Below are 144179 nucleotides of genomic sequence, written 5' to 3'. Positions count from 1 at the left end.
AATAATTAATTTCATGTCATAACAAACTCGGCCACAATATTTGAAAGAGCAACTACTTAAAAGAGAATATATTAGCGATAACAAATACCAAAACCTCAATTAAAACAGAAATGTACTTCGTACTTAAATTTTATCCAGTCCGTCATGCAGACATTTTCCGCAGGAACCGAAAATTCTGCGTGTTTTCTCGGCATTCAAAACACCAGACGATTTGTGTTCAGCAACCTGGGTTTTTGCAGTTAGTGAATTCCACTTTCCACGATTTCTGTGCTGTATTTGGAAAGAGCAGTCGCAAGGCTTCCGATAATCAAAGCCCGATTCCTACACCCGGATCGCTCGCGTTTACCAAACTCGAAATTACCAATAAAGCAAAGAGCTTTGTAAACCACTTAGTTGGCCGGACCGGACGTCTACGAGTGGCAAAAACCAATGAGATGGAGATAAAAATGCTTGTTCCAATGCGAAGGAGAAGTTATTGCCGTGGTGTAAGTGCCAGCTCGGACTAGTTAACCGGAAGATGCGGTAGATTGACCAAAGATAGAGACAGATACCTCGCAAATAGAAAGAACAGCGAACTGGGTATTACAGCTGGAGCAAGGCCGCTTTTATTTTGAACCTATAGAGCATGCGCAAAAGCGGCCTGTATCTCGTTTCCATGTCAGCCTGTCTGGTACTCAGTCAAAAATAATTCTTCCTTCTCAATTCGCGATAAAGACTTTTCGTCGCCACAAATTCTCCCGCTAACATAAACAAAATAGCATCAATTTTGATATTTTCAAAAGAACCTGCTGCTGGCTTCTTAAACTAACAGTTCGCGGTGATACTTTCCAATTTCGCACAAACATCCGGGCTGAAAGTCGAACTTTAATAAAAAAATCTCACTAAAACACCTTGAGGGAAATGACCTATTTAGCCTCATTTGCAATGCAGAGGTAAAAAATTATTTAAAACTGCAAACAGGTATTTGCTTACAGAAAAATTAATTTCCAAATTTTCCAATGCGTAGACAATAACCACTTGGCGAAAAGGGATTGAAAATTGGGTTTTTTTAAATACAGATCTTGAACTAAAGACAATGTTGTTCCCATTCATTTAATAGCCTGGTCGAGACCGAGCACCAAAAACAAATGTTAAGCAAATGGTATTGAGCGAGTGATAACAAAGTTATTTTTAATGAACAAAACTGATGAAAGAAAAATTTATTTGCAGTGTTCTCGCTATCTAATTTTCACCAATTCGCACACATGGAAATTTGCTCTTAGCCAGCCGAACGCAATTAGCCAAATCTCCTAGATTTTTCCGGCAGTTGAACTGAATCTCGCTTTATCAATTAGTTCCCTGGTGTTTGGGAGAAGTTTCCGTCTCTAAATATTTATTAAATGAAGACTTTAGTTTGTCAGAGCACAGGATATGAAATAGTTAAGCGCTCAAAAGGCCTCTCGCGGGCATATTGTTCCTGGGGGCTTAGAATCTTCAACTTCATTTAAGTCGGCGAAATTTGGCACAGTAAAGAACTATTCAAAAATGATACATTGTTTTTATTTCTTAAGCCACTGTTTCCCGGAGTTTTGGCTCGTTGAAAAGTGAGCCGACCGATCCTCTAATTTAACAGTCAAACATGTCAACTACCCGTCTTTAATATGTCGCAAGACTGCCTATCCAATTCGCAATATATAATTTCGAAGTGGCTATTATGAAAAAAGGAGATGGTATTGAAAGCGAAACTACAAAATGAAATCATCACTCACATTTTTTTCTTTCAAAATAAGTGCCAGTTGCGCTTTTAATAAAGACGGTTATTCTTCATCGAAAGACAAATTAGCATTTTTTTTATTTTTTAAAAAAGCTGTGTCTAAAAACTTAGTCAGTAAATATCGGACTACTCGCCAAAATAGATTGTACTTTATTTAAGCCGTGCGCCTAATTCACTGTGGAAGAAAGCGAAAATCAAACATTCTCAATCCATTAACTGTCCGTTTAAAGGTTAAAATTATAATCAGGAAGGAGCAGTCGCTCGGTTGGACCAATTTCTATGCTAATTAAAGTTATTTAAACTAGGAATATACTTAACAAGAGATTTTTTCATATTGAAAAATCTTCTGAGGGTCTGTGTGTGTTTGTCAGACCCCTCGCCGAGTGGAAATTTATGAATGCTATTCAATTGTTCGACGATTTTGAATTTCGTTGAAAAATAAAAATAGCAATGACTTAAAAAGGACTCCAAAGTGGTTTTACTTAAGCTTAGGATTAAACGACGAATTACGAAGATTCACTTGCTTAAATCTTCCGCCCGCATAAGTCACCAAAGATGGCGAAATTGTGATAGCGGTGAAATGATTTTGACACGTTTGTATGGCATGCGTCAGCCACTTGGAGGTAAAATCGATAACTTTTTCGCCGTATCAAAACACAAACTTGTCGCAAACTAGTTAATATTGAATTGTGCCGGTTGTTTCAGCGTAAATTAAAAAAAAAGAAACTTCCGAAAAAGTGGACAGTATCAACCCACGCGAAGTTTAGAAGTAGCTTTTTTACTCCGCGTTGTTCTAGGACACATTATAAACACTCAGCTGGGTGCAACAAGGTCTGAACTAAAGACGAAATTAACTTGTTTAAAAAAAAAATCGGAAGGAAACTGCTTAACAATAGGCAAGCGGCGTGCTGCGAGCTATACGGGTTCATTTTGGCATCTTTTCACTTTAAAGTATTCTCCACTAAATTTTAATTTTTGTTTTCACCGGCAACTTTTAATTCAAAGCGGGAAAAATGAGGATTAATTGCTCGTTGATGGTTGGCGAACTCTGAAAACAAGCGAGTCGTAAGACCACTATTTAGCTCACTCGGCCGTCATTTAACTTCAACTAAACTCTTTTAAGAGAAATTTAAATTTTGCAGCTGCTGTAGGTGTTTTTGTTCAACTGAAATGATTGTATTATCATGGTTAATAAAGCAAAATTAATCAAAGGTACACGGCCTTTGTTTGTATTATACAAACAGAGCCTATTGGAAAACTAACCCACTTTTTTACTTCACGTTAATAGGCGCTCTGTCCAAATAAAACACTTGCATAACAACCACTGCAATTTACAAATTTTATAGTAAATTTGGCGAGCTAAATTCCTGTTTACAAAGAGTATGCATTTATCTCTTTATTCTGGCCGTGCAGCAAATAAATCGACGACTGAAGAGCTTTAGGAAATTTTAAAATTGAAACTTCGACTTGCAAAACCCTAGCAAAGTGATAAGATGTTTTCATTCGCGCACCTGTTCCGAAATTTCCATAAAGAAATAAACTGCTGGGAGTTCCACACGCAAGTGATTTACAATTCTAATACAAATTTGTCAAACCTTAAATTCGGAGTCGAGTCATTTTGACTTTCGCTTTCAAATTTTACCACCCCAATCACAAAATTTTCGCCCTGAAATCGAAGTCTTTTTACGTCGCTGCGATTAAAATCAGTCCAGTTTCCGATTTCAAAGGGCTAAAGCGTATATTTAATAGTTTTTCAGTTGTACAAGGCTGGCTTGCTCTGTCAACCATTCAACTGTCTAGTTTCAATTTTATGGCAGTGTGTAAATCGATGGTCCGTAGTCATGTAAAATAACCAATTAACAAAACTAAGTGAGCGCCCAGTTTGAAAATTGTCATCACGTAAAATCTCATTACGCCCGCTTAACGGCCACGAAATAGCCTTTTAACGCTTTACTTTGACAAAGCGATAAAGTTATTCTACAGTTCCGTCTGCCTGGTAAGTTAAATGTGTGCGATCAAGTCAAACGGAGAGAGATGAACTGTCAAGGAAAAAAGGAAGGCTATCTTAGGAGAGAACATTAACCTGTAAAAATAAACCGTGCTGTCTGCTCAATTCATAATCAAGTAGGTTGTTTTGGTTTCCTGGGAAGAAATGTTTATGACATGACGCTAGCGACTTCTCTCATAATCCTCGCTCTTTTGATGCCGCGTTACGTTATTATCGCCGGGAGCAAAACGCCGTTTAAAAAAATTAAAGTGAGCAGTGAAAACAAGCGATTCTGGAGAGCTAATCCCTCTAAAAGAGAACCTCCCCGTGAAAGGGAGAAATTCACTTTGCGCGCAAAGAAGAATTTCTCAGAGGGCTTATACGAAAATTTAATAACAAAAATTCATTAACCGCCGCCCTCACTCTTAAATAACGATTGGGAAATATCAGCGCTGGGCTCTTTGAAGTGTAAATACTCTTTTATGCAAATTGTTAACGGTATCTGGCCTGTAAGAAGTATAATTACCTTAAATCTAAGTAAGCCATATGGTGGTTAATAGATCTGATGAAGAAAGACATCACGAAAATGAATCGAGACCTTTTAGTTTACTTCGTAGAAGTAATTCGATCTTGAGATAACTAAGTTACCGCGCGTTTAACTTCGATGCGCAGAACGCGCGAAGTTTTCACTAGAGGAAGAAAGATGATTTTCAAGAAAGAAACAATTTTTTTTTGCCGGAAGGCATGCATGCTTGTCATAAGATAGGTCAACAAAAAACGGCGAGGAAAAACTTTAGAATTGGGTTAAACAATACCGGCTCTACGCAAATTAAGACCACTGCGTTTTGCGCCCAAATTTTGTAAAGAGGTCTTCTCCGTTTTCGAGGAAGGGGTACTGAAAAAGTCGAAAATAACATCTAGACGGCATTAAATTTTTCGGATCAGAAAGTCTTTTGATAGTTTGTTGTTAAAATCACTCCTTTCTTTATCACAGATAAAATTTACTTAAAATGTATGGGTAAATTAGCGCGACAGGCCTCAACGAAATGGGTGTATATGAAAAGATTCGTTTGATCTCAACCGACCTAACGTTGATTAAATTTTAAGCTTTTATGGACTAGAACTTTGAGCAAAGGTGAATAAACGAATGTGCATAAATATTTGCTCTATAAATCAGGTTGAGGGATATAGGAAACCGCTCCGAATATTCAGAATTAACACCGCAAAACAATCGACAACTGTTATCCAACCTAACATAAGTCTGCTAGCGAAACGATTAAATGGGTTCGGGAAAGCTAAATTCGATTCCCTGCACGGAACTCCTCTTGCCCAAAAATTCAAATAAGAGCAATATTCATCGCGTTGATTCGTGACTTTCACTTTGCAAATGGTTTCATTGTACTTGAAGTCGGTTTTGTTTCAATCTTTTATTCAAGGTGTCATAAGACACGCTTCGGGAAAGTAGATCACGTTTTCTTGAAAATCAACTATGGTGTTTACGCCACCTGAATAATATTTGCTCTCGCGAAAGTCATTTAATTATCTACTCTTACTTAGTGGGTGAAGACACTGCAGTACGCAATAAGAACGAGTTATACACTGTGCAACTTAATTTCCGCTGACTGCGTCGAGCTGCGCAATCGAAAACACAAAATGTGGGGAAACTACAAAACTAGCTGATGGAAAGATTTTCGTACGTACAGAGCGATTCGCGTAAATTCGCGCGCATTTGAAAATTATCGTTATGGAAAAGTATTCTTCGTTTATGTCTTCATTGAATAAAATTTCATGAATAAATTGGACACATTCATTTCGGAGACGATTTTAAATGGGCATAGAGGACTATAATATCTACTGCTCACTTCGCCGTCACGGCTAATGACTGGAGAGTGATGTTTCTAAAAAGAAATTCGGTTCTAAATTAGCTTGCAAGTCACTATAAGTAACTACACTCACCTCGAACGGTATTGAATTCTCTAAATAGTGTGAGCGCTTTTTCGTGTCGAGCCCTCGAGCTTATACTGAAAATGCACACCAATTCATATTGGCGCCTCGGAAGTGGCTATTTAACACTCTCGCTACCCGGGCAACGTAAAATATGTCATTTAATGCTGTTAGGATGGGTTTAAACCAGTTATTATGGAGAATTAAACAAACGTACTCTATTTAATGTTGGTTGGGTTTGTAATTTATTGAATTTGTTGGACAGATCAAGAGCAACAAAGAATTGGCACTTTATGGAAGCTTTTGCAGGCACTGAATGAGTCCAAGAGATTATTTAATAAGTAGTATATTCAAAGTGGGTCTGTTTGCTGTTTTAGTATGCTATTTTCTAAGTCTACGTGTAGTTATGTAAAGGTATATAGCTCTTGATTTAACTTGTGAAGATTTTACTCGAAAATCCAAGACTATATTTGCGTAATAATTTTCGATCAGTTCAGTTTGAAAAGCCGTCAATCGATTAATAAACTCTGGACATTTCAATCTCTCATGGAATCGTACTAAGAATATACTGAAAAGTGAATTTCGGGAAGAAAGGTTTATAGCATTTATAATTACAACTAGTGTGAATGCTAACAGCAGTAACTGCAGCTTAGAAAGGAATGACAATTTTAACCCAGAACATGTTATGTGAATCTGCGACCGACGCAGTGGAGAATATGCAGTTCGTTTAAAAAATACCATAAATATATTTTCTGATTAAAAGAAAGGATTTGAAAATTACAAGTATTCAGTTGAAATTTATAAAATATTGAATTGAATCAAAGCAACCGCAAGATTATATGGTCGTTTTGACAAGCGAGGATTGAAAACACGACAGCAAAAATTATTCAGTATTAATCGAAGCCATTTGAAACAAACTGAGTAAACACTAAACAAGCCATTTATTAGAAAGCCATTTTAGCGCTGTAAATAGAACAGAGCGTGCAAAATGTTGGTATTTTAATGGGTTTCCACTGGACTGAGCAAAGCACTCGGCGCCCGAAAAGCTAGCATGCAAAGTTTGTTTCCATTAGTCTCAATAATATAAAGTAATAAACTTAAAACACGAGCGAGCTGATTTTCTTGGGCAGAAAACTTTCGGGGGGTGTGACAAGTGGCTAAAAGAAAACGTAAAAGCAACGGTTACGAGGCTAAATTCCCCGCGAAGACATTGAAATTTTTGGGCTGTTTTTCGGTAGAAATGTATCATTCGATTTTCCCACAGCTTCCTGTAAAACTGCGAAAGAGGTTTCCAACTAAGTACCAGATGTTTAGCCAAAAACGTTTTGCGGTAGCATATGTAGTAAGAAAACGGATTTTTTTAGGATCAGTTTAGTATTTTTCGTATATATATATATATATATATATATATATATATATATATATATATATATATATATATATATATATAGTTTAGAATTGCAGTCGTTACAACTTTGCATCTGCAGGGCTTGCTCAGTAAGATTCAAGCTAACGGCTAAATTGTTTTTACGAGTGATTTATTTGATTTATTTGTTTAGTCTAACGACAGCATTTTTTAAAAGAATTCAGCGCGAAATCGCTTAGCTTAATCGACAACTGAGAGCGTGTTACCTCAGTGGTATCATTTGCAAGGCAACTGGTTACCTATAGTGGTAGTCTTGTTCTTTTGCAACTAAATTAACATTTTTGCGGAAAAAACTGTATAATTAATAAAATTAAATAGTGAGCACAACATGGACGAAGACTATTGCCATCATAATTACAAGAAAAGTGCAGAAAACTTTTTAAGAGAGAAGTTTTACGTTGAAACAACTCTGAGTGTGATTGTGTTGTTGGTGTTTTTATTTCAGTCTAGTTAGCCTTATTGCACTCAGGTAAATCAAATCTCGTTTAGGCACTTTGCTTTAAAAATCACAATTTTCCAGTTATCATCAGTTTAATTTTCATGTTTAGTCGTGTTGTGGGGATATTGTGAAGTAAAAGGCTGCAACTACCCAAAGGAAATATATAGTAAGGAACACTGGGTTCGGAATACTTCAAGCTAGACCTTGAAGGTTTGGCGCTGCACCTCAAATATTCTGTTGTTCTAATTCATTGTTTTTGTAAAAATCCGGCACATGGATATTTCATTATTTTGCGAGTTGGTTCAAACATTAACATCGAGTTTATGTGTTGTTTATTCGACCGTCACCTTGTCGAGCAAAAGATTACAACTGAAGTATTTTACTTCAAGTTTCTCCTCAGCTGTCCTTTAGATAAACTATCATTTCTAAAAAAAGTCAGTCTAAAATTTTAGTTCTATGCCTTGTTAGACAACGTCTTGTCGATAATTTCTTTATGGGATTTGTGTAACAAATATAAAACTTACCATGGACTGTCTGACCGAAATTAAACTTTGCAAGTTGTTTAGTTAAATTATTTTCCCAGTTTAGCATTACTAGATATAACTAAATCACCTAAGATGAATAAATTACCGCCTAATTTTCCTGTGATATTATTACAAAAAAAGAAAAAAATTGTATCATCCAAATTTCTTTTCTACAGAAATCCATTTTGTTTTCACTCAAGTACATACTTAACTACTGATCGACTTTCCCAGCTTTGAAATAAATGGATCTTATTGAATCTAGCTTATAAGGTGTAAATTTCCTATTTGACTTTTTTCTTTTAGCAAAAAGTAGAACGAGTATTCGATTGACCTCAAATTTTCTCTGAAACGAGAAGTTACCTACCTTTGAAGAAAGTAAGCTTTACAGACACCTAGTACTGTATGATCAGGACTGTAAGTAGTTAGTTAGAGAAAAACTTAATCTTGTGTAAATCCAGAACTTAAAATAAATAACATGGAACTTTTTTCTATTGACAGATGCTGCTATTGCAAATAACAATTTCGACAGAAGTTGCGTTGTGTACCCATGTGTAGTGGCGACTGAAGTTTCTATTGATGTTTACAATGAACTATCAAACAAGCTTAGATTAAAGTGAAAATGCCTGTTAGATTCTAACTGAGGTTAAGCACGTAATTGAGTGGAATTTAACAAAAGAGCAAACATTAGATTGTAGCTTGTTTACTTCGTTGGTTTTTCATTAGTGCAGATCGTTAGTGGAAGACAAATTCGAGGAAATTTACAGAGCACGTACAACTACACACATCCGATTTGTTAATTAAATATTGAAACAATTTATCTCACCGGAGGGACAAAAAGGAAGCGAATTAACAACGAACTGAGAGAAAAAGAGTGACTTTAACAACAAATAATACTGGCAAAGTGGTTGGGTATTGTTCAAAGCACTTTGCCCGCGATCTATAAACTTTTAAGGGCACGCGAAACGAATGGCCTGTAAAATTGGCTTTTCCGCGCAAGCTAACACGCCCTGTCGCGAGACTGGAAGTAATGAAAAAGTCGGGAGAAGCAAAGAAAAAAAACATTCAATTTGGTGGACACTTAATTTATTGATGGCAGGAGTTAACTATTGTCAGTGCCGCTAGATGTTGCAGATTACCGTGCGATGAAAACCTCGACTTTTTTACTAGTGAAACAAGTACAAGTCGAAACAATGTTATAAAAACAATTTTATCTTTTTTTGCTACGTTTTCCGGTGTTTTTGCAGCGTTAATTCTCGTGAATCACTCGTTACAATGAATCTCCCAAAATATCGAATCCAGCCGATATAACGAACCTAACGCTAAAATGAATCTCCTAAAATAAGGCATTCTACCCATATAACGAGTCGTACCGTTAAAACGGGATAGAGTGACAATACTAAATTAAGCAGAGGTACCTATGGACGGATTCGCCTAACGTATCTACGTCCTTGTGGACAGCCAAGTTCATGTGATGATTCGTTTGGGAGATTACAATGATAAAACTAATACTGTTCAGCTTGTAAATACTCCCATGCAATCGGTTGCGTGTGGCAAATTGCACAATTGTAACCTTCCAAATGACTCATCATGTTATCTGAATAGACCGTTTTCGATTCATAAAAACTGAGCTTGGCAGTGAGGCCTAGAGGACACAAACAAAGGAAATTGAAAGACCGTGTTTAATCATTTCTTTTGTTTTTGTGTCCTCTAGGCGTCACTAAAAAGCTGAATTTTAATATTTCGAAAGTGGCCTTTTGGGTGGCAGCAAGGACGTAAACACGTTAGCTAAATACATCTATTCCCTCCGAGATTAGGCTTACATCCAAACAAAACTTAAGAAGGACAACAAGTTTATACAACATGTAAGATTTTATTGACAAAAATAGCGTTTCTTTTCTCGTCAGGCATAAACAAGTTTTGCCGCTGCGTATATTTCTGACGTGTTCAATAAACAACAGTTTTTCTATCAATAATATTTACAATGAAGGATCCAGGATTTTGCTTGAAAAAAGATTACAGTCTTCCCATGTTTGGCCAATAACGGAGAAATAGTGAATTTTCAACTCAAGTTGCAATATCGTCAAAATCTAAAACCCTTTAAGCCCCAAGAATGATAACCATCAAAATTTAAGTATACCTGATCACCAAATTCTCCTAACTAACTCCATAGGAAATGTATGAAGACTAGTAATGAGAATTTGAATATTGATGTTGACCAGAGGCTAAAATCTTCATGTATCACAAATTTCTCTAAGTTACATCAAAAGAAAATGAAACGAAACGAGAAACGAAACGAGTTGAACATTTTGATCCCTGGAATTAAAGGGTTCGAGATATTAATTAAACAGGACGCGCTACAACGCGCGAAGAACCAGAACAACACATTTTAAAACGTATTGTCTCACTCTCAAAGACTGACCGAATTCGAAATCGAAAACAAGGTCTCAAAGAAGCTGGACCACATGAATGGTCACACACTAGGGTTTCATCCACAGATTTACAAGTTAGAATCACCTTGCACAGCATAATAAACAGTACCACATAAAAGTTCAGCTCAACAGCTTTCATTTGAATGGTCACATATTAAGGTTTCATCCAGACTTAGAAGCTAGAATCACCTTGTAAAGCATAATAAACAGTACCACATGAAAGTACTGCTCAGTAGCTTTCATTCCATTCTGAAAGTGGGAGCCAGTGTGCGCAGCTGAGTGAAAGCGTTGCATTTTGTTTCAGCAAAAGAGCAGTTGAGTCTAGAACCCCAGTATGCCAGGCAGAGGACAAACAACGGATGAACGAACGAAACTTAAAGGGGAAAACAAGTGAATTACCTCAAAGTTCAACGACATGAACAGGGACATAAAGGAAACAAGGATCGTTCGCGGAAATCACGAAGAATTCCCGATAACTTCCCGATTCTTTCTGTCCAATCAAAAAACTAGGACGAACACCGTCGTCATCACGATGCGTCACTGTTACTTAGCAACGTCTCTAGCGAATAACGCGGCTTATTTACACTTTTACTTCCGACCGAATAGGGTCCTTGCTCGAGAATCAATACAATAGTTTAAAAAAAGACTTAAAACGGACGAAAAGAAAAACGAAGATGAAATTAGTGATCCTAAGACCACTAACACAGAATCCATCAGAGAAATTGTAAAAAGCATGAAAGTCCGTGATTCCTACGTAAAAAAATTTAAACATTGTTTTCCTAAAGCACAAAAATGTTCTCCCCAACGAGACCCCCTTGAGAAATCAATTCCCCACTATGATAAATAGTCAACCAAAGTTTCTGCACCTATGATAAATTTATACATACATATGTAGTATAAATAGACTAATCCTTGTATACTAGTATTTATCTATACACATTTTTCCCATTGTTCCCACTGTTTGCATAGTTGAATTTCGGAGGTAATGAGCCTTGACACTGCATAGGAGCATAACTGGTCCGCCACTGAGGGAAGTATGCGCCCGGTGATGTGCTGTAGCCGGGGGGAGCATGATGTGCATCCCCGGAATAGTACTGCGGCAGGGATGCAGCATATTGAGAGTGACCTGGCGAGGGAAAGTTCAGCGAGCCAGTTGGAAGAGAAAAACTGGGCAGGGCATAACCAGACACGCCAGCCGCCGAGTACTGGCTCCCAGGAGTCGGGTAAGCCGGATACGCGGACGAGTAGACCTGGTAACAAGGAGAATTGCCGGGCATTGGAGCGTTGGGTGCCCCGCCTTTCAACTGCTGCATGGATGCCACAGTGTCGTTAAGATTCACTAACGGAGGATGAGGGTCGCCTCGTGAGGTACTGCCTCCTCTGGGCTTCTTCTTCTCCACGGGGCTCTTTCCATTGCTGGGGCGTTTCTTGTGGGCAGTTCCACCACCGCCGCCGTTTTTCGGCGTACCGCCATTGAGCTGGGAAACGCTGTTCGCCGACACCTCCTGTGACGCCCCCAAAGACTGATGCCGAGAAGAGTCCGAGCTCGTTTCCACGACAACAGGGCTAGGTGTGCCGCTGACCGGGCTACCACTATGCCCAGAGCTGTCGTCACTTTCGGTGTGAGTCCCGCAAGAGCTTGTGCTATCGCTATCATACTGGACCAACAAACTCAGAGCTCCAATGGCTTGACCGGGAGTTTTCTTTTTCTCTTTTCGCTTACGTTTCTTTGCAGGAGGCTCCGAGGTTTGCTTTGCTGACTGGCTGGGCTTTTCAGAAGCTTCAGAACTGTGAAGGAGAAATTATTATTATTACATTAATATTAAATTATTATTAAATAAAAATTAATATGCAGCAACAAGCGTCATTTCGGAACCCGACTTTTTTTCCAAGCAAAATTTCCTTTCAAATATATGGTCTGAGATTGTTGAAACGAAACATTCCTTCCAGCAATTAGTCTAAAAATAAGTCCACAAAAAGCCAAAGACCTCGTTTACTGCAAGAAGGTTTTACTACAGTTAACGACACATTGGCTTCCCTGGGCTTCCTCGCCTAAGATGCATAGATAAGTTGTAAATATATTTGTAAATGGCAAAAATAAAACAAGAAACAAGAAATAAACTGCTCTGTCAAGTTTTACCTGTTTTTCTTTAACTTCGCAGACTCTCCTTCTTTTGTGGGCGAAAAGACACTTCCAAATGAAGGCAGCGACACTCCGGTAAGAGAGTGCAGCCTCGGGGAGGGTGCTACAGGTATCGGGCTGCGAGCAGAACAGGGGTTGCTGTCCACTAGCACAGGAGCCTGGCCTTCTAACACCGCTGACCCCGTCTTGGAAACTGACGACGAGATGGATGGAGACTGGGGAAGAGTTTCATTGGCCATAAGACTGCTGACCTCCGAGTCGGGACTCGCGGACATGAGAGCCTGGGGCACAGGAGAACAACGCTTCCGGCCTGACGAATTAGTTGGGCTTGTTCTTTTTTTAGGGCTGGGTCTTTTTCCGCTGGGAAGCGGTATCATATCGAGAGGAATCTCGGGAAAGAAGGTGGCGCTAGGGTTTTCTGTTGGGGAAGAAGTACTCGAAGATGTCTTGTCCACGGAAGTATTGGAGGAGCTCACCTCGCCGGACGCAGTTTTAGCGACGACAGTCGCACGATTTGCCACAGCAGTTTCTTTACTACTGCGATCCTTGTCTGCGAAATGATGACCCACAGAAGGGTCAGTCTTTGGTTCGTCCACTGAAACCTCTTTAAGAGGACTATCTGTTTTTGTATCTTGGAGAGGAACACGTTTCGACACCACGTCCGAGACCACATTTGATTTACCATGACCCGGTGGATCCACTTCAGTGGGTGTTCTTACAGCGGGTGCAGAATGTGAATCAGGGCCCGTAAGAACTGGAACAGGAACACGACCACTTCTGTCAGCCCCTGTGGAGCTCTGGGCCATGTTTGAAGGGGCTATGCCGCTAGATTCAACACGACAACCTTGCTCTGGAGGTGACAACTTTGGCGATGATGGAGATATTCTTCGCTGGTGTTGGTTCACCTCGTCTGAGAAAACTGATGTTGGCAATGGGTAAGTGTCAGGGCTTGTCACAAAAGGCATGCGGGTTTTACTTGATATGTTTGGCGAGTTCATGTCACGCGACGAGTTCATGTCACGCGTTATATGCGCAATGCTGAAGTTTGTTGAAGGTGACTTATTTCTGGCTTTAGGGCTGCCATTGCTGGTTGTTGCAGGGCTCGGGTGCCTTTTTTCCACTTCTCTCCCTTTCGGACTTTTGCTATTCCCTGTTTGGGTTTCCGGGGTTGAACTTACGAGGTTGTCAATAGTAAAAGGTGAAGACCTCTTCTTGCCTGTTGGTGAGGTTGCGCTGCGCGTTGGAGTCCGTTGAGCAGAACTCGGCTGCTCCATGGAAGATGTGACAGCTCCAGGCAACGGACTTGCAGAAACATTTCCTACGGGAGGGGTTTTAGGAGACTTGGATGCGCTCCTACTGGGTAGAGATGGTGGGGTATCCACGCGTCGTCTTTGTTCTACTCTAGAGGAATCCTGGATAGAAGGAGCTGTAGCTAAAGACGTCGGCGTTCCTAGAGACCGCGCAGCAAGGGATGTTGCTACAAGAGGCGGCGGTTGTTCAGGCAACGTATCATTCAGCAGATCGCACAACAGTTTGATACCAGCACTGTGGTCCGTTGATAAGTCCGTGTTTGGAAATGGAGCTCTGCCCACGTATGATAACTGGTTGGTGGAAACGCACGGGCTCTGCGAGGCACTGGAGAACGAGGGCGTTGAAGTTGTTGTGGCCATCTGTGTCGCGAAAGTGTTCAAGTATTTCTCTGTAGAGGCAGACAGGGAACTCAGGGGTGTGACGCGAGAGGTGGGTGTCCGAGAAGCGGCAGCAGACATGATCGACAGAGGACTCAGCGGAGAGATGTAAGAGAGTCCATTCTGAGCGAAGGACACCATCGGGGGCACTTCGCTGCCAGATGTCATAGGAGTCACCTGCCTAACAGGTGTCGGTGTCACGGGTGATGTCAGCAAGGACACGGGAGACAGCAGCTCGCTTCTAGGGCGGGGTGAGGCATTCACTGGTGTCACTGGAGAGGTGATAAGAGGCTGAAGGGGACGAGAGACACTTGGTGACTGCCTCACAGAACCTGCTGGAATAGAAGGAGAGACCACTGTACTAACCGTCCGTGGGCTCAACAACGCTGGTGAAGACGGAAGTGAGACGCTGGCGTCCTGTTTTGATTGGTTAGTCGCACGCGACTTCTTTTTAGCGCCGTTTCCTTTTTGACTCATTTGCTTCGTGTTAGGAGCAGAAGTGATCGCTCTGCCATCTTTATCGACGTACGTGACCATCTGCATCGGTAAACCTACAGATTGCACCAAATAAGGACGACAAGCGTTGATAACTTGAGCTTGCGTACTGCAGTGATGTGGTTGCGCCTGGGATTTGGAGGGATTCATCGATGAAAATGGAACTGACATAACTCCTGATGATTTCGAAATGGGACTCGGAGACGAATCACTCCCAGGTGAAATTGAGCCTAAAGACTTCTGAGAATGGCTGCCAAACAAACCGGGTGAACCTAAACTTGCAGAGGATGGAGTCGTGACTGCCTTCATGGTTTGTGCAGAAGGCACCATAGAGATCCCTGTACTTGTTGATGCGGATACACTTGTTGAAGACGGTGAGGGGGAGAAGCTAGTCTTTTCAGGCACTGCCTTTCTGGAGTCCAGTTGGTCAACCTCGCTCTGTAGCTTGTTAACTTTCTCAACCAATGCCTTTCGTTTCGCTAACTCTTCGTAAAGGTGGCTCATTAGGCTCTCTTGGACTTTAGCTGGAGAGTTCCCCTAAAAAGGTAGGCAAGCAATGTTTCAGTAAAGCTCGACAAACCATTTTCCTATTTAGTCTGCATACATTACTCATACAGGTAGTTCTTAGTTGGGAAAATTAGTCGTACACACCAATAAGTTCAAACCACTTTGTTTGGCACAGTAAACAGTACCACATGAAAGTACTTCTCAATAGTTCAGTTTCATTTGAATGGTCACACGCTAGGGTTTTGTCCACAAACTTTAAAGTTAGAACCACCTTGTACAGCACAATAAACATTACCACATGAAAGTACTGCTCGATAGCTTTCATTTGAATGATCACACACTAGGGTTTCATCCACAGACTTAAAAGTTAGAACCACCTTATACAGCATAATGACAAACAATACCACATGAAAGTGCTGCTAAAAAGCTTTTGATTGAATGGTTACACGCTTAAATGTCAACAGACTTCAAGGTTAGATGAAGACTTTTTTAACATACCAATTTTTGTAGAACACCAACTTCTCCATTGGCGGGCTTTCCGTCCTTCGCAAAATTTCTTTCACCCTGACGAAGACATCAATGTACATTTTAATAAACACTGTTTTGAAATCTAGTTAGAGAACGTTTACGTCCAATTTGAGAATTATTTGGATGGCAAAACATAACGCTCAAATGATCACTCTCGATTTACTACCAACTCCCGTGCGATCTCCTCAAATTTGAATCTGCTTAAATTTCTATAAAAGTCGATGGGTTTCGTTCCCCAGGTCCCGTCTACACTACGCTGGAGGAATTTGAAAACGCAGCTTTATTTCTACGGTTAGGCCTACCGTCCACACTAATCCGTCACGAAAACGGAGCTTTTCGAAAACGCTCTTCAAACCAGAGGAATTTGAAACCGCCGGCTTTACGTGTTAGTGTGGACAAAAAACATTTTGATAACGGAGCTTCCCGGAAATGATGACATCACGATAATCACGTGATTTCCATGACCGAGTTTTCCTCAAACACAAATCCAAAATGACCAGCGATTGTTGCGTTTTAAAATTCCTCCGGCGTCGTGTGGACGGAAAACATTCGATGCGCTTTCAGAGTGAAACCTCCGTTTTCAAATTCCTTCGGTGTAGTGTGGGAAAGGCCTTAGCCTGGCAGTGACCCGCTCTGGCTTGATATGAGTGTTCATTGCACGGAACAAACTAAACTGAACAACTTTACTTTCCATACTTACAAGAGAGTGGTGGTTCTTGTGTTTCTCCAGATGTTTAACTTCCTTCTCCAGCCGTTTGACTTTGTCTTTCATCTTCTTGTGCTCTCCTAACAGCTCTCCAGCCTTCATGAGTAGCTCTCGAGGAGTCTTCGCTGTTAAACCAATCTACAACAACCACAAGACATTCAGAGCGGAAAAACGTAATAAGCATGCGCGGGTTTTGACCGCGCGCAAGGATCCAAGATTGAAAAATAAAATGGCGGGAATTTTGTCGATCGTCAGTGTAAACAAGAAAAGGTTGCGAAATTTATACGTTTTCCAAAATTTCCGGTAAGTAGCAACATTCTCTCGTCACTAATGGAAAGCTGGTGTAATGTTTTCGTGGGCAATCAATTTTTTTCGGACAAGATTAACATGATTAAGCTTTTCCGAACCCTTTATTTCCCCCCGCCGTAGAAGAAATTTCGGTGTGAAGGCACATGTTTTCCACACAAATCTTTACACATTGCATCCATAACAGTACACCACTTAATATTTAAGCAAGAGAGCCTCCCAGCAGGTAGGGGAAGTCTAGTTTTCTAAACAGTGAAATGCCGAAAAAAATTCATGTTTGCCCAGGTATGAAAAAATCAACCGAGCGACATCCTCACGGTTCTTAGTACAGTCGGCCCATCTCTCCGCCATGACAACCCCTCTTGCCTGAGCCCGCAAGAAGGAATGCGCAGAAAGAAGCGCAGTACGTTTACCGCTCTGAAGCACAGACACTGATCATCAAATCGGAACCAAGGTCGATGGAGTTGTCATAAACGTCGAATCTTGAAATCCGTCTCAATCTCAACCATCTTTTTTCCATTTTAGTTTGTTTCCTCTACGTCATCAGTGTTAAGCCCAGGTGAAACGTCGAACTTCACCTGAGACGAACTAAATTGCTATTTGAATTGATCCAAACGGTTAGAGCTTCACCGGTAAGTCAAACGATCGACCAACACATTCTATCCTTCTGATTCACACGGATAGAACGCGTTGGTCGATCTAAATTTAGTCGGACGAACTCAGTTGAGTCAAATGTCGAACTTATCATGAACTTCATTCGCTCAGTTTAGTTCGTCTCGTGTGAAATTCGACGTTTGACCAGGGCCTTGGCGAACTGCGTTTCGCGGTTTCCTTCGCTTTGATTCAAAAGCTCATTCAACCAAACCATCACATCAGCAAAATAAGAATTTAGCACAGGCATACTAGTAATGGATAGACTAGTATTAGATCTACCAACCTCGTTCATACGTAATTGAAGATTTCCTAAAGCTTCCTTTTGTAACGAATCAACATGGTGTTCTGCTTGACTAACTTTTCCCATCAATTCTTTCTTCCTTGCCTGAAAAGTAGACGCTCTTATTGTAAGACTGTTGCAAAGATGTAAGTAACAAAATTTCGGAGACGTGGGGATGCATTTTCTTAAATTTAACATGAGTTATGGACGTTTCGCTACTGTAGTAAAGGTCCGGTATTCTTCGATTGTTTGCTTTTCAATTAAATACGTTTTACTTCAATTTTTTTCGCAAAATGTAACAATGATACATAAATAACAGCCTCCATTTCGCGTGAAAATATATAAACGATAGCCTCCATTTGACGCGGAAATATCCTCGGATATTTGTCCGCGGACATTATCTGTTCCGAGAAGCGAACAGTTTTCCGAGAGCGTAGCTCGAGGAAAACTGTGAGCTCTGAGGAACGGGTAATGTGCAGGGACAAATATCCGAGCCTATTTCCGCGCCAAAATGAGGCTATTGTGTTTAATAACCGTCAAAATTTTTTCGCAACAGTGCGGTTTTTAAAATTGGGGAATATCACTCGGATATTTCCCAGTTTTAACTGGGAAATATTCAGTCACGTGAGGCGTGCGCGAGCGAAAATATTTGATGGATTATAAGCTCGGATATTTGTCTGCGGGCATGATCTGTTCCGAGAAGGAAACAGTTTTCCGAGAGCGCAGCCCAAGGAAAACTGTCTGTTTCGAGGAACAGATCTAAGGACAACATTTTATATTCGAGCATATTTTTAAAGTCAAATGGAGGCTATGGTGTTTTTTATCTGTGAAATATTTTTCGAAGCAGGTACAGTTTCGAAAACTGGGAAATACCATTCGGATATTCCCCAGTTTTAGCTGGAGAATATTCAGGCATGCAAGCGAAAATATTTAATAGATTATAACACGTAATATCTATCTTAATGTACAATGACCATTTCTTTAATTTTAACATTGTTATACAAATTATTTACCTTCTGCTCCTCAATCTGTCTCTTGAGATTTTCTTTGTATTCAGATGAATGCATGTGACAAATGAAGTGAAGAAACTGGTAGCGGTAGACATCTGAAAACAAGGACAGAAAGACGGCATCTAATAAATCACTGCTTTGAATAAATTACCGTGTATCAGTACTGCAAAATTACTATATGCACATGAACCCTGTAATAACTACTACAATAGGCTCGATTTCCACCCTGCACTCAAGTCTGGTCTATGTTGCGACTTGGGGGCGAACGCTGGCTCCTTTCTGGAGCAGCGGCTGGTAATCAAGCCTACTACTACAACAACATACATAAACAAACATTTTGACATCATTTTTTTCCCATTTACTTCAAATCTGTCATTAGAAATGCCTCATTCTTTTATGTTCCTTTAAAACACCATAACAAAATCATCACGAAAATAATTCGTTAAGAAGACATCTCCAAATTGCATGAAACCTTAAAGTAATAATCAGTAAATAGCACTAGCATCCATCCATATAATTCTCTGTTGGTAAGGTAAGCCTACATGGCTCACAACTCTGATTTCTGTAGCATGAAGTGACCACATATACATTTGATTGGTCAGAGGCACTGTGAGAGTAAAGAACACAACAGAATGCCCCTGGCCTGGGCTGGAACCTGGAATGCTCGATCCGTGGTCTGGTGCACTAACCATCAGGTCACTACACCCCACCTAACTCTCTCTTATGTAGGTTCCTTGAATTTTACAGCCATGCTATCTTGACTTACCCATAAGCTGTTCCAGGGCAGGGAAGCACTGCTCTATACTGAAGCTGTTAAGTATGGGTGGTGGAGATGCTGATGAAATTCTCATTCCATGGCTCTGGCCACTCTTCTTTCGAAGGCTCTGAAGATAAGTATTGCAAATGAACTTAGGATGATTAAGAAAGAAGTGGGAAGGACAGGTAAAACTCTTGGGTGGAAAGAAGAGAGTGCATCTTGTTAAAGAAAGCAACACATTGATCTCAGCCCTCAAAGAGGAAACTGGGCTTGATTCCTGCTGCTTTCTTGGGTCCAGTTCCTGATGCCCCCCCCTCCCCGCCCCCCTTTGAGATTAGGGGGAGGGGCATGGGCTCCTTCCCTGAACAACAACTGGTTATCAAGCCTAAAAAGAAACTTGCTATCTTAACAGTGATCATAACTGGGCAATGTCTTGTGATGCCTGACTCAACATCAGAATCAGCTCCCAGGGGGGGGACTCCCATATAAAAAGGACAGGGGTGCTCGTCACAAATTTTGAAAAGAACCCCTAAGAGGTGCCATGATCCTATTTTGTGGGTGTGGCTTGAAATGTTTTCACCTCTAAGAGGTATCAATTCTAAAACAACACATTAACTGATACTTGTAAAGTTTATTATCAAATATCTCCTGTCATATTTTTTTCCGCCTCAACACCATAAAAGGTATCATGAAACCTCCTACTGTGGACTATGGGGCTGAACACCCTAAGAGTTACAAAAACCACTTTTTTAATCCCTGAAAGGTATGTCAAGGACCCTGTCCTTTTACATGGAAGTCTCCCCCTGGGAATAAGCTATGCTTTGTGTAGCCCTTTGACATCTCAGAAGGTTCAACATCACATACCTGTAAAGCAGCTACTGTTGCATTTTCCAAGGCTGTCACAGCTAGAGAGTCCCTCTGTCTTTTTTCACTTGCTTTGGATGTCTGCTTTGTTCTCACCTTTGTCATGGAATTTTTCTTAGGTCTTGGCTTTTGTTTTCCTTTTCCTTTGCTATTCTTCACACCCTTTTTCAGTTTCTGGGCTTTTTTGTTTTGCTGTTTCTGGTATTTCTTTCTAACCTTCTGCGCAAATGATGGTTGCCGTCCCTAAGAACAAAAAAATAAATAGTATAATTAGATTGTGTACTGTACAACTAAAGGCCTTTCAACTTATAAAATGAAACCTAACTGGTCTGTAAAACAGTTTGAGCTAAATAGTGTTGGATCCAAAATCTTCAACATAATCAGCTCTTTAAGCTCTGAGTGGGGCAAGAGTTGGTTGGGAAGGGGGGGGGGGGGGAGTGGAAGTCATTTCCAGTAATTTTTAAATGAACCCTCTTCATGGTACAGTTCCAGAATGTACCTGTCCTTGGCTTGAGTTTGTGAACCTAATCCTAAATGGCCACCAGTTCTGATTGTGGATTATCTGCTAAGGCAGGAGAGGGTACATGCATGTTACTTTACACTACAAGAAAACAGGCGACATCATACACTAATTTCAAGAACTAAACTTTCAGGCCAAATAATGCATCCAATTTTACGCAAACAGGGTCTCATGTACAGCTAAGCAATTGCTGTACTTACCTTAGCCCCGCCCTTCTGTTCTTGTCCTACAGAAAGTATGTCACTGTTCCGTTCTTGTAGCACAATCTTGGAGTTATTGTTTCTCTTCCGGTTTCTACTCCCACTTTTATTTGCCTTGTTAGTAGCCTCAATTTGGTTGATGAGCTGGTTCCATTGGTGTCTGGTCGAGACTCCAAAGAGAACGTCATCCAGTTCTTCAAAGTTTGGAATGCTTGCCACTGAGTCACTTAAGCTGCTTGTGTCACTGTAGTCTCGGCCCTCCTAAAAAGATGTAAGACCAGAGCTTATAGTTTCTGACAAAAAATAACATTTTGTTATTAACTGGTTCTAAAGTCCTGCAGATAGTCAGTTTTGTTTTCCTAGGAACCTTTTTATTACTCTAAGAAAATGTTGAGATCCTAAAGAAAGTTAAACTAGCTACATGTAGTTTCTCCAAAGAACTGGTCACCACATTTAAGTTCTGTAAGTCTCAGTTATTTCAAAATCTGTTGGTCAACAGTAAAATTGAGACCTATTTTTTACGCCATAAACGCCAATACAAAGCCATTTGAACCACCGTGAAAATAGAAGGAAATTAAGTGAAAGCATTTGGATATAAATTAAACTGTTAAAAAATTGACACCACTTTTGTAACCAAATATGTTTATTCGAGGTTACTGATGGACTGCTGAGAATATAATGTTCAGTTACAGAAAATATCCATACTCCCCCCACAGAAGGGATTGGAATTTCCTGGGGGTGGGGAGTTCTGTAAGACCAAAAATTTATAGAAATGTATGAGGATCAATTGGAATTTTCAGAGGGGTGGAGGGGACTTAGAAAAATTCCCTTCCGTGGGGGAGGTATGAATATTTTCTGAAACTACACATTTATGTCTCACTCACTGCATATGTAAATGTACTTGCTTCTCAATGACTAAAAATATCATATCATTTATATGCATTTAAAGTGTAAATATTGTAAAAAAACTAACCTTTCTTCTCTTGAGGTCAGCAAAATATTGCTCGAGCTGAAGGGAAAAAATGTTAATAATTACGCGAGTGCATAGTTAAATTCAGATGATTTTTCTCACTGAAATTCCTAGTATGTCGAACTAAGCACGTGCTCTCAAATTGTGTCTACAGGTTGTTTACACATAGTGACATTACAACACAATGCATAGCTGCAGCTGGACTTAAACTTCTCAGACTCATTAATAATTCATCAAGTTTAAACAAATGAAATCATGACTGTGACAATGTTTGGATATCTGATCTTACTTAGCATAGATTTTTATGATTTTATTTCTCCATTTTCTCCTTTGTTTTAGTTTTGATTGAGAAGATATATTAAACACTCAAGACAGTGTTTGATCATATTTCCAAACACTTCAAACTTCGTCAAAAATACTCTGCTGCACGTCGTATTTTCAACTCTCTTCTCGATGTTTGGAAACGTGGTCAAACACGGTCTTCCGTGTTTGATATATTACATCTATGATCAAGATTTGGTCCAATAATGCACAAACCACTTGGCCACTCTTCCTACACGTATATACTTAATTTGGTGGTCCTTCAGTATAGGTAGAACAATTTACACTGTACTCACCAAAGTCCTGTCAATGACATGGACAAAATATGAGACTGGTTTTCCTGTCCATGATACTGCACGTCCACTGGGCTTGAGCTCAGAAACACGTAGTATAGTGCCGATATCTAAAAAGCCAAACAGAAAAATTGGCATATCTGCTTGTGAGAATGCTTTGAAAGAAATACAGTAAGAACAGGAACAATAAAATTATTCTTATGCTAGAATGGATGCATGAGAAAGAAGCTCCTGGTTGGCAAATCCAATCTAAAAACGTAAAATCTCCTTACTGATTGTCATACAGTCTTTTACAAATAAGCGCTGAGCATTTGCTGATACATCAAAAAAGTACCTCCTAGCTGATAATTTCATTTCCTATATCACCTGTCTGCTTTACAATATTGAGTTTAAGAATCCATGACGGCAATGCCAAGGACAACATCAATTAAAAAAAAAATTTATATTTTACCTACGAATCTCATGGTCATCACATCATCAAAGTTCCTAGCTCTCCTCTGGGAGTTGTGGTACTCTAAAGTCATTTACTTTGTTTATCACTGTCAAAACTATTACAAAACTAAAGGTGGAACACAGTGATAAACTTGGAATAGAAGTTTAAAAAAATTAGCCGTTGTGGTTCAAGTTCTCCAGACAATGCAGAATTTCGTCACATCACAATGTTGTTTTGTAAAGGACATCAAAGAAATATACTGCACTAAAATGCACTTGTACAGCCACTGTCCTGCTCATTAAATGTTTTGCTTTGCAACATCCTGTTGGCATTGCCATCATGGTTTTCTTAAACTCCCTATTGCATTAATCACGAGAGAAATCAGATGTCTTTGGCTCACCTGATAAATTACGAGAAGTGGTCCTGAAGTTTAGTGAACAAAATGCTTTGGATGAAATGATCTTGGCACCTGCAACATACAAGTACAAGTTAGCACTACAGCATCATGCTCCTGTTATCATTGATACTACTTAACAGAGATGCTAACCTAAAAAATTTGAAATCCAGGAGATCACCAATTTTACTTCCTTGGCCCTAAGAAAAGTTGTTCAAAGTAGAGCTCACAGTCTTGCTTTTTTAAAAAGCTAAGATAGGGTCTCAAGTTTTTTTTTTACAAGGCTAAGAAAGTCTTGATGTCCTGATAAGTCTTGAAGTCCTGAGTTGCTTCAATGTTTGCTTTTATAAGTGACGTCTGCACATCTGTTATGCTTGTGTTTATAACACTGAGAAGTCTCAATCTTGCAATTTCAAAAGTCAAATTGTTTCAGGCTTGCAAAGAAAATGCCAGCCTTGCCTTCTCGCAGTCTTGCATTTATCGTTCACCAACCCTAATTATGTTTCCCCTTCCTCCACTAGATTAAGTGGTGTTCATTCAGATGAAAAAAGCAAATCTGAATTGATTATGAAGTTGAAGTTGCTCGAAAAAAGTGTTGGTCAGCAGTGGAACATTGAACTGTACAAAGGACAACGTTGCAAGGAAAAGAACATCCAGTCTGACTATAACTTTACCATGAGGTGATGGCTTCAGATTGCCAACACAAACGATTATGCTCATAAAACCATTCCATTCCGGTCTCTATTTAAACATACCTTCTCTCATAGAGGCAAATCGTTCCTTCAGTTTGTGGTCCACTCCTGGTCCAAATGCAAAATTGTTGACAAACACAATTCTGTAGGAAACAGACAGAAATTAATTCATGGCACACTGGTGTAATTATTACAGTTCTGGACTGCAACATTGAATCCACAAGCCTAAGATGTCATTAATAAAATTAATAAAATTTGATAAAAATAGTTTAAACAAGCTTCTGAAATAAATCTAGGCTATTTGCATCTCTTGTAGACTCTGGGAGAGTGTTCCACTCATGTATCGCATGACACAACAGTCTTTGCTGCCCCCCACTTGGGTAAGGCAAATAATTTATTGCAGGAAACCAATGAAAAGTTGAGGGGTAGGCAATGATGGATGTATATTTACTGGTCTTCCCCTGAACCAAACCACTGTACACAAATACACCAACAATAACAGAACATTGTGGATATCAGAGTTCAATACTCACCCTGCAGACTGTATCTTTTCTCTCATCTTGTTGTCAAGGAAATCACCTTTTTCAAGCTGTCAACAGTAAAATAATATTTTCATTTAAGTTATAGTGAAGTCTGATAGTTTACAATCAAATCAACACTATTTGAGAGTAAGAAGAGGCTGCTAATTTTTCAACAGAGATCTTACATATGTCACAGTCCTCACTACATTATCATGTTAAGGGAGCCAATTTTGGCATCACACGGGTCTTCTTTGTCACATAGTAGGTACATAAGGAAAGTCTGCATGCAAGCCAAGCAGCCCATCAGGCCCAAGCTTTTCCCGGTTTCTGTAGCCTGAAGTGACTAGGAATATTTCTACTCCCCCCTGGATGGAATGGTAGTCCATTGCAGGGTTACCCCCAGCATTTGTCACACAGTGAGGTTCCACATTTCAGGGTTATCTTGCCCACCTTGTAAGGCTTGTGCGTTTTGCCAAACCAGCGCATCCATTTACGAAATTCCCTGTCCATATCCTAAAAAATGAAACATGGTAGCAAAATTAATATAATAAAAAATAATAATGGGCAAAAACAGACAGACAGAGAACACTTGTGTTATAAAAATGTCAACTCATGAATCTATAATTTAAACAAATTACATGTCTTACTGGCCACAAAGTCTGAGTCAGACCAGTGGCCTCTATAGCTAGAGTGACTAGGAGCATTTCTCCTACCCCTGGTTGGGATGTTTGTCTATCAGAGGGTTACCTCCCGGCATTTAATTTGCTGGTACCCATATAAACACCCAGTGGAGAGAGACACTGTGAATGAGAGTAAAGTGTCTTGCCCAACACATGCAATAATAGATGTCTTTCAAAATGTCCTGATAAAAAATAACCAATCTCCTACCCAGAACCTGCCTGTCTCTTGGTCAACACCAAGAACACAGACTCTAACCAAGTCCGACATGGAAGTCAGACTCAATTCAACTTTGATCATTTCTATAGACTTGGCCAAGTGCTGAGCAAAGAAAAGAGGACCCTAGAGACAAGATTGAAAAACATCAATGTAAAATATTTACCTCAGCATATTTTGCCGGTATTTCTGCTTTTTCTATACCATAACACTCCTTCACATTTCCTGAAGCTGCAACTTGTAGCACGACCTGACCGACACCTAAATCAAACCACAGAGTATAAGTTAAACGTGAAAATTATTTTGCTGTTGTATTCAACTGTAGTCTAATGTCTTAAAATGTTTTGATGTCAATAACAGTGTGCAAAGAAAACCAATAATGGCACCTGTTGTGGCTGAGCATCCTTACAGGTGAACTTGCCTGTAGTTGATGCAATTCACCTATGGTTGACATATAGCCAGGGCTTATCCCAATTTTTGTAGCATAAAGCAACTAAGAGTATTTCTACTCCACCTGGATGGAGGGTTACCCCTCACATTAAATTCTTTGGTACCCATTTATACACCTGGGTGAAGATAGGCACTGTGGGTGTGAAGTGTCTTGCCCAAGAAAACAATACAATGACCCTGGCCAGAGTTTGAACTCAAGACCGCTTAATTCGGAGTCAAGCGCATTAACCACTGGGCCACTCTGCCTCCACAACCATAAAGTTACCATGCATAAAAATTCAAGGCAAGACTTACCACTTCCCAGATCAATAAAAACGTCATTACGACTCATGGGAACTTCCTTTATCATTTGGGCCACGAGCTCAAATGATGTTTCACCATATACCTTAAATCAAAACAATATTGTTAAATTGAGTTAAATGCGAGTTCCAAGATGTCTGTAAAATAATTGATAGTCATGTAAAAGGTAACAGCTTGTTGAATTCAAAACTTTAGAGAAGCAACACGTTATTGAAAGGCACCATGATCTGTACCTTGACACTTGACAGCCTTGAAATTTATTGGATATACCAAAGGAAGGACTATAAAAGAGATCCTAAGCCTCTCAATCTCAAGATGTTCAAGACCAAGTCCAAACTTCAACTTACAAAATAACAGCACATTACAAAGGGAAGAATTCCATGGCTGTCACTTGAATGGTATTACATTAAGGTTTCATCCACTGACTTACAGTCCACCAAACAGTACATGTGGCAGAATAAACAATGCTAATGAAAGTACTGCTCAGTAGCTTTCATTTGAATGGCCACACACTAGGGTTTCATCCACAGACTTAAAAGATGGAACCACCTTGTACCGTGTGATAAAAAGTACCACATGAAAGTACTGCTCTATAGCTTTCATTTTAATGGTAACACACTAGGGTTTCCTCCATAGACTTAAAGATAAAACCACCTTTTACAGCATAGTAAACAGTACCATGTACCAAAAGTACCGTTCAACAGCTTTCATTTGAATGAAAGACTTCAGTTACATGTAGATTTATCCTGAAGATGAAAGAATTAGGATAGTTTCCTAGTGTCACTCTTACCTCGGGAGAAAATGGCTCATAATCATTCAACTTATCAGGATCTTTAACAGAGTGACTGTAAACCTGCTGTATAATATGACGCAGAAGTTCTTGGGATGGCGGAACATTGATACATGTAGGAGGGGCACGGCCTTTCCACTGTCAAGGAAAATGGGAATAATACATGTATTTATTACAATCAGATATGACAATGTTAATGCTCTTGCCAACATTACTGGTAGCTACAGGAATGTTTTTTCTTGAAACTGAGAAATTATATGTATACATGCATACCAGGGCTGTCAAGTATGGCCAAGTATGCTTGATGGGAGCTTGATGGGTCCTTGATACCACAGGAGAACTTGACTGTTGTTGATACAATTCTAAGGTTCTCAGAAGAATTTTTTACAGACGGACAGTTAATTAAGCATAACAGGTAGCGTAACGCGTCCATGAGCATGTCCCCTGGAAAATTTTGAACTTTTGCAGGTTGCCAAATGATCTCATGTATTTTGGGGGCCAAAGTGTTGTATTTAAAGGGGCTCAGTCACGGTTTGTGCATATTGAAAAGTTTAGCCTCAATTTTTCAAATTCGTCGTTTGTAATCGGTGTTAATCTTCTCCATCCTTAGCCATCCTTGTTCCTTTATGGTTTATCATTATCTCTTTTGTGTTTTTCTATCTTATTAAACTGTTATTTTCAGGTTTCCTACCATTGAAAGGTAATTTTGTATGTGGCCAAGATAACTCAAAATACCGTGACTGAGCCCTTTTAAGCACTTGATGAACTTATGGAAAACAAGTTGTTTATGAGCATAAAATTAGACATAGCACGTGTTTTCTGAATCAATAAAATATGTAAACTTGCACACAAAAGAAAATGCTACTATCCAACTGACCAATTTCTAAATGAAATAATAGCATATATTATAACTCCATGGGGTGTCTGGAAAACCCGAATAGCGAATAGCGAATAGTCGCAAATAATGAATAGTCCCAAATAGTGTGAATAGTCTCCAATAATGCGAATAGCGGTGAACAGTCGCAAAAAGTGGTGAATAGTGACGAAAAGTTGTCAATAGTCACCGCTTTAGATCTAATATCCTGCGTTAATTAACTATCCAAATAAGCAACAGAATCAGTGAATTTATTACCCTTTCTTCTCCGGACTCAGGCTAGGGCTGTCTATTGCCGACATTAAGAAAACAGAAAACACAAGGATAACCTAATAAAGATGTATTATGCTTTTGCAGTGGTTAAAACAGAAGAAATTACGTTTAGAAACACATTTTGTCCTGATAAGTGTCTGTGCTTTTTAGCGGGAGAATCCCATCCTTCGTTGCTTCATTCCTTTGAGATACTGGGTACCCTATTTGCTACGATTTGCCACTATTGGCCACTATTCGCCACTATTCGCACTATTCGCTATTGTGTAGTTCCAGAAAATATCCATACCTCCCCCACGGAAGGGATTTTTTCTAAGACCTCCCCACCGCTCTGGAAATTCCAATAAAGCTTCACACATTTCTTTAAATTTTTTGGTCTTAGAGACCTCCCACCCCCAGGAAATTCAAATCCCTTCTGTGGGGGGAGTATGGGTATTTTCTGGACCTGCACATTCGGGACTATTCGCTGTTCGCTATTCGCAACTATTTGCTATTCACTATTCGGGTTTCCCGGACACCCAACACCGTTTATCCAAACAGACGCCTACATTTGCCTTTACAGCTGGAAGAATTCTGCCGGCTGCTGGCTTCTACAGAGAACCCTGTAATTCACCCATAAAGTAACAAGTTTGTTACAGGTGTGAAGATCAAGGCTTCAGAATCAAAACTTAATCAAAACAGCCCTGCTATTTGAAATACTCCTGAATAATATGGACAATGACATTCTGAATTTGACCTTTTTATGGCATGATAGGGGCATTCCAGACCTTTGTGAAAAAAATTATGCTGTGTAGTAACAGGAAATGAGAACTTTCAAATTAGCTAATGTGAAAGCCTATCAAGTTCAAAATGGAAAACAAATTGAGAGTGATAACATTAGGTAACTTGGATAATTTGAGAATATTGTCTTCACTAAATTAAAGAAAACAATATTTGACTTCAGTTTTGGTTTAACACATCAATTAAGATAATATTCCACCAAAATGATACCGCTGAACGTAAATTTTATTGCTGCATGTCATATCGCCATGAAAAGTTTGCATATCAGAAACCCGGTGGAAATCTGTTCCTTTCACACAAACTGCCTCTGCATGCAAGCGTTAGGATTAAACTAGTGGATTTTTTAAATCAAAAATTAATATTTCAGCGACGGAATTGAAAATTTTCTTCTTCATCTGGTGTAAAGCCGCACAAACAGAAAAAATAATGACGGAAAACTCCGCCGAGCTGTAAATTTGATTATCGGCGACATTGTTTATATTCCCTTCCGGTATGTCGAGTATTGCATGCATGGACGGGACATGAACGAGTCCGTTTATGTGAAGCCATCCATAATTTCTCACAGAGAAAGGTGTTAAACAATGCTTAAGCAACCTTACTTATCAGACGAAAATAAATATAACTATACAGCAAATTCTAAATCACTCGCCGGATTTTCCACCTTAGCCCCGGCCCTGCCAAACATGGTTTTGATTTTGCCTCGGGCGAAGTAAAGAGTCTCATAGCGCATGGTGTTCAGAAATACTTACCAATTGTAAAATTCCATCGATCGCTCTGTTGTATCGTTCGCAGAGTTTGGACATGCTCTCAAAGCTGTAATCAAAACACGAGCAAAATAATACTGACATGAGAAATGCAAGCGAAAGCCATGGTATTTTTAGTACGACCATCACATGAATATTGTTAATTTCACCGTTGGGACACGAAACCCCAATTTGTAATGGTATACACGACTTAAACTAGATTACCTGCTCGGATCAAACTCACGAAGAACATAGTTCTCAACAGCGAGTTTCAGCTCTGGAAAATCAGCACACACCCATCTAAGACAGAAGTGCAGAAGACAAATTCTGTTAATCGTGTGGATGCCTGCAACCTGTTTGTATAACTTATTAAAAAGCAAGCTCGCTACAGTTCTTCATGTTCTGACACAGAAGAGAAAGTAGCTTTGCTGTCGCAAGTTACCTGATGGTCTCCACAATTTCTGCCGCCTCATCTCTGCCGTCCTAAAAGTTAAACAATCGGGCAAAGTTTCAGGCAAACACGAAAGACAAAATTGACCTAACACGAAGTCTCGAACTCAAAAATACAGCACCAGCGGCAAAACTCACCGATTTCTGTAGCGGCCACGTATATACAATAGCCTCTGCTCCAGCAGGACTGTGCAACTTTAACTCCAGAGCCATATCGTTCCGTAAGATGTTAATGTTATCCAAAATCCTTCACCAAAGACTGAAATCAAGACCCTAGCCTTCTCCAGACGCCATTTTTGTTGCCACCTCTCAAATCCGCGACCGCGCCATGAGACCCTCAGCTGCACGCGTCCGATCACATGTTATTTCTAAGCTTTCTGATTGGATAAAGGACGATAAAATAATTGTGGTATTGTTGTACACCTGTAGCAAGCAAAATTTAACAGCGACACGATTCGAGAGTTTGAAGCAGACGGGTTCTCGAGCGGAGTTTTTAACGTGAAAGTTAACACGTCAAACGACACGGAAGAACACCCTTCAGTTATTCACCGGCCAATTAAATATCCCGTGGAAATACGTCACGCACTTTCGCTTCCCGTTTCCGCCTGAACACATATTTCGTGACGCCTACGTCTTGACATGACATATTGCATGTTTGTTTTCCAACTATAGGAAGTTCAAGTTCACTTCGACAAAAACTGACATTTTCAGCTCTTTCTCAAGTGAAGGAGGGGTTAAGTCGTTCAAAACATTAATAAACTGTAAAAAGGCCAAAAAATGAATTATTTTCACGGCGATTTCAATGTTTCAGCTAAAGCCGGGGGCTGAGAACCCGTTGCCACAGGACGGAAAATGATAATTTACGACCACGGGGAACTTTAAGCACTTCTTTTTTCCGTCTTGAACCCACACGATCACGAAGACAGACACAAGAAGTCCAATACAAATAGAAAATGAAAAAGAGATGTATTTTCGCCATCTCGGCTTCTAGTCGGCTTAGTGTTTTTCCAGTGTTTTCTGGTGTTTTTCACAGTAGGGTTTCGAAAAATTACAGTTATTATTGAGATTATTGTGTCAAGAAGTGGTCCTAAATGAAAAGCGAGCAGAAGTTCACGAATAGCAAACTCTGCTCGTGGCGATCACACGAGGCAATTATTTTTAAGGGCGGAAAACAAACGCAAGTTTATCCTGTGTAAACAGAATATGATTGGTTGAGAGCATTTCTGCCGTGTTCATAGAAGAAGGGGAAATATTTCCTTTTCGACAAACTGGAATAAAAGTTGTGTTCCAGTGTTTCTTCCGTTGTTAAATTTAGATCTGAACTGAAGCGTGCACTACATTTTGAATTACCAGTGTTTGGGGGCGATTCACGGCTACGTGAGTACGGTCGATAGAACCTTCCACTGTTTAATTTCGTAGAGGAAGATTAGTCTAGTGGGGCCATGTTTCCGAGGGAGGACATCAATTAGCGGAGGAAGTATTAGTATGAGCCGAGTTAAGTAATCTGTTAAAACCAACTATCTATGAAAAAAATAAATAAATAAAATGATAGAAAAACTTTATTTAAGTGTCAAACCATGTAGCCTGGGAGAAACCCATACTAACAAAGCGACACAGACTATTCTAAAATAACTGAGCGACTATGCGCGCTCTTATTGGGCGATAGGTTTGTTTGGATGGAGTATGTAACCATGCACGGTTGTGACGTTTTAGATTCGCGCGCATTTTTGAGAATTATTTTATAAAAGCAATAGAGCACTGTGTTTACATAGCCTCATCTAAACACTCGGGGGCTGGGAGAATTCTCGAAAGTTATTCAAACCCTCGACTACGTCTCGGGTTTGCATAACTGTCTCGAATTCTCCGAACCCTCCTCGTGTTTAGATGAGGCTATGTAAACACTATGTAAAAGTGTTCTATTGCTTAAATATAAAATACAAAACTGAGAAGACTAACATTTCTGCACTAAAATGTGAATAATACAAAATGCAGTCTAACGTGTTTTAAAGATAAAGTTAAACATTATAGGTAATGTATCCACAGCTGATCTAATATAAAAAGTCTAGAATTTTTCTAATACGATTTAAGAGTGTCAGTGTTGAGTTGAGGATACAACCCTTGATGCAGCGAGCTTCTACTAACTTAGTTAGATCTCTGCCACGAATGCGCCTTTTAAGCTCATAAAGTGTTTTGGCCGATCTGTCATCCGTGGACAGTTTTCTCCATAATTATTTGGGTCCTAAATGTCGTAGTGAGTGCCTCGTTCCCAGGGTTGCCGGTCGTTTAGCCCCCAGGGCCCAAGTCGATTAATCGCCAGCCGGTTAGCCCCCAACCAGAAGTCGATTAGCTCCCATTTACGCTTGAAATAGACAGTGTTTTCGATTTTTGGTTGGGGGCTAATCGACTTGAGGGCTAGACGACCGGTTACCTGTCCCCAGGGCTGGGGCCGCCATTTAGTGAAACATGGTGTTTGCCGTAAAAGATCGTCGTTAAAACAACGGCCATTTTATACAATGTTGCTAGTCTATAGTATAAACGTGCCTGACAAACGAGTTAACTGATTAATTCAAGGCAGAGGATTTTCCGAAAAGGATCCTCGACCTCGTTGGTTAGTTGGAACCGACGGAAACTAAACCAATCAAGTCTCTCGCACCCAGGCGCACTCGGCCTGCGCGTATTTCTCCTTTGCGATCGGTCAATGTCGTTGAGAAGTCTCTTGAATTGAGCAATGCGCGCGAATTTTGCCGGGTGTGTCCGATCTGACTTAAATATAAGTACCTATGAAATGAAAAATAATTGCTACTACTTGAAAGGCTTTTCAAAAAACATGGGTTCATGATGAAGTTTGTCAAATTTTCTCTGAGGAATGAAGTTCAAATTCATGCTCACAAATTCTTTCTTTTATTCAAACACTGGTGAATAAAATATCATACACTGCAGTCTTGGTAAATGTTATATAAAAAATTGACACATTCTCTGGCGCTATTCCGGTAATGGAAAATTGCAAAAATGCCGCGTTTTGGTTTAATGTTAATTTCATTCTTGATACGGTCGGAGAAAACTAACAGAACTAGTGTTGTAATCACGTATGTAAATGTGTGTTGAAAGTAAATGCAAATAAAGTTTCGTTTTCAATACAATGATGATTCAATGCAAGAAACTAAAAAATACTCTCCTTAACGAAACCTTGACTGCGAACCATATATAACTACTCTGATCTCACGGTTGAAGTGTCTTCCCGAAATCACCTTGCGCACCGCGAAAATTTTACCCTAGACCACTTTGCGCCGCTCAATGACAATTTCCAACAGGCCACGTTGGATATATCAATATTCTAACAGGGTTCCGAGGCTTTCGGGACAAACGTCTGTAATTAGTGGTGTTTTCTTTGTATCAAAGTGTCTTTTGAGAATTGAGGGACAAAAGGACCTTAAAAAATTTGCAATTTTGACCTGAAAGCCTCGGAGCCATGTTAGCATATTGATATTTCGAAAGTGGCCCATTCCAAGATGTATCTCTATCGGCCGAAAGTTGCGGGGCGAAAAGACCAATGATGACAGACCAAGGAAAATTATCAGCTGTATTTATTATAGACTAAGCGTGGAGGTCTATATGTAGAAATATTAATTGGCTTCTGTAAATATCGACAAAGCGTGGAAGACAGTCCAGGTGTGCAAATATTGTCCAGCTGTATCGGCCGGGGAGAGTTATTTTGTTGACGTGGGCCGGTGCCAGCTGACTGAATAATAAAGGCACCCCTACTTGTTTGTTTATTTTATTATAATTATTTTTTTCCATTTATAAATATATTTACAAAATATCAACGTATAAGGCAAGGAAGGCCAGGTAAGTCAATAAGGCTTATGTAAAGGACTACCTTAAATATACCCAAGACTTAATAACAAAAGAATTAAAAAATTGCCAAACATTATATAAAAAAATTCCATTTATACTACATTTATGAAATATCAATGTATAAGGCAAGGAAGCCCAGGGAAGCCACTAAGGCTTACGTAAAGGACTACCTTAAATATACCTAAGACTTAAAAAATGAAGAAAATTGCTGTCATCTGTACACAAAAATTGATCATAATTTAGGATAAACAGTAGTTAAGCAAAGCTAAATGCACAAATGCGCAAAAGCAAAGGAAGACAAAAAAAAAAGCGAAAGCTCACACAATCATACTAACAGAAATAAAATATACTTACACCAAGAAAGATGACGTAAGTTTACAGATGAACACAGCAATACTAGAGGCATTTTGAATTTCAGTGCAGTGATGAGAGAATTAAATTATAATTTGGGGCTTTGAAAACCGAGTGAGAGTATAATTTCCTTACATTTGTCCCAAGAAAGGCAAACGAAAGGAATTCTTACACGTAGTTCTAGTCAATGTATTTATCCACGTCACAGTTTAAAGTGCACCTAACCCCCAAATTTTTTTTTCGCTAAAACGAATGTACTTGTTATTTGAAATAGTTCTGCGAAAAAATTTTTGGATTCCGTGAAATCCTCGATTTTCTGTGCCTCGACGAAATCTCGAAAATAGCTCCAAAACACCGCCATTTTGTTTCACGACCGAGTTTGAGGAGAATGGGTCCAGCGGCTCTTGAGACATCTACCCAGGAAGGTTCGATATCTCACGTCCTCTCATTTCCTTCAGGATTGTGCAATACACATTCGAAAAGTGCAGAGAAACGCCTTCCAGAGGTGCTATCGGCTGTCGCAGTAATATTCCAGATTTAAAGAAAGATATACTGTACAATTTACTGACGGTGATCGGCTAATGGTACAATAAAGACGTAAACGACGGTTGATTTTGTCGAACCGAAACAAGCGAACTGAATCTGTGAGAACCATTAAAGAATTCTCACTGGAATTTGTTCCGCAGACTTTCGAACGCTATTTTCATAAATTTTCTGCTTAAAGCTAACCAGAAATTTTTAGAAATACTACCGACAACCTATATCTTACAATCCAGCAGTATTTATAACATAACCGGCAAAGTTGTGTGATCCGATCATGATCAAGAAGCGTATTAGCTGATATGTAAATAGGTCGCAACTGTACGCCGCTAACCAGCACTTATTTCTCTTTCGATTTAGATAAAAGTAGAAAATTAATCCTTTAGAATTACATCATAACAAAATTGTGAGACTCACAGAGTTTTTCGAAGGTTTGGAAATCAGCAGTGCGACAGAGATTCTGTGCAAAAGCGTCGAAAACATGACCGGGGAACATTATCTGCGGACCGCTTAGGGAACACATCCTGTTCGCTTATCCGACGAATTTCACTGCAAACTTTGAGAACAATTTACATTGATTATTTGGAGTTACTACTTAAGACGTGTGACAATGTGAAATCGGTAATTGTATGAAATGTTTCCTTCCACCTTGTTCTCGCAGCTTCAAAAATACAGGTCCAGACAGTACGATTTTCAATCGATCGAAGCCAATGTTTTGGAGGTCATCAAGTCTCGAAAACTGCAACACGTACGTCGCTCTTATAAACATGAAGCATTCAACAGAAAGTAAAACAAAAACTGGATTTAACAGAACAATCATACCTTGACAAAATACATTCTCGCTAAGGACAAATGTAAACGGGCTATAAACACGAGTGGGAATCTTATGTTTAGTTGACGAAATTACCATCCAAAGCAGTCCTTGAGTTTTCTTTCCTGCTTTTCGTTTGCCTGCTCCTCCACTTCGTATCTAGCTTTCCATTCCTAATATACAAGCAGCTCGTCGGCAAAGAAGTCTTCCCCTTCGTCGCTTGAAATATTGTAAATTGCTCTCAAAGCTCTAAGCAGTGAGTTTACAGTTGTCGAACGTGCTCGATCAAAGTTTATTTTGGTGTCTTCCAAATCGAAACTTAACTCTGACTCCAGTGACGAAACAAAATGATTCTGAGACAAAGCTTGGACGTTTTAGTCCCAAAATACATCGGAACGATTAGTTTTGTTTTCCATTTTCTCCAGCAAATACAGAGAGCTGACTGAGGCGCCATTGTGTTTGGTTCCTGGGTAGACGTCATCAGGAACCGTCGCCCCAGACTCCCTAAAACGCGGTCGTGAAACACTTCAAGCGCGACTTTGAAAGGGCATAGAAAATCGAGGATTCAACCAAATTCAAAAATTTCTTCGCCCAAATGCTTCAAATAAAGCCTAGATTCGTTTTAGCGAAAATAAAATTTTGGGGTTAGGTGCACTTTCAGTAAACACATGTGCATGTCATTGAAACTTTCAGGAAGAAGGCGAAGGAGTCTTCAAGTACGTCCCTTGTAGGTGGTGTTTTTCCTGAGGACAAACGTTTCTCGACTAGTGGTATTTGGCAAAACCACAGCGCCACGGGAGCCTGCCATACTTATCATTCACTCTGTACTTTCGGGTAAAGTGTTTTCTGTGGCATGCATTTCATCTTCTTCCCCAGCTTGTTGCAAGCACTCAAGTCTAAGAAGGGGGCCTGAAAGTCCAGAAAGACTGACATTTTTTGCCGCTAATGCTTAAAATGTTCTGATTTTTACGCCCGGCGGCTAAATGTTTGGCCCCTTTTACGGCTAATGGTTAACGTGACCTCTCTTGCTAAATTTCTGTGAGATTCCTATGTTGTGAACATTAAAATCTGGAAGAAAAAGGGGTAGTTAAAAAAATAGATATTGTATGTTGATCGGTAGTGTCTATTTTTTTCAGAAGAAAAAAGAAAAATGAATATTCTCTGCTGCAAAATCCCCTTCTTTCGCCTTCCACCTAACATCTCCTTCCATTGCCTCCTTTGGTTTATGACTTTATTCTTCCATGACCCTTTTCATCCCATCTTCGCCCCCACTATTTCTTCCCTTCCCTTATTCGATCCACTTGCATTTGATTTTCTCCCCTCTAACCCCTCCCCGCTAAGTCAACCCAGCATTTTTTTCCTTTTTTATCACTACTACTTCTCTACACTATCTCTGCTACTCTTTTCCATCCTAGTCCTTTTCCACTCTTCCTCCTACTACATCCCTTATTCCACCCCCTCTTCTAGCACATCGTGTGTTTCTTTCTCTCCCCTGTTATATCCCTCTTTCTATAGCTAGCTAGCTCCCCTAACACCCCGTGTGTTTCTTTCTCTCCCCTTACTATTCCTAGATTTCCCCTGTTATATCACTCTTTCTAGCTCCCCTTGCACTCCGTGTGTTTCTTTCTCTCCCCTGTTATATCCCTCTTTCTATAGCCAGCTAGCTCCCCTAACACCCCGTGTGTTTCTTTCTCTCCCCTTACTATTCCTAGACTTCCCCTGTTATATCACTCTTTCTAGCTCCCCTTGCACTCCGTGTGTTTCTTTCTCTCCCCTTACTATTCCTAGTTTTCCCCCGTTATATCCCTCTTTCTAGTTCCCCCAGCACTCCGTGTGTTTCTTTCCCACCCTTTATTAACCCTTTGAATACCAAATATTCGCCAAAAAATACCGTTTTCAACCGTTTAGTCAGGTTTTTTGGTAGCCATGACGCTAAATCAGCCTAAGTTTTGCTAAGAAATTTTTTTTACCAAAAAGTGAGGTTTTTCGAGGATCACGTACAAAACTGAGCAATATTTCAATTCCGCGCATGGGCCATAAATCGTATTAAATTATTTGTGATTTTCTTGAGTTTCCTTCAGTGAAATCTTCCTAATTTTTTATACAATGCATTAAAACCGGGGGATGCGAATTTTAAACATAAAAAAGAAGGGTTTGTAAAGGCAGTTCTTCAGATTTTTGCAAATTTACGCCTTATAGCGCTGCGGAAAAACTGGTTTTATAGATTTCGCTTTCAGTTTTCACTGTCAGTTTTGCTTTTTGTGCTCATGTGGCCTGGCGTCATAAAATATCGAAAAACACTGACGTTTTCCTTTGAGGGCGCGCAGATTACCTCAGCTTTCGTCCTAAGCGCGCGTGCGATCGTAAAACTATAGAGAGCCACCTTATGAGGACGGCAAACGTACACATGTCACGAGGCGTAGGAGTAGAAACATGACGTTTATGGCCAACTACGCTACACGATTGGCTTAAAAAACTCGCGCCACTTTTTAATCCAATCAAAAGTAAACCAATCCTCCGTAGGAAAAAAAGATGGCGTCTGGTACATTTACCCTTAGTTCTTACCGAACGGAAACCTTCACAACGTTCATAAAAATGTACAGAAAAGTTATAAAATCTTCAAACCAAGGCTACACAATGTCCTTAGTACAGAGACAAATATTGTAAAAATTTGGCTTTCTTTGTGCCTTATAGGCTGTGTTAGGTTCGCAAGGTATTGTGATAAAATGTAGAGCCGCCATCTTTTTTCCTACGGTGGATTGCAACTCACTTGCACTCGTTTTCCCGCGCTTTGCGTCAGCGACATGTAATTACTTCAAGTTTTGATTGGTTCACTGTATCGTTCGATTAGAAATACAAAAGAATGCATTTTATTTTTAAGAGTTGGGGCAAGAGTATGGAATACCAGCATCTTTAGAAGAGCCTCCTAAAAACCAGTTTAAAGCTCAACTTCTTTCCTTTCTGATTGATATCCTAAAACAGCATGATGATAAATTGATATTCCCTAAATCACTGCAGCCTTAAAGAAATACAAATGTTAAGTCTTATGAATCGTTGTTCTCTTCTGACTCAACTTGAGAAAATGGTTGATGCCTGAATGTTATTCTTTTCACTTTGTATATTCTTCAAGTTATCTTTAAGCATAGAACTAGTTTAAAAGTAACGTTAATATTTTCTGTTTTCTTTGTCCCTCTAGTTGTTTGTTATACATTTCAGTTTGCGCCCGCAGGGTTTTGGCCCAGAGGCCAAAACCCGAGGAGGCATCTTAGGATTCCCCGTGTGTGTACATACAAGGAATTTGGAAAAAAGTAAGAAATGTGTTGGTAGTATGTGAAGAGTTCTCGATTTGATGAAACTAGGCGCGCACGGTGGTCTTGGGTATGTGGGACAAGGAACGCGGGCTCAGAAAACGGCTGGAAATCGAGCCCAGCCTAGCTAGGTGGTGTCGGGTACATGAAATTCTTGATTTCAAGGTTCTTGCAATCACGAGTTCGCGTTTCGCCACCTTCTAGCAGCATTTCAAGGCTCTTGTAACCACGAGTTCGCGTTTCGCTATCTTCGAGCAGCATTTCAAGGTCAAAAATACACTCCAATGAATGATTTGACATTATGGCCTGCATGACGATTTTAGCGTGATCAAATAAATTTGCTTCGAAATGGCCGAGATTCTCATCCAGGACAAATTGAAAACGATTTCAAAGATCCTGAAGATGGATTTTGGGAGAAAAACAACTCAGAACGTAACGTAAGAAATTCTGAAGTGTACTAGAAATTCGAGGCCAGTGTGGTTCAATTGCAACTAAATAGCTAAATACTCTTCCGATCGCCAGTTTTACCTTTGGCATCTTGTTTATTCGGATCGCCTAGTTGTATTGAGCAATTGAACGTGGCGTAGAACTCATGTGTGGGCTGGGTGACTTTGCAGGGATCCAAATATAAATATAAATGTTTTGCAGCGTTTTCGTTGAGGTCAAAAAGCTTGACTCTAATTTGCATATATGGCGACTTTAACGCGATACTTCTGTTTACGTCTCGCAAAAAAAAAAAAAACTCGACCTCCATTCTGCTTTCGAGATACGTTTGCTCGTATATCAAGATAAATGGTTTCTTTCGGAACAGCAGAGTAGTTTGACTTAATTTTTTGTTTCGCTATAATTTTTTAACCTTTTTTCCCCTATAAAAGTTCTACTGAGTGAAATTTTTGTAAAAGAAATATTAGTTTCCATGAAGGCAACCTATTTTTTTTCCAGAAAGTACTCTTCGCATCCTTTCTAACGAGATATGGTAAACTGCTCTGCTGTAAATGCTGTCGTGAGAGTATTATGTAAAGAATATCATGTGATAGAATGAGTTTAACAGAATGTGTTGGTTTAGTTAACTTAGTTGATTGTTTGGATCATATTCATGGTAAGATGCCTAAGTTACTGGAACAGTATGAGTGATATAGTTTACAAAAAAAAAAATTCTTAGTTCATACAAAAATGTTCAATACTTATTGTTTTCAATCAGCCGATATAAAAGAAAGCGCGGGCAGATTTAGTGATAACTATTACTAATTTAACTAATTTAATAAAAGTAATCTGATAATAACTGATCCGCCTAAATTAGCCTAATACTATTAGCGGATCAGCTTTATATTTGTATTAAAGTCTGTGAAATTAAGTGTGTCTGTGTCCTTTAGGTGATTAGCTAGATTGCTTACTTTGGTTTTGTTTACGACAATCAGTGAAAACCGCCCTAGAATGATGGCATGATCCCTTGGCATAACGTGCCTGTCCAACAGAATGAAACTTGATTCAATGCCATTTTTGACCCAATTCTCCCTCCATACGTCTGTTTCATGTTGTCTGATCAGATCAGTACATTACCACTGTTCCTGTTAAAGATTTTGACGACTAAAGCTATTTCATTTTTAAAACTTAGGCGTTTATAAGGTTAAACAAGATCCTTAGAAGGGCTGAATTCGAGATCGAGAAGTCCAGGTTTGAACCTTGCTTACCCGTACCCCAACTGGGGAAAATCTAACGTAAGCTCGGGAGGGGTGGCCGTGGTCGTTGACTGCTCTTAAAGTAGCTACGTCACGGCTTGCGCATCTGGAAAAGTTTAGCCTAAATTTTTCAAGTTCTTCATTTGTAATCCGTGTTAATCTTCTCCATCCTTAGTCATCCTCGTTCCTTTATGGTTCATTTTTTATCTGTTTGGTGTTTTTCTATCTTAGTGAACTACTATTTTCAAGTTCCCTTCAAATTGAAGGTGATTTGTAAGAGGCAGAAATAACTCGAAATGCCGCGACTGAGTGGCACTGATGAAGCCAAAACGTTTCTTTTTTTTCTCTCTTTAAAGTTGCTCTCCCAGAGACAATCCAGTTATCACATACTGTTTCTTAACGCTAACCATGCCAAGGTTAGTTGCACCTTCCAGATTAGGTCAAATAAGGGAGTGACTCCCCACTGGGAGAATATTAACCCGGACCTTTCAGTACCAGCAATACCAGACCCCCAGGGGTCTTTCTCCTATAGAAACTGGAGTTGCGCCATTTCACTCCAGACGTCGTTAACGCTGGAACAGACTTTACCACGGACGTTTTGTTATACCATCAGCACTGAAGACCTGAGAAATTTCACTGCCATTGAATTGGAATTTACTTCATAGCGTATCTGTATTTTCCCTTTGAAAGTAATATTAGCAAAATGATTGCAAAGCGATAACTGAATAGATGGTGAATTTTTTGCAAAGCGATTGTAAAAGCAATGGCATTGAATAGTAAGGACCCCCTAGAGTACAAATCGTGTGCTTTATTTACCTATAAAACTTTTACACACTCGTCATGTCTCTGGATATCCTCACTACGTCATCTTAAAAATTCTTGTCAGCAGGCTGTGTCACATAATATACTCTCTATCCCTTGACAGGGCAACTCAAAGCCACACCCTTAATTGTGTAACGACTTCCAGTGAGTAAGATAATTATAGTAAAGACTTTCGGTGCTCTCTTCCGCTTTCAATTTAGCAACATTATTTGGCTTCACTAACAACATTTACAGCTGCCTCCTATAAAAGCGGATTAAAGTCTAATTTTAGCTGGACCGTGTACGCAATATCCTTTGTCCTCACTAGGATGCCAGCCATTGTTTCAGAAACATAACTTGTGCACGCCTGCCTACTAGCACCAAACAAATACCTTTTGGGACCAATTGAGTTTTGTTTATTCTAAAAGCTCTTGTAATAGCTTTGGCTCATTTTACCATGGTGGGAATTGTTCCGTTATCTTTGTTACATTGGTTTTAGAAACCTCTTTATGTAATTGATACCACTTTGGTATTCCGTAATGCTATGCATGTGGTAGCGATTGATTCAAAAACCCCACCGAAAAAAAAAAAAAAAAAAAATGAACGACCCTGGCTCAAAGAGAAATTGAAAACTGAAGTGCTGTTTCTATACTGCTTGAAAAGTAAACGAGGATAATTCCATTGGTGCTTGAGCCCTAACTAAATTATCTCCACTGAGCACAAGGCGGGTGATTACATCATAACTTCGCCTTATTAGTAAAGACAGCTCTAAACTCGGAGCAATAAATGTACCATTTCCAACTTCCTTTAGGTATTAAAAGATAGGCGTGATGAAGATGAATGCGCTGATTACTATCAACACCAGCGTTATCGCACAGCGTAACCGGAACTCGCAAATTATCACATTACTATGCCTTCATCCATTACTGCCTGGCGCTGCTAGGGGTCAGCTCAGCATCTTCAGTAGTCTATTCTACAAGTTTATTTCATGCCATCAGCATGCGAACACTAAATCTGCGAGCCAGAAGAAAACCTTGAGAATTACGATCTTCGCAATTTTTCAACTATGTCATTCAACGATGCGAAGTGGTCCCGATATCAAATGCGGCAAAGTTAGCACTTTCGAAGTATTTTAATGCCCTGGAGCATCTACGAAGCTATTAAAATCGTTCACCGTTGATGTCACTATTTGGTGGAATTCAAAACTCGATCCTTAATTAGTGGAACGATATCTAAACATACTAAGGATTCCCCCACGATACTAGAATAGCTTTCAAAAATAAACGGCATGCTTTCGAAGACCCGTGTTTACCTAAGACAAGAAAGCCTTTAAGTACGTAGTCTTCGTTTAAGCGCATCCACGTATATTTCTGTCTCTCTCTTCCTGTGTTTTTCAGTACTTGTACGGACAGTCACAAGTGTCAACCCTCATGTTGGGAATATCCCTTTTTATGACGTATTCATCGTGGTCGAAGTAGAGCATAGAAAGAGCGGACATTTTTGAAGGCGTACAGCATCTCCCCAAGCCTGTGAGATTTTGCTGGGACATTTTTTGAAGCGCGTACAAGTAACCATTATTGCCGTCAAAACCGGCCCTGCACTGCCCGTCACAGAAGTTGGCCTCAAAACCTTTGGGGTATATTATCCATGAGTCCCAGCCGATCTTTGTAAAATTGACATAAAACTTCCGACGGCAACAGTGTGCTGCAACCCTTCCGACACAGTCAATCGCACGCTTTTTCCTGCTCAGTGTTCTTGGCTTCTGCAAGTCGATAACGAGGAAGGGTCGAAGTCGGCCGCGTGAGCTAATAAGGTGATGAGCCTCCGATTCGCAGTCCAGGCAAGAGATATTTAAGGTGTAAGTACCATTGTCAGTAGCATTGCTTGATTGCTGTTCCATCGTTTGATTAAACCAGAGTTGAACGATATTTTTAACATCTACCACTACCCATTCTGGTCCACTCTTCTTTGCCTTCACCTTCGTCTTCATTACTCTTCTGACTGGTGTGTCGGAATGCTCTCTGTCTGATCTCATGTCACGTGCTTCTATCTGCAGAGTCTTCCCGTTCAAGTCGTAATGTTTGCTTTTACGCTTATGAAACCACAGAGACACAGAAGACACTAAGCTGCACAGAGATTTTTGTTCCAATTTGAACTGGAAGACCAAATTTCTGGAGAAATTTCGCCTTGATCGCGAAGGTGGAACTTTAGCTGCAAATAAAAAAGACACAACAGAGAGGAAGGTTTTCGTTAGAGTTTGTGCGAAAAAACTATTTAGAGTGCACATGTACTTGACTGCAGTGGAGAGCATGATAATCTTTCTGTCATCATAGAAAGTGTAACTTACTTACAAAGTCAACTGAAATCCGTCTTTCAAAGATTCTTTGTGTAACTTTTTTTTTTCTGGTAAACCCAGCATGTAAATGCCAAATGAAAATAAATGGAAGCTGTTGATTAATTGCATGGGTTCTATTGTTCTTTGCAATTCTGCGGTCTTTAGTGTATTCATATCAAGGATCCTGAGCGCCACTCCTTTCAAAGAAAAAAACAACTGACATCCATTCAAAGGCACTGTCTGGATAATAGGCCGGTGTTAAGTTGTAAAACACATTTTTCCACATCACATATTATGCCAGGAAGCTTGCAGTTTGTCAGCGAAATGTTTTGTCTTTGATAAACGTGATAAGATCATTCAATGCATCTTCCACATTCTGCACTAAAGCTATGGGCAAGACTTCGGAAATTTCCAAAAGCACTATTTAGCAGCTGTGAATAGACATACAGTGCGACTCCGCCTCCTAATGTGCGTAACACAAAGATCATTATCTTAAAAGCAGAATTCAAAACAAAGCACGTAATTTTTAACAGCGAATAGGGCGCCAAAGACTAATATCTGGAGCGCTAAGACAGCGTTTGGTGTAATTATCGTGAGACTGTCGCAAGATCAGCTCTTGAACTTTGCTCTTCTACTGTCTGTGGTGACGAATGAATGGAAAAGAAATATGCTGAAATATGCCCTCTTGACCATGCCGGTATCAAAACCGCCGCAAAAAACAAAGAAAAAACTCGAAGGCCAGAGCTTGACCCTAATGGAAATTATCTGTGAAAAAAGCTTCGATATCACAAACTGTTATTTCGTCGATACCCCTAAGAACACGTACAAATTCAACCACTCACCTTTCGCGCTAAAAACAATGATTTTAGTCGTCTTTCCATAGTAGTCGTCTTCTTTGGTATCTTCCGACTCACTCTCTGGATAATCTTCTTTAATAAGATTTAAATTTGACAGAAGGGCTGCAATCCTACTGTCCTTTGGTTTTTGCTTGAGGACCGGTGTTCGATCCATCTGCAGCTTCGCCAGTATTCTAGCTTTGATCATCTTGATTCTTAGGTTGTAACTTTCTGTGTTCTCAGAATAGTCGTCGATGTTGTTGTTGTTGTTGTTACAGTTAGGACAGCCTTGTCCATTGTCAGCGTGTCCTACACCTTGGGACGGACCATCAGTTAGTGCGGGAGTTTTGGTTCCAGCGAACGAAACGTTACTGCCAGGCATGGTTGCAGCGGAAATCGTGGCTGTAGGGTCCACGCTTATGGCAGCCCCTTGAAGAAACGTTATCGCGGTTAGATAGAGTGCAAAAAATCCGCTACAGGGAAATCCGGCCATTTGAGTAAGAGATCCCGACTGTGCTGCTGTCTGAAGAGGGTAAGCTGGAAAATTAAGAGTAAATCTGTTTGCACAGCTCATAAGCTTATAAGCGCAGGAAACACTTTGATTACCACCTCGTGAGATCAAAGCATTTCAACAGTGAGCTGGTACACAATATACAAGCGCATAGCCTGTCAATTAACGCGCGCATTGGCCAATCGCATGTGCCCAACCTCACATCAGATCACATGTCATGTTTATTGTTGTGCATGTGCGACTGTTTTAAGCCTCTTGATCCAATGGTTCGTAGGATTTCACCGAAGCTGATTTGATAAGGCTAAGCATATAAGGCACTCATCTCCTAATCAAGAGGGTATTGCAATTTCCGGTTCTTGAACATTTCTACACAACCCATACGGTGTGTTTGCCGTTCGTTTACAAATCTGGTTTTCTTATTCTATTGAGAATGTCTGCTAATAGTTTGGGAGGTGATGGCTAAACACTGTACACCCCTTATCATCAACAGGTCGTTGCCAGTTTCTTTTTAATCTCATTAAAATCAGTTTATTGTTTCTTTGGGCTGTCATAGTGTAAAGCCTTGGACTGTCATCACATTCATGTCTGTTCTAATAGCAAAATATATTTCTTTGTCATAAGAGTACAATGCGAGCGACATAAAGGTTAACATTGTTAAAAAGAACCAAGCCAACAATAAAAAGTCCCCAGAGATAAAAGAATTAGTGATATTTTATTTAAGTAGGCTGCTGTAAGCCAAAACCTCTGAAATGAAAAAAGGTCAGGGTTGCTATCAGTGTGCATCATTTTTCAATCATTTGTACGGCATTCGTGCGCTTATAAGAAATGCTCATAAAATCGATTTTGAAGAACTTCAATTCTCCAGATTCCTTCATCCAATCTAACTTTAGTAACTGATGGTACTAATTCGAGTAACAGTGTCTTAAATGTTTGGTAAATGACTCTCAAAGGCTGAAATTCTTGACCCAGTTAGCGACTGAATGACCCAGGATAAGCTTGATCGCGCATCAACACAATGCTCTTGAGTGTTATACGTGCCAGACAATTTTTGTACACAGATTTGACGGATGTTTCGTGACCAGGGAAGTGAATTCCTGCACACTATTCTTTGTGCCTTCTAATTCTATCAAAATTATACCTTTCGCTTCTCTCATAAACTTAGACTTGCTTTTTAAGAACCGAAAAATTGACCAGCGGGTCCTTTAGATGGACTTAATTCCGTTAAGCTATTTAGCCGACGCACGGGGTCGTATTTCCAATTCACGGATGATATGCAATAAGACTCGGTTTACGTAAGGGCCGGAGGGGATGTCATAAACTAGTAACATGGAAGATGGTCGAAAATTTCATAATGTACAAGGTTCTTTCCTCGAGGGTGTGGCTGAAAGTTCATTTCGACATCGACAGGAACAAAGACTTCTGCTCGATCTAGCTCGTATAGGTTTAATTTACAGTGTTTTGCCTGATTTCCGGCTCCTTTTGAATTTAATTTGGCCCTCGAATGAACTTAGCTAAAGCTCTGAAGTAGACTTGGAACATAATTACCCGATTCATAACCATAAGAGTGGTACACGATTTAAATCCCTGTAAGAAACTACAAGGATCCCTGTCGATATCAGAGCCACAGTGGAGGGGGGGAGGGGCTAGGTGGGCTTAACCCTCACCCCCCGGGAGCACGTCTCCTCTCCGCCGTTCCAATCAGTTTCACATCTGTAAAATAATCACCTCGGAAAGGTAAAAGAAATTATCAGGCCTTCAGTAAGTGGACAATTTGCCGCCATGCCTAAAAATAATTAGATTAGCGTATAATTCTAACATCAGATAGATTATTTTAACATACAGCACACCGAGCCTTCTAGAAAAGTTTCTACTATTTCCAGTAGTAATTTTTGCACGTTTTTGTTACGTAGTTCCGTTTTCCGTCTGTATTTGTGTTTTAGCGAAACTGTTTTGAACAACATCTAAAATTTGGGTCGATAAATCATTGAAACTTTAATGAAACAATGATAAACTTAGGAAGCGAGCTTAAGACATCAATGAAATTTAAAACAAGGTGATTATGTCTTCCGTATGTTTTGGTGCGTAGGCGTTGAGACTTGTTAAACGGTCTTCAAACAATCATATAACATAATAAGTCGAATTATTCTCGCATTTTGATTGGTTTTCTCTTATGATCAATTGAAGCACAGACGCATAGATGATACCATTAACATTTCTTTTTCTTTCTTTCTTTCTTGTAAAAACAAGTAGATTCCATGTTGCCGTGCGTCTGTTCAGTAATAGGTCACAGAAGACGTCAGAATGTGGTACGAACATCGGTGACACACTCGGCCATCGCCTCCTGTACCCGTTATAGTGTTCTTACCACATTTTGACGTTATCTGTGATCTATTACTGAGCAGACGCACGGCACATGGCATCTATTTGTTAATTTGTACAACGTTACTCAATAAAAATGTCCTGTTTACGACTGTTCTGCTTAAGATGAAATAGATGCCCGCTACCTTAGGCGCGTGGGTGTCGTGAATGGTTGGCAAACAATCATTTGGAAAAGGTTACTCAATAAAAAATTGCCCTTTTACACTTCAAAACTGTTTTGAAGGTTGCATTTCTTAAATAGTCGCACGAGTTTCGTTGCGTAATGGGCGAAAAACTTGGCAGCATCATTTAAGATTTATCATAAGATTAGTGACAGATACTAGCTCATTTGTTTTGGAGCTGGTTGCGATTTCCTTTGAACTGTGATAGAATGATCTTGATGAAACGCAAACTGATAAGCCGCCGTAAACTGCAACAGTACCCGTTTTAGCAGCTGTGCGACGTTTTCTAACCCTGTCTTCGTCTTTCAAAGAAATTTTAGAACCAACAATTTTAGACAAATACAAGATCTTGAATTACCTTAACAAAATAAGAAAAGCCTTCGACTTGACAAAAACTCCGCTGACATGTTGCGGATAGTTTACTAAAAAATGCATCAACAAACAGAGACCTTTATTTATTTATTCTTGGTTTGAGGTTTTCGAAACAGATATGGCGAGGAATTCTTAACATTTGGAATTCGCAAATTCCAGTGCCAGTTTATGTTTATCCAAAACAATTTTCCTTGATATGCCACTCAAGTTTGGAATTCCGTGTCACAAAAAGTAAAGATAGAAGATTTAGGTGTGTGAAAGAAAACTATGCTTAACACGCAAGTATAATCGCATGTAGTTTTACACTAAATAAGCTTAGAAATATGTAACCGCTAAGTGTTCAACATGGCAAGTCCAACAGGAAGTTCCGAAGATTTCCCCGCGTTTAACTGCAAGGCGTTTTGAAATAAATATGTTTTTTTTCGGGTTTTTTTAAGGAACGCCCTGACCCTTTATCGCCCACAAAGGTAGAAGACATTGTGCCTAAATCGAACCTCCAATAACAGGAAGTTGTAGCCCTAAAATTTGAAGAACGTCTTCCCTTTCATGGCCGCAACAAAGGAAGCCCTCAGTAATAAAGGCCGAATTTTGCCCTCTCAAAGTCAAGAGCTTTCTTTAATCCGATCAAAACGTTGTAATTCAATAACTGTTTTAGTAGGACTAAGTTTGACAAACTTGAATACCTTCTAAATCCTCGTGCACCTTAAAACCGCAGAGATCTAACTTAATTTGGAGGACCGCTCCTCAGTTTTCTATCATTACACTAAGTGTCTGTAATATTCGATTTTACCCCGCGTGTGCGGTTTTGATTTTCTAACCTCCCGGTTCGCAGCAGTCAATGAAGAGCAAACATTTTATTCAATTTCAAAATGGTTTTGCTCATTTCTAGTGTCCCAAAAGTCACCTTTAACTATTGTTTCTTCATTATATCAAGATATTATATTTGAATTACATTCTGTCTCTTCCTGATCCGAAAACAACAACTACGGCCTGCATTCTTTTTCATCAGGTTTAGCTGCTAAATTATGAAACTCTCTTCCAGACTCGCTTAGAACTTCTACTTTTGCAGACTTTAAGCGAAAGATATTACAATATGACTCTTTTCAGTAGCATTGCAAGTCTCTAGTTTTATTATGTACATCATGAGTTTAGCACATTCATAATTTTTAGCATAATGATTTAATGTATAAGTATTGTATTTTGTTGTATTTGTGTTCTCGAAGACTTAAGCTAATTTTGGCTACTTAAAAAATTCTAGAGGAAATAAAGTATATGTATGTATGTGTGACTGATATTGGCAACGAAGAAGGAGCGAAAACAACCATCTAAAAGCTGTTTCCAGAATACCAATAGGACTTTTACTCGCTGTTGAAAACTATCCTGTGGCCCGATGACATTTCTCTGAATGCAAACCCAAATGCAGGGTCGGGACTGTTGGAACTGCTTAATCAGCCAATGCCTTCGTTAAGCTATCTGTTGTACTTGCTACTTTCAACATTTTATAAAGACGAAGCCTACCTAGCCGGCAGGACCTTTGTTGCTGTGGCCAATTTCGCCTGTCGTCAGCTTCAGCAGACGGTGTTCATTCTCTACTTTCGGTTCGTTGTTCTACCGTAGGTCGCGTCAAGTAACGCTTTGTAAATTGGATCATACAGTTGACACCCACATAAAAACCTGCGAGTTAAGTGCCCGGGGCGAGTTCAGCACTGTAGTATAATTTTGCACGCTATACCTTGCACAGGGTCAATGAAAAACAATTGAAGGAAAATCAGACAAATGTGGACTAAACAAATAAAACGACCGACTGATGCCATGGCCAAAATCAGGAGTGATGGCGACTGGGTGTTATGATTAAAGTCAAGAGCCGGAAACGTATATTCACAAAAGTTTATGGGTCTTTAAAGGTTTCCGGCAGATTTAGAACCCCAGACGGGTGAATTACTACTGCCCGTTATTTTTAAGAGCCTTTGTCAACTCGTTTTTATTCCAGATTTGACATTCAAGTGTGGAATTTCCAAAATGTCGCTTGCTTTTAATCCTATCTTAAATACTTTGTTGTTTATCATCCTACAACAATAGATACTTAGTTAACTTTATTTGTTGCTCTTTCTATTCAGTATATTTACATTTCGCCTATTTGGTTTGCATTGCCAAACTTTCTGGCTGAGCAAATACAAACTTCTTCGCGTTTGAATGGCCAGGTACAAGTCTGCTCGGGAGTTCCCATCCATGTCAAAAGTTTTACAAAAGTGAGATTATCGTGAGAGGGAGTTTTAACTCACGCTTTACAATGGGACAGATAGAAACACCGAAATAAATAAATAAATAACAAAAAACATTACTGATGGTCAGTTCATGACTTCAAAGATAGTTGCTTGCACCAACTTCTGCATAAAAGTTCTTTAAAGTTGCCGAATTGAGGGACCAAGCAGAAGTGTGTTCAATGTCTTTCGCAACCTGATGCTGTTGTATTAGGCAAAGCCTTTGTCTGGATTTTGGAAGAGTGTCTGAACTCCCCACCTTCTCATCTTCTCAAGTGTGCAATAATAAATGTTTTTTTCTGTAGTTGTCACACAAGGTGTCTTTGTTCAATAAAATAGAGCATCCATTTTTCTCTGCAAGAGGTCAGTGTTTGGCGTATTTTGAAGCTAACTAATTGAGAATAGGCAACGATTATCTTAGCCCAAATGAAGTGCTTGACTGACACACAAAACCGCCAAGAGCCCGCTGAAGTTCGTTAGTATGTACTAGCGTCTATAACTGACGGCCTTTCAAAGAAGCTTGCTTTTAGCCCCCGCCGATCACGAGAGGTGGTTGATTTAGTTTCAATTTGGAAGCTTTAGCAACGTTCCTCATGTTTTTTTCTAGGATATTTTGAAACTGCAGAGCCAAATCATTACAAGCACAAATTGCAAAGTAAGTGTTGCATTGCTTAACACTACCAGAAGATAATACATGTATATTAAGCGACGCAGTATTTGTAGCTGGCAATCTACGGACCGTCTCTTTGATAGAATGTGCATAACTTACCGGTCCGTTTCAAGTATTTAGCTTTTATTTTGTAGGTTTGTGGTCTGGTCTTGTGCAATATTAGAAAAACAAAATACCTTTTGCTGGCAGAATGTGTCACCGTGGAACGTCCTAAAGTAAGCCAAACTGCTATGGTGTAATATCACTGGCTTTACTCGCTTTCTCCTGGCCTTTGAGTACCTCAGTTTATGTGGTATTCAACAGTGGCAGAAGCTAAGAGAATTGCTCAAAGCAGGGCGCATTCCTTTTTACGACGTTTCGTGTTAATTTTCACTTAAATACCTCCAAAAATGCATTGTATTCGCAAGCAAAAAACAAAAATGCAAATCTCCTGACCTTCTTACTAGCCTACTTTTGTTGAAAAAGTGTCAACTTTGGATTTTGACCTCCAGCACAATTTCATCAAATTTAATCCGCCTAAATTAACAAACAAACTGTTAAGAATAAACTCAGCAATGCTTGTATATTTATTTAAATTTTGCATTATGTTCACCCAAAATCGTACATCGAATTACCCGTAAGGCCGCAGGAAGGAACCACAAATCTGTCTTACTTCCAAAAGCGGGCCTACAGATGTTTTATAGTTGTCCAGCTGCAGCATCGATGCTGCAAGTTGTTTTGGACGCCGTTTCTTCATCAGTTTTCTCTCGCACTCTCTCGATATATGGAGCTATTCGACTGATTTTTTTCTGTGGATCATGGAGATTCCGGAGTTGCAAGACTGACTGGTCGCGATGATCGAGCTAACAAAAAAGAAATCCGTATGTCATCTGCAGACTATAAGATCGGTTATCAGGGGTCTTCATGAACCATGCCAGACTCGAAAAACCCGTTTGGGGTGCTTGCATGCACAGGTTTTGGCCCATTTCACATTACTACAAATAAAATTTTAGTCATCATGTTGGGTATCTTTTTCAAAATGGTTAGCATAATGCTTATCCCAAACAAGTTTCAGATTCAGGAAAATATTTCATATTGATTCCGACCAAACCAGCAGAGTTGTGTCATAGTACTGTTGTGTCATAACAGTGTTGAATCCCAGTATCTATTGTTTGAAGCAACGTTCACTGAAGACATAGAAGGTGTAACTCACGGAAAATTTCCAGCCAGTTGCATTTATAACACCACTAACACTAGTGTAAAGGTATTGGAGAGCTATACGGATTGTTTCAATATCGATGTAGTTTATCGCACCAAAGTGGCGCGAGTTTCATTAGGCCCAGTGTCATCTATGCGTTGTCAGTTTGTAGTCAGTGGTTCTCGCTTTGCTCCGAGGGTTTTTCGCCGGGTACTCCGGCTTTTCTCCTTCCTAAAGAACCAACATCTCCAAATTCCAATTCGACCAGGATAGAGGAACTACATGAAAACCAGCTAAGGTTGATGTGACTTTCTCTAAATATATTGTTATTTCTGTTTAAGTGTATTCCGCTGGTGCACAGAAATGGCCAAATCGTTTCTCCGTTTCAGGCAATTTTGAACATTCGGCCCTGGACTCTAATTCATTCAGTATTTGGATATCAACCTAACCTTACACACGTCAATTTGTCCGGCTACATTAATGAGCTTCATAGCTCCCGTGTCTTGGAATACTACATGCAATGACATGCAATGTTTGTAGACGGCTGAACCGAGTGAAAGAAACCAAGGAAGAAATGTTTTCGGTCCCCTGCAGTCAGAAATTTTCCATTCTAGATATCTCTGGAGGAAAATAACAGCCGCTAGTATCAGGCGAAGATTATGTGGAGGAGAAATGTTGACGCTGAGCGCCAAGATCTGAGCTGGACAGGAGCAAAGCGAATGAGACTGAGTGAGTGAGTGAATGAATGACAGGCGACTGTTTTCATTTAGAACTGCATTTTCAATACCTATTCTGAACCAGAACTGATCTGAGTGATGGAGAATTTGCGCTGAAATGATCGTACCCCTATTTTACAGTAAAGCACTCACTCGCTGTTGGGCGTATGGAATAATTATCAAACGTTGTGAATGCAATTGTATGGTAGTAAATTTGGGCCAGCTGTACTTCCTCGTCTCACCTTTCGTTTCTTTCTGAAATGCTACCTGCTTATACTAAACTGGGAAAGGACTTTCTAAATCATCTACGAGGATCATTTACTGAGGATAAATTAATTTACCGAAAATATGTGCAATCATAGAGATAATGCGCGCTAATTCAGTGTTTCACCTTTCGTCTCCTGCTCCGGTTGACTTCAAATTTTGATTCACGGTTTTTCAGGAAATCACTCCAATTATTCGTATTTCTTGCCACGACAATTGGGAACTTCTTATACATGTATCTTGTGTTGTTTTATGTGGCAAGTCATTACAGAGGATGCATGGTGCTGGTTCATTCTTGAAATATTTCAGTCTTCGTTTACTTTATCACTAAATATGTGGCATCCTTGGTAGTAATGAGCTTAGGGTTTCCTTAACAGAAGATTGTTTACACCCAGTTCTCTTAGAAATTTTAAAAGTGTATCATGTGTCTATGTCGCGTTTTAAGGTAAGTTAAACAGTGATTCACTCTCAGAGTAGAAACTTGCAGCCATCCATTCAAGCAAACCTACTGCGTAGTACTTTCGTAAAGCCTGTTTCTTATGCTTCACGGCTTATCCCTTCATTTGTGGATCAGACTGAAATGATTCTTGTGTGTGACCCAGTCAAATAAAAACTATCAAGCATTTTGGTTTCAAATGGTATTGTTAGTGTTTCGATATTTTGTGAAAATGAACGAAATTAGGAGATCTTTTGCATTTAGAACTGGGCTTTCTATGGGTGAGAGAATTTAAAAGACTCAGAGGAATCTTCGGTTACCCACATGAATTGCAAAGTCTGAAACTCTATACACCATGTATTGCTCTTAAGCAAGCCTTTTTTTCACGAATGATATGTCAATGAAGAATTGAGAACAAAGTAGATGGCAATACAATCTGTTTAATAGCCAGATGTTTATAACTAAAAGAGAGATTTGCGAGGAGATAAATTCAGAATTTCAACTTTCTCGGGCATTCCTAAGGATAGAATTTTCGCCAATACTGGTATTTATTTTCTGCTTATTTTTGTAACAAGCATGCTTTTTAGTAACAGTTATTGATTGTACAGATAAAACAACAATAAGAATTCCTCTTAGCTTTATGGGAGTGCCAGGTGTTACCGACGCCGATAACCCGGCTATCTTGATCACTTTAAGGTATTTCTATTATTTTCAAAGCAGGTCTTTAAAAAGCTTATTTACCGGTATGCAGGCGGTCCATTTTTCATCACCAGATATAATCAATCCCTGGACACATTAACTGCATATCTGTGAGATAAATTTAACATTTAACAAATGAGCGTTCAATCATCGTACAGATAGACTTAACACTGGTGTAATGCTTGTTAGTTCGGATTTCTAGTAAATTACACACTGATTTTTCGTGCATACGATAGATGACCTTTTGTGTCACTACGCTAAAGGAAAAATCAGCCATTCGGACGACGTTCGGCCGGCGGCCACTGGCAAAACATTGTTTCTTTAAATAGACTTAATATATCTAAATTAAAGGTATACTAAGATAAAAGATACTATTTAAAGAAGTTTAAATTTGGAAAGATGATTGTTAAAGGAAACTTTATCAGTAAAGCAACGAGGGTTTAGTTTACAACACGTTCTATTTCGAATGATAACATGGCAGTCGTTTACCTTTTACAAATGCTCAATTGGTAGAAAACCGGAAGAATTTGAAACGGACGTTGATAATCCTGTTATTATACAGCGCGATTAGCACTTATAGAAGAGGATAATATCGCCAAAAAACGGTTGCATTGGCTTAATATGAGACGATTAACGCCATTAATTGCATGCGTTCGGTTAGCATAGTTAATAGAGGGGACGGCTATGAGCACTTCAAAGAAGCTAGCAAAGATGGCAAGATTTATGTTGGAAGGTCCATGGCCGGCACAACTTTGTGTTCATACTCGATGCATGAATTACGTAATTTGTTAACTGCCCACCTGTTTCCACTTTCCGACAGTAACTCAATCAGTTCACGTGCCCAATAATACACGAGGGAAGCATATCCGTCCGCATGTTCAGTAATTCGAGTCGCGACATCTTCGATTCTACCTGAGCGTTCGGTAATCTTCGGAATACCAATCGAATATGCTTCAATGACCTCGGGCAAGATTCTTCGGGAACTAGTCGGTTCAGAATTTCATCGGAAACGTTGTAATGAGCCTCGGAAAATAATGAGAATTTTTCGGAAGGAGTGGAAATCCGTACAAGTTTCCAAGTTTTCCAAGTTTTCCAAGTTTCATTCGCGCGCATTGGAGAGACATTGGTTAATGCTAAGACAAAGCTGAACTATGTAACTGTCGGTTTTCGATTCGTTGCTGAGTTTTACTGTAGTGGTTATTAGTGTTTTAACAATTCTGTTTCCGCACTGTTTTTGTTTGCTTTGGCACGTATCATACGAAAGTGTTATAGCATTTTCAGTGATTTCCGTTCTAATGAAGCTTTCTCAGGGTTAGAAGTCTCTCCTGAATTTGATTGATAGGTGTACTGAGTGACATGCTGTGCTTTTGAAATTCTTATCAATGATATGATAGTCGTGAGCTTATTTTTGATCAAGTATTTAAACAAGAAAGTCTATTGTTAAGGCCCCGTCCACACTACGCGGTAGAAATTTGAAAATGCAGCTTTATTTCTACGGTTAGGCCAACCGTCCACACTTATCCGTCACGGGAAACGGAGCTTTCCGAAAACGCTCTTCAAACCGGATGAATTTGAAAACGTCGGCTCTGCGTTTTAGGGTGGACGGAAAACATTTTGAAAACGGAACTTTTTGAAAACGATAACGTTACGATAATCAAGTGATTTCCCTGCCCGAGTTTTCTTCAAACACAAATCCAAAATGACCGGTGATTGTTGCGTTTTTAAATTCCTCCGGCGTAGTGTGGACGGAAAACATTTGATGCGTTTTCAGAGTGAAAACGCTGTTTTCAAATTTCTTCGGCGTAGGGTAGATATTGTACGATACCTGCTGTTGTCACCGCGTTACCAAAGGTACTCAGTGCAGAGTATTTAATATACATATTTTGTACCATAGTCCAAGTAATTTCATAAACACAGAATACCATAATGGCTTGTAAATTTACCCTTTGCGCCCGGAGTCCAGTTCCATTCACCCAATGCTCTAACTCTGAATATCTTGGGAACAACCGTGGAACTGAAGTGTCCATGCAAGTAAAAGTTTTCATACCAAATACTTTCATGTAGTGCTGTTTCCTTTCTCATATTTTTGTTATTTTTATTTTTTTTTTCTAAAAAGTAATTGAACTTGGCCTTTTTGGAAAGAAAGGTTAACAAGCACATTGTAAGGAAGTTTGAAAAGTTTAATCTTTTTTCGCATGCAAGATCGTGTTGAGTCAGTTGGCAATCTCAACCTATCTGTATGGCTCATAAAGACTTTGGAAAACAGCCATACGGAACAATGCCAAGTTCAATTAACATTAACTGATTTGGAATAAAAGTTAACACTGTACTGTGATGTTTGCCGGTCTTATCCACTATTGACAATTCCGTGGCACAAAGAAAGTAAAAACAATAGATTACTTGAATTGAATCACGTTCGCCGTGTGTAGGTCACGTTCTTCAGATGAACTTCATAATCGTATGGTTGTTGTAAATTGTTTTCTCAGAGATGACTTGTGCGCACATGGCTAAAGAGAGCTTGTGCTTGCATTGCTTACTGACTTACACGGAAGTGGAAAACTTGTGTTTTTATAGCAGACGATCAAACAAACTAAGGATGTAAATGTTAGAGGCTGAGCATGTGGTGAAAGATCAAACGAGATATGCCGTACAGTGACGTCAAAGACGAATAAAACCACGTTATTTATAGCTTGGAAAACAGCCACAATTTGATTATTGAGAAGTTCAATTAGTGTAATACAAGTTTGCAAATTAATGTTCGTGTTATCTAAACAAAGATTACAAGTGAAGGTACCCGTGAAACTATTTGAAATTCGACGTGAAACACCATTGTTTGCTTAAAGAACGTTAACTGTTATCTGAACGTTTAACGAGGAAGCAGTCTCCTTTTCGAGGTCTGTGTGACTTTGGGCGAACTTTTCCTCCATGGCCACAGGTTTCCCCCCATTTTGACAAGGGCGTGTTTTCCTATAGAGAGTTTTTACGGTCAATTAGTGCAACACAAGTTTGCAAATTAATGTTCGTGTTATCTAAACAAAGATTACACGTGAGGGTATACGTGAAACTATCCGAAATTCGGCGTGAAACACCATTGTTTACTCAAATAACGTTAACTGTTATCTGAATGTTTAACGTGGAAGCAGTCTCCTTTTCGAGATCTGTGTGACTTTGGGTGAACTTTCCCTCCATAGCCACAGCTTTCCCCCCATTTTGAAAAGGGCGTGTTTTCCTAGAGACTTTTTAAGGTCATTTAAGCCCCGCCCCTCACTTACGATGCCAGCATTAGTGGGGACGGCCGAGACATAAACATAAGCACAAGAATAAGCATAAGAATATCAAAACCTTACGTTTTTTTATGCTTATGCTAATGTTTATGTTGCGGCCGTCACCATCAGCGCATAAGCTTCTTTTATGCTTACACTCATGCTTATACTTGTGTCGCAATTCAGGACCAGGATTTTTTTCGAGAGAGAAAGGAGAGGGCAGTTCTAGTCAGAAATCAGCTGCAAATAAACATTGAAAATGTGAGGAAACACATGGTTTTCTCAAAGTAATTATTTTCCTGTTTATAATTTTTGGGGAAAGAGCTCGAGTGCAACCATAAGAGAAGAACTTTGTAAAAGCAGAGGCCGATACAATATAGGATTATTGTTTTAAAAAAGTGTACTATATTTCGACATGCAATTAATCTCCATCGAAAACAATCTTTTCAAACCGAGACTCAATCCTAAGACCAGGGAAGTCTCCTTAATTTTAAAAGTCAGAACACCTGATCCTGATGGTCTTAACATCCGTAAAGAAACAGTAGTTTGTTTCCGGTTATAATGCTGTTTCAATATTTTGTTTTACCTCACCGTTAGTTTACACTCTTAATCATTTTACTTTTACGTATTTCCGGTATTAAGCAATTACCGTGATCACTACAAGTACACCCTTTCCAATGTTTAATTCCCATTGTACCTGATGTGAGGCGCGGTGGCTCCTCATGGTTAGTGCGCTCGACTCCAGATCGAGCGGTTCGGGTTCGAGCCCTGGCCAGGGACGTTGTGTTGTGTTCTTGGGCAAGACGCTTTACTCTCGTAGTGCCTCTCTCCACCCAGGTGTATAAATGGGTACCGGGGAACGTAATGCTGGGGGGTAACCCTGCGATGGACTAGTATCCCATCCAGGGGGGAGTAGAAATACTCCTAGTCGCTCCATGCTACAGAAACTGCGGGATGAGCTCCGGCCTGATGGGCCACTTGGCTTGTATGCAGACTTTACCTTACCTACCTAACTGAATATAGTACACCATTGTTTTAAAACAATAATTCCACGTTGTATCGGCCTCTGCTTTTATATTCTTCTCTTTTGGTTGTCCTCGAGCTCTACACCGCAAAAAACTATAAACAGAAAAATAATTACTTTGAGGTAACCACGCGTTTCCTCACATTTCTTACATTTATTTCCGGTTGATTTCTGACCTGAACTACCGTCTCTTTTCTCCCTTTCTAAACCCCAGTCCTCACTGCGACGCAAGCATAAGCATAAACACAAGCGAAGAAGCTTATGCTCTAGTGAGAACGGCCGCAACGTAAACATAAGCATAAGAAAAACGCAAGGTATGATATTTGTATGCTTTAATTGTGCTTATGTTTATGTCAGTTGCGTCCGTCCTCACTAGCGTATAAGCTTCTTCTTCTTCTTCTTCTTCTTGATCATTCTCTATGATAATCCGATTAGATCACTATTGATTCAACGATTGCCAGCAGACTCACTGTCCACGCTTGCTTGCTTAACCATTTTATAACTAAAAGAGAGACCATGAGAACTTGGGAACAAAGTAGTGGGAGGGGACGTATAAAAAAGGGAAGCAAATCTGTGTTTGAGCCTGCTGTCTCATCTGGCTAGCGCTTATCATTTTCAAGCTCTGTTATAAGGGGGTCGTACATACCGCAAACCGCCAAAGTTTGTTCCTTCGAAATCGCAGACCGCTTTTCTTTTCTCCTAAAATCTGAATCCGCCTTACTAGTAGGACAATTATCATCATAACAGATTTTTTAACAGTACTTTACCAATTCTTTGCGAAATGTTAGCTCAATAATCGTATTTCTGCTCACGAACAACCCAAAATCTTAAGAACAGAACGAATTGCTTAATTCTAACTCCATTCAGCAACCAGCGAACAAAACGCTTTAACATCTAATGGGCTGTTCACAAACACAGATCGCTCGAGATGTTTATAACGAAGCGTAAAAGTACACGTTTTCAGGGCTCTCTTTTGCGGGCTCTCTGTTTGAATGACCGCCACAAAAACCGAAAACCGCGGGCTAAATTTAAGATTTCCCGCAACCGCGCGAAAATGTCTTAACCGTAAACAGCCAGATAAATGTTGATGTACCCGCAAACCGGCACTCAAAATTGGCTTAAACCGCCAAACCACCAGAGTATAATGGACCTTTATCATATGAAGTTACCATCTAGCAGATAATTCGTGGCACCCATTCATTCGAGTGGAGAGAGGCACTGTGAGAAGAACATCATTTCCAAAACATGGGGAGACCCTCACGCCCGATTAAACTGACTTTTTAATCAATCAAGAAAACCATCAAACTAATCGTGGTTTGGTATCAGCTGGATATTCTCGCTTTGAGATAACATTGATTCATTAGACTATTTGAGTACATATAGGCACTAAAATCACCTCCATTGAACTCAGTTTGAGATAGCCCGAGAGCATACCCCATTCATAGGCTGTCGCTTTCTCGTCATCTTCCACAGTTCCTCTCGATCTCAGTCTCACGGTCTTGTCCTTGGCCTTTTACCCTGTAGATTCCACTACAAGTTTGCCTGGTGTTGTTAAATTTTTTCCCCTGGCGGTTAATTTCGCAAATTTCGCGATTTAAAAACATTCGCGAAACCAGGCGGACAATAAGTGTTGCGAACATAACATGACGCGAAGAAAGAGTGAATTTATAAAGTATAATAGCGAAATAAACGTGTCGCGAAAATTTCTTGTTATAAAGTATTCGTTTCTTACTGTATCCTGTTAGTGGACTCAAAGGATTTTTCTGAGACAATGGTGCGTAAAGCCCAATGCCCGTTTGCTATCCCCTAAATGTTTCAGCACCATATAAGGCTGCCGCACACAAGCCGATTTTTTGTCGCGACTAACCGCTTTGAGCCTTGGGGCCGAGTCATCCAAAATAAAGATGACGCCTATTCCACTGACTCTAATTGGTTGAGGCGCGCACGAACAACGACAAATTGTCTTGGTCCACCGCACACTAACCGACAAGGCCCGACGAGACGTTTTGAGATCTAGCACTGTCAGATATCGCCCGACAAGGCCCGATCTTGTCGCAGACTTGTCTAAATTCACCGCACACTCGGCTAGTGTGCGGCGGCGGCCGAAACGACTACACAGTCGGGTAGAGACGTAATTTGGTTTTCGTTGAGAAATAGAGCGGATTTTATTTGAGCGTCGAAAATTCATTGGTTTTACGTCACCTACACTATACGATTGGCAGTCATCTTTACCTTTTTCTTCAACTTCCTTCTCAGCGCAGAACATTAGAGTACAATCAGTTTCATTTCACCTGTTAGCTTGGAACCTAAAGAGAACGAACCAATCAATGGATAGCGTATCTCTTTACCATGCAACCTTCTTGCGTGAGACGCATTGATGACTTGATACCCTGAATACAACATCAGCTCCTCTTATGATAGTCTTGTCTGTCAGCGTTCGGTCCATCTTGCTCAGTTCACAAAGTCCTCAGAGCATTAGCTTGTGGGTGCTGTTGTAGTCGTTGTTTTCATTTCCTTTGCAATCAGGGATGCATTCTCTGGCTAATACATAACTTCCATAAGTTCCAAGTAGCAGTGTAAGATTTTTTTCTTGGAGTCAAAAAGCCATTTTCCCTGGCAGCTTCCCTACAGTGTTAACCACGTAATTGCATCATACTGTTACAGTTTCTTTTAGACAAACGTTCTTACGCTTCTTTGGTTTATGTCTCAAGTAGCTTTTAAGGCTGGTTTTCACCAGAGCATAGGCACTAGCACAAGCATAAACATAAGCACAAGTGAAAACAGCCACGACATAAACATAAGCATAAGCAGAAACATAAGAAGAACGAACCCACTTATTTGTCTTGTGCAGTTTTCACTAGTTATATCACGCTCGACATAAGCATAAGCATAAACACAAGAAAAACAGAACTGTTCGTTTTTCTTTTGTTTATGCTTATGCTTATGTCGAGCGCGTTACTAGTGAAAACTGCACAAGACAAATAAGTGGGTTCGTTCTTCTTATGGTTCTGCGTATGCTTAAGTTTATGTCGTGGCTGTTTTCACTTGTACTTATGCTTGTGCTTGTGCTTGTGCTTATGCTCTAGGGAAAATCAGCCTTCCGAGAGGGCGGGTTTGTTAGCCCCTGGCCCAAGCCCAAACCTGAAGGACCAATGTGTTGTTTTGGTTGATTTCGCATTTCACAGACCAATCAGGCGTAGTTTAACCTGGCAGAAGCACAAGGCTTCCACCGGCACAGTGCTGGGGGTTGTGAGAACACACATACCTTTACCACAGCAAATCACAAGACCAGTGGAATATGGTTTTTAGTTACACTGCTTGAAATGGTTTTAATTGCTCGGATTATTGTAAAATCAGATTCGTTTGGTAAAACCGAAAGTTTGTCTTACCAGTATTTCTCTTTTTCGTTGAAGATGAAAATCCTGATGAACAGGAAAAATATACTTTTAAGCAAGAGCGATCTGTGTTTTACTAAAAAGCTTTCCTGTTGAGTTTGACCAGACTAAATCCAATTTACGTCAAAAATGGCAAAATCCATGACCCAAAAACCAAGCAAAACATCTAAAAAGTATACCCACTGGGGGGAGACATGCCCACAGATCTTATACAGTGAAGTACCAGTCCTCAACTCCCCTTCCGTATCGGCCGGTTTACTAGAACAAGAGGGATTAGCAACATGGACCTATCTCCAGTTGTACCATCGACCATGGTACAACTGGAGATAGGTACCGATACTGATGGACAGTACGAACTGAGAAATGTCAGCCCGTTCTAACCCTCTATTTTTTTACTTTGAAAGCAACGATTGCAAGCAATTGCGTATCCAAGACACATTGCAAATGTTAAGAATACCCGAAATAGTCTAATTGTCCTTTGTAAGGAAGTGGGTATAGGTAACTTTGAAAAGATGTAGTTACAATAAATTTCTCTTACTCGACCAATTCACGGTTAAGGCAGTTGAGAAACTGTTCAGTTGTTTGACGCAAATGATCAAGTCTGAAGGTGAGTGGTAGAGCTCGTGTTTGCAATTCATAACGGACTGATAATACTGATTGGACAAAGTCGACGAAGATCAGTGTGGTCTCTCCAATATCTTAACGACATAGCTAAGTATCAGATGTTTTAGCGTCATTTAGTGCAAATCAAACGGTGTAGCTTGCTGCGTGTTGGTTGATTGACTTGCCACCAAGCGGTTCAAGTCACTGTAAAATATTTTCAAGTAATTGCTATAGGCATTGCAATTTTGAATGTAGCTACCAATGTGTGGATTTCTTAATTCAAGGCGGAATTTATAGAGCAATTGCGCAAATCAGGGGTAAAATGCGCACTACCTATTGCATTTTTACCGCTTCGGATACAGAACAGTCCTCTTTCCTTTTCTTTTTTCTCCTAGAGTGTGGATATATGTCCAGTACAAATCAGAGCGCGGTACGCACCGAGAACCTCGAGGCATGATTCCTACTCGGGAATCCTGTTTGGCCAAAAATTCACGCAAAAATACCAAATGTTTTGTAGTCTATCACCCCTCGGCTTGGCAATCCATAGTTAATTCATTCAGTTTTTTGTATTTAGCCGACTAGTCCACAATACAGAGGAGACAATCATCCGGGATCCAGTTCGGATCCGGTAAATAGAACAGGCGCATGCGCACATGCTACTGCGTCTGTGTCGCCATTTTTTTTCTCGAAGAAAGAGAAAGACTGGACCGGTAATACATTTATATGTATAAATAGGCCTAAGTCAAGATGCATTTGACGTCAGGACAGTATACAGTTTTCCCGCCAGCTGAATCCTGATTTGTCAATTCAAATTTCAGGCGCACCGGCTGTATGCAAGGTGACCAGGTGTATTGCTACTCCACCCAGGATGGGATGCTATCCCATGGCATTCTGTCAGGCTGCCTCCATTATCCACCTGGAAGGAGAGAGGGACTGTGAAAGTTACGTGTCTTGCCAAAGGGTATAATATAATGATCCCAGTCAAATTCGGACCACTGGATCTGACGTTCATTGCTCTAATTACTAAGCCACCGCGCCTCCTCTTTTCAATACATGGTGCCAGTAACAAACGAAACAAAGAGTCACTGTGTTCAAAAACGAGAAAATTAACAAATTGAGGTCAGTTTTTCATGCGTCTGTCTTGTTATTGATTATGAATTTCGTCATAACATTGTCAAAGTAGCTGTAACAGGACAGACGCATGAGAAATTGACGTCAATTTGTTTTTTACGATAATTAATTGTCAGATTGTCCGCTCTCGTTCGTTCACACATCGGATAAATTATAAAGTCACATGTCTGTCCGATTATTGGCAATGAAAATTAGCCAATGAGTGCGCGAGAATTTCTGCAGTTATCGCAAAACACTAAATTGAGCGTAAAAGGGTTCTTCAGTTTACTTGTGAAAGAAATCAAAGATATCTGTTTCGTCGCATACATTCACTCATTGTCCATGCCTGATGGCGTAATTTCATGGCAGAATTGATAACATACTTTAACCCTAAAATCCTAGCGGGAAGGGGGTCTCTCTTACATTAGGTATATGGGTAATTGAGTATGTTATGCCCCCGGGGGACTTCTGTATAAAAAGGACGAGGGTGCTCGTCAGTAGTTTTGAAAAGAGCCCCTAAGAGATCCAAGATCCTGTTTTGTACTGGTCTGAAAAGGGGGATAGAGTTTTGCTTTTTAGGCCTGCATAGAGGGTAACCAGGTAACTGAGTCGCACAACCGGCTCAACATTCCAGAATGTTCCTCGCTAAGGCTTAACTTAAGAGAAACTCATAATCGTGCTTTCTAGAGGAAGGATAAGGATTTCCTATTTCTATATACCCTTGAACACATTGGAGAAAATTCTCTACTGCGATGCAGCGGGCAACAAATATTTGATTAATAAAGTGGATTATCGTTTGTCACACGATGTAGTCACTTTAGATGTAGAACAATGGAACAATAGGAGGATCGAAACGCACCAATCACAGCCAACCTTTGTGATATAAATGATACCGTGCAATCATTCGACCTTATCGCCTGAAGAAGACTAGCAGTAAGCAGTCGAAACGTCGCGATCTACATCTAAAGTGACTACATCGTGTGACAAACGATAATACACTTTATTATTGCATCTACCACGATGAATAACAACAACCTTTTCCTCGAAATATTTGATTCTTTTAAAATTTTACACGCAATGTTATTTCAAACAAACTAATGCGCTACGGCTCGGCCAAACTCGCCTGATATGCCGCCGAAGCTAACCAAAATGATACGATTACCTATAAATATTTAATAATTGGACGAAATTGAGGAAAATACCGTGATTTGTCAGGTGATGGCGAGCACATCAAATATTCATCTGCGCGACACTAAACAAACTACGATAATTTGCGATAACCGAGTTCAATAATTGTTTTATCATTCGATCACATAGTTTGTTTTCATATTTAAATCACTCTCTAACATTAACAACTCAGGGAAGCGATCTACCATTTTTAACACACGACTGAGGTTACAATTGCCCATGAGCAGAACATTATTTGGGGCAAAACACTTTTAGACGGTATTACGCATGGGCGGGCCATTATTTGTAGGCAGATATTTGCGGGTCACGTGGTGGGCTCTCGGTCAATTGCAATGAAAGCTAATGAAAAGGAAGAAGCCATGTTCTAAACAAGTAGGGGAGTGGGTTCAAGGTATAAAATATCAATATAGTTTGTTTGGATCGAAAAATAAAGCCAACCACTTGATCGAACGGGCACCAAAGCATTAGTAAGAATATAAACTTTGAGCATGATTGCAAAAAAAAGGAATTTAATGGTGGGCATTTGAAAATGGCTCAAATAAGCGAAGAGAGCTGTGTTTGCTGCAGAGGGACAGCTATAGGTAGATATTTCTCCAAACCATACAAAACTCTCTAAAAGCTCAACTTTTCAAAAGTGCATTACGTCTTTGTGTTTGAAACAAAACACAGCTAATATTTGATAAACTTACTAACTTGGAGATGTTCTTCCAGGTGTCAGGCTCAGTTTTTCACATTTATCAATTTTCAATACCCGTATCCAGCCCCTACCCATTTAGAACATAGCTAACATTTTTGCAGCAGTTGTTGTTGTTGATATGATGATGCACGGGAACGTGATTTTATCAGTCAAAAGAAATTGTTCTAGTATTAAAGGTTTCCGGAGATGAAAGAGGAACTCAACCATCCAATTTTCTTTCCGCCCAATGTTAATCCGCTTTTTTTCACTTCCGGTTACCAATAAGCTCCAGCACGTACTCCAATGATTGACCGAAGTTAACGTGACCGATGGGCGTTAAAAAGCTTATTGCCGGTTTCTATCTGACTTAACTCATAGTTGAGCCAAATAGCAGACATTTTCGGATGAATTATAGGTTAGCTTTTTTTTATCCTGTTTTCAGGATAGCGCTTATCCCAATTGTGTACTGATTCTCTAACAAGGCGGTAAATATCCAGAACCCTGGCAAAGCAAGGGGAGAAATTGCACGAAATCTTCAATTACGTTTAATTACGTTGTTTTCCAGATCTCGTCGTTAATTTGTATATAGCTGGATGTTTTTAGGGAGCAGTGATGGCGCAGTGGTGAGAGCGCTCGCTTCCCACCAATGTGGCCCGGGCTCGATTCCTGCCCGGTTCCATGTGTGGGTTGAGTTTGTTTTGGTTCTTACCTTGCTCCGAGGGTTTTTCTCCGGGTTCTCCGGTTTTCCTCCCTCAACAAAAACCAACATCTCCAAATTCAAATTCGACCAGGATAGGGGACCTGCATGCAAACCAGCTAAGGCCGAGGTGGCTTCCTGTCTAAATATTGTAAATTTATAATTTAATTTTTGAAAGTTTGACTCATCAACGGTTCGGCATTTTGAACCAGTGCACCGTTTTGCCTTTTTCACTGGAAATACAATTGGACTATGTGAAAAGGTCGGGCACACGCTTGTCGGAAAATTTGAATTAAACCTCCTAAAGAAGGCCAATTTTTGGCGTGGCTTGAGCTGTTTGACCTCTAAGAGATAGCACTTAAAACGGTCATGATAGCTTTTTTAAAATTAAGATACCTTGACGACTGAAAATAGTATAGCGTTTCGTCCTGAACATCCAAACTGAGGCCAACTTCAGTGATTTTCGTGCGATCACCCCTACGCGAGACGACGAACATCCCCGGCCTTTTCACAGGAGTTCCCACCGGATTTTTCCTTGATTAAAGCTAGGTTTTTCTCGTTCTCTTTCGAAGGAGGCGGAGAAGGGAAAGTATTTGTGAACTAGAGGAGACAGGAAACCTTTATTTGGAATACAAACTAGAACAAGAAAGTTACTCGTGGTAATAAAAAAGTAGCTGTGGACGTTTTATGTTCCTTTTTTCTTTCGGGCAGAGACAGAATCCGATTTAAGGGGTTCTTTATTCGAATATATACAGAAATTTGGATTGAAATGGAAGTATTAAGTTCAGTTTGGTAGATCAGGCAATAGATCAACCCTTTTTAGTTGAACATATGTACTTTTGCGCGCGGTACTCTCTCTACCACTATTTACACCGCCTGCCCCCCGCCCCCAACCAACCCTGGCTAAAACTACACAACAAGCAAATCTTTATGAACTTTTAATGCTTTATTAGCATATCCCGCGATCAGAGCTCATTTACTCAGCATTACCTCCGTCCTAGTCTTGTCCATGGTTTCCGCAGACCTATCTTAGCTCACCATATAGCAAGATCTATATGCTAAAACGGATGGATACCGAACAAAACATCCATGACTCGAGCAACACATAGGGAGAGAGTCTGATATCACTAACTAGTAGAGGTGCTTGTAACAGGTAATTTAATTCCCTTGGCCGGAAATTTCCTGCGGCTGTTAAACCACAAGAGGTTAGGTATTTCAGGTTGTCAAACCTCGCTAAGTACTTAATTGATTTTCTATTAAGTTGAGAGTTGTAACACAGGTTTTCTTTTGCCAGGCCAAAGCAGTTACTGAGAAGAACGCACTTAGTGCCAAACGGGGAATTGTATCTAAAGATGTCCATAAATAGCCATGGTGCAAAGGTTCTCTTTCGTTCCCAGCCCACAGCTCTTTGCCATCCCCCGGGGGTACTCCACAAAGTTTTATACGGGGACTCCGCCCGGAGGTCCAACCCGTTACCCTTTTGTACACCATTTTGACAGAAAAGGTACTCTTTCGGGCGGAGCCTCCCCATATAAGCAATTATAGGGAGTAGCTTCCACCCCCGACCGCCATCTCAAGCAATTCGTTTCAGACGACCGCTCTTGATGGAAACGTTCCACTTCAAAAAAGTGTTTCTGTCGTCGTCCGTCGGTGATTATGTTTGTTCATGCGCCTGTATTAAAACTATCTAACGCCTAAGTTCAACATAAATAGTTCCAAATTTCAATTAACATTATTAAATAAACAGCGCCGTACAAAAATACTGCGCCATTGCCTTAATTTGAGTGTTCATGCGTTAGTTGTTAGGTTTCATCTACAGACTTGAAAATTAAGACCACCTTGTACTGCAGAATAAACAGATGTATATGAATTAAAATTGCTACTCAATAGCTATTTATTTGAGGTATTTGAATGATCACGCTATGTTTGAATTCTTCTTTACAGAGTTAAAACCTCAATTCACTAGTTAAAATTTAGCTAAATTTAAGAGCCTCTGGGTACAAATTTCAACGACTCAACACACTGTATCACCAACGACACTTTGAATTAAAGTGAACTGTTGATTTTTCGAACCCCGAGGGGAAACGAAAATAGGTTTTCAAAATCGGATAGTTGAAGAAATCGGGGGTAAAATTACAGTGATCGACAGACCGAAGGGAAACGACTTTCGGTTCGAGTTAACGGGAGGTTCGAAAAAATCGAGGGTTTGAGTGACCAGGATTCCTCTGTTAAACAACTGAACTGTAAAGCCCTTTTTGTAAGCTAACGTTGTTACCGCCTTGAACGCAGTTCCGCAGTTTAGGGGTGTTCTATACTTAAACAATATTTCCCTCCATCATTTTGTCTTGGCTCAAAGCACGTGAACACTTGGACTTGAACCTCTCTTAGGCATAGACGGGAAATTTTGGCCATACTTTATTTCATGTGAACTAATCCCAAAAGAATTTATGAATCAGGTTTGGATTGCTGTGGTTTTTTTAAAAACCTGCTCGGTGCAAAGGGCACATTTTTGTGTCCGCGTTTTTTGTATCTGATAAATGTTATGTTCAGAGTTTTAAGCCAAAAGTTTAAGGTAACTCGGCTCGAATTCGAGAACATGGACTCAGTCGTGAAATCGAAAACGTGTTTTTCCCGAGTGGGTTTGCGTGTCCACATGTCTCATGATACTTTCTTGTTTCACATATCAGAGATTTTCTAAAGTTATAGACATTCTTTTACCATACGAGTGAAAAATTTCGAAATATCAAATACAGAATCTACCTGTTTGAGCGGGCAAGGGGTCCAAGACCACGAGTGGAAGAGTGGATTGCTCGCGTGGAACCTCGTGCGGAAACTCACGTGGAAAGGTTCGAGCTACAATAACTATTTTGAGAATTCGCACGAAGGAAGACCAAAATATCCACGTGACAGGAAGCCGGCTAGAAATGTAGAAAACTGTCATCAGCGATATTCTTGTTTTAAAACGTTAGTCTAGTTCGACTTTTAGGCTTGTTGTTCTTGCTGTGCGTCAAAGTCATTTGAAAGCGTGTGACTGTGATTAATATGGTTTAAAATTTCCCGTTAAACGATTTATGAACTTTCTTTACATAATAGGCTAATGGTTTTGGAATCCGGCGGGCTCCACCACAAACGCCGTATCTCCAAAGGAAAGCGGTCAAGATGCTTTGACGTTTGCCTGGGCATTATCGATGCAAGACAGGTATCCACTTGACAGAGTAAGCGGTTAGATTCTTACAATTTGTATGGCAAGCCACGTGAATGCCTGTTTAGCAAGAAGAAGATGATATCAGGGAGGGTGGGTGGGGAGAATCCCATGTGAAAAGGTCGGGGATTCTCGTAGTCTCCCTTAGGGGTATAAATCAAGGATTTTGGTATCACTTAGCTAGGGTGTTCATGACCAAACGCCACTATTTTTAGCTGTCAAAGTATCTTTTAGGCTGTACTCGAAGAAATATCAATAAGTTACGTTCTTATTTCCGTTTTTAGACTCGATTCCCGTCACTTTCTTGACTCCACGGTCTACCAGTACGGGCTCCTTTCCCAACTTAGCGACTGGTGATCGAGCCTTTCTTTTAGGGGTCAAATAAAGCTCCAACCACGTCCAAACTGGTCTCTTTTCGGGGATTTGTTTCAAATTTTTCCACGAGTATCCCCGACCTTTTCATATGGGGGGCCCCCTCCCGGGAAGATGATACAGACGAAGAGGACGAAGGACTTTTGCTCTCTTTCCAGATTGTTCTTCCTTGATAATATATCTGTTTACAGTGACGGACTCCGTTCAAAGTTCGAGCAATAAGTGCAAAAATATTTACTTAGAATCTATTCATAGCAAGGTAACTTTTGGAATATTATTCAAAACAACTCACTTTAGTTCATCTCTCTAAGTGACCCTGCGATTAAATTCTCAAGCATTCTCCAGAAAGTTAATATGAAACCTCGTAAGAATGCTTAATGCATGTGTTATTGTGTTCTTAACTAACGCGAAATGCCAGTTTTAATTGAAACATGGATAACTTCAAGTTCATTTTCCCTCACGAGGTCAGCTTGAGAGCTTAAGTCTCGATAAGTTCTTCTTAACTGCATTCAATATATTGCTGTGCCATGAGGTTTTTTTGGCAACTTAATTTTTGCCATTATTACTCGAATGTTCTGCGCCAATCATCTCAATTCTGCGAGCAGTCCTGCAAAGGGTAGACTGTTCGAACTTACTAACTTCTCACTTTCCACTATTGTCGAATGCTCGGCCTTGCATAAGACCTGGCTTAAGATTCTTATCTTCCAACCGACATATCAGAAACGTCTATGAAGTGCAAGGTTTTTCAGTTCATTTTGCAATCGAAATCATGTGTGTGGACCCTATTTTTGTTTCAGAACATTTTCTCCCTGGTAAACCCACACAGCCAACTGGCGGAATATCTATAGATGAATCTATCATTTGATGAATTGAAATAAAGCTAAGAGAACTCCACATCCAGTCGAGCTTTCTGTGGTAAGGCAGAAATTGTTTTTAGCACGTTCAAACTTAACATTTCGGCAGACAGTCAAAATAAAGATTTCCGCACATCATCACTTAGTTGATCGATCAATCAATGGATTGATTAATTGACTGGTTTAAGTATTGTTTTCTAATTAATTTGTGGATAGGCTAATTTACCCTAATTGAAAATACCTTGGACTTTGTGACGAGGTTTCGAGTTCGACCTCAGCCGTTAGCTGGGACCCTAAATAGTGTCCTTAGGATCTTTACTATTACAGTTTTTTTCTCCACCCAGTTGTATAAATGGCTACTGCAGAATGCAGTTGGCAAATTGACAAATTAAAATGCTGGAGGTTGGATTAGCTTCCTATTCTGGTGGAATAGTAGCAAAACTCCTAGTACCGTACAATGAAATAAAAGTCATCAGACAGGACCTGAGTGAAAACCACTTAGCAATGAGTTCTCGCGCGATTTAGCTTGCGAGCAGTTTCTCCGCTAGGAGCCGAAAGAAGCTGTTTGCAGGCCACCGCTACTTCTCTTTGTATTCAACTACCCTTTGTTAGAACAGCAGTTACCATTTTTGCCATCCGTATATCTGGTCGGATGAAAGATATTTTGGTTGACCATGAGTTTGATGTTTCCCCCATGAGGCAAAGGACGTGGCACATGTATTGCGGTTTTCGTCATAGCTGGTCATTTGCCAGATCACGCCCCCACAGTTGTGGCTTGTAAACGTCTTTGCGTGCTTTTAGCGTAGCTGCAATGGTGTTTGACCATTCCAGATTTTTTTGTGCCCTCCGTTGGAAACTGTTTGTAAACAACTTTGCATGTTCCATGCACGTGAAAATTCCAGATCTTTTGGTCCTCTTTACGTACTAGTGGTTTGTAAACAACTTTGAATTGCGTGCTCTAAGCGTAGTTGCAGAATGGTGTTTCACTATTCCAGATCGTTTGGTAGCGGCTTGTAAACAACTTTGCGTGCTCTTAGCGTAGACCATTCCAGATCTTTTAGTTGCCCCCCTCCGCTTAGTAACGGTTTGTAAACAACTTCGCATGCTCCATGCACGTGAAAATTCCAGAGTTTTTGGTCCCCTCCCCTCGGTAGCAGTTTGTAAACAAGTTTGCGTGCTCTGAGCGTATTTGTGATGGTGTTTGACCATTCCACCACTTCCTCGGTACCAGTTTGTAAACAGCTTTGCGTGCTCTTAGCGTAGTTGCAGTGGTGTTGGACCCTTCCAAATCTTTTGGTACCCCCCGCCCCCTAGTAACGGTTTATAAACAACAACTTTGCATGCTCCATGCTCATGACAATTCCAGATCTTTTGTTCCCCTCTACCCTTGGTAATGGTTTGTAAACAACTTTGCGTGCCCTTGGCGTAGTTGCAGTGGTGTTGAGAAATTCCAGATCTTTTAGTTTTCCAGTGAATTGGAAGACATTACTAGCCCCGCAGTAAAAACTTGAAAGAAAAGGAAGATTTTCTTAATATATTTTCTTTTAACTGAACATATCACAAAGCTATCTTCGACCAAGAGACGTAGATCATGGTTTTTTGCTTCGACGTAAACCATGTGGTCTGGAGCATTTCTTTCACCGCGTGCTAACGTGAGAGAAGTACCTTTTAGGTGTACAATCTTTGTGCACCTATTTGGACCATGATAAAAACACTTTTCCATACCCTATGTCAGTCCTAGCCTTTAAAATCCCATTCTGGACCTTGTGGGAATCGCTTTATCAAACATTTATAGTTGGGCCTAGAAAATGGCCAGTCATCTTAACGAAACCAATTACTCTAAACGCACACAAATAGATTGACAATAGTTTGCTTAAAAAAAGTATTATGTAACAAACATTGACTGGTCGGTACATGGTGTAAAACCAGTTATATTGTCCTTAGCTACATTAGAAATGGTCTAACCTTCTTAATGTTTCTTATTTTTTTAAAGAAAGCTGCTACTCTTCGGGAATTGTAATTAACCATGTCGACAGTAATATAAAATTGAGGTGATATAACATTAACAGGTGACTTAATTGAGGCTGGTAAAGGTGGTATGCGACAATGTGTTAAAAATGTAATTTTTAAAAATTTAGACTTCTGCTCGTACGAGTCCTTACAGTTCTCACAACCTCAAAGTGGCTGCATAAGGTTTTGTAAACACTGCCCGTTCAGCACGTTTTCATCGCTCTCCCAAGCTAGTCCGTTTTCGACCTCCCAGAAGGGAAGAGCGCGGGCTCCTTTCTCGAACAGCGGCTGATAATCGTCTACGCGCGAGTGGATCGAGAAAGATAAGGAAGAGTTTCGTTTGGTGTTGTTGAAATGCAGTAAACGGTTAACAGGCCATTGAAATCAGCTAATTTCGAAAGCATTTCCTTGGCCTTTTTTTCCTGTAAAGCACTCCGTACTTGTGTTGAATTGAGTTATCAAATCTTCCTCGCAGGATTAAAGAAAGTTTTTTAATTAAATGGGTGTAGAAAACGGTATACCAGATTCTCAATACTTATCTGGTTTACAATGCATTGAAACTGAAAGGAGAATATTGAAGTTGATTTATGTTGTTAACCTTGTTCGCCATAACTACCTCATCTCTTTTTTTCTTGTGTTCCAAAGCGCATTTCTTGCTTTCTGTCTCTGTGTGGTATCATCACTTGATTAATCCGAGCTCGTGAACGTGATTCTATGAAGCATCTCGTGATTTAGGCGAACTCGACCACTTTGTTAGTGAAACATTACCGGAAATGTTGATCTTCACCTGAGTCAGATAAGAGTTTCCGAGCCAACTGGACACAAAACTTTTAGCACTACTGCCTATAGCTACAAAAGGCTGTTAACATCTGGATTGCGTTGTTTATAAAACACTTCATCTTCTGAAGAACTGAGTGATAAGGAATTGATCCAAAAGTTATAGGACTTGAGAGGACTCACGTAGGCAGCCACTAGTTAAGTTAGATAGGTCACCCAGCTTGTGAAATGCGAGAAATGTCGACAGGGCGGGAGAAACTTGTCTTGTGTTCTTGCCAGTTTATATGATTGGATACACTCCACGATCCATCTTCTCCTTAAAAACCTCAAACCAACCGTTGCACCCCTAAAACGGGTCAACTACGCGTGAACGATGTAAAGAGGAAGTGATAAGGGAAGAATTGATTTGTTTCGTATCATGGTTTGCAGTTTCTTTACGCAAGACCTCGGTGTTCCCGTGTCTCCCTATACCTTTTTATTAGTACATTCTTTCTACAAATTCGCAGATGGGTACATAAAAGAAAACATGTAACAGTTACGAACATACAAGTGGCTGGTTGTATCTAAATATCTTTTAAATCATTGCGTGCGCTTAGCCCAGTTTATAACATGTTATAGGGCTGATAAAAACCTGTCAACGAAATTAATCCAGTTACTTTCGCACGCACAAAACGGACAGTGTCTTTTGCATCAAAAAACAGTTTTGCCCAAATAAGTAACAGTGACTAATAAAATTCAGTACACTCTTCTTTTTTTTATAAAAATATGTTTTATAAGAGAATCGAGGCTGAAATTTGCGAGATTTTAAGAAGTTTCCAAGAAGAAACCCGAGGCTGAGATTTTGAAAAGAATATAATTTTGCTTGTTGAAAATTTGTAAATACAATACGATTACTTGTAAAATTCTTCCTTTCTCTAAACGGCAGAATTAGCCAAAAAGGAATTAAAACAGCACTAGCCCGTGTAACATTTCTGCAAGACGTTGTGTGTGTGATATCAGGTTTAAATACATTCGAAAACAGAAATGTCATATGCTGTAATCTAAGAATATTTACAAGAATATTTTCAGCCTAAAATCGGCAGAAAAATAAGAATATTCAGCCTCGGCCGGAAAAACAATATTCTTATATAAAACAGTGTGTGTATCATGTTAAATTCAGTGGCGAGTTGACGTTGCGGAACTTCAAGCTTCCCTAATGGTATTGAAATTTTAATTCCCCTTATTAATAACTGCAAATTTCCTGTAAGGGGTAGTCGATCAGGACACTTGTAATGTAGGGAAAGATTTTCGTTATATCACATGAGGTGTTCCCCTGAGAAGTCTAGATGGTTGATTTTTGATAGTGGATACAGGCTCCTGCAAGTTCCCTACAATGTTGAAGTTATTAAGAAGCCTTCCATTTCAAATCCTTTCCGGCGACATTCAGTCGTCTGAATTACAAGAAACCTAAAAGATATGATGGAAGATGGAAAACTGTGGCGTTAAAACACACTAAAACATCATTCAATCCGACCTTTTGCCATAGAAAGAAACGGAAAAGAAAGAAAAAAAAATCTGAACGCTCCTGTCTAGACAGAAGAACTCATTGTACGTTTTATAACAAAGATTATAGCTTTAGAAATGGAGACCAAACAAAGCTTTATCACATGTTTCAACCGTGCACTACCACCCACCAGCCAAAGCCGCTAGCTGCAGGGCTCAATTTAATGTTTACTTTTCATCCTTCCAGGATTTGACCCTGGTCGCAAAACTGTAAAGACTGTAAACTGTTTGGTCTTCAATACTTCGCACTGACCCACTTGATAACTTGAAAAATCGCTAGTCACGACTGACAAATTTAGTTACAGTTGCTATATCATGGCTGTGAATCTTCTCGTGGCAATAATCCCTACTTAAATAGTTTAAAACCAGAGACATGCCAAGGATTAGGACTTTGCTTGAACTCAGTTCGTTGATTTTATGGCTGATCTCAGCAGGTGTAGCGATTAAATGGGGATCGTAGCGTTTGTTACTACCGCTCAACAATCGGCTGGTCTTTTTGCTTGTGTTTATTTTATTAGTAGAAGACAGTGAAAGCTTTATTAGCTGTAACCCAACGTGCACAAGATAAAAGGCAAAAGTGAGTCACAGACAGAACTTATCTAGCGGTTTCTTTCTTGGCAGTACTTCAATTAGTATTTCTAAATTCGAGTAAAATTGTCCGTGACTGAGCCAATTCAGTGTGTCAAGTTTATAAAACCGGAAACTTTGAATGAAATTTAAGTATTTTTATGTAAAACGTGCAACGTCACCGACGGCGAAATTTTCAAGTTTTCCGTTCGTAATCCTTTCTAATCTACCTTACTTGTATTCATCCTTGTTTATTTTCGGTTCATTAGTACTTCCTCTGTGTTTTTCTAAGACTATCATTTTAAAACGTGTTTTGAAGTTTAAGTTGGTTCTTCCTCATATTCAGTTTTCGACACTCTCAATCTCTCCGACCCTGATACAGGGTGACTTCAGAATAATGGATTAACCACATCCTTAATTGAAATACGAGCTACGATTCTTTGCAATGAGCTTAAAACTGCCAGGACACTGAACAAAAGTTAGCCAAAATGGTCTTAGTTTTAAGGTGAATTGTTACACCACGATTAGTTCATGGAATGAAATTTTCACTCTATCTGGATAACACCCTTAAAGTTCCGAGTATCACTAGTTTTTGGATTTGCGCAGCCCGGGTAGCGCAGCCAGAGAACTTTGACCAATTCTTTTTGCGCAACTTCCTAAAGGGAAATCAATCAAGGAAGCGAATCCAGCAATCGGCCGCGTGTTGACGGAGAAGCACCTCAAATATCTGCTGACTCACAGGACCTCATGGGTCTCAGAAAAAATCCTGACTACCTGCCGGTCTGGAGTGAAGTTTGGACAGACTAATTCTTGGTCGGAAATCAAGTTCCACCACCAACTGTTATATGGCAGCGTGGGAGATTGTTCACTGAAAATTTTCGAACCCTTACACGTTTGCTGTTCAGAAGTGACTGGACAGATTCACCTTAAAAATTTGAGGATAAGAATATACTTCACGATATTGAGAACTGTTTTCTGTTGAAACCTGATGTTAACTTTAAGATTTTAACTTTATCAAAAAAAAAAAAAAAAAAAAAAAAAAAAAAAAATGCCGAGCTATCCGCTTAGGTTGTTAAAGATTTTCATCTCTGCCTTCATGTGATCTTGGGTTTTTTTTTCGAGGAGTGCATAGGTTATTTATGCCCAAGGCTACACACCAAAATTATCAGTGATGTTTTGACGCACTGTTGAGAATTTGGAGCAAGTTGTTTTAGAACCTGTTTGTTTTTTTGCTGATATCAGCAATTTGAAAAAGCTTGTTTGAAATTCCTGCGGTTGACTTTTCAAAATCGACACTCTCACGTTCTCAGTCGAATGGTTGTTATCATTTCTGATTTTCATTCACTACAACTTCTTGAATTACAAAAATGGAGTCTCATGAAAGGATATACGAATAAGTATTTACTCGGGATCCCGGAAATACGCATTTTCACAATTTTATAACCGGATTATCCAATTTACCAAAGTTATGCCCCTTTCTCGACTCTTATTAGGCAATTTTCATGCGATGTACCCAGTGGAAGAAACACGTACGAGGCGTCTAAAACCATGTTGGAATAAGACTAGAATTCGGGGCGTGTTTTATGCTTCTTTTATGTTTGGATTTCCGTAGCCGTGAGGGATAAGGTCAACGATCTGATCCAGCTATTACCGTGAGACGGGCTTTCAAGGCGCAGGAAAAACAGATCAAAGTTGTATGAGAAAACAAAGCAGGAGCAGAAAGGAAGTCATAAGCCTATAATCAGACGAATTTCCGGGTAAATCCTGAATGAAAATATATGACGCAAGTAATAGGACGATCTCGTGTCCGCGCGCTCGACCACCGCGGCGAAATTTGTTTTTCATCACTGAAAAAGCTATGTCGTCACTTTTGTTTCTTTCGTGAGGAACGCGTATTTTTTCTCGTTTGCGTTCCCAGAGAATGCACGCAAGAGGCTTAAAATAACGACAGTTTCGCATTCGACGAATGCTTGCTTTCAACATCGATGGAATGGAAAAGGGAAGAAAACATTCAGCCAATGAGATTAACCGGCGGGGGAATGGAGGGATGTACAATTTCAGTATCTTTAGTGAATTACGCTTTTCTTGTATACAAATGGAGTTTCAATGCCAAAAAGCAGCAATAAAAATAATGTTATTTCCTATCTTTCTTCAACATGAGGTTGACTTTTAACGCTACTTACACAAACAGGATGAAAATTGCGTTGCTTGTGATCCTGAAGAAAAGTTAGAGAGCGTCACCTTCCCCCCCCCCCCCCACCCTGCTCAAATACACAATGTACAAGCTGTTAGCGCCACAGGAGGAACCCGTTATTCTGCATTGTTTGCGTTTGATGCACTTCTGGAATAAACTAACAAGACGCTGTCTACCTTCCACGTGGGCAGCACAGTTTGGTTACGTAACCATCCCCCTCGTCATCATCATCATCATCAATTGTGCAGGATTTTCCAGGAAGCACAAATGTTAATTTTTTTGACCAAGATTCCTTCGCTAAAGAGCAGATTTTATCAACCCTGGGTATTTGTCAGCTCTTATAAATATTTTTGATCACTTGAAATGTTTTGTACTTGCACAGTGCGCTCAGGTTTCTGTCACACACGTTCACGAGCTAAAAATATCAGCTGGTGACCGTTTGACCAGTTGACCTCGCGGGAATATTTTCCTTTCTACTCCACCGCGAGACAGCCCGCCCTAATCTCGTCCGAATCAGTGATCTTTGTACCGTTATTAAAAAACTCGGTTTTCAGTCAATGAAACATGACTACGAAACTTGTTTTTGAAATCTGGCGTTGCCTGAAGACGCCATGCTAAGAAAACCAGACAACATGCTCCTAACATGCACACTTGTTGGTGGTTTTAGATATTTGTAGTCATAATATTCTCTCTGCAGCAGCTGTGGGAGGTTTCTCCTTCGCTTTTCTTTTGGCAAGTTTTGTAGGTAATAATAATGGAAGTAAGATATCGTGTCTTCAGCGCGGATTTTGGACTCCTGTTGTTGACATAGTAATGTCATTTAATCGTTATCTAACGTTGTCGGCATCAGTGCAAACTGCTTTGTTATTGGCTCATCTGTTGTAAGCACTATCGAACTTTGCCTTACATTTATAGTATCGTGTCTTAGATTGGACAATTTCTACATGTTTGTTTCTAACCTAGACTCCGATTGGTCGGCTCTTTTCCGGCTGTCACTCAAATCAGTTGGAGTTAATTGATATGGTCAGTTGACCTTTTGTTCTCCCCGGGACGAAAGGAGTGGCAGACTACAAAAGAAATTTTCTAATTGCAAGACCTCCAGTCGCACCTCGGATCTTCAACGCGAAATGAGATCCTTAATATTCGTGTTGTTGGCCACTGGGACATTAGCGGGTACGTATTATTGATTTCTTTTCCCCCAAAAGCGCTTTTCATCGCAGTCATATCAGTATTTCTCTTAAAAAACTCCACTCCGTTTCAGAATTTTTTTTCGTAGTGCCCGGTTTCAGCATCTTCCGGCGCGATTGCCTTCGATTTGAAAATTTTACCTTTCGCGAAGATAAAATCGCCGTTTGCTCCCTAGTTCCTGTTGTCTCCCAGACCAGACAACTATAACTCTTGCAAACGTTTCAATGCTGTCAAATTGTCAAAAACTATAATGACGCTGAGACTAGTTCAGTTGAAGCAATGTGCCAGGACAGCTTTCACGAAGGCATCTAAATCCCTGGAGAGCAATTCTGTGTTCGATTGGTTGGACTGGCTTCGAAAATAGAACAGTCTGTATTCAGGGGAGTTCCGTATTTTTACCTCAGAGTGGAGCTCGAAAAACCTCGAGTAGATTTTTCCTTCGGCGTTTTACGACGCCAGACATCGCTACCTTGAGGAATTTTCTTGAAGGTTATTGTAACCGCACGCGGGGTTCACGAGAACTGATTGACGTTAAGCCATAGTAGCTTGTGGTGCGGAATTGGAAAGAAAAATTCCTGATAATAAGTTTATTTTTGGTTGATCTTGTTTTTGTACTGCTGCATTGTTCATCGTCCAATCTGTTTTCAGTTATGTCAGAGATCAACATTGCTTTGCTGGTTGCTTTGAGATCTGTAAATTTGAGGGTGTTGTACTAACCTTTTTAATTTTATCTGCAGCGCCCGTGTCAAAAGAGAGACATCGGCCGCCAAATTGTGACACAAGTAAGTATCAAACTTATTTTCTGTTCGTGCGGTCATGATATTATTGATGTAAGGCACTTGAAGGACATATATAAAAAATGTAACCTCGAACAACAGTGCAAGTTGCCCATGAAGCAATTTTATCTTGCATTATATCGTATTAATGTTTACTTTATAAACAAGTCAGTATTTATCTTTCCTTGGGAGGATTTGTGTGGCATTATCACTGTAGATTTTTTTTTTGACCGGAGATTGCGACCCCCCATGATATAAGTAATATCCCATTTAGAACTGGCGGATTGCCACGGGTCAGTCTTTGACTATACTTTTCTCAACTGTAAAAAGGTCTTATTTATGTGTTATTACTCCTGGCTTTGAAATAACCACCCCAGTGATGTTTTTCGCTGTGTTGCGTTTCCGTATTGCACAAGTTTCAATCACGGGATCCTCTTCACAGTTCACATCGCGCAAGCGAGAGCAAATTTTGGAAATGACGTCAAATTTCCGAGGGACTTGCTGACAAACACATCCTCGCGCGTACGACGCAAAGCAGTTCGTTGATTGGATTAAAAAGCGCGGGGAGCACGCGCGCGAGAGCACAAACAGTCACACTGGCACGTGTCGGGTGTTACACGGTTAACGTTTTCCCTTTATCTTTTGTTCGCAGAGTTCAATAGATTTCACCATTCGAAAGATTTTACTTACAACTATGAAGGAGAAACCGTGAGCAGTGTAGCCGGAGCTTCGTCAGCCCGTTCAGGGTTAAGAATCCGCGCACGTTGTGTCGTCAAGGCTGTTGGACCATGTCAGCACGTCTTGAAGGTAAGACAAACTTCTTATGGACTCCTGGAGAACTTTGATATTGAATGACATGTCGCGGCTTTCAAGTTGTTATGTTTATTTAAAATACTTCCTCGTATAAAACATTCTGTGACAAGCTACGACCACCATACTCGATTGACCACTTCAAATATTTGGGTTTTTCGCGTGGGTTTTGTAAATATTGCATATTGTTTTGGTTTCGTGTGTAGAGGTGGACTAATCTAGTTATGGGGTACAATGTCCCCTTATCCCGTGAATAGAGCTTATTGTTATTTCCTGCCGTTTGAATTTACCAACACGTATAGCTAACAAAATATCAAAACCTTAGTTCACTTTCGTTCGATAGATTTCGTTTCGTTTTCTATAGCCAAGCTAGTGCCTTTGCTCTAGATGCTAAAGCAATATTTCTAGGCCAGAATAAAGGACAACCCGTGGGATATACAACAGCTCGGGTAATGCGGCTGATTGCGTAGTCTGAAATACTTGCGTTTTATTAATAATTTCGTATGAATTGTTTATTCTGACAAATTGGTACAAAACAATCTAAACGTTCTTCTTGACTGAAAGTACAAAACGAAGCTTTAATGCGGCGTTGACACAATGGACTAAACCCTTGCTTTGCCTCCTTTTCTCTTCACTTCCTGCCCCTGGGATATCTTATTCGACGCCCTTACCCTCCCATGACCCTCCCCCGTCCCTCCCTCATAAATTCAAAGAAGTTTACAGTATTTAGCACCTCAGACACGAATAGTGATGGCAACTACAGAACGAAGCTCAATTGCTTTAGGCACACACTGTGTTAACCCCTTGTTTTGTCCAATTTCTTGCCCTTTTACTATTTATTCCGGCCCCCAAATCTTCCCCTCTCCGTTCCCCATAAACACAACTGAAAGCAATTATCTCCCCTGAGACAAACATTCCAGCGTATCAGGTTTGTCCAAAGGTTACATAACTAAACTTGGAGTAATTGCCACTGAATGAAAAACCGATTCAAATCATTTTAAAGCCCTAAAGGATAGTCCAAAGGTTACGTAACCAAACTTGGCGCAACTTGCTACTGAATGAAAGACCGATACAAATCATTTTAAGCTTCAAATGTTTCAAATTCTTTCACGGTTCTCTTAAAATAAATATGAAGATCGCTTAGGACAGATAGTCAGTAATGCACAAACTTGATTCGAATTTTGTTCTTCTCTAAGTTATAGCTAGTCAAGGCAATTGTCGTGTTTTGCTTCAATACTCAAAAGACAGATTACCTTCGATGTTTATATAAGTAAAGATGGGTGTTCTTGTGGGAGGGGTCTCCTTAAACGCAACAGCTATAAACAGCGATGTTTTAATGCGCTTTACGAGATCGAGAAGGAAAGATGTGAGCTTAAAGACTGTTTCGGTCATCTGTTTTTACGTTTAAATTAAACTTTTAATCAGTGCAAACTTCGGTTCGCTACGCAACGAAACGAAACGAAAGTTTCTGCCCCTGCAACCTGTAGTTTCAACATAATGTTTTTTTACATAAAACATCGAAGGCGACTTAGTTCAGCGGACTAACCCAGCAGGACAGCTTTGCTTGGTGCAAATTATTTCCGGTGCATGTTTCTTAAAAAAGCTTTTCGTAATGAAAACCTTAGTGTAAGTAAGACATCTCAATTTCATTCAAGTTAAGGTCAAGACCCCTTTCGTGGTTTTATCCGACGAGAGGAAAATCCCTGCATGCAACTGAATCCACGGAAAGCGGTTTGCTGCACGTCTGTATTTTGACCTCGGAAAATCACAAAGCCAAAGAAAAATGCTTGCCGTGTTTTACCGCAGCACGAAACCCGCGGAAAACGTGGCGAAAAAGTCAAAATACAATCAATGCCATTCGTAATATTTATTACACATTAGACCACCTCGAAGGCATTTGGCTAGTAAGGAAACAACTTAAACACAGCTGGAAAGAAGAGTGTATTAACAGTTGGTCGAGTTCCCAAAATAGAAACAATTGCTGGGTTCTTTAAGGTTTCTGTGAAACAGGGGTTGGAGAATTTAAATCTCATTTTTCCTAGCTTAAATTCTGCCCAAAATCCCACTTCCCTGTCCCAGTAACCCTAATTCCATTGTCCAGTGGAGAATTGGCATTCCCATTTCCCATTTTAGCCCTCAAGCCCCCCTTCGTACAGATCTAGACTGGAGGTGTGGCAATTTAGAAACTAGTTTTCCAAACATGAAAAGATGAAGTCTTAACAAGTCGGGAAAAACTCTAAGGTTTACTCCAAATTCCAAGGTCTTCGATTGCTAACAAGAAATCATTCTCAGCTTGTCGAATTTCATGTAACTTTCATCTTTGCGCTTGGTAAAGGGGTGGAAATGTCCTGAATTTTGCGTAAAAAAATGTGTACGAACCCCGACGAAAACAAGCAAACAATTCTTGTTTTGTGACGTTTGTTTCTCATTGAGCAATTTTGTTTAGAAATATCACCATGCTCTGTTAAGAAACGTTTTTCCAGAAGCCATTTCTTCCCACCAAAAACATACTGAAACCAGGAAAATCACTTGAAAGAAGACTAAATATTGAAAGAGATACTGTTCATTAGGAGCGCTTTCTTACCAATACCCATCCTCAACGCATACAAACAACACACACAACTCATTTGTTGAAGCTTACACCTTTTTGTTGCCTCAAACAGTCAGAAAATATTATTCACGTTAAATAATTCGTATAAATTTGAACTGAATGGAAAGAACCATAGCTAGCTGGGTTTTATTTTCAAAGATTATTAAAATCGTTGTTGTTCCCTAAATTCCGACCTTGTTCTATGACACGTTCATCAATTCATCAATGTAGAATTTTTTTTCCAGATTCTTAAGTAATCATAGAAAAGCAGATTTTAGTGAGTAGTTGATTCCTTTGACCCTACTTTCCCTACTGTTAGCTTTTATATTTTTTTAACACGTTCAACCTTTCGTCGGTTCTTATGCTGATGCGACATATGGCCGCGAAGAAAACCGGTTTATTCTACGAGTGAATATTAACTTGTCATACCCGTTTGTCTTGCAGATCGACCAAGTTGAGCTCTGGGAAGCCCAGAGCAAGAACCCCGGTCCCCTGGGATATCAACTGTCCCAGGGAACCACAGCATTTGCTGAAGAGCTTCAAGCTCAAGACCTTGTTTTCAGAACAAACGGTGGACTTATCACCGACGTCCTCGCCCATCCAGAGGACCCATCTCACGTGTTAAACATCAAAAGGGGCATTCTTAGCGCGCTGCAAGTGCAGTTTGTTGATGAGCATGCCACCTTGGAGGAGGTGAGATCTTCATACAGAACTTTTTTATTTCACTTTTCCACTTTTATTATAACCTTTTTTGTGATGTTCAAAAACGTCTTAAACAGAACCTGGAAACTACAGGAAAGGTGAAATTGTGTAAACAAAAAACATATACACACACGAAAGCGCTATACACTTTCGCCGAGATCACCCTCTCTTGTCCCTTTTTAACATTATTTAAATAGCTTTGAAAGTAAACAAAAAACACTAGATTCACAAGAAGATTTAGTGCCAATGTCCGGAATTATTATTTGTTTGGTAGAACTTTTTTTTATTTAGAACTTACATCATAATACGCGCGCTCTGATTGGTCGAGAGGTTGTTTTGCCTTGGAATAATATCAAATCATTAACACGTGCTTTGTCGCTTGCGTGGGACTATGTTAACATGGTCTCTTAGCAACGGTTTTGTGGGTTGTAACGCAACGCTTTTCTTTCACATAGCGTGACGACCCAAAGGCGAAAAATGTGAACACGGTTATGCTATGTTATACAACAGGAATGGAAAGTTCATGTACCTTTCGTATATTCACTTGTGTACAAACAATGATCTTGATGTTTCCGGCATTAAATTCTCATAACTAGCAAGGGTGAAATGTAGCCGAACCGTACGGAGAAGTGATCTTTTGACTCTCGTTATCTGTTTTGATTTGCAGGACGACGTTGTTGGCAAATGCAAGGTGCATTACGAAGTTAAATCTCGTCACCTCAGCAGACGCCCAAAGGTTGTCTACAAGACCAGGAATCTAACCGAGTGCACAGACCGCGCTCAGTCAGACATCGGCATCCATGTTCACTCTTACGAAGAGAAGGTAGGAACCGACAGAAGTAACATAATGGGAGGGGGAGGGAGAAGGGTTGTATGGTAAAGGCATGGGGGGTAATGGAGAGGTTCAGCCAGCGTTTTTACGGGGGATAAAAAAGGTAATTTCACCTTTCATACAGTTCTTGCTATTATGACTTACAACGTCTTCGGATCAATTCATGGCGATCTAAAGAGTTGTAGTGTATATCGCGATGTCACGCAATATGCAATATCTCGTTGGATGTCACGCAAGGGTTAAATAGTTTTCATATAATACATTGTTGATTGTCACGCGGTCACTGGATGGAAACGGCGAGTTTTAAGTGAAACATTTTAAAGTTTATTTACTTTCCACAATTGTACTTTGCAAGTCATTTTAAGGAGTGAAATATGTGGTTAAGAATATCAAACTGGGAAACGACACGAGTTTTTAGTGATGTATTTTTTAGTTGATTCATTTCTCACAATTGTACATTAACAAATCATTTTGAAAAATTAAACTACAAAATAATGTGAAGAATGCGGTTGAAATATCAAACAACGGCGGGAAACGATAAGTCGTGGTTGCTTAACATTGTGGTCTGTTTCTGTTCACAGCCTTTAAGCCTGCTGAGTTCCCACAGCACATGTAGGCTCCTTTTGACGGCCAAGAAACGTACCCAGCAGGTCTTGTGTCAGGAAGAACATATTTTCAGACCTTTTTCCGCGGGCTACAAAAACAAGTCTGGAGCAATCACCAAGACAAGGTAGGAACTACATTTTTAATTGCTTGGCGTGTGTTTTCGCTCGTTAAGCCTTCTTTCAATCAAAGAAGCAATGCTTGCTTTGAATCATAGGACAGCTCGATTACCTAGCTATCAATTTGAATACAGTGAGTCGACAAGTTCATCTTGTTTTTCACGTCGCTAATTTCCCTTTTTTTGTCTCAGGCAAAAGTTGGAACTGCAGTCTATCACGCCATCTGAAAGTGAACCTGTTGTTGCAGGTATGTGTTTGGCCTCCATCACACTTTTATATGGTTTTGCGCTATTAACTAGTCTCTCATTTCGTAATCATATAACTTTTTTATGAGATAGAAACGTCCTCCTATTTAATGAAGGAAAAGCTAGACTAGTTATACAAGTTGAAAAAGAGTTAAAATCGCAGTCTCACTGTGTCTTGAGAAAGATGGCTTTTTGTAATTTACTTCTCTGACTATATCGGATTTGTAAAATATAAAGGCGTAACAGTTATGTTCATGTAGTCTTAGGACATCAGGTGACTTACTTGTCTGAGGAAATCACCTGACAGGTGCGAACTAACGACCTACGACGTTAGTTTTTTTCAGAGTTAATTTCGTAGTAGCTCGGTTTACTTTGGACAATACCTTCTTTGTTTCTGCCCATTCAGTAACTTGTTAGGTTCTGACATTGTTTATCCTGCAAATGCCTTTAATAGCATTGATGGAATTGATCGTAAACTGTGTTTGTTTGTTTTCAGAGGAATTAAGGCCTGTGTCGTTGAAGTACGCACACGCTCAACCCCAATCTAACCAGAAAGCCATCAACGATGCCTTCTACTTATTAACCCGTCTGAGTAAGGACTCGAAACAGTCAACCAAACCTGACTCGGCCCAGCACTTCTCAGACCTCGTGTTCAAGATCCGCAAGCTTAACACACCAGCAATGGAGTCATTGTGGCAGAAGGTCCATAACGAGGAAGACAACAAAATGCAGTAAGTGGTTTTACAGCTTTGCAAGCTAACTAACTAAATACCACTACCTAAATGTACTGCTCAATGGCTTTCATTTGACTGGTCAGACACTAGGGTTCCATCCACAAGCTTATTAGATAGAACCACCTTGTGCAACATAATAGGGAGTTTTAGCAAACCACGACGGCGACGGCGACGAGAGTGTCACCAAACAATTAGCAGAACAATGGCTGTGCACGTGCATTTTGAATCTTGGTACATTTCTTTGCCGTCCTCTGCAAAACAACAACGTGAAATGACTAATTTCTACGTATTTTGGAGAACGCGAACCGCAATGGCTAATATTTCGTATATTCTTTTGGAATTGAACGACGTCGGTGCATGTTTAGCCTGAGAAAGTTTTTAGACCGATAGGCGTACTGAACTGATTTACACAGTTGCGATATTCGAAGATAAAATATTAATTCATTTTTTACAAGGCGTCGTCCCCGCCGTCGCCACCGTCATCGCTAAAACTCCCTATTAAACAGTAGCAACTGAAAGAACTGCTTGATAGTTTCATTTGAATGGTCACAAAGTAGGCTGTCATCTTCAGATTTCAAAGTTAGAACCCGTTTGTGCAGCATAATAAACAGTACCACATGAAAGTACTGCTCAGTAGCTTTTATTTGAATGATCATGCACTAGGCTTCTATCCTCATCTCAAGTTAGAACCACCTTGTACAGCGTAATGAATATCTACAGAACCACCTTGCACAGCCAGTTTAAAGGTCAAAATGCTAACCTCCCGTTTCTGGTATTTTTTCCCCTTTCAGTGAGTATTTCTACGACGCTCTGCCTCACTGCGGCAACGGCGGATGTGCTAAAGTCATGAGCCATGCCATTAGAAACGATCTGGTCAGCCATGAACGTGGAAACATGTTCTTGGCAGGCTTGGCCATGGCAGCAAATCCCTCTAAGGAGACTGTTAGACATGTACTGGAGCTTTGTGAAGAGCATCCTGGCAGAACCGCCATGTTGACTCTCGGAACACTCATTCACAAAGTTTGTGAGAACAGCCCACAGGAGTGCAATGATGAGGTATAGTTTTAACAACTATTTTAAACGCTTCTTTTCAGTTCAAAGAGAACTTAAAACAGCGTCAAGAGAACTTGACGCTTTAGAGGATGGAGATAAATGGTCAGACACATTCTACCAAGTACTATACGAAATGTAAAGAAGTTGGTTGGACGAGAGAAAATGTATGTTTATAACAGAGCCAATTCTGCCAACTACTACTATACGAAATCTATGGAGACTGGTGATAGTTTATACTTTGACTGGGTAATTTAATGGATAACTGAAGGACTACGGGCAGAAAAAGTTAGAAAGACATCCAGGTAATGATGTCTTGGTTTCATCCCTGACATGATACCATGAAAAACGTTATTGCATAAATGTTGATTAGGAAACCAGTAGATGGTACTTTTTCTGGCGTTCTGGTTGTCTTACTTAACTTGTATTATACTGGGCTCTTCATTAATATTGTATCTAGCAGCCTTCAATAGTGAAATAAGGTATTTTGCTCTTTTTTCTCCGTCAGGATGAAGAGAACCCGATCACCAAGGCAGAAAATTTCTTGCTGTCTCGCTTGAACACAAAATGCAAAGGCAAAACTCCAGAGGATTTCGAAAACATTCTTATCACCTTGAAAGCCATTGGAAACGCGGGTCGCCCCGTTGCTGCCGAAAATGTCCTTCTGAAATGCGCCCTTAACCCAGATGTTCCAGTCAACATGAGCATCGCAGCTCTAGAGGCTTTCCGACGCTTGCCCTGCAATGAAGAAATGACGGATCAGATTTTGCAGATCTATGGCGAGTACAATCTAGACGTTGAGATCCGTATCGCAGCGTACCTGGCACTCATGAAGTGTCCAAGCCCAGAGGTCTTCAAACGCGTTGCCGGTATCCTCAAGAACGAAGTTAATAATCAGGTGGGATCATTCGTGTGGTCGCACATGACGAATGCCATGGATTCGACCGAACCAGTCCATGGTCTGCCTCAGGCCGAGATGATGAAAGACGCACTTAATGGAATGAAGCTGCGAGAGTTCAATCTGAACAGACTGAGATTCTCACGTGCATGGGAAGGGTCATTCTACAGTGGTAAGATAACTGTGCTAACTTCCTATTACCCAACCCTAACTAAACAGGAGAAGCAAGTTATGAAAATGTAGGACTTGATCAACTTGGTGTTTTGATGCAAACTATAAACTCTCCCATGGACAAGCGTTGTAAATAGGCAATGCATTTGGCAGCGCGTTTTAAAGCCAACGAAAAGATCCAACACAGAGAGTGTATCCCACAAACAGGGCCCATTGTTCAAAAGGATTTTATGTAGCATATAAAACAACGTCGTGACCTAGCTTAGGTTTAAACCAATAGCCATGATTGTTACACCGCGTTTAATGCGCTGTACACGAACTCAATGTAGCCATTCGAGAGATTTAACTAGAAAACGAGGTCAGTTTTCGTAATGATCTTGGAAACATGGTTTACACGAACATTGTTGTCTGTCATCTCATAATTTTATTATTCTTGCACAACCTTACAGATGTCCTGAGATTCGGCGGTTCAGCGCAGAGCCATCTTATCTACCATCCAAACAGCTTTTTCCCACGCAGTGCCATGGTCAACTTGACAGTGGACGTGTTGGGTGCATCAATCAATGTCCTCGAGGCCGCAGCACGCTTTGAAGGATTCGAGATTCTCATTGAGCAGATGTTTGGAGAAGATGGTTACTACCCTGACGACCGCATCATGAAGATGTTCAACCTGAAACCCCACGAGGAGAGGGATAAGGAGGAGAAATCAGTGAGAAATCTGCCACTCAGGAGGACGAGGAGCATTCATGACGACATCAACAAAGTAGAGAACCATTTGAATAAACTGCACCGAAGGGTAAGTCCGGGAAAACGCTTCTGGGACTGGGGAATACTGGAGAAATAAAGAGGCTGTCTATGCTTTGCAACACACCTCTTAAAAGGTTAAGAAGCAAAAATTATTACCATAATATCGTAATTTATTCACGACAACAGTTCAACAGGATGCATGTCGGGAATCTTGAATCGATGTTTTTCAATCCTCTTTTATCATCATGTAACTGTTTCCATAATAATCCATAATTGAGCGGGAATTTTTTGCTAAAAAATATTGACCTGAGAAGGAATGCAAGAATCACCCCGCTGTGACTTGATCTAATCAATTCGTAATGCGTGATGCGTGACTTCCTTTCTCCTTTGTAGATGGACACGAGAAAGCATAATCCATCAGGAGCCGTTTCTGTGAAGATGTTTGGTAACGAAATGAGACTTGCCAGTTTCGACGACATCAGCTGGTTGAATGACGAAGTGGACAAAATCAACATGATTGACATCTTGATCGCATTGGCCAAGGGAGGCAAGAAGAGTTTCAGCAAGAGCATGATGTTCCTAGACGCCGAGACTACTGTCCCCACCATCCTTGGTCTTCCACTCAAACTGAGCGCCAAGGGAACCACTGTGGCCGCGGTAGAACTCGCTGGAAAGTTTGACATCAGGAACATGTTCTGGGGAAAAATGAACTTTGATGTACGAGGCTACGTCAAACCAAGGTATGTCTTCGGAAAAGTTACTAATAATACCTACGAATGCTTCTTTTACCTGGTCACGTAATCCTTTCACTACATTGCGTAATAAGCTAAAAATAACCCCTGTTTATAGCTCGGACGGCTGGTAACGCAAGACGTAAACGACTAGATACTTTATCTCACAGTAGAATTGCACTACACAACTTTTGCAACGTTTAATTTGGCATATTCCAAAAGCGCTCCTATACTTGCATGTGTAATACTGTCGAAATTTAATAAAAAAGGAGTACATAGAAGTTGTAGATTAATTGATATAAGTCTCTTACTTCTCCTACATTTATTATTTGTAATGCAGACAGCGAGAGTGAACAATGTTAATAACTAATAGCCGAAATTGTTATTTCGCGTGTGACAGTCTCTGAGAAGAGTTTATATTTCGTCCACGGGGATGAGGACCCTTCAAGTATAAACCAAGTCAGTTATGATGGAACCTTAAACTCGATGACCACATCCATATTACAATGTCTAGTTGGCTTGACAAGAGTTCATCCAGCTACTGACTACTTCCTAATAATGGCCGGTGGTGGCAGCCTAATTTTGTTCAACTCTATCTCATTTTTCGTGGTGTTTTTCTTTCCTGTAGTGCCGTTGTTGACATCACTGGTCGCATGGGAGTCAGCGCTTTGTACGCGGAGGCTGGTATCTTTGTCAACTCATCTTTGTACACTGTTACTCAGATCAAAGGAAACGCCACTTATACTCAAGGAGAAATCTTAAAGTTCGAAGTCGGCGTCCCTGAGGAGCCAGTTCAGTTTGTCAACGTATCGTAAGTACAATTGATTATTTTTAGAGCTTATGATAAACGCAAGGAATTCAGCCACAGTATTTTGAGTTATTTTGTCCGCGATTAAAAGAATCTTTAAAATAATAGTTGAATAAGACAGAAAGACACGAGCAAGGATGATAAAGGATGGAAAAGATTAACACTGATTTAATACAAACAACGAATTTGAAAATTTAGGCTAAACGTTTCACGATGCGTTAACCGTGACGTAGCTCCTTTACTTTCATTACAGTTCGTCGCTTTTCACCACTCTCAACGACGAGAAACTGCCCATTGAAGGAACACCAAGGAGGATCGAAGTAAGTTAATAATTATGTTGTATGTCACTGTCTCCGATTTGTTGTTGTGTGACACTGTCTCAAATTTGTTGACAAAGTGTAAGTAGTATTTGCTAGCGAAACTGTAGAGTTCATGGTTGCTTTTGGATAAAGAACAAAAGAAACAATGTAAAGATACTTGAACCCGCGATGTCAAGTGTTTTGCTCTATTCTCACATAGAGCCTATTTCTGATAGACACCTTTTGATTTGAGAGCATTGAAAATTCAAATTTGTCTGTCTTGAAGCTATCGTTATGTATGCATCAAGACAAGTCGTTTATGCATTGTCCCTTTAAGTAACCTTGGTAACCATAAACCATTTGATTGTTTCTTGCAGCCAACACCTTGCCTGAACATGACACGTGTTCTTGGAATAACATTCTGTGGTCAACTCTCTCTGCCGTTGGGTTATCGTGACTACGAGTCGCCATTCTTCCCGTTCTCTGGCCCAGCTTCCTTCAGTCTGTCGATGCAAAGAACGGATCCTAAGCTTACGAAATATCAGTTGATAGCAGAACGCCTGGAAACCGAGGATGACAACAAATACGATGTTATCGCCAAAATGTCTACTCCTGGAGCAATGTGGGAGCGGAACTTTGAGGCTAACGGTACATTGTGGCTCAAGAAAGACGGCAAACTCTTCAGCATGTCTACCGGTGCTGTTGGCGTAAATTTTGGCAAGTTCGAGGCGACTTACAACAACATAACGCACGCTGTGAACCTGACGTATTCCGCCAAAGACGTTGTCTATGGTCACCCCATCGTCCTAAATGGTCACTTTTTCAACAACACGGAACTGAGTGGCCTCACCCGAGAGCTTGGCGTTCAACTGTCCGCATCGTACAAAAACTACACCATCAAGCAGCTGACAAAGCTCTACAACAGGTCAGGTGTGTATGGCTTCGTCAGCAATATGACGTACTGGACAGGCAAGTATCTGTACGCCTCTGGAGAACTGAACATCCCCAAGAAGAGTGTCAACTTCCTGGCGAACCATACCTGCACAAAGACAGAGGTCAGCTTCAATGGTAATCTCGGAGAGGAGGAGGACAACTTCGTCTTTAGCTTCAGCAACGAACCAACGAAGGCTGGAATTGAATTAACAGGCAGACTTCTCAAAGCTCAGAAAGAAGGTGTTCTCCGCTTGTTTGCCCGTCCACGCGATCAGTCATTTACCCTTCGTGGATCCTACGCCAAGGCTGGAGACGAAAAGGGTATCCGTTTCACAGCCAGCCATGACAACAAGAACCGTGTCATCAGATGGTACACAGGTATTGTCAACGCAACCAACGAGAAGTCCCTAAAGACAAACGCCACGGTGCTTGGTAGCAAAGCAGAAGCTGTTTGGACGTACTTCAACCTCACGCAGAACAAAGGAATCAAGTTCCACGGATTGCTCCTGAACAAGTCCATGGACGCTGTATGGTCTTACGTTAACATTGGTCAAGAGAAGGGGCTGAGGTTCAATGGAAGAGGTTTAAACAAGACCATAGAAGCAGCTTGGACATTGGTTAACCTTACAAGCGGAAAAAGCTTAAAGTTCAATGCAACTGCCATCAATAAGACCATCGAAGCGTTCTGGTCGTATGTCAACGTGGGCAAAGAGAAAGGACTGCGATTTGACGCCATGGCCTTGAATCACACCATCGAAAGTGCTCTTACCTTCCGCAATTTCTCAGACGCAAAGAGCATCAAGCTTAATGCAACCGTTTTAAATAAGACCTTGGAGGCTGTGTGGTCGTATGTCAACGCTGGAAAAGAGATAGGATTGTTATTTAACGTCACTGCCTTGAACAAAACGGCCGAGCTCATGTGGTCCTACTTCAACCTCGAAAGCAAGAAAGGACTTCGTTTGAATGCTTCTGCCTTAAACAAAACCATCGATGCCACCTGGACTTTCATCGACCAGAGTACTGAGAAGAGTTTGGTGTTCAAGGCCATTGCTCTAAACAAGACCATCCATTCCACATGGAGTGTCCTTAACTTGCCAAACGAGAAGAGTTTGATTTTCAATGCTAGTGCTGGAAACAAGAGCATCAATGCCACTTGGTCATTCCTAAACTTGGAAAACAAGAAGAGCTTGAACTTCAAGGCAAATGCTATGAACAAAACCGTTGATGCCACCTGGAGCTTCCTCAACTTGGAAAACGAAAAGAGCTTGAAATTCCAGGCAAGTGCTTTGAAGAAGACCGTTAACGCCACGTGGACGTTCCTTAACTTGGAAAACGAGAAGAGTTTAAAGTTCCAGGGAAGTGCAGTTAACAAAACTATGGATGCCACGTGGACCTTCCTTAACTTGGAAAACGAGAAAAGCTTGAAATTCCAGGCAAGTGCTTTAAAAAAGTCTGTTAACGCCACTTGGACGTTCTTTAATCTGGAAAACGAGAAAGGTTTGAAGTTCCAGGCAAGTGCAGTTAACAAAACCGTCAATGCCACTTGGACCCTGCTTAAATCGGACAACCAGAACAGTTTGAAGTTTGAGGCCAGCGCTCTAAACAAGACCATAGAAGCCAGGTGGACCTTCCTCAATTCACGAAACGAGAAGAGTTTGAAGTTCAGGGCTAGTGTTCTAAACAGGACAACTGAAGCCACTTGGACCTTCTTTAACTTCACGAGCGAGAAGGGTTTGAAGTTCAAGGCCAACGCCGTTAATAAATCCATCGAAACGACCTTATCGTTCCTGAATTTTGCCACTGAGAAGAGCATCAAGTTTAACGGATCTGCCTTAAACAAGACGATAGAGACCATGTGGACCTTTATTAATTTCAAGAACGAGAAGCTGATCAAATTCAACGCCACTGGATTCAACCGAAGTGCCGAGGCCTTCTGGAGTTACTTGAAGAAGGAGAATGAAAGTTCCATTAAATTTAATGCTTCCGCCATGAGGAAAACTGCTGAAGCTGTCTTAAGTTACGTGAAGACTGGAGACAAGACAGCCATCAAATTTAATGCTTCTGTCTCGAACAAATCTGTAGAAGCTATCTGGACGTTCCTGAACAGCAAGAATGAGAAGGCTATCAAGTTCAATGCTTCAGCCATAAACAAAACTATTGAGACTGTCTGGAGTTATGAGAGGAGCGAAAATGAGAAGGCTATCAAGTTCAATGCTTCAGCCATGAACAAAACTATTGACGCTGTCTGGAGTTATGTGAGCAGCGAGGACGAGAGAGCTATCAAGTTTAATGCTTCAGCCATGAACAAGACAATCGAGGCTGTCTGGAGTTATGCAGGCGACAGGAATGAGAAGGCTATCAAGTTCCATGCTTCAGCCTTGAACAAAACCATCGAGGCTGTCTGGAGTTATGAGATAAGCGAAGACGAGAGAGCTATCAAGTTCAATGCTTCAGCCATGAACAAAAGTATCGAGGCCGTCTGGAGTTATGCAAGCAACAAGAATGAGAAGGCTATCAAGTTCCATGCTTCAGCCTTAAACAAAACCATCGAGGCTGTCTGGAGTTATGAGATAAGCGAAGACGAGAGAGCTATCAAGTTCAATGCTTCAACCATGAACAAAAGTATCGAGGCCGTCTGGAGTTATGCAAGCAACAAGAATGAGAAGGCTATCAAGTTCCATGCTTCAGCCTTGAACAAAACCATCGAGGCTGTCTGGAGTTATGAGATAAGCGAAGACGAGAGAGCTATCAAGTTCAATGCTTCAGCCATGAACAAAAGTATCGAGGCCGTCTGGAGTTATGCAAGCAACAAGAATGAGAAGGCTATCAAGTTCCATGCTTCAGCCTTGAACAAAACCATCGAGGCTGTCTGGAGTTATAAGATGAGCGAAGACGAGAAAGCTATCAAGTTCAATGCTTCAGCCATGAACAAAAGTATCGAGGCCGTCTGGAGTTATGCAAGCAACACGAATGAGAAGGCGATCAAGTTCAATGCTTCGGCCTTGAACAAAACTATCGAGGCTGTCTGGAGTTATGTGAGGAGCGACGTCGAGAGAGCTATCAAGTTCAATGCTTCAGCCATGAACAGAACTATCGAGGCTGTCTGGAGTTATGCAATGACTGAGGACGAGAGAGCTATCAAGTTCTACGGTTCCGTCGTGAACAAAACTCTTGAAGCAGTTTGGAGTTATTCGAAGAGTGACAATGAAAGATCCATCAAGTTTAATGTTTCAGCCTTGAACAATACTGTAGAAGCCTTCTGGACGTATTTGAAGAATGGGGATGAGAGAGCCATCAAGTTCCATACCTCTGCCGTGAACAAATCAGTTGAAGCTGTCTGGAGTTACATGAGGAGCGAGAACGAAAGATCCGTCAAGTTCAATGCTTCAGCCCTGAACAAGACTATGGAAGCTGTCTGGACCCTGGTTAACCTCGATGGCGAGAAAGGACTCAAGTTCAATCTTGCAGTTATGAACAAGACCATGAATACCTCTTTAGTTTATTTCCGTAATTCAGCTAGCACGGGCTTACACCTAAACATGAGATGCTGCAACAAATCGTTTGACCTGTTAAGCAAACTCGTCTTCCAAGAGAAAGAGAGCAAGGTTGTCATTAGGGCTGCTTATCAGAATTCCACTGTCGCTCTTGTTGGACTCCTCCAGAATTCACCTTCGCAGAAAAGTGCCTGCATCTACCCCGAATACCGCGGTCAGTCGCGTGGGAAACTATGCGCTGTTTTCACAAATAGCTCGGCCGAGAGGAGCATGGCCCTCAACTTGACCGTCCTTAACCGAACTGGTGAATTGAAAACACAAAGGTTTGAGGATCCCATGTGTTGTGGTATTCGTCTGACTGCCAAGTTTAACAAGACAATCTTCTTCGAATCTTGGGTGAGCTCCTTCCACACCGACGAGTTGAAGAGCCTCCATTTTAATGCAACAGTGGTGAACAAGTCAGTCGGTGCGTCACTCTACTTCCGCAACGACACTGAGAAAGCAATCGGATTTAACGCCACCGTTTTCAAGAAGCAGGTCGGCGTGGAAGGCGTCTGGCTCAACGGCAAGACCTTGAAAGAAGCTGCTGTTGTCCTGTTCTGGAACAAAACAATTGCAGCCAAATCATCTGTCATGTGTTTGAACACTGCTCACCGTAAGATGCTCGAGTATCGCGTCCACATTGGTCGCTTTGTTGGTGAATGGCAGAACACCCTTATCACCAAGGAAACGGGCCTAAAAGAACTTGTCATGCTCCGTATACTTCGAAATGGAAGTCAAAGTCTTTTCTTTGATAGCTCCAAACTTACGTACTCCAGAGCGGAGAAGAGTCACGAACTCGGCTACCAGTACATTGTTAAAACGATGGGCCGCACCTTCGAGTATGGCTGGGATGCTTCTTACAACAACTACTCCAATGCTGAGGATTCTTATCATGAGGCCAAGGTATCGCTGATTTACACCAAGGGCAAGGAGGTTTCACTGACTGGTATTTATAGAAACACCTCCGAGGAACTCTCCAATACTCTTACCGTCGAGTACCTTCCTGAAAAAACGATGACACAGTCTCTAATCTGGTACAAGGAACGCAAGTCCGTTGATGTCAGAGTCGAATTCATTCCAAGAAGACCAATTACATGGACGACTAGCTGGAACACTTACGATGGTCTGTCAGTAAGTAGCATGGTCTCCGCTTTCGATAAGAAGATTGAAAATTGGCTTCAATACAGCAAAAGCACAGGGGAATACGAAGGCCACTTTGAGATCTTCCCCGCTTTTCCTTTGGAAGTTAGAGGTGTGTTAAGCAGAGAACACGGTCTGCTTTTCACGACGGAGATTGCAGCCTTCAATAGGACATGGAATCATAAGATCGACTTAAAGTGGGACGAACAAAAACTTCATCTTTCGATTGACGTATTGCCTAATGCACCAGTGGTTCTTGACGTTAGTTGGGACAATACTGAAGGCATGGGAATAGTTATGGATTTGAAAGGGTTTAAGAAGTCACTTTCGCTGGCCTGGGAGTATGACAAGTTAACGAAGTCCTTCACTTCTGGCGTAACGATCTTCAAGCGAACACTAACATTTACTGAGAAGCTGGACATGGAAACCAAGACACTCTTCTTGACATTCTCAGCATTGAAACGTACCGTTGGTTTCTCCGGGAGGTTCGACTGGAAGAACTATATCGTTAGCACCTTCGTCAGTTATGAAAATCACAAAGCAGGGTGGTTCCTGAGATTTAACCCCTCTTCAAGAAGCATTGTCTTCAATGTAACCGTCACTCCAAGAATCTCAGGGCAGGTTGTCGGGGAGATGCCAGATGACTATCGCCTCCAGGTGACCATCCAAAGCAAATTTGGTGAGAATGTGGTGAACGAGTCTCGCCTGATGTACCTCTTAAACGCTGAGGCAAGCCGTCTTTCGCTGACTTGGAATACCTCGACCATAACCACGCTCATGAACCGAGTTAAACTTCTGAAGACGTTAATCAGAAATGTAACCCTGAGGTACTACAATCTGACAATCCTTATGGGGCAAAACCTTACCAAAGAGGTCCAAGTGCTTGTCAAGAAACTCGAAGCCAAGATCAAACCTGTCGTTCTGAAGTTGTACGCCCAAGTCAAGAATTACAACTACACAGGACTGCTCCAGAATGCCACAATCAAGGCCCAGAACTTGACGCAGAGTCTTTTTAACGTCACTATTCAGACACTCAATGACACAATCAACAGGCTTCCAAAGATGATGGGTAACGCCACCGAACTTTACAAGAGAATTCGTCTGAACGTCACAATCGCCTACAAAAGGTTCCGCACAGAGGTGCTTCCACCCATAATTGGAAATATCACCCTCCATCTAAAGAACATCAGCCGAGATGTTAGAGTCTGGGCCAATAACGTATCCATTATGGTGAGCACCGTAACGGTTCGTGGAGAAAAACTTGGGGATATCGCCAAGCGCGTTTCCAAAAAGGTTGAAGTTACTACCGCAGAACTTGTCGAGAAAATGAAGGTGAAGACACGCCAGCTAATCATCAAGATGCGAGAAGTTGAGATCCGCGGACAGAAAGTAGGCCCTCTGTATGATAAGTACATGGTTGAGGTAAAGGAATTTACATGCAACTTCAATGCTTCTTGCACCCTGAAGAATGTGACCATCATTGCCAAGAACTTGACGCTGATTGTTCGTAATATAACTGTTCTAAACAAGACCCTTGGGGAACATTTCTTGAGCGTTCGTAACATCACTGTTCTAAACAAGACACTCGAGGAGCATTTCAAGCTGCTGAACAGGACCTTCCGGGAGAAGTTCGAGTTGCTTAACAAGACTGCCTGGAAGAACATCAAGATTCTCAGGAAGAAGGCCTGTCTGATCCATCAAACAGCGTTGAATTTCACAAAGAATTTGACCAAAGTTCTTCCCAAGCTCATGAGAAATGCTACCATTCAAGCCATTCATCTGGCTCGGAACGTGACTCAACAAATCAGGACCATATACATTCGTGTCGGGAGGGTGTCCTTGGTTGCTTACAGAAAGTTGATGAAGACTCACCGCCCTCTCATTAAATTTGGCAGAAACATTTTCATCTCAGTGAAGGAGAAAGCGTATCCTTTGGTACTTAAGGCTGTCACACCCATTGGCAAGTTTGCTGATGATCTGAAGAGCAACGTCACAAACTATTTGAAGCCTATTGTCAAACCGCTTGTTCCCATGGCATTGGATATAATGTACCAAGTACGAAACATCACGATTCGTCGTGTTCCCATCGGCAAAGCGCTGGATAAGGCTGTTCTTCTTTCCCTGGAGATCGCATCGGAGACGCTCACATCACTCAACCACACTCTTTACAGCAACATCTCCGCTGTCATTACATTTATCAGCGACCATTCACAGAAGACACCAGACGAGATCGTGGATTTCGCCATTGGAAAGAGCTTTGAGTACTTTAACCTCTCCAAGAAGATCTTGAATCAGTCGATTGAACTTGGATTTAACCTGAGCCGACGCGCCCCTCTGATATACAACAGGTCTTTAATAGCCCTGAACAAGTCTCTCCAAAAGCTTCTGAAATTGCGTCCTAGGGAGATCATGGACATTTCCATCAAGAAAATCCAAGTCCTTGCCAAAAATGTCTCCGCGGAGGTCTTGAATGTTACAAAACAACTACGCGCCCTCGAACTCATTCGTCCCATCAAAGAAGCGTGGAAGGAGATGGATCTGAAAGGTAAACTAGAAGCCTTGGAACTTAAAGCTAAGTGGGAAAAACTGCTGGCGCGCGTTCGAGCTTTTAACATTACGGAGAGAGCACTCCTTGCGAAATACCGCATTGGAAACGTCACAGTGAAAGTACTGAAAGAGATGCAGGACATAACCAACCTTACGCAGCGTGTCTTGAACCTTACAAGTGATCTCGTCCTCATGAAACTATCCAAAGAGGCCTTAGTGAAGGAATTCCTCGCCATTGGAAACGAAACAAGGAGCGTTTTCGTCAAGTATGGAATATTGGCTAAGAACATCAGCTTCGACTGCCAAAGAAAGTTGAGAAATGTTTCGTACGAAATGGCTGGCTTTTACAAAAACATCACCGTTAACAAAACCGTTGAAGCTTACAACATGGCGAAGACGTTCGCGTTGGCGTGTTACAACGAGCACAAAGAAGAAGGACTTAAGATGTACAACCTGTACAAGGAAATGTTGGAGAAGATCTATGAAGACACGAAAGAAAAGGCCTTGGAAAAATTCAACGTCTATCGGGAAAAGCTGACAAACAAAGTGAATGCATTGATTGCTAAGTTGCGAGAGTACGAGGACATGACGTACGAGGAGATTGTCATCAAAGCTTATGAATTTTCCAGCAAGCACGGACTGGCTCTTTACAAGAATGTCACCCTTCGTGCGATGAAACTCTACAAGAATGTGACCGTCCAAGCAGTGAAACTCTACAATAACATCAGCTTCCAAGCAGTGAAGTTCTACAACAATGTCACTTTAAAAGCAGTGAAGCTCTATAAGAATGTCTCCCTCCAGGCACTCAGACTTTACAAAAACGTCTCCTTTCATGCACTCAGACTTTACAAGAACGTCTCCTTCCATGTACTCAGACTTTACAAGAACGTGTCCATCCATGCAGTGAAACTTTACAAGAACGTGTCCATCCATGCAGTGAAACTTTACAAGAACGTCACCTTAGCTGCAGTGAAACTTTTCAACGATACCAAGAATGCGACGTTGAGGGCGTACAACTTGACCCTTGTCCTGGTCAACCGCACCAAGCTAATGGCCCTTCAGTATTACAACGCGACTCGTAACTTGACACTGCACTACTACAATCTCACCCGCAAGTACTCCCTTCAGTACTACAACTTAACTCGCAACTTGACTCTTCAATACTACCACAAGTTCTACAACCTGAGCCGCAACTACACGCTGCACATCTACAACGTGACGCGAAATATCACTGTTGGCGCCTATAACAAGACCCGTACTCTGGTGCTTCGAGGAATCCGTTACGTAAACGTGACTGTTGTGCCTTTGGTCAAGGAAAACTACCTCAGAGGCAAAGTTTTGGTGCTGAGATATGCTGACAAGACCGTGTTGTTTGTGAACCAGAACGCTCAGGCTCTTAAAGTGTGGTACGATGAGAACAAAGAGAAGACCATGGAGGAGCTGTACTACGAAGCTTATGAACTGGCAGAAAGCAAGTTCAGCGAGGTCAGAGCGCTCGTAGAGAACAAGTATCATGAGAACAGAGAGATCATTGAGAAGAAAATAAAAGAAACCATCAAGGACGCCAAAGCAAAGTTGGAGGTTAAAGTAGAAGAATGGAAAAAGGAGCTGAAAAAGCTGAACAAGACCGTGATGATCATCACAGGAGAAGCCATCTCTCTGTACAACCAAACCGCCAACATCACTTGTATCGCTGCCAAGGACCTTGCTGCTATCTTCCATCCTTATGTAAAGTTGATGCACAACCAGACCATCTTTTACCTCGTCAAAACCAAAAACATCTCTCTGCCACTTCTGGAAAAAGCCATAAACATTTCCCTGCCACTCCTGGGAAAAGCAAGGAACATCACTCTGCTGAAACTCAATGAAACCAGAAAGTTTTTGAACGACAGCTTTAAAAAGATCATGGCCCATAAAGACATCCAGGAGTACATCCAGAAACACCAGCTCAAGGAGCGTTACGCCAGGACTGAAAAATTCCTTAGTGAGAAGTACAACGAGATTGTTGAATATGTCGAGCAGATGAAACCCAAAGTGGAGGCTAAGGTCAAAGAAGCTATCTTCTACTTGAACGTAACACTCCCAGCCCAAATCAAGCAAAGGTATGCTTTGCTCAAGGAAAGGTATGATTTCCTCGAGAAGAAGATCCAAAAGATCATGGCTAACCCGAAGGAATTCATCGAGAGACTGTCCGAGAAGGTTCTGAGGAAGATCAAAGCCGCCATCAAGGATACACCAATCGAGGAAGTCATATATCATGAAATGTGGGTTGAGCTTATTGAAGAGGTTCGTCAACACGAACTTGTTGACGCTGGGCAAGGTGTTGTAAAGTATTCCTCTAGTAAGCTGAGAGTGGCCGTTCAGGTGGCACTGAAGAAGGGTAAACTGATCGTGGAGAAACTTATGGACAGGAGTGAATTGATGGCAGAGAAGATCAAAACGAAGGTGCAGGAAACTCGCGAGAGGTTACTTGAAAAGTTTGACCAATTCAAGGCGATGAAACTCCGTGAAATCGTGGAGCACGAGTATGTGTTCAAGACCATTGACTTGGCCAGAAACGTCACTCTTAAAATCAAGAACATCACGTTAGAAGCTAAGAACTTAACGCGCAAATTTGTGGCCATTGGACAGATCTATTACAAGAACATGACTGCGAAAGTTAAGAACTACACCACGATTCTGAGGGCTAAAGTCCAGAATTACACAACCATTCTGAAAGCGAAAGTCCAGAATTACACAACCATTCTCAAGGCGAAAATGCAGAACTACACAAACTTGCTGAAAGCACAAGTTCAGAATTATACCATCCTTCTGAAAGCACAAGTTCAGAATTATACCATCCTTCTGAAAGCGAAAGTTCAGAATTACACTAATATAGTGAAAGCGACTCTTCAGAACTATACAAAGATCCTGAATGCAACAATCCAGAATTACACAAAGATTTTCAATATGACAGTCCAGAAGTATACAAAGATCCTGAATGCGACAGTCCAGAATTACACGAAGATTATTAAAGTGGCAGTGAAGAACTATACCCTGATTCTGGGAGGTCACTACGAACGCATCTACAAGAGTCACCTCGCCCCATTATACAGAAATTACACCAGGCTGGTTAAAATGTACAGAGCCATTGCTGAACGCTACATCAATCGTTACAAGAACGTGACCTTGAAAGAAGTTATTGCCATTGCTCGTAACTGGACCACAGAAAAAGTGAATCTTACCCGTGTGTGGATAAACAGGACCTTGGAACGCGGTATGAAGTATTGCAGAAACGAATTGGAAAGATGCATGAAGTTCTGTAGAGAAGAACTGAAGCCTTTGTACTACAGCAAAGTCCTACCATTTTATAAGAACACTATTGTACCGATGTACCACAACTGCAGCAAGCTAGTAAAAGAACTGAAGAAGAACATCACGGAGAAGGCACTCGAGTTGAAAGAGAAGGCACTCGTGTTGAAAGAGAAGGCACTCGAGCTGAAAGAGAAGGCATTCGAGCGTGCAAATGACCTGAAAACCCGTGCGATGGATATGTCAAGACAAGCGGTCCAAATGACACTTGACAGCAAGCCATATGCCATGCTTCGCAAGTTCGGCAAAATGACAATCCGCGAGTCCATCCTTGAGGGACGTGCTCTATGCATCCGTGCCTACAACTTCACGTTGAACATGACTCGCCTGGCTGTTAACGTGACGCTGGAGGAGTTTAACAACACTAAGCTGCAGCTGATCCGTGCCTTGAATACAACACTACTGGCTTTAAATACAACCCTGGACAATTCCAAACCCGTCATTAGCTTCTTAAACGCAACGCGTGTGGAGGTGATAAAGACGGCAATCTTCATCAGCAAGTACTATGGATTCGAGGATGCTGTCAAAGAGCGAGTACGCAGAGGTTTTGACATTACTAGGAACATTACAATGGCAGTTGTCAATAACCATGGTCCTCGCTTGCTCAACGAATTGGCAATGAAGACTTCGGAATTCGTCAACACTACCATTGGATATGTTAATCGCACCGTTGGATACCTCAACGTCACCTTCATCAAGATAACACGCAGATTCAACAAGACCGTCCACGGTGTTCGTTTGGTTATCAACAAAAGGTTCGTGGAAGCTCGTGATGCCATGAACAGAACCATCCAAACTGTCCGCACTGCTGTCAACAGAACCATCCAAACTGTCCACATTGCCTTCAACAAAACAATCCAAACTGTCCACATTGCTTTCAACAAAACAGTCCAAACTGTCCGCATTGCTGTCAACACAACAGTCCAAGATGTCCGTGTTGCCTTCAACAAAACCATCAACAGAGCTTACATCTCAATCAGTAATGCTGGTATCACGATTCGCAATGCTCGTATTGCCGTCAAGAAAACCATCACTGACCTCCGTGCTGCTATTCCCAAGTACATCCAAGTGACAGACGAGGGCATTACTGTTGTTTTCCCACACCCAAGACCCTTTGATGGAAGCATCAAGTCGTTTGCCTTAGCCTCGGTGGAAAGAGTGAAAAACCTCAAGCAAGATGCTCTTGAGAAGATGGAGTCTTTGAAACAGGAAGCTGTGATCAAGATGAAGTCTCTAAAACGCGAGGCTATAATCAAGTTTAAGTCCATGAAACGGGAAGCCCTTGAAAAGATGGAAAAAATGAAAGCCAAAGCTTTGGAGAAGATTGAAACATTGAAAGCCAAAGCCTTGGCGAAGATGGAAGAGTTGAGAGCTAAAGCTTTGGAGAAGATGGAAAAGTTGAAAAAGGAAGCTCTGGAGATGATGAAGTCGCTGAAAAAGCAAGCTGTGGCCAAGATGGAGACGTTGAAACAGAACGCAATCCAGAAATTTGATGAAGTTAAGGCAAAAGCAATCGAGACCTTTGATGAAGTTAAGGCCAAAGCAAAGAAGATGTCTATCCGCGTCAGGACTATCGGCAAAGCGTGGGTTGCAGTAGCCATAAACAAAACAGTTTTCTATCGTCAGAAGACGTACGGCTTCGTAATGAAGTTTTACAACCTGACAAGGAATCACAATCTCACTGGCAAGTACATCAACACAACTCTCCATTACTTGAACATCACCAAGAACTTGGTTGTCTTCTACCGCAACCAGACACAAGGATTCCTGATCAACGCATACAACCTGACGAAGAACCACCCTCTTACAAAGAGGTACGTTAACATCACTCTTCATTACTTGAATATGACGAAGGACCTCGCCATTGCCTATCGCCAGAAGACTGGTAGGTTCGTAAGATTCGTAAGAAGTGGTTACAGACATATCAAGAATCACCCCGTTGTTGTACGGTATGTTAACATGACTGTCCATTACTTCAACATCACCAAGAACTTCGTTAAAAGTTTGAACATGACGCATGTAAAGAATGTCACCGACAAATACCTGTCTCGGGCGTTGAACTTGTCTCGTCACTGTTACAACGTTACCAACAGATACCTATCTCGTGCTTTGAACCTGTCACGTCACTGTTACAACGTTAGCAACAGATATCTATCTCGTGCCTTGAACCTGTCACGTCACTATTCTAATATCACCAAAATATACCTGTCTAATGCTTTGAACCTGTCCCGCCACTGGTACGGTGTTTGTGTGAACAAAACACTCAATATCTCTATTGAAGTGTACAAAGTCGCTGAGAATGTCACACTGGATATTTACAACTCAAGCTGTCTGGGAGAGGCAGTGGGTAAAGCCAAGAACTACTCCAAGATTGCCATCAACGTCACCATGAAGCTCTACCTAAAGGCACTGAGTCACGGCAGGAACGTTTCAACGATAGCTTTGAACAAGACCCTCAGACTATATCGAGATGCGTTGCTCAAATCCAGGAACTTCACAACAATCGCTTTGAACAGGACCCGCGAGCTTTACCAGTGTATTTACAACAAAACCATACTGGTTGTTTACAACACTACCATGGTGAAAAAGTATCTTCCGATAGCTTTGAATCTTTCTCGTCAGTGGTGCAGTATTGGTTTTAATGTCACCAGGAACTTCACCGTTCAGGCGTACAAAGTAGTTGCAAACGTTACTCTCGATATCTACAACTCAACCTGTCTGGGAGAAGCCCTGGGTAAAACCAGAAACTACTCAATGATTGCCTTTAACAAGACCTTCAAGCTCTGCCGTATTGCCTTGAACAAGAGCTTCAAGCTCGGCCATCATCTTTACAACAAAACCGTGGTGATTGTTAAGAACACGACCATGGTAAAGGTGTATCTTCCAATAGCACGCCAATGGTGCGTTTTTGGCTTGAATACCACAAGGAACTACACCGTCAACGCGTACAAGGTGGCGAAGAAGTATCTTCCAATAGCCCGCCAGTGGTGCTCTTTTGGTTTTAATACCACCCGAAACTTCACCGTTCAGGCATTCAAGGCAGTTGCCAACGTCACTCTGGATATCTACAACTCAACCTGTCTCGGAGAAGCACTGGGAAAGACCAGGAACTACTCAATGATTACCTTTAATAAGACCCTCAAGCTCTGCCGTATTGCCTTTAACAAGAGCTTCAAGCTCGGCCATCATCTTTACAACAAAACCATGTTGATTGTGAAGAACACGACCGTGGTGAAGAACTATCTTCCAATAGCCCGCCAATGGTGCGTTTTTGGCTTTAATTCCACTAGGAACGTCACCGTCCAGGCGTACAACGTGGCGAAGAAGTATCTTCCAGTAGCCCGCCAGTGGTGCTCTTTTGGCTTTAATACCACCCGAAACTTCACCGTTCAGGCATTCAAGGCAGTTGCTAACGTTACTCTGGATATCTACAATTCAACCTGTCTTGGAGAAGCACTGGGGAAGACCATGAACTACTCCATTGTTGCCTTTAACAAGACCTTCAGGCTTTGCCATCATCTTTACAACAAAACCATTTTGATTGTTAAGAACACGACCCTGGTGAAGAAGTATCTTCCAATGGCCCGACAGTGGTGCGTTTTTGGCTTAAACGTCTCAAGGAACTTCACTGTTCAAGCGTACGAGGTAGCCGCCAATGTTAGTCTTGATATTTACAACTCGACCTGTCTACTCGAGGCGTTGGGTAAGACCAGAAACTACACCAAGATAGCTTTCAACGAGACCCTCAAACTATGTAGGAAAGCATTGAATCTAACCAGGAACTTCACGATAACAGCTTTGAACAAGACCGTCCATTGTTACCGAGAAGTATTAGCTAAGGCCAGGAACTACTCGATGATCGCTTTCAACAGGACCATCCAGCTTTGTCAACGCCTACAAAATAAGACACTGAGCATTGTTTACAACTCTACCCTAGTCAAGAAATGCCTTTCAATGGCTTTGAACTTCTCTCGTCAGACAATAAGGATGGTTCACAACAGTACTATGGTCAAGAAATACCTTCCGATGGCTTTGAACGTCTCTCGTCAGACCCTAAGAAAGGTTTACAATTGTTCTGTGGGCAAGAAGTATCTTCCAGTGGCTTTGAACTTCTCTCGTCAGACCATAAGGAGAGTTTACAACTACACTATTGTCAAGAAATATCTTCCAATGGCTTTGAACATCTCTCGTCAGACCATAGAGATGGTTTACAACAGTACTACCAAGAAATATCTTCCAATGGCTTTGAACTTCTCTCGTCAGGCCATAAGTAGAGTTTACAACTGTACTATGGTCAAGAAATATATTTCAATGGCCTTAAACATCTCCCGTCAGACCATAAGGATGGTTTACAACTGTACTACCAAGAAATATCTTCCAATGGCTTTGAACTTCTCACGTCAGGCCATCGGGATGGTTTACAATTGTACTACCAAGAGATACCTTCCAATGGCTCTGAACCTCTCTCGTCAGGCCATGACGATGGTTTACAACAGTACCATGATCAAGGAATATATCCCAATGGCTTTGAACGTCTCTCGTCAATGGTGCAGTTTTGGATTCAATGCTACGCGAAATTTCACTGTCCAGGTGTATGAAGTCGCGCTGAATGTCACTCTTGATATCTGCAATTCCACCAGTTTGCCACAAGCTTGGAGTAAGGCCAGAAACTACTCAGGAATCGCCTTTAATCAGACCATGAAGATCTGCCTTAAGCTGTATCGTGGAGTCTACAACGTGACTTTGCAGAGATGTGCTGAGCTTCGCAACTACTCACTAGCGCTGTACAAGAAGATTCGTGAACACGAAACAACTGTGAAGTTCATGACCGATGCTAGTTCCTATCTCGAGCACTCCAAGAAGATGATGAAAATGCGAGTGCGAAACCTGCATGGAGCTAAACGGTACATGCAGAAGAGGATTAACCACCAAGTGTCGCGAATGTCCCACTTGCTGAACCCCATCAATTGGATTCCACCATTCAACAGTAAGTTTAAATCGAACATCTTTTTAAATTGATCACAAGAAATTAGTAGAAATTCGTCACTTTTTTTAACATGACTACAGCAAGTTTCATTAGCAATTCCACAGAGCCACAAATTACAGTAGCCAGAGAGTGTAGTAAAGCACGTCTTGATTGGCTAAGAGGAGAATCCCCTCGCTCTGATTGTTTATAACGCGTCGACTACCTTAAAAGCCGTTCAAGAACACTCTGTTGACCATGTTGTGATTTTCATTTTCCACAGGCACGGCCATGATCTTTGGCGGACCTCACGTGTACACCTTTGATGGAACCTACTACACCTTCCCCGGTTATCAGAAGTCCGGATGTATGTATGTCCTAGCCAGAGATGTCCGTGATAACAAGTTCACCATCTTGAGTCAGGAGACCGCCATCATCGTAGTCACGGAGGACTCGAGCGTGAAAATCCACCAAGACGGCAGAGTAGAGACAATCGTGAAGGTTACCTCGTCTGGCAAGAAGCTCTCAGACGGTTACCACAGTGAGCTGCCTGTCGAGACGTTCAACACGACGATCCAACGAGAAGGTTCCTTCATAGTGCTTCGACACGATTTGGGCTTGGAGATCATCTGCGATGTCGAGCATTTCTTGTGTACTTTCAACATCGCCAAGTGGTATCATGGAAGAATGGCAGGTAAGACTTCAACATCAGTTGAATCTTAAGTGAAGTGAGGAATACAGACGTGATCGAAAGAAGTGTAGATCTAGCCAAAACGGAAATTGTTGCCAATTCTTTTATGCTGTAAGAAATGTTTTAAAATGACTGAAGAGAACTAAAATTATTCCTTGACATCAGGGCCGAAAAAGGCTAAATTGTCATACGCCATCAACCAGCACTATACAAAAGAATGACCAGTGAATGTTCCCCGTTGGTTGGAGTAAGGAGAAATTGAATGTTGACATTAGAATTTATAGGGATAATACATTTATGCTTCATCAATTCTCCCAACTTGTACTATAAAAAAGTATCGAGACCAGTAATGAGAATTTGAATATTAACATTAGGGTTTATCGGAGTTATGGCTTATTCTCAATTGGTCCAATGCGAAACCTATACGTCATCAATTCTCCCAACTTGCACTATAAAAAAGTATCGAGACCAGTAATGGGAATTTCAATATTAACATTAGGGTTTATCGGTGTTATGGCTTATTCTCAATTGGTCCCATGAGAAACCTTACATATAAATTAATTTATTTGTTGACCTTCGTTAACTTGTTCCTTAGAAGGCAACTTAAAGCACATCCCGCGTACAATTCCTACATTCTAATGTACGTTTTTCCGGCAGGTCTTCTGGGAACCAACAACAACGAGTTCCATGATGAGATGATGACGAGCTACAACACCCCAACCTCCAAACTGACCGAGTTTGTGAACTCTTGGGAAGTCACTCGTGATCCACAATGCAAAGTCTCTACACTCGAGAATGAGAAACCCAAGTGCAAGGAGAGTACCTACATCCAGCGCTGCCGAGCATTGTTCAAAGACAAGAACTCTCCACTCAGTCACTTTTCTTCAGTTGTTGACCCCGAGCCATTCGTCAAGGCCTGTGAGCTTGACTACAAGGAATGCGACACCAGCACGCCTAAAGACATGAAGCATTGTAACACAACTGCTGCTTACATCGAGCTCGTTAGACTGCAAGGAGTATGGGCCGAATATCTGCCTGAGTGTGGTAAGTGTTAATGATTTTAATCTTAATCATTAACTCGACTTGCGAAGACGTATTTTTCAGATTTAACCCCTTGAATTTAGTTTAAGGAAAGAAGCTGTCTTGATGTACAAATGGTAGGCTTCAAAAAGTACAGTTAAAGAAAAACTAGAGCTGTCCGCGAGCAGCGAAACAATCCGATGAATGGCTGGTAACTGATGCATCGAGAAAACCTGAATGACGAACGTGACGTCAATCAAAATGCAGTCTCACGACAACTACAGCAGCAATAATAACAACAACAAAATCAGGAAGAATTCAAAAGTCACTAACAGTCTTCCTTTGTTAATTGCCTATAGGTCGCTGCGGTGGCAAACAGATCGGTCAAAGATGGTTCCAAAAGGCAGACAGAGCAGTGGATGTTGTCATTCTGGTACACGAGACCTCGATCTTGAAGAGCTATGCAGAGAAGCTTCCAACGTTCCTGACCAGTTTAACACAATCGCTTGATTCCAAGTTCTCATTCCGCTTCGGCGTCATGGGATTCGGTGGTCGCTTGTTACATGAGCACCCGCATGCCATTACACTTAACGGTCAGCTGATGAACGACTTAGCCAGTGTGGAGCTTGCGTTTGAGCATCTCAAATTCGCTGGCGAGAACTCTGAGAATGACACTGGTGATGCTTTGGAAGCCATGGCGGCCGCTGCTTATAGATATCCATTCAGACCTGGTGAGTGTTGTTAAGAAGCGCGACGTTGCCTTGTTTTGACGGCGCGTTATTGGAATCGGAATAATTCAACGAATATTTGCCATAAACTAACTCTGAATCCAGGACGACATACTTGACTTCAAAATCTTCATTTTCCCTACAAGTATGCTAAACAACTTTCGTGTTTCTTCCGTAGGTGCTACCAAGATCTTCCTTCTGCTGACCAGCACGGACCGCAATCCATTAGCTGATTTCGCTTCCCTTGAGAGTATCAGCAACATGCTGGAAAGCAAGGACATCATTCTCAACGTCATCGGCAAGTACAGAAAATTCCGTGGCGAGGTGATCGGACAAAACTTCAGAGGAAACGTGTTCTACAGAAAGAAGCCCGAAACAGGAAGCGGCGCAGCTCCCCTACCAGGAGGCGAATACGTATCCCTGATGAAAGCTACTAAAGGATCTGTCTTTGGTTTGCCATTCTTGGGTTCAGAGAATAAGGATAAATTTGGAGCTTTACAACAGGCCAGTGCAAGCGCGTGGAGAGAACAAATCAAGCGTGATCAGTACATATGCAAGGAGTGTTTCTGTGCACGTGGAGACGCCGGTCAAGGCAAGACCATCTGCAAGAAGAACTCGCTCCACAACAAGTGCTGAGGGAAGCAGGGATGGTGAGTATCAAGCGATATAACGCACCAAAATATATTCATGTAGAAACGGGGGGAGACAAAAGGAGTGTAAAACCCAGAACAAGGAGTTTAAGCATTATTATTGCCTCAGGTGCTCAGGTCAATCAGAGTGAAGACGCTGTACTTATCGACCAATTCGGCGCAAAACTGACGCCACTCATATGTATACGTTCCCGCGCTTAGGATAGGTTATGTTTTCCAGCGCGTATTACCCGTTTCATGTTTTTCCCGCGATGGTTGTCCGTTACTCGTTTTCCCGCGCTTTTCACCCGTTTTAAGTTTTCCCGCGCTTTTTATCTGTTGGGTTTTTAGATATCATTGCATCCTCTACTAGCGCAGTGAAGGACACAAGAAGTTCTTATGCTCATACTTTTATTGTAGCTGGCTTTTTTGGCTCATTCAAAACTAAAGTTTTCCTTTCTTTTTCGTTTCAGACAATTCCTGTAAAGGCCAGTGAAGTAGAATGCCCAGTTTCGCCCACTGAACTGTACAAAATATGTTTTCGTTTTGTTTTCATGTAGTTAGAAACAGCATTAATAGAACATATAGAAGTTGGTTGAAGTTATCGCCAAGTATTGGTAATTTACAACAAGCGTTAATTTTATTCATTGAGAATTTACACTGTTTTAATAAAAAGATTTAAGCCTTATCACAGTGAGCCTTCTTGGTCCTAATTTCTTTCGAAGAGGCAGTTGAGGCACGGACATGAGTACGATAAGTTAATATTGGGCTAGCTGGTTACGGGTAGATACCTGGCCTTAATTCCTCCGTATTTAGGCAATATGACAATTGAAGTATAACGTTATTTAAGTCAAGTCTATTTTTCTGGGACAACCAGCTATGAATTTTTATGAAAATCGGAACATTGATTGTTATCAGCCCGACCTCTCGTGCAAGGGCAAAAACTGATATTTGTTTGATCGGTTTCGGTTGTTAGAATTGTAGTATTTGGTTTTATTTTATTATATATTTTGCGTTGTTACTAGCGTTCGTAAATGAAGAAGGCAGACAAAAGCGCCCGGTGGGTCTACCTTTTGATGAAAGAACGCAACTACAGCAGCGTGTTTCGGGGGGGATTTTAAATTAATAAAAAAAGAGCATTAAAAAAAGTGCACCTATTGTATTTAATTTCTACCGGAAAACTTTGTTCTCTCTCTTACCCCAGCACGCAACATTTTAAAAGAAACCTTTACTTATGGTGTTTAACGTGTTCTCGCTTTCATATCTAACTAAGTTTTGCGCCCTCCTACCCGTGTATCGGGAGCTAATGAAGCCGAAGTGACCTCATTACTTAGTCCCGAGCTTCTGCTACCTTCCACAGTCGCTGTTTGAATATAGCATAACTCTCATCTCTGATGGTTTCTCCCTTTCAATCCCAAGCAAAAGAGTCCGTGTTCTTTAAAATGGGAGCTACAAATTATTGATCCCTGGAAAATTTCTCGCTTGTGCCCTATTAATAAATTCCATTATTCCCTTTAAAATTCGGCAACGTTCCCTTTCATAGTAGAGATATTCTTTGCTCCCTCAAATTTATCCCAAAAATATATGTTGTTCCCAAGCCCCTTAAAATAGTAACGCCCACTTACATTTTCTATTCATTAAATTTTGAAACTTCTTTTGATTCCAAGATTACAAAAGTTATCGCATCTAACTGGGACATAAAAGAGTTCTTTTTATTAAATCTGCAAAATATAAGGGAATTGAAGTAGACATTTTCACCTTGTCTCTACTTTTACCTTTTAAAATCTGTCGACAATCTTGAGTAAATCTGTGCCAAGAGCTTACCCGTTAAACTTTACGTGGTTTGTTTCTCGGATCTTGGAATCCTTCCTTGTATACCAAATAATGCTAGAATGTCTTGTTCAAAGTATTGTTTAAGCAGTGTCTACTTCGGGTAGGGGACTTTATCTTTCTCGGCCGCTTTGCCTCCACCATACTGGGCCCGTTTGACCCTTCTGGGGCCCATTTTGGGGTCCATATCTTGAACGAACATAGTGCACCGTGCTAAAGCGTGCTGTCCACGGCCGGTCCCGGTTTACTAGCTAACACATACAGTGTGTTTTTTGAACAAGCCGCTTAGTTTTATGCCCATTTTTACTTGCCGCTCTCCCGCCTTTGAGCACCTGGAACCTTTGTTTGTTCTGAATTACTCAAAGTAACACTATCTCCCAAGTCGGTAGGCTCGATTTCCGCCGCTTTCTCGAGTCCGGTCTACGTTCCTCCCCGAAAAGAGAAGGCTGGACGCGTGAGCGGCAAAGCATGTCTGTGACGTAAATTCATAATTCAATTCTTGCGGCGCTTCAGGTGGCCGGAAATGTCATCTGATGACAATCATAGGCAGGCCCAAATGACGCCAACGGCTCGTAAAATTTGTGGCGTTTTCGCCAAGTCTTCTTTTAATTTTGGCCCTCCAACCTATTTTTTTTCACATTATTGTTGCGGAAGGGCATTACATGTTGTGTTCTATAGAAGAGTTTTTTTAAAAAAAAAAGTGGAGCAGAGCTGTTTGACTCTGGTGTAGCAACTGTCATGTCAAAGGTGCGCATGGTGTTGACACCATGTTTACGTTTTGCTAGTTCGGTTTGCTTTGGCTCATTTTGTCTGGCTTCACCAAAGACTGGTGTCGCTTCCCTTCAACAAGACTACCGTACACATCAATTTGACTGAGTGTTTTTTTTCTTGAGATCGATGTTTGCGTTTATCCCTCTCTTTGTTGACTTTGTTCGTTATCTGACATTCTGGCTCCACATGATTCAAATATAGATTCTAACGCATGAGTCTGTTGACTATTTTGCATGTTGTATATGAGCTTATATGCCACTATGGTTTAGATCAGGCAAGATTTCATCGGTTGACGCTATTTGGTTAAATGTCCCACTAATGCGATCGCACTTCATATCGCACAACTTCTTTGCTACTGCGAGAAAGCTAATTTATTCAGGCAGGTAGATTTCTTATTGGTTGAAATTAACAATGCCAAGTCCACGAATCCAGCCGTGAGTTCGGGAGAGGAGCGCGGGCTCCTTTCCCGAACAGCGGCTGGTAATCGAGCCTACCAAGTCGGAGAACTATGAGACCACGCCAAAGATGCTAAGGGACGGGAGGGATGGGTCGATAATTCTGGCCAAGGGGTAGAAATCAAATTTGAAGGAAATTTTTGTGCTTAGGGTTCTCATACGAAAACCATGAAGTCTGCATTTCTTGTCACGGTAGGTATAAAATTAAGCACTTAAAACTGCTGAATGAAAGCGTGAGCTATAATATTGTATAACATTGTACTAATTGGTTTACTATCATACCACAGACATGAAAAAATTATCAAAGCCGTTTTTCTAAGCTATTTATGAATAGAAGGATAAGAAGAGATGTAATTATAAGACAACATTGTAGTAATTTTTGGGGTGTGAAAAATCCAAATTGAATTCGACGTTTTTTTGCGCTTCCGGTGAATTTGCCTCCCAGTCGAGAACTGAAATTATGACAGAAAAACAGATTTTCAATCAACGGAAGTCACTATAGTCTATTTAAAGACTGTTCAGGTGCAAATATTTTTACAGTAAGCTTTGTTTCAGTACGCTTTTGTTGAGCGCGCGAAACTGGGTTGTATGCAAATGTCGGAGTTGTTTTCACGGATATTTGCATGAAATGTGCATTCAACCATCCAACCAGGACACAGTGTCAGAGGTTGTCATTGAGGCAGATCGTTTACGATGCCATGCACACAGTGAGCGCATAGCAAATACATGTAGAACGTTTGGGGCTTTTACCACTTGGCTGTTTTCAAAGTTTTTATTTGGGTATTTACTTTGGGAGACTTCTCCTGAAGTTCCGGCGTTTTCTGAGATCGAATCGCGCGTGAGTATGCCATCACAGAGAGACAATTTGAAAAGTGATCCACGAGAGATGGAGGATGCCGCGGCCAACGGTGAAGCGGCGAACCTTCAGTGCAGTGAAAGCCCCGCGATTTCTTCAGGAAGGAATCTGTTGAGTTCAATCAAAACTTTCCTTTGGTCGCCGTCGAAAGATAACGAGAAAGATCGCCCTGCGAAACGCAAACGGTCCGACTCTGATAGCGAAGATGAGGAAGACGCGATAATCACTTCAAATCTCCTCAAGAAACGAAAATTTACTACCGAGACAACGGTTGTAAATTCTGTTACTACGAAGTCCATTACCGACGGGGAACCCTCAAAGCGCAAATCGCTCCTTGGAACGTTGTTCTCGCCGGTTTTTACTTTCTTCGGAAAGAATGGTCACATCCAACCGGTCGGAAAGGAAGGACAACTAGTTTCAGCTAATTCGACAACAAGTGGATCTCGGATTTGTGGCGCGACTTATGGCGAAGAAAACACTCAATGGCACCAGAGTTCATCGACCGTGAATAAGGGCGCTTTAGCCGCATCGAACGGCGACGTAAATGGAAATGTTGGTGATGATATTCCGGAATCTTCATATTCTGAGTGTGAGTGGGAAGTTGATGATCCGTTTTATTTCATTCGGAACCTTCCTCCACCAGGGGAAGGCGAAGATGGCAAGAGTCGCGGCCCTGTTTTACCTTTACAAACACGGAGCACACCGGAATTTTGCCTCGTGCTCGATCTCGACGAGACACTTGTCCACTGCAGTCTTAACAAACTGGAAGATGCCAATTTGTCGTTTCCTGTTCTCTACCAAGACATCTGCTATCAAGTGTTCGTCCGAACCAGGCCACATTTAAAGCGCTTTCTCGAGCGAGTGGCCAGTATGTTCGAGGTTATCCTTTTCACTGCCTCGAAGAAAGTCTACGCGGACAAGTTATTGAATATCTTGGATCCCGGGCGAAAATATTTTCGACATCGTCTCTTCCGCGAACACTGTGTTTGTGTGCAGGGGAACTACATTAAAGATTTGAATATTCTCGGTAGGGACTTAGCTAAGACAATGATTGTGGATAATTCACCTCAAGCGTTCGCTTACCAAATATTTAATGGCATTCCTATTGAAAGCTGGTTTGTGGATCAGGCCGATCGAGAGCTTCTCGAACTTCTTCCCTTCTTGGAGATGATTGCAACACGAAAAGACGACGTAAGGCCGCATATCAGAGATAGGTTCAGAATGCATGAGCGCTGGGTTTAGGTGATCGGTTTTACACGTGGATTTTAAATACAGGTGAAACTTTGTGACTAACAAAATTTAGCTTATCTAAAAAAAAAAAACTTTAGTCTCAAACAACCTTGAACCTTTTGGTGGTTTTCGAAATTTTTAGTCTTGTAAGGACTTCTTTTTACATATTTTTACCCTTTCATTGAAGGGATCGCAATTTTATTAATCGTGACGAACTTCAGGAGTGAAAGATTTTTAGGAGTATCAAAAATATTGAGTGTCATGTTATATATATACAACAGGAGACCGCCATGATAGGCGAGATAAATATCAGACTTAAACACATTTAAGAGCTTTCTTAAAATGTTTTTATATAGAAACCATGATTCATGTATAGATGAAGAACTGACGAAATATTTCTTGCCTGTTGGAAAATTTCGCGTTGTAATCAGTGAATGTAAAGTTTGTTTCTTCTAACACATTCTCCACAATTTTAGCAAACACAATTTCAATTGTAAAGATTTTTATGAAAATATATGTAAACACGTAGCGTAGTTATGTATATATATGTATATGGTCGGAAGTAAAGCAGTTCTAACTAGTTTTTATTTGTACAGTTTCAGAGCTGCTTGAGATCTTGTTTTACAACATTTTAATACTATTCAAAATGTATTATAATTATTTGGGCGTACGCATGGTTAAATTATTCCAACTCGAGAAATTTGATTTTCATTTTAAAGTTGATAACTTTGAGGTCACATGTGTGGCTCCTGTAGGCCCGAAGAAAGCTACAAATATTTTTCACAAATGTTTATTGGGTAGGTTTTCATCCGTTCAATCACTTGTTATTGAAATGTAGCACTGTTTGTACCTAATGGGAAGGAAATATTTGAGTGTATTGTTTGTTGTACCTTACTACATTTGAAAATGACATGTTGTATACTGTATCTAAGTAAACAGTTTCTCTATGGAGATTAATTTTGTGTGTTGAATTTACACTATACTGGCTTTCACTTTTGAGAAAGAATGCCAAAATAATGGATAATGGATTTATGAAAATGAGAATAGCATAGTGGTTTTATAACCTTGAAAGATTAAATTTATCAGAGTGAAAAAAGTCAGGTTTTACAAAATTACAAAATTTGTATCATTTTGATTTTTCAATCAACAAATTGTGACTACTAGTATTGCTGAGTTTGTAATCCATGAGTTTTATTCCTACCCACATTTAAGTTACGCTGTGAGGTTTTCAGCAGTCGAATGAAATAATTTCTTACCTGCAGGCTGCAAAATTATTTCTGTATCATAATCATGTTTAATTCTAATAATTCTCATATTTTTAATTTTGGCAGTGCATTATTTACATGATCCATTACTAATAAAAATGATCCTCAAAAAGATCACTTGATTGGTAGCGATACCATAAGATGAATAATACACTGTAGCTACTTGTGGTTCTTAAAGGAAACTAATTTTGTCTACTCTACTGCTAAAAATACATACAGAAGTCTTTATGGCTGCTGTTTAATGGCAAAATGGTTAGAATGTGTGTTTATTACTAGTTTACCATGTTTTATTTAACTTGGAAGATCTTGCTTAGAGTGTTTCCTTTGTGTACATTGTATTCTTTACATAATGAATTTAATGTTTTCAAATGATGTTTTTTTCATGATGTTTCCAATTTGTGGCTTTCACACTTGCACTACTTTGTACTACTACTAACATTATTTTGTTTGTGAGCGTCCTTAGTTAAAAATGTAATGCATGTTACACATTGAAATGCATGTTACGCATTACTCACGTGTACCAAGGGTTGGTCTAAATGCGCCTTCCAAAAATAGTATGTATCTCACAGAACTTAAACCAAATTTCACCGGTCTTGGCAGATTGGATTTGGTTTTTGTAATGCTCTCTTGTGATCATGGTATATTTTTTAAAACTAAGGAAGTCTCAGACTCAGAGAAGGGATATTTGATTTGAAAACTCTCAGAAAGTTTCAAATACATTAGTTACTGTGTCAGCTTTAATGATCAAATTTGAATGCTTGGTGGCTCCCGTTTTACATTTAGTAACTTTCACCCTCTCTTCTGTTCTTTACATTTTGTGGCAAATTTAACCCCATCACTTGCCTGCCATACAAAACGCAACTTCTTTCAAATATGGTTTTGGTTGTTAATTGAGCAATGTTTCACTTGGACAACCTTCTGATATAGTTTTGCTATAACACTCTACTGTTCAAGGTGTTTTAAATACCCCATAACAGGTTTTTTTTCCCCTAAACCAGTCTCTGGTTTTCAATTTTTGAACCTCCTACTGTTTACAAACAACCCAGGAAGTACATGAACGCCCACTTGTTCCAATGGGGAAGTTGGTCTCCCACTGACTTGGACATACTAAAACCTGGCACCATTGCTGTCATTTTTGTACGTAAGGCAAGTAGCCAAGTTTGTTAAAAATGTCAGGTTTTAAAACTCTGATAAATCTGGTATGTGACAGCTTTGAGCGTTGTTAATCTCACCTGATGGAGAAACCCCCCAAGCACAGGTAAAAGCAGGTAAAAGTAATGTAACTGGTTCATTTTATGGGTGTGGCACATTCTGTAAATACAGAATTATGTTGACTATGTGATCTCTGCATATAAACATTAACCAGAGATCCATCAAAACCCCACAAGGATTTGATATAGCAGATTAGAGAAAATCAGCCCCTTCATTAAATGATTTTGCCATGACAAACCTAGTAGCACCCTCCCCTCCCCTATTACTACCTACCTCAGAATCCATGCTTTTTTCAAACATTGCAGTGTTCTTGCAGCATAACGAAACTGGATGTACAAAATTGCGATTTTCAGGTGTTCGCAATACAATTCTCCCGACAACCCGGTAAAATTTGTCCTGATAGTCAGCTGATGACTGTTTCAAGCGGAGTTGCAGTACTGCAGAGGACTGGTAACTAAACTATTTTGAGCCTCCCAATTGCATAGGTCATCGGTAATATTCATGAAAGGATGCGTCACGGTATTTGCGCATAGAGATCAAAGATGGCGGCGGAAGTTTGACAGGTCGAGTTCAAAGTGATTAAGAGCGATTAAAGAGAGCATGTTATCATGGAGTATGGATAAAAAATAAACCACATCAAAGATTCTGCTGTAGAGTAAAGGAAGATGAACTTCGGCGAAGAGGAACTTCAGGCGTTACTGTTTCAATGCGAACAGGCAAGTTTACGAGCTTACGTATCGTAGCGGATTTAGATTTTAGAAATTGCGATCGAACGCGGAATAGACAAGATTAGAAGTTTTCAAACTCAATCTGTTTGGAATGTAAGCTTACTCATTTTCTGCGCGTAAATCTTGGTGTTGTTAACGATAAGAATATCTCCACAAATATAAAATCAAAAATATTTTATTATGCTCTGACTGCAGGAAATTAGTTTATTTTTATCCGCAAATAAAAGTTGATATCTGCAGATAGTTTTCAAAATGCCCCTTTCTCTTCTCTCTGCTTTCTTTGACAGTGACATTTGTGCAAAGCTAATTCAAGCCTGAATTTTTTTTCCAGGCTTTAATTTCACAACTGCTTGAAGTGTGTTCATAACTGCGATGGTCATTTGTGTGTTTTCACAGCTCTCTCCACAGTTCAAATATATGATCTTTCATATATTCAATTGCATTATCTACTGTGGCTTAATTTTCAGTAGACCCATACCATTACATAGCCAAAAAATACCCTCAACTTATTACTTCTTTGCAACCACAGTACAATTCTTTTTCTTTTTCGAAAGTTCAAATACATTTTTCTTGGTGGTTTTAGGGAGAAGGTAAATTGGACATGTACATTATCAGAGGGTCTTTTTCAGCACCAACAATATGAAAAACGGGTTTTTTTCCCCCCACATTTCAATTTTTCATACATTTCACACCCATCTGAAAGATGAATGTAATGTTCAGCATGTTGCGAGTGTGGGAAAAAAATTTTGAGTCCCGGATGGGATTCAAACCCATGATCTCAGACATACACTGTACTGCTTGGGTGTTCTTACCACTGAGCTACAGAGAAACTCATTTTCAGCTAGGCCATTTTTCCTGAATTCAGCTATCTTTATGTAATATATCAAACACAAAAGACCGTGTTTGACCACATTTCCAAACACTGAGAATAGGGTTGAAAATACTACACGTAGCGGAGTATATTTGATGAACTTCGAGGTGTTTGGAAATGTGGTCAAACACTGTCTTGAGAGTTTGACATATCTTCTCAATCGAACTAAAACTGAGGAGAAAGTGGAGAAATAAAATCGTAAAAATCTATGCCAATTAAGATCAGATATCCAAACACCTTCACAGTCATGATTTCCTTTGATTAAACTTGATGAATATTATTAATGAGTTTGAGAAATTCATATACATGTACAGTAGCAACCCTGTTAATCCACTCACCAATAGGCCACAAAAATCTGGCCATATTAATGGGGTTGCAGTATTAATAGGGTGGCCGTATTAAAGGGGTTCTTTAAATACAAAAATGACTGACTGAGCTTTTGGTTTGGGCCAGAATAAAGTGGCCACGATAACAAGGTGGCCATATTAATGGGATAGCTGTAAGGTGGGTTTTCACTGTACTTTACATTTTGAACTATTTTTGCAAGTTTTACCTAGTACACATAATTATGGCTTAGAGAACATCAGTTTAGATTCACAAATAATAAGATTTCTTGATGATAAAAGGTCTAATAATTACGTTTGAAATATTTAGGAATAATTTACACTTGATGTGCATGTTATGTCTGGCATTCGTTGGATGTACTTTTATTATTACCTGCAGGCATTATTTACACTGTATAGTGGACAGGATCATGCAAACAGAGACACCGCTCACAAATGGTTACTGGTCACACAGAAATCACAACATGCTTGGCAACTGTGTTGGCGACTCATGCAAAGTGACAAGGTGTGAATTGTTATAGCAAACTTAGATTTTTAATAGCCTATTTTAGAAATAAACATAATAAAATCCTCTTTTGAGTGTATTTATTGGTGCTCAATGTACTTACAGACATTGAAAAAATAGTTAAAAAGCTTACAAAATAAACATATTGAACTTACACTTGCTACAAAACAAGACAAGCCTTTTTTTGAAAAACTAAGGCATATAAATAGATGATCATCTTATAAATTTTAGTACCAAAAATAAAACTTAGAATTAAAAAAAAGTAGACTAAAGTGACATCGACATTCAATGCTACAGGTGGCCCATCAGGCCAGCACTCATGTCTGGTGTTCGTTGGATGAAATGACTTGGCCTATTTCTACACCCCCCCTGGATAGGATACTATATCGCCCAGCATTAAATTTGCCAGAACCCTTCTATACATGATGTATATCCGGTTGTAGAGAAGGTGGCAAATGAATATTTTTCAAAGACAAATGTGCCTTCATAAATGTCTCTTTTCTCTTTTTTTTTTAAGCCTCCTGAAATTCAGTTTTTTGGTGCTTCAATGCTTCACTTCAAGATTTCTAAGAACTGGTAAGTGTATTTAAATTAATATTTTCTTAAGTTGTTTCTCTTAGTTTAACAAAATAGACCCAAGTATTTAAACAGTTAGAAATCTTGTATCTTTTATAAGTACATGTAGTCCTCTATTAATAACAAATGTGCTTGAAAGTTTCATCTCTATAGCAACTCTAACCCACATTGAAACCCCTTGACCACCTGGTTCTCGTTCAATGTACATGAAGTAAAGCCCTCAAAAATAGTAAGCAAATCTAAGGAAACAGGCTTTAACCTGAGACCGCTGCAGGGTTACAATATTGAAAGTCGGTGAGGCTTGGGGTAGCATATGACTGTTGTGCAGAATGTCAGAGGTCATAGGTTTGGTTCCTACTGGAAGAAACAGCAGAAGTAGCTTCTGTTCTTGATGGCTTAATATCCTTCTAATAACGTCTTGCTGAAATACAGGAATGAGCTACAAGAAGAACACTACAATGATCTACGGTCAGAACTGTTCAAGCACATCTTCATGCTTTCATCTGGGCCAAGAATTGTTCTGACAAGACTTTGCGTTGCAGTAAGTATTTCAGAAAAATTATTTGTTCATTGAACCCTCACTAAATGGAATCTTTGTGTAAGTAGATAAAGCATTCATGGTCTTTTTCTGTCTTCTCTCTGTGAGTCAAAATACATTTAGTGCGCACTAAGGGAGTTTATTCCTGTTTGTGATGCAACTAGAAGTAATGCTACTTCCCCTCTATGGGATGCTAGTCTGTTGCAGTTATTTATTACACGACTTACATGTAAATTCCCTGCAAAAGAACAGGTCATACCATTGACAAAGAAGAAATGTTGCCACGAGCATGGGACAAAAAAAAAAGAAGAAAAATTGAGTCCCTGACAGGATTCAAATCCATGAGCTGCCAGATACCCATATGGCACTTTAACCACTGGAGAAGCACGATGGCCTCATGGTTAGTGCTCTCATCTTCGGATTGAGTGGTCAAGGTTTGAGCCCTGGCAAGGAACATTGTGTTGTGTTCTTGGGCAAGACACTTTACACTCACAGTGCCTATCTCCACTGATACCCTCTCTCCATGGGTACCGACAAATGTAATGCTGGGGGGTAACCCTGCGATGGAGTAGCATCCAATCCATGGGGGGAGTAGTAATACTCCTAGATGCTTCATGCTATAGAAACCAGGCTAAGCTCTGGCCTGATGGGCCACTTGGCTCATATGCAGACTTTACCTTACTCTAACCACTGAACTACAGAGAGACTCTTCGTTCGCTAGGTCATTGTAGGTCATTGTACTAACATCCTGCTAAGTGCTAGTATCAGCAATGTAGAGAGCGTCATATGTGTGATAAATGAAAGACGGTAAATTTGCAGCTCAGTGAATAAATGGTAAAGAAGAAATGTTGCCATGAGTGTGGGACGAAGAAAAAAAATCTGAGTCCCCATAAGGATGTCATACCATTATTAATCTGATGATTATTTCTTAAATGTGCACCACCTGGAGTCCATCATTTTAATTCCTGTGTTAGGAAGCTATTGTGGCAAAATTGTTTTGAATCTTTCTTTGCTACAGCTTGTTTCATTTGCTCTCCACTCCATGCCAGAACATTGGTCAAATGCAGTAAGTGACATCATAAACACACTCCAGAATGCAAGAAACTCATCACAGGTAAATTCCTGTTACAATAATTTGTTAACTAGTGTACATGGTACAAATAAAATGTTCTTGTACACCACTGGTAACCATGCCAGGGTGACTGTCACAACCTGACCTTAATTGCAAACATTATCAGCAAAACAGTATACAGGCACTGAAAATTTTCAAAATGATACAAATGGCAAGGTTTGTACATACAGACTAATAAACAAATGTTTTTTAAAAGTACCAGTTAATGTATAAAATTGGAGTGGGTGGGTGGGAAAGATGAGGTGAGGTCACATGACCTATTCCCAAGCCCCAGTGGTGCATGAGAAAAACATTTAATTTTTCCACTTACACTGTATTTCATTTCAATCAGCCAGCAAATCTTTACACTTATTCATACATGCACCAAGTTATAAATATATTGGGTATTTTAAAATTAAAATTCTCTTTGTCATAGAACTGAGGTTTGTTTTAAAAGTTAAATTTTTAAACTACATGTACAGTACTGTACAAATGAACATGAAGTCTTGTCTTTACTTCTTTCCAGAATGGTGTTTGGCCTATGGTCATGCTTGAGGTCCTTACTGTGCTGCCAGAGGAGGTTTGTGCTTGAAAAAAAAATTATTGTTTTCATTGATAAAGTTAAACAGATTCTCTATTGTTGCATGGAATTTACCTGCCAGAGCTCTTTACATGCGGAATGTACACTTTTTTATTTTATACCATGGATGTGACTAGCCTTTCCCAGCTTATATTTTGTTTAGTCCCATTATAAGCAATACAAACAGTGAAAGATCATAATTTATATGACAAATGTAAATACACAAGATTATCTCCAGGAAGTGCAAAATATTAGGGAAAAATTTTACAAGGAGAGTGAAAATTTGTAAGCTTTGCAAAGTTCATATGGTATTTTGATATTATTATTTAATTAAAGAAACATACATACACATGCATGTGTTTAAAAGCAATGTTCATGAAATATGTATATTGTATATCATGTGTAAGCTGTACGATTGCTTTTAACAGTTTCATTCAGAAGAGTTTGTCCCAGGAAGAAAGATAACTCTGAGAGGGGAACTGCAGGCTGGAGTCTCACAAGGTATACATTTGTAGTGACTGTTATGTTTTATTATTTATTGGTTTAAAAAGGCCAGAATTTCTCTTTATGAAATTTTCTGCTACAGTTATTTATGTTTTTTATCCAGGGTTGATAGTACTTAATAAGCTTTGATGTCAAAACCACCAAACAGTTTCTTTACATTTGTAGAAACCCAGTCAATCAATTTAGTTCTGTATTTGTATGTATGCAGTGGTGCAGCAATGCCCTGTAGCTTCAATTCTTAAAGAAAGATGAGAGGAAAATTAGTTTTGAATTTTCCAATGTTTACATGTACTGCAATTTTCATTTGGTTTCATTCATATTCTTGGTTAATTTGCTTATTTGCTATTTTTTTTTTTTTTTTTGGCTTTCTGCAGTTCTTCAAGTAATTCACCAGAATGTGTCATCATCACAGCCAGTACAAGTGCGACAACAGGTACTGTCAGTTACAAATGATGTTACATGTAATTGCAGCAGATTTGCTGCTAAGCTTGAATTGGACCAAAGTGTCCCATAATTTCAGTCTGAGAACTTGATCTTGATTTTTGTCTGTGGACTAGGAGCAATTCTGTTCCAACGCCCTTTAGATGGGATACTAGTCATCATAGGGCTGCATATATCCCCAGCATTATCGTTGCTGGTACCATCTTAACCATCTGGAGGGGAGTGAGGCACTGTAAGAGTAGTGACCTGTTGAAAAACACTATGCAATGCAATGAGGGCACCTGGAACAAGATGCTTTCTCCTGTGTAGCCATCCCACCCCCACCCCCCCCCCTCCCCTTCCCCAGGGAGAAAGGAAGGCTGGTACAATTCTTGTTGTTTTGTAGTGTTGACATTATTTCTTTTAACACTTCCAAGGCACTGAAATGTTTGATTAGCTGGGTGCAGTTTGGAGTAACAATCACTGAGGTTGATGATGTCTTACCTCAGGTGTTTGAGTCAGTTCTCAATCCTGAGTTATTTGACACAAGTGTGGACTTGATGGTCGAGGTCGCCACTCATCCATCTGGAATAAAGTAAGGAATTCTTGTCATCAGTTCTCGAGGTGCCAGTAGGCACATAAGGAATTCTTGTACTTGAAAAAAAAAAAAAAAGAAAAGAAAGAAAGAAACTACACATGATTAAAAAATGTTGTTTTTTGGGCTCTTCAGAGTAGTACTAGTAATTAGAAAATTACACTTTCCTAACAGTTTTGTTAGTATGTTACATGAATGCTAACAGCCTGATTTAAGGTCATTCCTCACATTTACATTGCGCATCCTTACTGCGCATAATTTAGGGGGTCATTGGCGTGCGCTTGTGCACGCGAACATAGAAAACATGACGGATTTGCCTTGATATTGAGCTCTGTCAGTTGAAAAATGGCTCTAGCTCACCAACAAGCATGGGCACCCCAATTTTTTTTCCAATCGTTGTAATCAACTAATCATAAGCTTTGCGTGAGAAAAGACTGATCTAATTTCTATTGCTGAAAATTGAATAAATAAGAAAAATAGCAAATACATTGTGGTCTTTTCTATTTTGCAGTCGGTAACCACGTCAAGAAATTTGGTTCAAATTTTTAATCAAGGATTTAGCTTTCTGTCTGAATCAAACTTAAACGTTTATTTGTGGTCCGACACAATCTATTGACTGTAGTTTAATACGTGTTCTTATGAGTCCGGGCTTGTAAAGATGTTACAATTACTGGGAATGCATTCTTATAATAAGCATTAAATAATGCAAAAATGGGGCATTTTCAATGCCTCACTGCTCCTTAATGAGCATGGGCACCCCCCTTTTTTATTTCAAAATTGAAGTTATCATATGACAAATATTCAGTGGACAAAGTTTGAACAAAAATCTATTGTCACTTTTATTTCAGAGGAATTACCTTAAATCAAACTGTTCGAAGGAAAAAAAAGCTACTGACTGTACTCAACCCATAACCCCACTAGTTAGCACTTTGGCAGGTCCCTCAGTTACATGTATGTATTAGCAAACTTGTGAGAAGCACATCTTGCCTGAGAACACTGCTCGATTACAGCATTTTCTCAGTTAAAATACTGCCACAAAGAGCCGCAGCCTTACAATGTATGTTGCAGTCAGCTCATTTAGATACATATATGTGTGTATTCACGTCAGGGTTCCAAGTCTTGGACCAAGGTGTTTTAGCTGTTTGCTTAGTGCGTGCATTTTTTCTTGCATAGTGCTCTTCTTAGAGGTTGTTCCCTACCCTAACTCCCTCTTGTTCAACTGTTATTGGTAGCTGGTTTTACTTGGCGTACTGACCACTGCTGCATTAATAGTCATGTTTAACATCAATTAGTATATTCTCAGCTCCGACTATTGCATTTCTAGCTCTCTGATTGGCTCAAAAACTCCGACTATGAGCCATTAGTCGGAGTTTTACCTTATATGGAAAACAGTGCGCCAAGTTTAAAAATTTTCCGCTCTGTAAAATTGTTGAAATAAAAATCGGCGGCAAAAACCCGATTAAGAATATACTAAAACAATTATTCCATTCGACCTTGTTGGATATGAAGTGATCATAACCAACTCGCGCTACGCGCTCGTTGGTTATTTATCACTTCATATCCAACGCGGTTTCATGGAATAATTGTTAATTAGTACCTTGTGTATTTTAATTTGTAAGGTATCCCAGTTACATGTGGAAATTTGTCTCCAGTGTATTGAGGCTTGGTGAGACATTGAGGTCTGCATTACAATCAGGAGACACGGTGAGTATATAATCTGTTTTAGGGCTTGAACTACAGTGTATTCTAACTTGTTTCTTTGGTACCTCTGAGATGATTTCCAGGGGTTTCATTAAGGGCCAGGCACTGGGCAAATTGACCAGCTTTGAGGATGATTTTGCCTGCCGGGTTTGACCATCTAGAGGAAAGTTCTTGTTACAACGAAGTTCAGTTCAAAACGTTTTTCCTGCCTGTGAAAACCAATTTCCCTCCTGCTGAAAAATAATGTCAATGAAAACTTCTGGATTCCCCCCTTCCCATTTACTCCTTGTACTTGCTGGTGATATTGCATTTTAACATTAAGTTATTTTAAATTTTAAAAATGTTTCCCATATTTTTCCCTCCTGATCCAAATGTACTGTATGCATACTAGATACAACTGTACATTTCAATTTCCATTCTGCTGGGGTTTTTGTAACTAGCAATATTACTTGTTTGGAATTTGTTTTGAATTGTGACAGGACGCATCAAGAGGTTTATGCCGAGTCATGGTCTCATTAACTGAGACACATCTTAAATTGTTGCTGTCAGCTGACACGGGAGAAAGAGAATTACAAGGATTTACACTTGTTCAGTTGTTACTGGTGAGGATGGAAAGAGTTGTTAAATTTCTAAAGATAAAGAAGTCATGACCACAAGCCAAACTTGATGGAATGATGACTAACTGAATGAACAAACAATGACACAAGTGAATAAACAAACTTGTTGAGGAATTACTGACTAATTGACTGACAGATGGACAGATGGACGGACAGACACAAACAGATGTACAGACAGATGGACTGATTGATGGACAGACATGAACATGACTAACAGACTTGAACTCCCCAATTTTTCAATTTTTCTTTCCTTGGAGGTTTGAAATAATCTGGATGAGAGCAAATTTATATATTAATTTTGTACTGTCCCTTCATTGTCCATATTAGAGAGGTTTGACTATAATTTATAACATGTAGTTTCTGTTACATGATTGACACAGCAATAAAGTTGTTTGGTTATTTGTTTGTTTGTAGGAGTGCACAGGTGCACCAGGCTGGTATCCTGTGGATGAGCAATGCAGTGAAATAACATTCAACTTTTGGTATACTTTACAGGTGGGCTCTGCTGTTTGTTTTACCCTGTGTCACAGAGAATCGGGGTAGATTTAGATGGGGAGAGGTGGATTGGGTGGGGTGGATTGGCTCCCCTCTTTTGGAGAAGCGAAAAAAATAAAAAAAAGTTGAAAAATATTGTGAACATGGCAGAAATAAGGCAAACATTCTGGATGGATGTCTCATTCTGGTGTAACAGTTTTCAGTTACATGTAGGTTCCAATAGGCAATTTGCATGATGGTGTCATTTGACTACAACTACCAGAATCCTTCACTTTTGTTATTTAAACCTCATTGGGGCTTCAAAATTTAAATGCCGGTAATAAAGAAAAAAAACGAAAGGAATTCTGGTTGTTGTAGTCAAATGATGATATCATTCTTGAAAATCTGCTATTCTCAAATTGCAATCCATTGATTCTGCAACCTCAAAGTACCACCCATACCCCCTCTTGAAAAATCCTCAATCCACCCCTGGGAATCCACTTTTCTCTTATTTCTTTTTGTGGCCTTTTGAGGGTTATCTTAATTTAATGTGAGATTAAATTAATTATTGAACCGGTTTGAAACTTCAGGATGATATAAGTAGTGAAGAACCAAGTGCTATGGAGAAACACAAGGCTATGTATGGTCCTGTCTTCTTATCTCTATGTCAGGTATTGTTGAACATGTAATTTATGCTTCTTACACATTATGTGTATATAGTTCATATAAACAAAATTTACAACAATTATTTGTAATAAATTAAATGATTATGTGTTAAACACCCCTTAAGTAGGTAAGACAAAGTGGACTTCAAAACATCTAGTTATCCTTTCACTGTAGGTGTTCATGAGGAAGGTGCAGTATCCACCGGAAAATGTTTGGCAGGGATTTTCTACAGGTGAGAAATGAATTAAAGAGATTTTGAACTTTGCTTACTTTTTTTTGTAAATCGTTTTACGCATTGTAATTCAGCGTCAGTAAAGCTTGTTAGCTTTGCATGTTAAATTGTCCATTTCAAATCATGTGGTGCCTCAGTCTTGAATACGTTCCCTGTATTGTTTTAGAAATGATGCTTTCCTGTACAGGTGAAAAAGGCTGAATTTGAAACATGCACATGAGCAAAATAACATTGAACAACAAACAACAAAGTGGCAAACTATTATTCCAAGACTGGGCAAAGCTTTTATTTTCTAAAGAGACTGTTGGTTTGCATTGGTGGCCAAGTAAAACAAGTTAGACCGTAGCCATTTATCAATTTGAAGTTGATAGAGGTAAATTAACAGCCGTAGGGAGTTTCTTAAGCTGATGTTTTGAGTGCTAGCCCTTTCACAAAGCATATTATTTCAAGTGTTCATGTATTATCTGATTGGGTTTTTGTCTCCCTAACTTAAGATGAGAAAGAACAGTTTCGATGCTACCGTCAGGACATAGCTGACACTGTGGTGGGTATACATGAACCTGATGCATTGGTTTAATGATAATATCGTTGTTCTCACAAGAGATTAGGAAGTAACAAGCCCATCGTTGATAGTGGTAAAAGGATAATCATGTTCATGCACTGATTATTGAAACAATATTCACTTCTGAAATGTTACCTGTTTACAAGAACTTCATTTTAATTGGCACATACTGTATGACGCAGGTAGCCTCTGAATGTGTCATGTCAGTTAAACCATGATAGAGGACCTGCATGTGGCTTCCTCTCTAAATATTGTAATTTATTTAATGTGCCTCAGTAAATATAGCTCAGGTGTTGCGCTTAAGATCAAAATAACCTTCTCCATTTTTTTCCCCTGTTTGCGTAACATTTTAATGATTAATGTATGTAAGAAGAAGAAGAGGAGGACAAAGAAGTAAATTTTTAATTTCTCTCAGAAATGATGGAGTATTGGTGATGTTATTTCTCTATTTGATTTTTCTTCAGATGTATGTCTACTGTTTACTGAGAGCTCATTGTTTACAACAACTGTATCACATGCTGTCGACATTGTTATCTGGAGAAACAGAACCTACCTGGCAGGTGTGTTCAAAGGCGTGTACTTTTGGGAGCAATTCTGTCATTGTGCAGTTAAACATTGTGGCTGTAATGAGTCATGTAAATCGAAGACAAGTGTCGTGTCAGCAAGTTCTGGTCACTATAGAAGCGTGAGTTACTCTCAGGAGACTTGGGAGCTAGGCCATGGACTTGTAAGATCATTGAGACATTTTAACAATGATCTTAACAATCTAATGTTTAATTTATTATGTAATAAATAAATGAGCATCACTGTTTGATCAGTTTTGTTATTGTGAGGTGAAGTTGACCACAGTTAAGGCTGTAATCTACCTGTACACTGTAATTGACAGGTTCGCCTTGAACAAATTGTGCATTTTGATTGGCTTGTTAAAACAGATGGACACAGAACATTGTTAAAAAAATGACATGACTTCATCAATAAGCAATTTGCAAGATGGCCTTATTTTTTTCTCATGCTAATTGGCATAATAATATTATGACATTTTATGTTATTTAAACCCCAGTGTGGTTCGAAAATTTGAATTTAATAAAGGAGAAACGAGATGAATTCTGGTACAGTTGTAGTCAAAGGGCGACATCATGTGAGTGTGCTATCAGCATTGGCATGCCATTTGTTACTGTAATTATTAACATACTCCACTCACAGAAGGGATTGGAATTTCCTTGGGGGGGGGGGGGGGGCTCTCTAAGACCAAAACATTTAAAGAAATGTATCAAACTCAACTGGAATTTCCCGAGGGGATTGGGGGGTCTTCCATGGGGTGGGAGGGTCTTCCATACCTCCCCCTTCCATGGGGGAGGTATGGATATTTTCTGGAATTACACATTATTAAACAATATGTGGCTGAATTATTTTGGTTTCAAAGCTACTTACAATATTAATAGCAGTCCAGTTTGGCTATTGGTTGCAGTTAACAGATGTTGCCATGTCATGCCTCATTTCGGGATGTTTTTGTTTCAGTCATTAGATGCTACTCTGTATTTAATTCAATCTGTTGCTGAATATGTTGAACCAAATGAAGAAAGTTTCATCCCTGCTATTCTTTCCTTGTTACCAAGACTACCTGCTCACTCGTATGTCTCTCAGACGGCACTGCTGATGGTCGGTATGTGTGTGTAAGGTATATTTACAATAATTACGGCCTCGGTAAATACCACTGTAGGCATTTGTGTTTTCCCATTCACTAAGATTAAGTCTCCATACAAGCCCAGTGGCCCATCAGCCTGGCGCTTATCTCCTTGTTCTATGGCATGAAGCGACTAGGAGTATTTCTACTCCCCCCTGGATGGGATGCTAGTCTATCACAGGGTTACTGCCAGCATTAAATTTGCCGGTACCCATTTAATTGTATACACCTGGGCGGAGAGAGGCACTGTTAGAGTTAAGTGTCTTGCCCAAGAACACAACACAATGTCTTCAGCTTGGGCTCAAACCCAGACCCCTTGATCCAGAGACAAGTGCACTAACCATGAAGCCACCGTGCCTTCCACATACACTTCCCATCAATCAATCAATCAATCAATCAATAACTTTATTAATGTGTCAGACACCTCTCAAAATTTCATTCATTTTCATTTCATTTTATTTATTTATTCCATTCTAAAATTACAAAGATAAATATAAAGTAAACAAGTAAGAGGAGAAATGGAAAAGGGCAAAAGTATAGCAAGCTAATTAGATGCCCTTGTTTAATTGACAATAATAATTAGGGTAAAAAAGTGTTAGCCCAGTTTTGGCAGAGTGCAGTTGTGGGCAGTAATTTTGTTAAACTATATACCTGCCAGCTATTATATGACCACTTATTGATGAAAAACCGTCTAATTACACCTTATCTCTGGTATCTGAGCAACGTAACTACGTTACTCGAAGTGCATCCCTACAACACTTAAATCCAGGTTTCTCCAGAATAAATATAAGGAAATTTTGCCCCACTGTTATTGGATGTTACTATTGGAATGACCTTCCTTTATCTATACGTAACTTAGCGACTAGAAAACGTTTTAAAAAAGCACTCTTCCAGCACTTTTGCTCAGTATTAATTAATTCATACCTCTTCCTCTATGTTAAGTTACCTTTTTTACCCTAATTATTATTGTCAATTAAACAAGGGCATCTAATTAGCTTGCTATACTTTTGCCCTTTTCCATTTCTCCTCTTACTTGTTTACTTTATATTTATCTTTGTAATTTTAGAATGGAATAAATAAATAAAATGAAATGAAAATGAATGAAATTTTGAGAGGCGTCTGACATCTTGTCTGTGCGTCACATAATCACCTTGAAAAAGCAACTGAAAAAAGAGGGCTAGGTCCTTTGCAGTCCTACCCCAGACAAATTTTTGTTGTCTGAGGTGTTGCAGTGAAATGAGTTTTTTGCTGTAAAATTTGTGCCGTTTTTGTTCATTGACCTTCCTACTTACTGATCCAGCTTTGGCAGCTTTCGAGTATGCATTGCATGGTATGGTACACTTAAAAATAAGTACTGGAAGAACTGGGAGAAGTTACTTAATACTACCTGATATTTAACGATAATTCCTTGGGCCTATACAGCGTAAAGGGAAAGAGGTTGACAGGTGGGTTGAGGGGGGGAGAACTGGGGGTCTGTAAAAGTGCAGTGTACAGTGCTGTATTTTGTAACATTTGGAATCTTACATCCTGGCAGGCGCTTACTCTGAATGGCTCAAGTGTCATCCTGATCACCTCCGTTCTGTTCTTCCTGTTTTGCTGGGAGGCTTATCTCAAGAACATCTCGCATCGGCTTCTACCCAGGCCCTGCGTGGCATTTGTGAAGAGTGTGTCCAGGATTTGGAGCCTGGTGCCTTGATGGAAATTCTGTCACACTGTCAGGTGATCAATTGATAACAGAAAGTGGATTGGCGCAACCAAGTAGATAATTGTGCCCACGTATTTCTATACTTCGTGCCTTTTTTCTGCCTTTTCTAGCCTTGTTTACCTTCTCGGTCTCTGCTAGCTTCCTTCCCCTCTTCTTTCATTACATTCTTTCTTGTACGTTTTAAAATCTTCAGAAAAATTGAGCAAGAGTTTTCGTACAGGAGTACATTTATTACGGACGTTCAATTCTTAATTGCGATAATTCATAAGTGACTGGTGATTTCTAAAGAGTCCCAACGTAAAAACGTATTAAGTGATTATAAAATTTGCTTCACATCTGTGTTTATGGTTGTAGTCATGGCGTTTGTATGTAATATATGAAACACGAAAGACCGTGTTTGACCACATTTCCAAACACCGAGAAGAGAGTTGAAAATACGACGCGCAGCGGAGTATTTTTGACGAACTTCGATGTGTTTGAAAATGTGGTCAAACACTGTCTTGATTGTTTGATAAATCTCCTCAATCGGAACCAAAACTAAGGAGAAAACGGAGAAATAAAATCGTAAAAATCCGTGCTAATTAAGATCAGATATCCGAACACTGTCACGTTCATGATTTCCTTTCTTTAAACATCATGAATTATTAATGAGTTTGAGAAGCAAAATTCAGACACTAACGTTGCAGAAGGGTTGGTAAAGTTGCACTGATTTATGAACATTGTGGCTGCAGTTTGAATTGGGGAAACTGCTTCTTTCTTTGCTTGCTACAGAACAATCTTAAATTTGTGTTTTTGTAGAGAAGTAAGCCAGTTTTGTCTTATTAATGAAGGTTGACGAGTTCATTTTTCCTGCTTTCTTAGGCTGCTCTATCAGGCGCTAGTATGAAGGTGAGTCTGTGATTTTTTTCTTCTTGCTTCAAACCACTAGTCCTATAAAACCAATAGTGAAATAAGAAAATTTCAAGTGTCATCAGGCAGTTGGAAACGCTTGAGTCCTGGTTAAGGCCATTGTGAAATATTTGTGGTGGGGCACTTTGTTCTAACAGTGCCTCCCCCCCCACCCCCAGTAGTATGGGGCAATAAATCAAAATGCCGGAGGGTGGCCTGCGATGGGCTAGCATCCAATCCGGGGTGGGAGGAGAAGCAATACTCCTTTTCCCTTTATGCTACAGAAATCAGGTTTAAGCGCTTACTCTGATGCAGAGAATTAGAACGGACTTATCTTTCCAGCTTACACGTACATCTATCTCAGCAATGTTTGTGCAATATTCGTGAAGGCGTTGAAAGTGTTTTTTCTATATACGTGACTATATCAGCAATATTGATTTTATACATTTCGCGGGTAACAGTAAAATATAAAACTTTAAGGTAAAAAGCCGTTAAAATTATAATTCTAAACGTTTTATGATGAAACGATTGATGATAGTATGAAACGTATGATGATGATCAAACAGATCGAAAACGTTTAGACTCATAATTTTAACAGCTTTTTGCCTTAAAGTTTTATAATATTGATTTTATCTCCAGGAGCGAGAACGTATCCGTTGTGTTGAGTGTATTGGACATGTGTTATCTGTACAAGACACTGCTGGCGCATTGGAACAAGTGAAAGCGATATTCAATCCGTATGTGGAAGGCTTTGCTCGGCTGGTCCAGCAACAGGTAATGTTAACCTCCGTGGTTGACGGTTTGTTAACCTTTTTTGCTCAGTACAAACGTACCAAACGATTAAGTTGAACAGTCGGGGCTATATTTTTAAGATAGAGTCCACACTACGCTGAAGAAATTTGAAAACACAGCTTTTTTTCTACGGTTAGGCCAACCGTCCACACTAATCTGTCACTAAAACGGAGCGTTTCGAAAACGTTCTTCAAACCGGAGAAATTTGAAAACACTGGCTTTGCGTTTTTCGTGTGAACGGAAAACATTTAGAAAAACTGAGCTATTCGAAAACGATGGGGTCAAGAGAATCATGTGATTTCGCTGCCAGAATTTTCCGCAAATACAAATCCAAAATGGCCGGTGATTGTTGCGTTTTCAAATGGAGGTACTGACGTACTGTTTACTGACGGAACATGCTGGGTATATGCAGACCTCAGTTGTTTGATCCTCCAATTGTTTTGAGATGTTGTGCACTTCTTCGTGGACTTGATTGAGCGTTTGTGGTAGTTCTTCTTTTTTTGATAGTTTTATTTTTTTTTCCTCCTTCCAGCCTGCTCCAGAAATGAAAGCTAATCTTCAGTTTCATTTGCGGATCTTTGTGGTGTTGTTCAAATGTTTGGATCCTGACAATGTTGAGAATCAACCTCACCCTGTGAGTATGTGTTCATCGTTGGTAAAGGCTGGTTCACACTAGCGACATAACGACATAAACATAACGATACAAGAAGGACGTTATGTCAAGTTTTTAGTGTGAATATGCCGACATAACGACAAAATAGCGACAAAACAGCATGAACATAACGACATAAGGAAAACAAACTGACATTTTCGTTATGTCGATGTTCACATTATTGACATAACAGATTATGTCATTATGTCGTTATGTCGCTGGTGTGAACCAGGCCTAATTGCTTCAAGAGATTTGAACATGTGCTATGACGAACCAACTAACTGTTTTCCCTGAAATTTTTTAAATGAAATTTGAGCGTTTCTTAATTCTGGACTTTGAGAGTCTTGAATTGAAATAGTCAATCAGCTAGTATGAAAGAAAACGACACTGCGAGTTAATTAAATATTTGAATTGTAATGTCAAGTATTTTTTTGTTCAGATATGGTAAGTGAAAGCTACTTTTTTATCTCAATTATCTTGTGGTTTGTAGGCTGCAGTTATACTGAATGATATTCTACCATCATTGAAGTCCATGACGCACTGGATACAAGATAACGATATACAACAAGTAAGCATAACTCCAGGCTGGGTGGGGAGGGAGGGTCTCCCATATGGAAGAGATAGGGTGGGTGGGGAGGGTGGTTCTCCCATACGAAAGAGATAGGGTGGGTGGGGAGGGATGGTCTCTCACATGAAAGAAATAGGGTGGGTGGGGAGGGGTCTCTCATCTGAAGAGATAGGGTGAGCGTCGTACCTTTTAGAGGTTAATTACAACTTCTGGTTTGCTTTGTGTGTGTAAACGTAAAAAGACTTCTGTTAGAGGTATCCCAGTTCATTTTAGGGTGTTAAGGCGAAAAAAAAAAACATATCAGGAATTACGTGCCACTGTAAAATCATGATACCTCTTCGAGGGAAAAAACTCGAGGTTCGTCCACAAGCCAAAATTACCTTACAAGAATATCAGAGATAAGGACTGTTGCCTACAGCTACTAAGTTGACTTGGTCTACAGACAAAAAAGTATGGAAGAATGATAGATCTAGAATTACTGTTCAGTAAATTGTTTGTCAGATGCACGTATTTTTTGTTTGCAAACTGAATATTTCGGAACTCTAATTTTTTGTTAATCACTTGTCGTCAAATTTCCTTTCAAATTCTGTGTTCGCTCAATATTTGACCTATTTCAAAGTTACTTCCACTGCTATGAAATCTTTCATACTGTTCATACAATATTTGCAGAGGCAAATCAGCGTTTCGTTAGTGCTTGGCTCAAACTTAAGGGAGTTTAATCATTTAACTTTATTTTTGTTTTGTTTCTCGTTTTGGTAGCAATTCTGTCTTTGTCTGGAGAGAGCGATAGGCACCATAAGAGATCACATGGGTAGTCTTGTGTCAGGACTGTGTGAACTGCTGGTCGGTTATTTCTCTGTTTTGCCAAGCAGTGGCTTACTGGATGTGGCTTCTACGGTAGGGAGAATTTTTATTGGTAGTATTCTACTTGAACACTAATGCAAATGCTGCAATCTGATTGGCTGAGTGACCGTAGACTATCAGCGATTAGTAGAACTCTACTGGTATACTAATACAAATGCTGCAATCTGATTGGTTGAGCTACTCGTATACCATCAGGCATTAGTAGAATTCTACTAGTATACTAATGTAAATGCTGCAATCTGATTGGCTGAGCTACTCATATACTATTAACCATTAGTAGGTCTTCTTCTGTTATATGCAAAGCAATACCACTATGCTTGCAAAACAATGCAAAAGAAACAAGATACTTCTGAATTCATATCCAAATTTATTATCCAGCTTGAAATAGACAAATGACTTGACGTTGCCCTTTCCCCCAGCAATATACATTTGTACAAAGCTAGAGAGACATATTGCTTGTGATATTTATTGTCGTAAACATTATGTACTATTTTTTTTAAAGAATATTATCAGTTGTAACGCCCATCTTTTTTTGCACTACTTTTGTAATTTGTTGCAATGCTGTAATATGTTTGTATCAATAAAATAAAATATTAAAATAAAATAAAAAATCATCCATTAGTAGAATTCTACTAGTATACTAATGCAAATGCTGCAATCTGATTGGTTGCGTGACCGTACACTATCAGCGATTAGTAGAACTCTTCTGGTATACTAATGCAAATGCTGTAATCTAATTAGCTGAGCTACTCGTATACTATCAGTCATTGGTGTGCAGTGGCTGGAGGTGTTCTGCGAAATCGCGACGTTTTCTTGTTTTCGCGAAGGTACGGAACAACATTTAGATACAAATGGATAACTAAATCCTTGAGAAAACTAAAAGAAGGACATTCACGGTTTCATTTCTTAAAAACTAGAAAAAAAATTGAAAAAACTGAAGAGCGCGCGTACACAACAGGAAACTCCAGACGACAATTCAGTCCGCGCGATTTTTCTTAAGCATAAAGTTAAATACAATGTACTTAAACAATTGGAAATGGTTAGCTGAAGAAAATCTTAGTAAGAATTCTACTAAAACAATTAGATTATTCGCTCTCGATTTCTATGAGGGGATAGTTGATTCGGCCTTCGGCCTCACCAACTATCACTGCATAGAAATATCGAGCTCGTAATCTAGTTGGTAAATATTGTTAAGTGTAATTTAATAGCTATATTTTGGTGAGTGGATGGTTTGAGTAAACGGAGAGGAAAAATCGTTTGAAATTTCGATAGTGAAATAATTATACCTTTATTAAAAGCAAATAACGGAGTAAATGTCTAAGCGAAATTGATGGCCTTCAGGTTTTGATCCTGTTTGGGGAGTTGAAATGCGTAAACCTAAAGGCTGGTTTTCACTCGAGCATAAGCTTAAGTACAAACATAAGCATAAGCACAAGTGAAAACAGCCACGACATAAACATAAGCATAAGCAGAAACATAAGAAGAACGAACCCACTTATTTGTCTTGTGCAGTTTTCACTAGTAACGCGCTCGACATAAGCATAAGCATAAGCACAAGAAAAACAGAACTGTTCGTTCTTCTTGTGCCAATGCTTATGCTTATGTCGAGCGCGTTACTAATGAAAACTGCACAAGACAAATAAGTGAGTTTGTTCTTCTTATGTTTCTGGTTATGCTTATGTTTATGTCGCGGCTGTTTTCGCTTGTGCTTTTTATTGATATGCTCTAGTGAAAACCAGCCTTAAAGATTACAGACTGAAAAGAGCGGTCTGAGTTCTACCGCTTACCGAGCTTACTGTGTAGTACATTTTCACAAGACAATTGACTCTCACAGTTTGTCACTCCAAACAGAGGTACAGATGGGTACCAACGAACTATTAAGGAAAGTTAACAAAATTCTGGGTGCTAACTCTGCGATGAACTAGCATCCCATCCAGGGGGAAGTAGTAATATCCTTAGCCGATTCATGCCACAAAAACTGTAGTTAATAGTTCTAGTATGGATGAATTATCTCTCTTCTCTGATGTCTCGGAATGGAGATGACTTAAACCTGTTTAACTCTTGCTTCAGTTGACAGGAATGTACGGAATGGTTGATGAGCATTACCACACAGTACTGTTAGTATTTCAAAGAATCACCACATCGACATTGCAGCTTTTACAGAATAGTAAGTATACATGGGTACCTTGCTCTTAGCTTCTTAGCAGAAATTCGATTGTCCCGTACGTAACGTAATCTTTCTTCGATGACATTGCGTGACAAATCGACTGCCCACTGTTAAAAGTTTCGGATGACCTCTGCAGAGAAAGTAATGTAGCTACAAGAGTTTGGAATATTCAAATATGTTTTTTTTACCTTGGAAAGACTGTCATTTTGCTTTAACTTGAACACTTCAGTATCATGTTTTATGCTTAAAGACTAGTGTGAAGCATAAAGTAGTTTTGAACACCGATAACACACCTCCGGTCGTAACCTCCTTGTTATATCCCCCGATTATAAACCCCGGTTATAAACCCCCTGAGGTTCCCTTACCAAGATCTGAAACCCAAGGACTTATATGAGATGTGCGGCATTTCAAACCAGTTCCTTTGCTGATCAGATACTCGTTCTTTACTAATTTTTGTTTATTTTTATTTTTGTCCAACAGACTTGCGTGATTATCCAGACATTCTTCAGTCGTTCATGCAGTTTGTTAGTAGGGTAAGCGTCAAGAAACTAAAATGTAAATACGACTACAATAGGCTTTCTGGTTAGTGCCTAACTCTAGAGGAACCTTGGGACTGACACGTACACACGCACGCACGCACCCAATGACGTTATCACGCGTGTAAAGCTTTCATGCTCGAGGAATCACTCGCGGGAACCTCCACTTTAGCTCGCTTAACTTATCCTTCCAGCTCTCCCCCACTACTCCCGCCACCTTGATTTTGAACAGTTCTTGCCATTAAATATTTCTCAGAAGATTTGGAAGAAGAGTAGAGATCGGGATGGCCGCTTCTCTGGCTTACATTCTTGATGCTAAATTTCCGTTGAATCGACAAAAGCCTCAAAACAACAGTTTCCTGAGATTGCTCTTTTTGCGGAGCTATTTAGTAACAGCAACATTTGTTTTACAGGGCCTAAAAAGTAACCCTAAACTGTTATTTGATGGAGAAAGCCATCACGTCAGCATATTTCAATGCGGTAAGGAACTATCAGAGAACATTTCTAGTCACCACCACAACCTACTCTGTGAACTGCATTTGTTGTTTTCTCGTGTTGAATAAATGCTGACTAATCGGTCAGTCAAAAGCGTTGAATTTTTCCCGCGCTTGAGATTTGTCATATTTTCCCGCGCTTGGCACTCGTTGTGTGTTTTCCCGCGCCCGTTGAGTGTGTTCCAGCGCTTGGCATTTGTTACATGTATTTGTTCCACACCTGGCACTTGTGTTCTTTTGCTTATTTGCACACGCTTGACTTTCTGTGAAAAGCCCAAATAACTCTTTCCTGCCTTGAGAAATACTGCTTTTTCCTTAATATTCTCTCTAATTTGGTGTGGGAGCGAGGATAGGGAGGGAATAAATCAAATTCATACTGCTTATTTTTGTTCGTTTTTCTTATAGTTGATTGTTTGATGGGTGGTTAAACTAATTGACTTGTTTTGGCAGGTCTAGCAGTCCTTGACGTACAAGAAAGTCACACTGTTAGAGCTGCCTGCACTTTCTTTGTAAGTAACGTAGCAGAAAAAGAAACAGCGAGGGTTAAACGTTACAACTGTTTATGATTTGAACATTTAAAGTTCCTTTATTCCATCCCTTCCAAAAGTCACCAAAAGGCCATCAAATGTCCGTGAAAAGAGCGAACGAACGAATGAACGAGCGGACGGACGGACGGACAAACGAGCGAACGAAAAAGCAAAGAAACAAGCAAACAACTGTATTTATTTTTTTTTTTCACCTTTTTTACGTAAATAAATACATTCGTAAATGTAACTTTTTGTACATGAAAAACGTCCGTGAAATAGCACAAGCTTGCGGCAAAGTAGAAAGCTACATCTATTTTTTAAACTCAATAGTTGTGAAAATAAAGACCCAAAATATTCACCAGCAATTGAAATGGCAAACTACAACTTTTTTTTCCAGTCCACGTTCATTACTGCTTGTGACAGCCAAGAAGCAGCGAAGAATACCTTGTCAGAGTATGGTCCTTACCTTGTTAGTCAAGTTGTCAAGGTAAGTAGATTCCAATGATTGTTGTTGCTTTGCCAGAAAGTAAATGGTTGCCGAAGATAATTCGGGGTCTTCAGAAGATCATCAGAAACGACCCGATGACTATCAGAGATTTCCGAAGTTGACCCGAAGAAATCCGAGTATGATCTGTACACCGAAAATCACCCGAAGTATTTGTTTTGGTATTGAGGTAGCCGAGATCCATAATCTGTTCTCAGTCATTTTTTTTCCATTTTCTCTCATTTCTTTTTTTGATCACATTCTTTATGTTTTTGTTCAGGGAATAGCCGGTGGAGTACCTCGTCAATGTACAGATTACATGGCGGAGATTCTGTTCGCGTTAAACAGACACAACGTGACGCTATTGTCACGCTGGATGCAGGTACGCGTACGAGTGGAAAGACTTGGGCTCGTCACGCAAACGTTTCTCCTCTGGGTGCGTGACGGGAAATAATGGCCAAGTGTAGAAAGGCCTGGGTCTGACTGGGGTCATTGTGTTGTGTTGTTGGGCAAGACACTTCACCCTCACAGTGCCCCTCTCCACCCAGGTGTTAAAATGGGTACTAGCCAAATGTCTGGCCAAGCTAACGAAATGCTGGGGGTGGGGGAGAGTAGCCTGTGACGGATTTACAGGGGGAGTAGCTAGTAGCTTTTTGTGTAATAATATCATCCTCTTACAAGCGTGTTTCTGTTGACAGGACGTCATGCAAGTAGAAGGGTTTCCATCCAGCCTTGTCACCTTATCTCATAAACAACAATTCACCAGTGCTGTGCTTAGGTGAGAGTAAAACTGATCTATGAAATTATTGTTTTGTATGAAGTTCCTTTTTTTGCATTTAACCAGAAAACCCTGAAATTCTACGAATATCCCATAAGCAGAGACCTCCCTTAGGGCCAGGGTTGTCCATTAGCAAAACTTTTAAATAAAAAACCGACCCCCATTTATGATATGCTTTTCTAGTAATGAAATTGTTCACAAGTATGTTTTATAAATTGCATTAACAAAGGAGAAGGAACTTATAGATTTTGGTAGAAATGGGTTAAATAAATGAGAAAACGAAAAGATAAGAGTTTCGAAAAGGATCTTAAAGTCTTCCTTTGAAGTGGCTTATTTGCTAGAGATGTTGCACATTACTTGCAAAAAATTTAGTAAACGTCCGAAATTTTTTGCAAGTAAGGAATTACTAGTAAGAGCGTGGTTTAAGGAGATGAAATCATTGACAATGATGTTTCATTGAACAGGGCGAGGGCTCATCGCAGACGAGTCAAAGACTCCGTGAAAGAGTTTTCCTTGCAGTGTCGAGGACTTTACGGAACGGTTTATGCCAGTTAACCAGTGGGCCACGTGTGAGCATGCTCAGAAAACTGTTCAAAACACCTTTGCTGCGTGCGGGCTCAAAGAAATAATGTTGAGTGCGCATGACCGAGATGGCATTCTTTCTCTTATACTGAGGATTTAATAAGGCAAGGAGCGGTGCTCCGTGCGATGAACAGTAGGCGAATGTAGAATTGTATTTATTGAATTGTTACATTGTAGTAGTGTTCCAGGCCACACTTAAGGTCACACCTAGGTAATGTTCTAATCAAATTAGTGTCAAACCATGTTAACGTGCTGGATCACGCCAGTGTCACGTCGTGTGAAGCCAAACAAGTGTTACGCTAGTGTCACGCCTTATCAAAGAGGTTAGGCCAGGCTTGTTTTGGTGATTCTTGTCTGCTTTTTTAATTACGATTTTCTAATTTAAGATTAATGCAACAGTAAAATATTTGCTAAATCACGAAATTTAAACTACATAACAAGGAACTTCGTATAATTATGCACAGCGTTTTCTTACATGTAAACTTAATTTAAATCAGTCGGCAAAACCGAGAAATGAGTTTGCGAACCTTTTTAGTTTTTGATTGCAATATAACCCTAATACTAATACTAAACGATGGTTTAGCCTTTTTTTGTCCAGTTGAGAATAATTACAATAGGAAAAGTGTTTCTTTCGTCTTCTGAAGCTTGTCACATGAAGCTCGGTCTCTCTTGGATAGGCTGCTGTCCTGTTATTTACCCAGTTTTGGTAAAACCGGGAAATTTAACCCCGCGAGAGCGAGCCTGAGACTGGAGCGAGAGGCTCTTTGTCTCGCCCCAATCTTTACCCGTTCCAAACCCTCTCCCCATGCCTCAAGATAATTTCGAGAGGGACTGGAACCGCCCATCCTGTTACTAGCATACCGTGACAGTTTGAATAATCCATTTAACTATTTACTTCAGTATCAAGACGGAAAGGTCATTTTTCAAAGTTTGCGAATGATGTGTATTCATTACGAATGCTCTATAACTTATGCTACCTGCGTTTTGTATTGTTTTTAAATTGATTGTAGAATTTGTAATATGTGTGACAGCGTGACCTTGATAAGAACAAGATTGTAAGTTAAGAGAGAGTGTTATTTAAGATAAAATAAAATAAATATGGACACCTAGAGAAATACGCTGGCAGTTTCTTTACTCCGTATTTTTAGTGTCGTAATTGTCCAAAACATAAGGGGGCATGATTCCATAGGGTTGTGCATATATATAATGAATCTTCAGTGGTGCTGTCCCTTTGAACACAATTATTTACTTTTTTTTCAATTATGATGCTAGCCCTATTCTGGCCCTCTCTCTGTCACGCAGCGCTACGACTTCGGGAGGGTAGCGTTGCGTGACAGAGAGGAGGCCAGCACTGGACTATTATGATGCAAGCAATGAAACAGATTTAACGCAATTAACCAAACACTGATACAATATGGCTGCAAAATTCAAAGCTCGCAACTCTTACAGTTGTTTTCCTTTGAGGCGTTATTTTAATCTTAAAAGTTGTTTTTTGCGTCGTTTGTGCGCATATTTTACAGCTATGACCACTCCTCGTCCACTTTCAAACGAATCTACTTTTAAATTTGAAAAAGGACTGTTGACCGTAATGGCGCATGATAGCTATGCATGTGCAATTTAAAAAGAAGAAAAAAAACTCACTTCGCTAAAAAAAAATCAGCAGCGTTACTCAACTAGAGAACGTTACTGCTCCCCAGTCTCCTAAACTTCAGCAACTCTAGAATCTCATCACCAGGTTATATCCAGGATGACGGAGACTGAAAGAGCCTGGTTACGAATTCTTCGTCTATCCGTTGCTTTGAAATATATACCTGCACGCATGGGTGCTTTCCACTCTACTCGAAAAGACTCCGTTTTGAATTTATCGGAAATTCCCGGTGACGAATTCGAGAAAATCTTCTCGCCGGGAACTTTCTTTCTATTTGATTTCCTTTCCGGAAGTTTCGGTTAAATGAGTCGCTTTTCGGAAATTTTACAATTTTCGGATTTTGGGAAAACGTTTT

The 144179-nt window shown here is 40.2% G+C and overlaps 6 protein-coding genes across 11 annotated transcripts in view; 3 read left to right on the top strand and 3 right to left on the bottom strand.

The window, feature by feature from the left end:
- LOC145468882 (E3 ubiquitin-protein ligase RNF220-like) overlaps positions 1–8491 on the bottom strand; it is a 24655-nt gene extending 16164 nt beyond the window's left edge. The window contains exon 1 of one of the 3 annotated variants that reach the window (XM_081452592.1): positions 8438–8491. The gene's annotated coding sequence lies outside the window, so the exon portion shown is untranslated. Of the gene's footprint in view, positions 1–123; positions 863–5696; positions 6970–8437 lie in introns of those variants that run through there. The other 2 variants (XM_081452591.1, XM_081452590.1) reach the window with 2 other exon arrangements.
- Positions 8492–9923: 1432 nt separating this feature from the next.
- On the bottom strand, positions 9924–30949 carry LOC145467117 (uncharacterized). Its single transcript, XM_081450653.1, has 22 exons — positions 30474–30949; positions 30328–30368; positions 30111–30185; positions 29892–29955; positions 27219–27356; positions 26423–26513; positions 25845–25939; positions 25235–25297; positions 24797–24852; positions 24327–24406; positions 23578–23646; positions 22748–22854; positions 22134–22169; positions 21161–21421; positions 20441–20683; positions 19586–19703; positions 18823–18914; positions 17813–17914; positions 16564–16707; positions 15834–15899; positions 12643–15365; positions 9924–12290 (listed from the first exon to the last, which is right to left on the bottom strand). Exons 1-22 carry the CDS (start codon positions 30546–30548, stop codon positions 11429–11431), a joined length of 5601 nt encoding a protein of 1866 aa, XP_081306779.1. The 5' UTR covers positions 30549–30949; the 3' UTR covers positions 9924–11428.
- Positions 30950–40533: 9584 nt separating this feature from the next.
- Positions 40534–56675, bottom strand: LOC145467214 (protein dawdle-like). 4 transcript variants are annotated; one of them, XM_081450768.1, is made up of 3 exons: positions 54540–56675; positions 44858–45388; positions 40534–43891 (listed from the first exon to the last, which is right to left on the bottom strand). In XM_081450768.1, the coding sequence occupies exons 1-3, from the start codon at positions 54556–54558 to the stop codon at positions 43074–43076; spliced, it is 1368 nt and encodes a 455-aa protein (XP_081306894.1). In that variant the 5' UTR covers positions 54559–56675; the 3' UTR covers positions 40534–43073. The 4 variants fall into 4 exon arrangements, with proteins under 4 accessions (XP_081306894.1, XP_081306895.1, XP_081306896.1 ...); XM_081450769.1 differs by lacking the exon at positions 54540–56675 and adding an exon at positions 49793–54513 and having other exon boundaries at positions 40535–43891; XM_081450770.1 differs by lacking the exon at positions 54540–56675 and adding an exon at positions 51382–54513 and having other exon boundaries at positions 40535–43891.
- A 22360-nt stretch (positions 56676–79035) lies between these two features.
- Positions 79036–110832, top strand: LOC145468222 (uncharacterized). The gene is made up of 19 exons (XM_081451891.1): positions 79036–79144; positions 79897–79941; positions 80588–80742; positions 83780–84028; positions 84705–84860; positions 85451–85599; positions 85783–85838; positions 86333–86567; positions 87362–87626; positions 88129–88690; positions 89139–89485; positions 89830–90176; positions 90796–90978; positions 91229–91295; positions 91652–107768; positions 108028–108438; positions 109093–109479; positions 109815–110186; positions 110362–110832. Exons 1-19 carry the CDS (start codon positions 79099–79101, stop codon positions 110817–110819), a joined length of 20607 nt encoding a protein of 6868 aa, XP_081308017.1. The 5' UTR covers positions 79036–79098; the 3' UTR covers positions 110820–110832.
- A 3529-nt stretch (positions 110833–114361) lies between these two features.
- Positions 114362–116905, top strand: LOC145467063 (CTD small phosphatase-like protein 2). Its single transcript, XM_081450578.1, has one exon. It carries the CDS (start codon positions 114497–114499, stop codon positions 115964–115966), a length of 1470 nt encoding a protein of 489 aa, XP_081306704.1. The 5' UTR covers positions 114362–114496; the 3' UTR covers positions 115967–116905.
- Positions 116906–117049: 144 nt separating this feature from the next.
- Positions 117050–143291, top strand: LOC145467062 (importin-13-like). The gene is made up of 31 exons (XM_081450577.1): positions 117050–119147; positions 120754–120879; positions 121397–121455; positions 121888–121996; positions 123012–123107; positions 123631–123684; positions 124113–124185; positions 124563–124621; positions 125046–125203; positions 126823–126907; positions 127384–127506; positions 127936–128016; positions 128586–128666; positions 128836–128893; positions 129388–129437; positions 129920–130015; positions 130974–131118; positions 132674–132858; positions 133706–133732; positions 134372–134506; positions 135057–135158; positions 135667–135744; positions 136504–136641; positions 138679–138775; positions 139256–139308; positions 139725–139791; positions 140256–140314; positions 140730–140819; positions 141097–141198; positions 141515–141594; positions 142059–143291. The coding sequence occupies exons 1-31, from the start codon at positions 119097–119099 to the stop codon at positions 142147–142149; spliced, it is 2808 nt and encodes a 935-aa protein (XP_081306703.1). The 5' UTR covers positions 117050–119096; the 3' UTR covers positions 142150–143291.
- Positions 143292–144179: the final 888 nt, after the last annotated feature.

The sequence above is a fragment of the Orbicella franksi genome, chromosome 14 (genome assembly GCF_964199315.1).
Source record: "Orbicella franksi chromosome 14, jaOrbFran1.1, whole genome shotgun sequence".
Lineage (NCBI taxonomy): Eukaryota > Metazoa > Cnidaria > Anthozoa > Scleractinia > Merulinidae > Orbicella > Orbicella franksi.
Note: the sequence above shows the minus strand (reverse complement) of the source record. Positions and strands in the feature narration are given on the sequence as shown.

Bases quoted from the DNA above. Each gene is read 5' to 3' on its own strand.
- LOC145467117 (XM_081450653.1), bottom strand. From the start codon at position 30,548: ATGGCTCTGGAGTTAAAGTTGCACAGTCCTGCTGGAGCAGAGGCTATT. The intron at 25,298-25,844 runs GTAAATATTTTA...TTCATTTTTTAG, and splicing joins TACCGGCAAAATATGCTGAG to GATATGGACAGGGAATTTCG. The intron at 18,915-19,585 runs GTAAGTCAAGAT...CCTTGTTTTCAG, and splicing joins TGCCCTGGAACAGCTTATGG to ATGTCTACCGCTACCAGTTT.
- LOC145467214 (XM_081450767.1), bottom strand. From the start codon at position 45,425: ATGAGCTGTGCAAACAGATTTACTCTTAATTTTCCAGCTTACCCTCTT. The intron at 43,892-44,857 runs GTGAGTGGTTGA...TTTTATTTGCAG, and splicing joins CATTGTTTTTAGCGCGAAAG to CTAAAGTTCCACCTTCGCGA.
- LOC145468222 (XM_081451891.1), top strand. From the start codon at position 79,099: ATGAGATCCTTAATATTCGTGTTGTTGGCCACTGGGACATTAGCGG. The intron at 85,600-85,782 runs GTAGGAACTACA...TTTTTGTCTCAG, and splicing joins GGAGCAATCACCAAGACAAG to GCAAAAGTTGGAACTGCAGT. The intron at 110,187-110,361 runs GTGAGTGTTGTT...TTTCTTCCGTAG, and splicing joins TAGATATCCATTCAGACCTG to GTGCTACCAAGATCTTCCTT.
- LOC145467063 (XM_081450578.1), top strand. From the start codon at position 114,497: ATGTGCATTCAACCATCCAACCAGGACACAGTGTCAGAGGTTGTCATT.
- LOC145467062 (XM_081450577.1), top strand. From the start codon at position 119,097: ATGAACTTCGGCGAAGAGGAACTTCAGGCGTTACTGTTTCAATGCGAA. The intron at 127,507-127,935 runs GTGAGGATGGAA...GTTTGTTTGTAG, and splicing joins CACTTGTTCAGTTGTTACTG to GAGTGCACAGGTGCACCAGG. The intron at 131,119-132,673 runs GTATGTGTGTGT...ACATCCTGGCAG, and splicing joins GACGGCACTGCTGATGGTCG to GCGCTTACTCTGAATGGCTC.